The sequence below is a fragment of the Rhinolophus hipposideros genome (genome assembly GCF_964194185.1).
Source record: "Rhinolophus hipposideros genome assembly, chromosome: 19".
In the NCBI taxonomy this organism is placed as follows: domain Eukaryota; kingdom Metazoa; phylum Chordata; class Mammalia; order Chiroptera; family Rhinolophidae; genus Rhinolophus; species Rhinolophus hipposideros.
In genome coordinates, this window is record NC_138065.1 from 32,247,099 (window position 1) to 32,391,277 (window position 144,179).

The 144,179-nt window shown below is 38.8% G+C and overlaps 1 protein-coding gene across 1 annotated transcript; it reads left to right on the forward strand.

Annotated features, from left to right (window-relative positions):
- Positions 1–3,477: 3,477 nt before the first annotated feature.
- On the forward strand, positions 3,478–88,699 carry C4BPA (complement component 4 binding protein alpha). Its single transcript, XM_081026192.1, has 19 exons — positions 3,478–3,656; positions 12,899–13,165; positions 14,627–14,812; positions 15,673–15,772; positions 22,934–23,019; positions 23,188–23,382; positions 24,929–25,111; positions 29,883–30,083; positions 32,086–32,274; positions 36,949–37,119; positions 38,094–38,269; positions 38,809–39,001; positions 62,425–62,595; positions 63,584–63,759; positions 64,846–64,977; positions 81,197–81,329; positions 84,600–84,770; positions 85,717–85,892; positions 86,461–88,699. Exons 2-19 carry the CDS (start codon positions 13,003–13,005, stop codon positions 86,593–86,595), a joined length of 2,937 nt encoding a protein of 978 aa, XP_080882318.1. The 5' UTR covers positions 3,478–3,656; positions 12,899–13,002; the 3' UTR covers positions 86,596–88,699.
- The last annotated feature ends 55,480 nt before the right edge of the window (positions 88,700–144,179 follow it).

The following is a 144,179-nucleotide window of genomic DNA, read 5'->3' on the forward strand; positions in this document are numbered from 1 at the left end:
GAAATATTGGTCTTTTGGATGAAACCCAGCCCTGCATGGTTAATTTGAGATGGAACAACACAAGTGAATATATTATGTTCTCCTTTTTTTGAGTGCAGAAGACACAAGAATCCCAAGGTTTTCCCGTCAAGACGTCATACTGAGCTGATATGACAAGCTTCTTCTATTTTACACTCTGACCTTTACTTAAAACACATGGGGAATCTGGGTAAAATACAAAGCAAATACATAAGAGAGCTTGAAATAATGGAAAAATCTCTAGGTGAAGTTACAAAAGAGAGTAACGGATGGACTCTGAAGTAACCCACAGTCTATTAATAGACACAGACTTGTGTATAGATGTACAGAAGGTACCAAAAAATGTATACACATTTTAAGATAGGCACAGCTGGCATATAGATATATAGATATATACTTATATAAGTGATTAATTCAGGTGGTTAGGATGAAATAAACACCTTGCACAGAACAGTGTGCTACGGGAGCTCAGATGTTAGTTAGCAGGATGACTTCTGTCTGGGAGGAAGAGGCAGGAAAATTGTCAAGGAACAGGTCATAGTTATTTGAGCCTTTAAAAGGGAGTAGCAGTTAGAGACAAAGATTAGGAAGGAGACATTCCAAGTGGAATGAAGATTTGAGAAATGTAGTCAGAAATTTATGAGCTTTTAAACCAAGTAAGTCCACTCTTAGGGTTAATTTAACTTGAGCAAAATGATTTTCAATTTGAAGCTATTCATTATATTATTGCCTGTATTATCTACACTAGCAAGACCTTGTGATCATTTGAAATGTCCAATCTTTTAAAAAATTTTTAAATAAGTTATGGTACATCAAATGTAAAGCAGTCTTTTACAGTGATAATTATAAACACATAATCTTAAATATGTAATCTTAAGTAAGACTAGAATACAAAATAACAAGTACTTATGTTTACATTTATTAAAACCTTTATTCTTGTAGAAAAGGATGAGGCAATAATAGGCACAAATGAAAACACTTCTCTTAAAATGGTGAAATGACAGGTGTTTATTCTCTTAAACTTTTGTAGTGTTTTAAATTGAGTGTTGAATAATAATTTTTTCAAACGGTGCTAGGAAGAGGCAAGAAAGATGGGGCATGTTTAGGGAATTGCACATAGCCCGAATTGCCCTAGATAAAGCATAGGACGTGACGAGACAAAAAGCTAGCAAGATACTTTCCAGTGAATTTATAGAGGGCGTCAAAGGGTATGTTAAAACCATTTAAAGTTTATTTGGTAGGTAGTGAGTAGAGATGGAAGAGTTTCAAACAAGGAATTGATGAGGCCAGAACATAGAATATTTCTCTTAGAACAGTAGGTATATAGGTGGATGTAGGAAAAAAACAACGGAGACAGAGAATCCATTGAAAGGGCTACTGAAATAGTCCACATGAGAGACAATGATGAGCTGAAGTGGCTTGATGGCAGTAGAAATAGAAAAGAAACCGCAGACATGAAAGACATTGCAAAATCCAATAAAAGCAACTTGTCAACTACTTGACAAGTTGGAAAATGAGGGAGAAGAAAGGTTTAAAGGCAAGTCTGAAATTTCATTCCTGGGAGCCTAGATTAATGTGGGGGTCAGAAGATGAAGCTTCTGGACAGGAAATGAGAAGTTCCCTTTTGGTTGTGCTGAGTATAAAGTGCTTGTAAGATGTCCAATGGCCGACAACAACAAAAAAAGTAAGTCTGCATTTAGGAGAGTAATCAGAGATAGAGATGTACTTATGGAGCAGTTCTCTTATAGGGAATAGTTAAGCCATGAGAGCAGGTAAAATAATTAAATATGTGGAAGAAAAAATTTTTAAAGAAGAACCTGGTATATATTTAGGTACGAAAAGAACGAAGAGGAGGTAACAAAACTACGAAAGAGCAATTAGTAAGATTGGGGAATCAGGAAAGCTTAGGATAATGGAAGACAACAGAGAAGAGTTTCAGAAAGGAGATGATCAGCAGTGTTCGAGGCTGCTAAGAAATCACAGGAAATGACTTAAAGAACTTTTGGATTTGGAGACAAGGGCATGCCTCAAAGAGATCTATCAATAAGTGTTGGAAGAAGCCAGATTGGAAGACCACAAAAAGGAGGGGTGTGGAGTGATTAATGAGAAAGAATAGGCAGGAAACATAGGAGCCTCTTGAGAAGGTCAACATTTCACAACAGAAGAAAAATGAAATTTGAGGTTTCATCAAGGTTGAGGGTACATTTCAGGATAAAAGGCATTGAAAATAAGGAAAAGAACAAACAATTCTCTTCTGACACAAGAGTGATGGTAGAGAAAACTTGAGGCGGAGAGAAGCTAATGTAGAATGATTTTTTTAGTAAAGTAAGGGGCAAAGTCATCTGCTGAGAGTAAGACAATTTGGTGACTTGGAGAGAAAAATTTGGAACAGTCACCATGGAAAGTAAATGACTCCAATAGATTGGGAAATGGTATTTTGAAGACCCAGCTGTAAGATGGTATTTCCTCTAACTCAGCTCTCAAAAATTTGCACAATCTGGAATCCTTCTTTATGCTCAGTCTTGTCAAAACAGCAAATCTGTCTTACCTTTGTGACTTGGCCTATGTTCTTTTTACCTCCAATTTCTCACTTTCATCTAATAATTTCCACTTTTCATTCAAAGCCAAGCCCAAATGTCATATCTCTGTCAAAACTTCTGCTGTGGTTCAACTCCTTCTTTTCTGAAATCTTTGAGACTTTTGGTGTTTATTGCAGAAAAATTGAAGTTGTCAGGAAGAACTTGCTTTTTAATAGCAATTCCTGAGCACACAACCTGAATCCTGAGGATTAGTAGCTTAATTGATAATGTCAGTGTTTGGGATCCTTTCTAGATCTATGTGATAACAAACATGGGTGGCCCTTCATCGCATTCTTCTGAGCAGCACTCCGTGATAGACTAACTTCTGAAGGTCATCTTATGCCTGGCATTTAGTAGTAGGGGTGGTGGTAGTAGTTAACACTTATTGAGTACTAATGTTGTTCCAGGCAACTTGGCACATAGCAGGAACTCAGTTAATATGTTAAACTCCCCACCTTTTGTATTTTCTTGGGATGGGATGGAGATCAGCACAAGGCCGGGACATCCATAGTTCTCTGAGCCCCCAGGAAAGCTAGACGGACTAATGGAAAATAGATCACCTTTGTGAACCTAGTTTGAACCCTGAGGTATCCAAAGTTTCCAGGTTAGCTGGATTGCATCTTGTACAACCTTATTGTATTTATGAAAAGAAAAAAAAATTCTGGCATCAAATTCATATTATTTTGTTCACTTAGGGGAAATGGTTGGCAGAGGAGAAAAATAAATGATTGCAACATGTTATCAAGAATGAGGACTGGTGAAGAGGAAGGAGATTAGGTAAATAGTGGTGCTGTATTTCTGCAGTTAATCATTCACTGAGCCAGTAGAGAGTCTCTGCCCACTCATTTCCATTTAGCTGTCCCTGATCAGCCAACCACATGGCTGCAATTCCGGGATTTTTTGGTGGAGCAATTACTAGCCAACTTTAGGGATTTCTGGTAAACCCTTTTCTGGGAAGGAACCAGGACTATTAGAGATCAAGGCAGTTTTCTTTCCTGAAAAACTACCCAAGGAACTGTGATAAAGTCTTCTACTTCTTTCTTCATCAGCTACCTGCAGGTCAGTGGATTACTTGGGGGACCTTTGGGGAAAGGCTTGTGGTTTGGCCCTTTGAGGAGACAAGACCAGAAGGATAAGACACAAACAAAACTTGGGGGTGTTTCAACAGAAATCTTTTCAGGAGTACTGCATTTTCAGGGCATAGCATGACTTGAAGAGTACTTTTAACCCCTCTGATCCTCAGTTTTTTAAAATTATAAATGGGGAAATAATGATGCACCCTAATAAAATAAACTGAAACAGGAAAAAGTAAGAAGTTGCTCTTGTTATTGTATATAAAAGTTGAGTGTGTTGGTTCTTCTTCTTTTTTTAATCATCTCTCAATGTAAGGCAGGAGGTAAGCCAAACTTCCCAAAGGGATTCAAAGGACACCTGGTTTTCACAGTCTACATTCTGAAAATTGATGCAATTTCCCTTGGAGATTTTATTAACCTCTCCACACCTTCTTCACCATCGATAGTAAAGACCTTTAGAGTTGATAATGAGGACATAAGTCAGTCTCTAATTAGTTTCTGAAGCTAGAAGTCTTAGTCGTCTTCATCTCCTTTCTCTCCCTCACTTTTCAAACCTGACGATATTGATTGCCATTTCTTTTATTTTTTTATTTTTTATTTTATTTTTTTTATTGGGGAAGGGGAACAGGACTCCATTGGGGAACAGTGTGCACCCCCAGGCCCTCCTTCCAAGTCAAGTTGTTGTCCTTTCAGTCTTAGTTGTGGAGGGTGCTGTTCAGCTCCAGGTCCAGTTGCTGTTTCTAGTTGCAGGGGGCACAGCCCACCATCCCTTGGCAACCTTGTGGTTGAGAGGACGCGCTCCAACCAACTGAGCCATCCGGGAGGCAGCTCAGCTCAAGGAGCCGTGTTCAATCTTAGTTGCAGGGAGCGCTGCCCACCATCCTTTGCGGGACTCGAGGAATCGAACCGGCAGCCTTGTGGTTGAGAGCCCACTGGCCCATGTGGGAATTGAACTGGCAGCCTTCGGACTTAGGAGCTCCAACAGCCTGAGCCACCGGGCCAGCCCCACCATTTCTTTTTTAAATTCTCTTCTTGGTTGAGCAAGACATAGTACTATTCTGGTTCTCATTTCAATTCTTTAGCCACTTTTCTTTTTGTTGACACCTGTGTTGTCCCTAAATATAGCAGTACAAAGAGAATGAAAAGTATAGTATCTGGAAGAAGAAGAACCATCTAAGAAGGTTGGTATCAAGTGTAGAGATACATTTGGATATGAGTCCAGAAGGAAGGAGCTGATAGATAAAGAAATTCTAGGAAGGGAGAGGAAAGTGTGGTAGCCAGTTTTTTCTGGAGTCTGAAAGTGATGTGATTGAGAGTGCAGGTGGCAAGGAGCCACTCCACCTGAGACTGGAAAAAATGTCATTCTTTACAAAGGCATCTGAAGTTTAAAAGGGAAAGTTTAGATAAAATAAATACATTACCTCAAGAAGTAATCTCTAATGGAAGAAGAAATTTTGGCCTGAGGATTTCCCCGGTTCCTCTCAAATTGATCAGTGCTGACAGTATTATTTGTAAGAGACCCACCATGTAGACTATGGCTCTTGAGTTGGTTTTATTTCTGCAGGAATTTAAAAGGTGATGATGTCATTGAAATATGAGAGCATTTGCTAGGAAAGTCTTAGCTTTTCAGTGGGCAGTTACAGAATTCTAGAGTTTGTAGGGAATAGAAAGATGGTCTAAGTTTAATGTCATCATTTTAGTGATGAAAACCTGAGGTCCACGGAGCTGATGTAGCTGCTTCAAGATTAGAGAATTTGAAGATGGGATTGCTGGGACTCAAACTCTGGTCTTCTCAACTCAGAAGTGCTATCCTCCATCTTCGTACTCTGTGGTCTGCTGAGTTCTGTGCAGTTTCTGCTGAGAAACCACAAGGAGTACGATGGTGAAACACAATGTTGTCCCTGGCCCAGTGAGCCACCATACATCCTGAGCACTAGTAAGGGAAGTCAAATCAATGTATTATTTCTTTAAAATTTACAGAGCACTTTACACGCATTATTTCACTTGGTCCTCAGTAAGGCAGTTAGTTATTCTTAAGAAGGCAAAACTAAATTGAATTTCATTTATTGGATTACTGTTATATGCCAGTTTCGATTGCAGGTTAGGACTAGAAAGTTGGATAAACGCCTTCTTTGTCTTCAAGGGACCTACAATCTATCTCAGGAGACAAAAGTGAATAGAAAGTTATGATACAATGTGGTGTTACAATTATTGTATCAGAGAAGTGCTAGGGTAGCACAGAAGAGATTGATACTTCTTGGTGGTGTAGCTCGGTTCTTCACCAAGGAGGTGACAGTTGATCTGGAGGTTGGAGGTAAGAGCATTCATGCACATGACACATTCTACACAAATAGTTGCAGGTGTTTAAAACAATTCCAGGATATGTTTTGGGAAAGGAAAGCACCTTCATGAAGTTGAAGCACAGTGTTTTAAATGAGCAGAAACAGAGGGAAAGGTATGGACACATACGGAATTAGGAACCCTGGAGTTTTTTAGTAAATTGCTTTTTAGCGTTATAACCACATCAGTGTGGAAGCTGGCTTACAAATGTTTGGAGACTTTTGCTATGGTCTAGGCTGGGGTGCAGGAGAGAGTGACAGATTCTAATGCTGTCATGGCCAAAGTGATTGGACTCCATGACTCTGAATAAGGAAATGGGCCAAGAGAAAGGAGACTAGGATGATTTAGGTTTCTAGCCTGGGAGGCTGAGTGGAGATTATTACTTTAGCTGAAACAGAAAGTGCAGAGGTCAAGCAGTGTTGAAAGGAAGATAGTGCATTTAGTTTGGAGTCTGTTGAATTAAAAGATCCCTGGGAAATAAAAATGATGCAGTTGAAAATACTAATCTAAACCGTGGAAATTATAACTTAAATTTTTTTAAAAAAAGGTTTTTTGCTTAAATAAGAAATCTAGCAAGTGGTTGCCAGGGCTGGAGGTGAGAGAGAAATAGGGAGAACTTGATAAGAGGGTACAAACTTTTAGTTATAAGATGAAGAAGGTCTGAGTATCTAATGTAAAACATGGTGACTACAGTTGGTAACACTGTGTTGTATAATTAAACTTCGCTATGAGAGTAGAACTTGAATGTTCTTGCCGGCAAAAAAGACAAATATGTGTGGTGATGGATATGCTAATTAACTAGATGGTGGGGGAGAATCCTTTTATAACGTGTACATACCAGGTCACCACGATGTACACTTGAAATAACTTTCAGTTTATACCTCAATAAAGCTGAAATTAAACAAAAAAATTCAACAGAGTCAAAAGTTTTCGCTTACTTCCAGGACTGTAAGTGAATAAGAAAGTGTAATAATTTATTTCTGGATTTGCAAAGAAAACTCATAGATATTCACACCAGGGAAAAACAGAAATTTTAATTTAAGTATTATCCCAAGCAAAAAACAATTTGCTGAAATAACTAGTCAGAATTACAGACTTTTCCAGGGTTAAAGGTTATGTTCAAGAAGGAAAGCTATAATCTGTAAAGTCCAGGAACAACTCCTTTGTTAGAAATAACATTTGCAAGGTCAGTTTTATGATGTCAATATCTGCTTTTCGCAGCTGCAGAGGAAGAGAAAGTATTTCCTCCTTATTTTGCTGAGATTTCTTTCACCGACTTTTAAAAGTTCCACAATTTTCAGACTGAGCACTGGAATTCCTCTAGTTAGCAATAAGATTAAAGGAGGAAGGCCTGAATGGCTCAACATTTATATATGGGAAGTAACAGAGCAGAGTAAGATTTTTATTAACAATTGAGTTTATGGAGCACGTAAGATTTTGTACCTACAGCAGACAGTTGGGTCCAGAGATCTGTGGGTAATTCATGGATGATGGCCAAAGTTGTGGGGTAGATGAGCTCGTCCCATGAAGACAGCTAAGGGTGAGGAAAGAAGAAGCCCAGGACAGCCCTGCCGGCCTCACTCTGTGGGCACCAGAGTCACTGCTCTGGGTGTGGCACTGCCAGTGGGCTTTCCTCTGTACCAGAGTTTAAAGTATCTTGGTGATTCAGCCATCATTACAATTTTACATCATTATTATAATGATGTTTTGACTCTAAGAGTTCTGGTCCTGTCAGAGTCACATTGCAACTCTCTTCCCTAACAGTTTTTTTTTTTTTTGGAATATTTACTATGTGCTGTTCATGCAGCAAGCCCAGGACAATTCTGGAGCAATTCTGGAACATGCATAGTTATTATTCTTATTTTATAAAAAAGAAAATTGAAGCTTAGAGGAGCTTAGAGTGCTGAGTATCTTGCCCAGGGGCACATAGTTCTCATGTGGTGGAAGTGGGATTGAACCCTCCAGGGTCCATACCCCAGGGCCTGGCCATATATTGTTGTCCTGTGTCTGGTCTTGGTGTGAGGCTGAGTGATATAAATCCCTTCCCACAGTGTAGGGTTTGTACATGAGGCTGCCTTTTACCTCCTGTCATAAGCTACGGAAGGAGGTGCACTAGTTTTTGTTTATTCCTTACCTCTTTACTGTCCTCTGCTGATTGGCTGATTATATGATGACTTCAGGTTATGGATGGAAGAGCCTAGAGTGACATCGCTAGGGTCCGTTCTCATTAAGATACAGGTGTGTCTTGCTCTAAAATCAGTTAAAATCTGACCTCGACAAAACAAACAAACACTGTAAGAATAGATATGGACGTGAACAGTATTCTTTTTCTTTAAACCATATTTTGTCCCTAGGTGCTTTTGAATTTAAATTCAACCAATATTTATTGAGTACTATAACTGTGTGCGAGGCACAATGCTAGGTACTGTGGGGAGCAGAGATGAATAAGAACCCACACTCTGACTTCAAGACAGACTTCAGTTGTCTATAAGCCAAGTCAGAATCAGAATGATAAATACTAAGTTGTAATTGGAATATGGAAACTGGCCTGGAGGACAAGTGGGGACATTGGAGAATGAGAATGAGTAAGAATCAAAGAGGAATGGGTGAGGGGGCAGAGGATCTGGCAGGGTAGGAGGGGTGAAAGTGTTTGGAACTGTTGGAGATGTAGATTGTCCTGGCCAACTGAGGCACCGGGCTCAGACCAAACTACTGAAAAGTTACTCACCAGAGACCAATTGAATGAATGCCAATTCACTGAAGTCAATTTGCTGAATTTATCAGATTATCATTTTACTTAACATTGTTTTAAGAAGTATTTATTGAATATATTCAATAATTGTAAATATATTCTTTTTGTACATAGCTAAATATGTTCTTTGCTGAACATATGTTCAGCAGAACATATGAACATAGGTTCATAGCTGAATATGTTCTTTGTACCAGCATTTTAATTATTTTTGTTCAATTTCCTGAAGGTAAGGATTTAATCTTATGGGTATATTTTTATGAATATACTTATATTTTCCTGAGTATAGTCAATGTATGTATTTTTCTTGTGAATATACAGTAATAACAATTGCAACAATTCATAAGAGAAATTTTCACTTTGTACTCTTCTCCTCTTGATTTTTTATAGTGAAATTCTATTTTGCCAATATTTTGGTATTTTAAAATCTCTTTAATTTCACGACAATCCAATAAACATGCCAAATCTACTGACTTATCAAAAATTAAAGACACTTATTTCTACAGTTTTTAAATAGTTCATAGCAGTTTTTTATTGAAATTTATCATATTTTATAAACTTCACAGATGATTTAGTGGACTGGTTTATATTCTGTGGAATTTGCCTTAGCCTTAACTGTCTCCAGTCTCATCAGATTGCTAGAGCAGGAAGGTAGAGACTTGCAATTGGGAGGAATGTACTGGGAAAATAGAGAGAAAAACACAAAAGAAAGGGGGTAGGTGAAGGCCCAAAATGTGAGTCCTGGATCCTCCCAACCTTTTAGGAACACCTCAATTCATTCAGAACAAATTCTGTAAACACAATTTTAGTAAGAAAATACATTTGACAAATTGTTCATTAGGTTGAATTTATTTTTTGGCAGAATTGTCTTAGTGGCCATGTACAGAGTTCATGGGATAGGATGTGCATGGGTGAACGCCCCCACAACTGACAGCTGGTGAAGGAATGGTTTTATTAGAATTGAATTTTATAACAATAAGATTCTATGAGTCATTATTCAGTGAAGAAGTTAGGCCCCTCCACATAGTGTGAAGGGCCACTATAAACTTTCCCCCCTATAATGTGGGACAGAAACATTGTTGAGGGAAATATTGAGGTGATTCCCTTTATCTAAATGGATATGTGCTTAGCATGAATTACGAACACATAGGGAGTGTAGAATCATCTGGATCTAATGGAGGTATCAGAATAAACAATGAAATTCAACATTCCATTGGTAGTGAACTTTGTATTTTCCTTTGAGGACAAGGACTATTTCTAATGTAAATTTTTTTTTCCATTTTGACCATTTTAATAATAATGAGAACATTAAAATGACATTCTGAATTTATGCTGCACTTGTCTGTGAAGTGCTCTAAGCACTATCGAGACAGTGTCTCATCAATTCTCACCACAAAGTGGCGAAATGTTGGTAGCAGGTAATATGTGTAATTATATATATATATATATTTTTTTTTTTTTGCATTTTCTTTCTTTTTTTTTATTAGTTTCAGGTGTACAAGACAAGGTAATACTTAGACGTTCATCATTTATATCCCTCACACTGTGACGCCCCCTCCCCCCATCCATTATCCCTCCGACCTCACACTGAGCCATCACATTATATATATAAAATTATAGTTGGCATTCATTAATGTTTAGCTTCTGGTGTACAATGCCATAATCAGGCATCCACATTATCTCTGAGGTGGTCTCCCAAATAGGACGCATGTCCATCTGATACCCAACAAAATCTTTACAACATTATTGAATAAGTTCCCCAAATTAATTTTCAGAAAACCCTGAGGCCATCTTGTGGTTACCAGCTGCTTCCTAATCCCTTCACCTTTCCCCTTATCCCCAACCCCCCCCCCCCCCCCCGCCGCCCCCACCCATCTAACAACTCTCGGTTTTTTCTTTGTGTCCTCAAAACTGTCTCTGATTAGTTCGTTCACATATTCTTTTCTTTAGATTCCGCATATAAGTGAGATCATATGGTACTTGTCTTTCTCTTTCTGACTTATTTCACTTAACATAATGTTCTCTAGATCCATCCATGTTGCTGCAAATGATAAGATTTCTTTCTTCTCTATGGCTGCGTAATACTCCATTGTATAAATATACCACAGTTTCTTAATCCAGTCATCTACCGATGGGCATTTCGGTTGTTTCCATATCTTGGCTATTGTGTAAAGTGCTGCAATAAACATAGGAGTGCATACAGATTTTTGAATTGGAGTTTTGGATTTCTCCGGGTAGATGCCTAGGAGTGGAATTACTGGATCATAGGGTAGTTCCATTTTCAGATTCCTGAGATACCTCCATACTGTTTTCCATAGTGGCTGTACCAATCTGCAATCCCACCAACAGTGCACTAGCGTTCCCTTTTCTCCACATCCGCGCCAGCACTTGTTGTTTGTTGATTTATTGATAATAGCCATTTTGACTGGAGTGAGGTGGTATCTCATTGTGGTTTTTATTTGCATTTCTCTGATGGTTAGTGAGGTTGAGCATTTATTGTTATATTGTTTTTTCCAAAGGAAACGGGTGTGGTGGTGAAAATTAACTTTCATGACTTTGCTTTAACAAATCTTTAGTCTAATTAAATAATGGGAGTACATTTATCTCATATGTTTTTCTTTTTATATATGTATATATCTATATATATAGATCTCTCCCTCACCATACACACACACACACACACACACACACACACACAAACACACATGTTGCCAAAAAATAGTATACACATTTTAAGAAAGGAAAACACTGTATTTAATAGTAATACTCAATATCTACAAATAACAAAAGATGAATACAAGCCATATTTGACTTCTGAAACATTGCTTGAGCAACGTTGACCAAAGTGTCCACGTGTATATGTTTTTTTGGCACCCCTGGTATATATGTATACCATGTATACACATTTAAAGAGATGTTAGCTATGCTCAAGCAGTAGTTCGCTGTAATCAGAAGTGTCTGGACGCTGATGGTAACCACTTTGAGCACCTCTTGTAATTGCAGAAGTCAAATGTGACTTGTATTCATCTTTTGTTATTGGTATATATTGTGTATTACAATTTTAATACAGTTTTCTTTTCTTAAAATGTGTATACATTTTTTTTGACATCATGTATATTGTATTTCCCCGAAAATAAGACTGGATCTCATATTAATTTTTGACCCAAAAGATGCATTAGGGCATCTTTTCAGGGGATGTCTTATTTTTTCATGTACAACAATCTACATTTATTCAAACACAGTCATGTCATCTTCTTCTGGAACATCTTCATAACGTACTAAATGCATCCATCTGGCTGACAATCTTAATTGGGGGCGTATTTTTGGGGTAGGTCTTATTTTCGGGGAAACACGAATCGGGGAACATATATATCTTTCTTCAATTTCATAGAAATTGTATATATATGTGTGTGTGTGTGTGTGTGTATATATATACATATATATATATAATGTATATTCTTTCAAAACTGTAAATTGCTTGATAGTTTATTGCCTCAGCTGACAGTTGTCATGAGGAGCTCCCAGAATGATGCAGCTCTTTTTGCCCATCGAATTATTTTCTTGTGTTTTTGTTTTCTTTTGTTTTGCTTTACATTTGTTCCCTCTTCTCTATCTCCTCTACCATTTCCTTGGTCAGATCATCTCTGTGGCTCACCTGGTCAATTGCAATAGTCTTTTTAATCAACCTCCCTGTTCCTTCCCTCTGTTCACTTCAATCTCTCATGTACACATCTGCCATAGTGATCTTCTTAAATCACAATAATCTGTCACTCTTTAACAAACTAAAACCAAAATCCAAAACAAAAAACAATGGCTCTTTATTCCCCAAATAGTAGGGTCCATACATTCCTAAACATGGCCCTTATATCCTGTTCAGACACACCTGTAAGCTGCACCCTTCTTAACAACCATCTCCCCCTTTTAGACACTTTATTTTTCCGCACAGTATTATCTACTGTTCTCCCAATTTACCCTGCATCCATTCTCTAACTTTTACAGCATACCTAACACAGATACAGCCACCTCTCATCTCTCCACTTGGAATTCATCCCTTTTCTGAGTAGAGTGCTCCCACAGAGGCTAACACTCACTCTCTTTGTATTGTAACAATTGTGCTCATGTCTTTTCTTCCACTCTAGGCTGTAATTTCCTTGAAGACATAGATCCCACGGCATTAATCCTGGTGCTTTACCACAAGTGGGAATTCAATGACTTTATTAAATTGAGTTCTTTCAGCAGAAAAATGTTGGAGAAGCATCGAGTCATGTACACTCCAAGAGCTCCAAATGGGTCCCTTGATAGAAAGGGGAAAATGACAGCCTGGCCCCTCTCCAGCTTGTGGAGAGTCTCTGATCCAATACTGTTCCAAGTGATCTTGGTTGCTGCTCTGTTGGCCACTGTTCTTGGTGAGTAACAGGAAGACAAGTTAAGATAGGCAACAAGCATTCAAGATCACCCACTTGTTCACTTTTAAGACTAACAAAGAAATAATTAAACTCTTAGCAGAAATTCAGCTTCAGTAACAAAGGATTTATTTGACCAAGAATTAGGAATTTATTTGAAATTGCATTTAAGGGGATTTGGAATTTAGGGGGAATTTGCTTTACCCATTAAAGAGGCAGTTTTCTAGACACTTCCCCTTAGATTTCTTCGCCAGGAATTTTCCAACTTGTTTCTCAAGTATGACTTGAAACTAATCTGTATTATCTATGATATCAGCCTGACTGAACAATTTTCAATGCCAGTGGGTTTATCCAGAATGGAGAGAGGCAGTGTATACAACTACTGGGGCTCCTAAAAGGGAAATCGGTTCTGTATTTAATTCTTTTTTTTAAAAAATTAAAGTTTATTGGAGTGACAATTGTTAGTAAAGTTACATGTTTCAGGTGTACAATTCAGTAATATATCATCTATATATCACATTGTGTGTTCACCACCATATATATATATATTTTAATTTATTTATTAGGATGACAATTGTTAATGAAATTACATAATTTCAGGTGTAAAATTCTGTATTTGATCCCTTTTATTCTTACAAGGAAAGCAGGATTAAGATTTTTATGTTTCCAACAAAGGAACAAGACAAACAAATGAAGAAACAAAAACTCATAGACGAAGGCAATGGTTTAATGGTTACCAGGGGGTAAGAGGGGAGGAAGGTGGTAGATGAGGGTAAAGGGGATCAAATATATGGTGATGGAAGAAGAACTGACTCTGGGTGGTGAATACACAATGGAATTTATAGATGATGTAATACAGAATTGTACACCTGAAATCTATGCAATTTTACTAACAACTGTCACCCCAATAAACTTCAATTAAAAAAAGATTTTTACATTTAAAGGGCTTCATGCTTCTTCCTTCATATCATTCAAAATCCAAAACATGTAAAAAACCCCACAAATTAAAAATGTTGTTTTTATTCATATCCCAGCCACCCAGTTTCCCTTTCCTGAGGCAATCAGTGTTACCTAAAGTTATTATTAGTGAAATATAATACTGTTTTAGTTGAGGGAAATTGTAGACTTCTGGCTTTGCACAGATGCATCTAGTCAGCAGATATGGGAAATCTGATAGGCTGATGAACTCGTGTCTGCCATCCTTCTAAAATAAATTATCTCCTATATAATGGATAAAGCATGAAAGCTTTCATTATCATTATCGTTGTCATTATCATTTATCAACAAACATGTATTACTGATCACTCACTGGAATCATTGAACAATGGAAATAATAGGAGTTATTATTTTTCTGGATTAGAAGAGAAAAGAATTGTTCTTGCTCTAAAATCACACTACTGAAAATATTAAGATGCTGAGTCCTAAGTTATAACTTTTGGTGCACTTTGTCATTTTGGTGTCCAGGTGACTGTGGTCCACCACCCAATTTACACTATGCTTCTCCAGTAAATGAGTTGAATGAGACAAGCTTTAAAACTGGAACTGTTCTGAAATACCACTGCCGTCCTGGCTACAGTAGGAGCAGTTCAAAAAATCAGGTTCTCACCTGTAGGGAAGGAGGCACATGGAGCTATATTGTCTTCTGTGTCAGTAAGTATGAGCGTTTTTATTTTTCTTATTTGTACTTTTCCCCTTTTTGCAAATTCAGGAACTAAATTTTCTGAATGCAAATGAGAATCTTTGACCACTAAGAAACCACCCAGTTTGTCAGTGACTGATTTCAATGTATGCATTTGTACCACTTTTTGGAAAATATAAACAAGCAAACAAACAAATACATAAATAAAAAAGGAAAATTAGAAGCTACCCAGTTGCTTTGAAGAATAAGCCTGTTCTTTGCCACATAATTCAGTAAACACTCCTTTCAGAAGTTAACTACAAATTCAATTTTAATATATTGAAAACCAGATTCACTTTTTATAAAATTATAAAAAGCTATATGGCTAGAAAGTAGAAATGCAGTTTTCAGAGAAATCTCACCCAAACTATTTGCTGTGTTTGGAAGATGGTGCGATTCTCCCTCAGTTGAGAATATGTTCTGTGACATTTTCCAATAGGAAGGATGTACAAGATACACTTTTTTTTTTCTTGTTTCTTTTGTGGCCCAGGACATGCATTTTTGAGTGGCCTAAGTGCAAAGCGCATGCCGCAGACATAGAATGGATCATAACTTCCTGGTTAGTGTGTTAAATCCTGAATCACAGATTTTGTTACCATAGTGATTTAACTGACCATGTTACCAATATTTTTCTCTATTGGTAAAATATACCAGAAAAAATGAGATCACTTTTTGGATTCATTTATCCTCCAAAATAAAACTTCAGTGAGTCAGGATCAGAAATAAGTTTGAATCTGCACCTCTGGTCTTTCTGGAAGCAGAGGTCAAATTTTCTAATGCCATATCTGTGAGTACTTGAAATCACTAATCATCGTTTTAAATTTTCTCTCAGAGAAACAATGCAGCAACCCAGGAGAATTACATAATGGGCAAGTGATTGTTAACACAGATTACTCTTTTGGATCACATATAGAATTCAGCTGTGTAGAAGGGTAAGTGTGTGGCAATCTAGAAACAATACAGTTGTTAAAAATTAATTTTTAAAAATAGCTAATGTGTTTATATATTTCAAAAGTAAAAATGATGTAAACTGGTATACACTGAAAATCCTTGTTTCCACTCTATCACCATTCATCTCGTTCTTTCCTACCCTTAAACTTAGATCTGCTTTTTTTGGTTTCTTATGCATCTTTTTAGTGTTTACGTTTACAAATATAAGCTAAGAAATTAGTATATATTTTTATTTTGCACCTTTCCAATAACAAATGCAATTTTGAATCTTGCTTTATTTTTTTACTTATCAAAATACACAAGAGATATTTCCATGTATGTGCATAGGGAGATTCCTCGTTAATTTGATTTTACAACTGTATACAATTTTATTGTGAGACATTATGGATTAACAGTCATTTTGATGGATCCATGGATAGTTCCAATCTCTTTTTTTTTTTGATTACTAAAGTTTATCGGGGTGACAATTATTAGTAAAGTTTTGCTTTTCTGAACAGTACTCTCATAGATTACCTTGTACATATGCCATTTTTGTACATACGTAGTTATATCTGCAGGGCAAATTCCCAGAATGGGATTTCTGGGTCAAAGAATATATATATTTGGAAATCTGAAAGATAGTGCAAATTGCTCTGCCTAGGGGTTAGATGGTTTTGCAGAGTATGTTAATGTCTGTCTCTCCATAAGCTTTCTAAATAAGTGTGTTGTCAAACTTTTGAATATTTGTCAAATTTTTGAAATTTTTGAAATTTAAAATCTCATTGTATGTTTCTGTTTTTATGAGTGAAGTTGAGCAATTTTTGTATGTTTAAGAGATATTTGTATTTATTTGTGAACTATTTGGTATATACTTTGTCTATTTTTTTCTCTTGACTTGAACTTTTTATTCTTAATTCCTAGGAGATATACATACATACACACACATGAACCTATGTATTAGGATTTAGACCTTGTTTCTGATATGAGCCACAGCTTTTTCCCAAAGTAAATTATTTTCCTTTTAACCTGGCTATTGGTATGTTTTTTCTTCTCAAGGAGAATTTGTTTTTATGTTGTCAGATTTGTCAATCTTGCTTTTAAAATGGCTTCTGGGTTTTAGGTCTTAATTTAAAAGGCCTTTCCCAATACAAGATTTTAAACTATTTGCCTAGATTTGTTCTACAACTGTTACATTTTATTTAAAAGTCCATCTTCAATCTAATGGTTGAGAGTGCTTTTTGAATTATTTAATATAATGGATTTTCTTTTAATGCCATTGTTTTGCCTATATATTCAAACACACATTTCACAGTCATCTACTTATTGAGGCTTTATATGATTTAATATCCAATATGGATCTTTTGCTCTTCTTGTTTGAGAATTTTCCTGAAAATACTTATTTGTGTTTTTTTCTATATAAACTTTAGAGTTAGGCATATTTTAAAATTAATGTTGGATTAGTTTTTAACTTAATTTTAGGAGAACAGGTTTTTGTTTTTTGAAGTTGAATCTCCCTAGGTAAGCATACAATCCTTTTGCAATTGTAACAAAAAGAATAAAATATCTAGGAATAAATTTAACAAAGGATGTGAGGGGTCTAAACACTGAAAACTACAAGACATTATTAAAAGAAATTGAAGAAGACACAAAGAAGTGGAAAGATATTCCATGTTCATGGATTGGAAGAATCAATATAGTTGATTTCCCAAAGCAATATACAGATTTAATACAATTCCCATTTTTTTAAAGAAATAAAACAAAAATCATCAGATTTGCATGGAATCACAAAAGACTCCAAATTGCCAAAGCAATCCTAAGAAAAAAACAACAAGGCTGGAGGTATCACACTCCCTGACTTCAGTTTATATTACAAAGCAACAATAACCAAAGCAGCATGGTACTAACAGAGAAACAGACCAATGGAATAAATTGAGAACCCATAAATAAGCCTGTATGTATATGGGTAGATAATTTTGATATTGAAGCCCAAGGCATACAATGGAGAAAAGAAATCCTCTTCAATAAATGGTGGGAAAATTGGAAAGCCATGTGCAAAAGAATGAAATTAGACTGCTATCTGTCACCATATACCAAAATTAACTCGGAATAGATCGAAGTCCTAAATATAAGACCTGAAACAATTAATTGCAAAGGAGGAAGCATAGGTACTACACTTAGGGACCTTGGGTTTAGAGAAGACTTCATGAATTTGACATCAAAGGCAAGGGAAATAAAAGCAAAAATAAATGAACGGAACTATATCAAACTAAAAAGCTTCTGCACAGCAAAAGAAACCATCAACAAAACAACGAAGGTATAATCTTTATTAGTAGTATACAGAGTTGATATATGCTTCTCACTGTCAGCCGATGGTTTTGAGGCACAATTCGATGACTTTTTGCAATGTTTTCGTCAGTTCTGCTTCACCCTGAGCTCTCTTAATCAGTGACATGTTCTCTACCCTCCCTACTCACCTGATCTGGCCTCAGAAAAACGTTTAATGCATTTGTACACTGCCGTTTTCTTCATGGCATTATCCCCATAAACTTGGACTAACATGTCCTTGATTTCACTTCCACTCTTGTCAAGTTTAACAAGAAATTTAATGTTTATTCGTTGCTCTAATTCAAGCTCAGACATTCTCGCGATGGCACACAAAGATGTGCAACAACAAAAATGAACTCCACTCAGCAAGACACCATCACAAGTTGACAGGAACACAGCTGTGAGACACTGAATACCAAGATTATGAAATCTTATTGAGTGAGCTGTTTGTACAGTGTTGCCAATGTAAGCGCATGGTGGCAAATTCCTGAACTTAATTGTCAGACCTTGATACATATCAGATCTACTTTATTGATTAGCTCTTCTGAATTTTAATTATGCTTCCTTTTATATGCCTTAACTTAAAGACAACAATTAAAATAAATTAACAATGTCACTTTACTTTAGTTTATTTACTTTACTTTATTTATTTACTTTATTTACTTTGAATATCACAAAATAAATTACTGATAAATAATTAATAGCATATTTTGACAATTTTTAGTCAAATAGCACATTTGACTATATATTTGGTCAAATATACATTTGACTATATATTTATATACATTATAATATATAGTATATAAATATACTAAATATAGTATATAAATATAAATATAATATACAGTATATAAATATTATATATAGCATATAAATATAAATATATAAAGTATATAAAAATAAATATAGTATATAAATATATATATAAATATATTAAATATATAAATATACTATATATTATATATTATATATATTATATAATATATAAATATAAATATATAGTCAAATATACATATTTGACTATACATTTAGTCAAACAGCACATTTGACTATAAGAGCACATTTGACTGTATTTTTGTTTTGTTAAAATTCCTGCTATATTTTAGATACATAAATATTCATAACTGTTTACTACAAATCAAAACCTTTAACACTATAACATTCCCATCTTTGGTGTAATTTGTTAATCTTGGTTCTGATGTCCAGTTTCTGGAATGTTAAAATCATTATTCCCGCTTTCTTTTTGTTTGCATTTGCTTGATATAACTTTGCTCTTCCTTGTGCTTTTAATCTATCTGAAACACTTTTAGGTTTGTCTCTATGTTGTTTGTCAACAACATAGAGTTGAATTTTGTTCTGATTAAAAACTCTTTCAATAAGAAACTTGAGTCCAATTACATTTATTGATATGAGTGATATCTATAGACTTGGTTTTGTTATATTATTTCGTATATTTTACTATATGAGGTCTGACAATTAAGTTAGCGAACTTGTTGCAATGATGTTTCTTACCTTTTTTGATATCAAGGGATTATTCATTATGAATTTGTACTAATTGGTCAGTTAACAAAGTTTACTATGTGGAAGTGCTGAAAAGGCTGTGTGAAAACATTAGACGACCTGAACTTTTCGCCAACAATTCATGGCTCTTGCATCATGACAATGCACCAGCTCACACAGCACTGTTTGTGAGGGAGTTTTTAGCCAGTAAGCAAATAACTGTATTGGAATACCCTCCCTACTCACCTGATCTGGCCTCCAATGACTTCTTTCTTTATGCGAAGATAAAGGAAATATTGAAAAGAGGATAGATATTTTGATGACATTCAGGACGTCAAGGGTGATACGATGCAGCTCTGATGGCCATTCCAGAAAAAGAGTTCCAAAATTGCTTTGAAGGGTGGACTAGGCACTGGCATTGGTGCATAGCTTCCCAAGGGGAGTACTTCGAAGGTGACGGTAGTGATATTCAGCAATGAGATATGTAGCACTTTTTTTAGGATAAGTTCGTGAACTTAATTCTCAGACCTCGTATGTATATGTATTCTCTCTCTGTCTTTCTCTCTGTCTGTCTGTCTGTCTGTCTGTCTCTCTCTCTCTCTCTATATATATATATACATATATATACATATACATATATATGTATATATATATATATTTGATATTTAGGAAGGTTCAAAATTTAGTTCTAGTGGTAACCTTTATACATTTACAGTTATATAATATTATTATTCCCCTTTATCTTTAGGCAGTTTAAATTTGCTCCGTTATGAGCAACAGTAAAGTTATCTTGTATTCTCTCCTCCCCTTTCCACCCCCTCTGTCTTTTCTACCAGTAAATTTATGTCATTTGTATTATCTTAGTGTTTATATTTAACATTACTGTTAAATACTCATATATGTCTATAGCTTGATTTCACTCCCAACTCTTGCAGACAAAGCAATGAGGGAGTTTGTTTTCTTTTCCACTTTTTCCTCCATCTCCTGTTATTTGTTACTTATGTCATTTCAGCACTGGCAAAGTGTGTAACATTTGTATTTCATTCAGTCACTCTTAACCCCACCTTTGTTTTTGTCCTAGATCTGCATGTTCACTGCTCACTACCAGTTTCATTTTTGTTTTTATTTTTGCTGAAATTTAGCCTGTCATTGCTCAGTTAGCTATAGTTTGTCCTCTGGTGATTTCCTAAAAGAAAAGCTCCAAGTGAAAATTATGCCTTGAGTTCTTACAAATTCAATACTATCTGAGGACTTGATACTTAAAAGATAACATGACTGAATATAAAGTCTTTGTTTTTTGATTTCTTTTTAAAGATTTTATTGGGGAAAGGGAACAGGACTTTATTGGGGACAGTATGTACTTCCAGGACATTTTCCCAAGTCAAGTTGTTGTCCTTTCAGTCTTAGTTGTGGCAGACGCAGCTCAGCTCCAGGTCCAGTTGCCGTTGTTAATTGCAGGGGGCGCAGCCCACCATTCCTTGCAGGAGTTGAGGAGTCTAATCGGCAACCTTGTGTTGAGAACCCGTGTTCCAACAAATTGAACCATCCAGACACCCACCCGGGAGCTGAGCGGCAGCTCATTGACTTCATTCTAGTTGTGGAGGGCACAGCTCGCTGGCCCATGTGGGAATCGAACTGGCAGCCCCGTTGCCCAGAGCTCGCACTCTAACCGACTGAGCCACCCGTCTGCCCCTGGATATAAAGTCTTTGGCTCATACTTTATTTTCTTGATTATTTTATAGATATTGCTAAAAACTCTTTTCTAGTGGACGATGCTATAGAGAACTCTAATGCCTCCCTGGAATTCTTATTCTTATATGTGACTTGGTCTTTGTTTGGCCATTCAAAGATATTATTCTTTGTTTTTGAAATCTGATAATTCTACTCTTTGATTACAAACCATTTCGTTCATTTTTTTGTTGTTGCTACGTGATATACAATTTTAAAATATAGATTAAAGTATTGTTCTACTTTTGTAATATTTACTTGAAATGCATTTTAAAATAGCTATTTTGTTTTGTTTGGTGTTCTTTCTTCAGGTTCTACAATTAAGTATATGTTTGTCATGCAGGGCAGCCTGCAGGGCCTCTGGTCCCGCTCCCCACATAAGAATGCAGTATATGGCTAGGCCCAAAAGGAACACCCACGGAGCCATAGATAGGGGAGTCACACCACTATATTCTCTCTGGCGGCTGGGTGGGACAAACGCAGTAGTAGCCACACAAACCGCAGTCCTCCCTTCAATTCTCTGCCTGCCAACCAACCAACCAATCAACGCAGCCCTGCAGTTACATCAGTAGCCAATTGACTAACAGGTTACAGCTGATGGCCGACCAATCACAGCCGATGGTCATTCACCACCCCAGCCTGCATCTCCCCACCCAAGGCCGAGAGCCTGGAAACTGCTCTCCGGGACTCTGTCCCCACAATGTTGATTCTCCTTTTTGTATTGTCTATAACTCACATATTTCTCTAACCTTTTTTGTCATTATTGTTGTTTTGTTTTGTTTGATTTTCTTATGTTATCCTGTTTCCTTTATTGTGAATAGCTGCTGAGAATTCATTAAGTATGGTGCTGTCGGAACATCGAGGTGTTCCTATTGGAATAACTAGAAACAGTACTTTTCACTTGTTTTCCTGGCTAAGTTAGAAAAATTGCATTTTAAGTAAGTTTAAAAATAAATAAATGCTTAATTTTCACTGTATTTTATCTTACTAAAAGATTCATTTTCTTTAAATTATTATTAAATAACTCATGGGCCTCTTAAATTGCTGAAGGTAACATTTATATTAGTGTTCAATCATATTGTAGGTTATTCCTTGATGATAGTAAAATTTGACATCATATTAACAATGCTTTTCTATTTTTTTCTGTTATAATAAATAGAGCATCAAGCTTAGAACTCATCAAGAGCATAAAAATGGGGATTGTGAACAGGGAATTAATGGAGTATGGGAGAGGATTATTATCTAGCAGTCAAAAGGAGGCTGCAAAACATGAGAGTTTGGAACAAGTAATCTAAGCATCCAAGCTGCATAATACACTCAAATGAGTCTTTCACTCTATATTGTCCTCCTTGAGTTCTGGATGAACTCCATGACTGACACCCAGTAGATGCTCAATAGTAGATTACAGAATAAAAGAACAAATGAACAAACACACACATCTCATTGCAGAAATTTTAGTGAATGGAGGCTCAATGAGAAGTGTTATCTGAGAAAACAGTATTTCTTCATTTTTAATATTGAGCAACAATTCTATTTGTTTAGACACTTTTATTCAATTTAATTTAGGATAGGAAGAATTCCACTAAAATCTTTGATCCTATTTTATTCAGATATATCTTAGTTGGCTCAACCACTAGTTATTGTGAGATCCAAGATAAAACAGTTGCCTGGAGTGATGCTTTCCCAGAATGTGTGAGTAAGTACTTTTTTCTGATTTGACTACAAACTTATTCCATGTTAGGTGATAAAAGTCCTGTACATCTTTGCTGCTTTTTGTACCCTCCATTAGAATTTGCATCATGAATGTTAAATTTGTAAGGATGCCTTCCTTGATTATTTTTTCCTTTTCACTGACTCATCCCAGTTGCCAAGTGTCAGGACCCTCCGGAAATCAGCAATGGGAAGCACACTGGTGGAAATGAAGATGTCTACACATATGGCTCTTCTGTTACCTACAGTTGTGACGATGGCTTCTCGATGTTAGGCAAAGCTTCCATTTCTTGCACAGTGACGAATAAAACAATAGGTGTCTGGAGCCCCAGCCCTCCTACTTGTAAAAGTAAGTTGCAATTAAATTGTTGAATTCTGCTTTGAATTTTTTCTTCTGTTTAAAAGAGCAAGGAAGGTAAATTTATTGGAGAAATGAAACGATTCAAAGACAAACTAATTATTGCAATGATAAAGTCATTTAGTTGGTCAACTGATGCTGATGCATACTGGGCCAGTATATGGCAACAAACTTCACCAATATCTCACTGGCCTTGTGAAGCAGGAGTTGATCCTCATTCACACTGAGTGTACCGAATGTCCAGGAGACTCTAGGCGGTAATTTAGCAACCGTGTAGCAATCTAGGTTGATTTTGTGGTACCTTATAGCAAAATGCACTTTCACAATGTCTTCAGAAGAGGAAGAGAGGAAAGCAAATTGTGCCCCGGCATTTAGGAGCTTTGGCTTGGAAATGACCACATATCACTTTACATTGCAGCCTTTTGTCCCAAACTAGTAATGTGTAGATCCTACATACCCTAAGGGAACTGGGGAATGTCGTCTTTTCTCTGTTCAGGAAGCAGAACTGGAAATGTTGGTTAGCATTTGTAATACCAACCACCGATGTTTACAAGGCAAGCAAAACCTACTAACCACCAACGGGACAAAGGGACAAAGCTAACAGTAGTGGAGCCAGAAGATATACGGTGGTATTTTGCTAGCTTGCTAATCTAAGGCATCTTCCTTTGCTACTTGGTGCCGACACAGTATCACTTACTATTCTGACTTCCTACAGGACACAGCCAAATCAGGGGATCAGAGAACATGATATTGCAGACAGTTCAAAATGTCTGGAATCTAGACTACAGGAGGTGGAAATGTCAGAGACTGAGACAGGAAAGTTAGGTTATGAAGGGCCTTATGTTTCATTCTCAGCAGTTCAGAACAAAGGTGAAGGGGAGAAATTGAAAGGCGTTAACCAGATTTAATATGTTGTATTTTAGAAAGGTAACTCTGGCTGCAGAATGGCCGACAATTTGAAGTGGAACAAAATTTAACCCATGGGCACCTGTATCCAGCCAATAAGTAAAGGTTGCTTCAACTGTAGCCATGGGCCTGGAGAGAAGTTGAGGGATTGTAGAAGAATTAAGGTAGCAGGACTTGACTGTCTGCTAAGGGAATGGGCCGTTTGTTCGTTGTTTGTGAGGGTGCACATCTCTGATGCCCTGGATGCCTCATTATCATGACCATCAAACCATTACAATTGACCTCTGACCCACCACCAAAATCACTGAGGAAAATAGGTCATTAAGGGGAGTATTTGGGGAATTTGAGATAATGTGTTTCTTCTGGGTTATATATGGCTAATTTTTCTTGGGAAAATGAGGAAGTTGGAAAATAAGCTGGTTCATCTAATAATAGAACCAGCATGATGGGACCTCATTTTACTAAGGCTTTTAAAAGTTGAAAAAAAAATGCATTTAAAAGTGTTTTCCCCATATCTACTTGACCAGTACTATATAAGGCTTTTGTGTTATACTTGGAACTGGATTAGCAATAGCAGTAATAGCCTTATTGCATTTCTCTTTTATAATCCACTTGTCTTATGATTCTTTAGAAATCACCTGTCTTCAGCCACATGTTAGATATGGAAAGATAGTCTTGGGATTTGGACCCACCTATACCTACAAAGACTCTATTGTATTTGACTGCAATAAAGGTTTTATCCTCAAAGGCAGCGGTTTAATCCATTGTGGAGAGGATAACAAATGGAATCCTCCTCCTCCCATCTGTGAACTCAGTAAGTATGGACCATAAAGGAATGTCAATGTTTGGCATATAAAGATACCCAGAAATGTTGGTGAGGGCATACACGTATGGCTAAGCCCACATGAATCGCAGGAAAAATTTAAATTTAGATCAATAATTTTCTTTATATTTTTTCTTGTTGGAAAAAAGACTGACCACAGTACATGGTACAGGATCACATGACATCACAACAGACTGCCACGTGCAGTTGTGCAGGTTGTGCACATTCCAACCCTATGGGGAGACACTGACATTGTAAGCATTGTGCATTAACATATTTCTTTCAACAATTTTCTTGCAGTTGATAGAAAATTGTTCTGTTCTAACAAAATCGTCATATTAGGATAGTTGTCTTGAAAGATAAACAATAAGGAGTTCTGAGGAACAAAGATGCCTTTTTCTAACTTGCACCAAAGTATTGTATGGACTAACTATGACTGACATTCTGAAATTATAAACTCATGTGGATTATTAAAAATAATGTTAAAGTAATAATGATAAATTGGCACTAGTCTAGGCATAAAATAGAATTTACACAATGACTCCTCCCCAAAACTGTGGGCACTATTATTATTCTCATTTTACACATGAGGAATCTATTCACTGAGGCTAAGTACTTGCCCATATAGCTGAAAATGGGAGGAAGCCAGCTATGCCTTGTGCTCTTACTTTTCGCCTCATGAAATGTCAAGAACTTTACCCTGAGGACTTCTGGAATAGTGATGTAAAGAGCTTGGGGAACCCTCTATCCAACCTATTAAACTGGTTATAATTAGCAAAGACAACCATTTTAGGTCTCTGGAGATTAACCAACGGAATTACAACAAATTGATAAGCATTTATCTAACAAAATCTATGGGGACTTGGAACAAACAGTGGGAGGCCATTACACTAGAGCTGTAATAGGTCTGTACCCAGACCCCAACAGTCTTGTGGGAGAACTGCTTCTGTGGACTCATGAGTGGCAATTCCCATCTTCCCCAGCTCACTGGGGTGGAAGAGCAATTTAAACTGGATTTGGTTGCTAACGAACATCTTGCAATAGCATTTTCCAAAGTTCCATGCTTTAGGTGGCAGCAGCCAGACATTAGTGTCTGTTCCTCCACTCCAACTCCCATTATATAGGAAGGACCAAGTAAGGATATCTGGTGAAGAGCTTAGCCTCCATTTCTTGCCTAATGCTGGGTTTCAGGAGATCTGTTCCAGTGGGGTTGGTGGTCAAGTGCCATCTCCCATCCTCCCCAGCTTCATGGAGCAGAATTATCATGGTTTGACAGCCAGTGATTTGACAGCCAGTGAAACTAGCAGATCTCATTCTCCCTGGCTCTGGGCTGTGAAATATCTATACTTGGTGATAGGCACAGCTGGTGGCAGTACCAGTTCCTACCTCCCTTCCCTTCTTTCCTTTTCACAGCTCTTACACCATAGGAAGGATTCTGAGGTAAGATGGTGAAGATTGAGTCCCCCAGTTTCCTCCAGCTCCTGATCCATAGCACAAAGTTTCTGCCAGGGGAGATTTGGAGCAAGCCTCAAAGACTGTCAATGCCCTGCCCCTGCCAAAGGACCTGACTTTAATTGGATCTGATTGTGAAACAAGTTATGCCCTCAGCGAGTTGTCAAAAACAATAGAGCAATCAGCTAACATTAAGTGGAGACTAACAGCTATATATAATACCAATAGAGGCAAACTAGCCAGAAACTTAATGGGAAAGAGATAAAACAACAACAACAACAACAACAAACAAAAACAAACAAACAAACAAAACCCCACAGTCATCCCTGGTGGTAGGAAGACAATATGCCTGCCCAAGGCTGTGATCTCTTGGGAGCACCATTAGAGATTGCATGATTTAGGGGAAATAGACTTAACTGTACTAATCCACTCAAGTCACTAAACAAATAAATCAGCAAACTAGGAGACAACAATAACAACAGGTCATGGAGGTGAGGAAGGAGAATCAATATCATAAGTTGCTACAATATACTATCTAACATATTCAGTTTTCAACAAAAAATTATCGGACATGCAAAGAAACAGGAAAGAGTGACGCATATCAAAGGAAAAAGCTGACACTGGAAATTTCCTTTGAGGGGACCCAGACATTGAATTTAGCAGAAAAGAAGTTCAAAACAGTAATTATAAATATAATCAAATAACTAAGGAAAGTGACATTTAAATAATTAAGGAAAAGTATTATGACATTATGCTTATCAAATAGAGGATATAAGTGAAGGTAGATGTTAGATGCAAAAAAAAGACAATTATGGAGTTGAAAAGCAGAGTAAATAAAATAAAAAAATTGCAAGAGGAACACAACAGTAAATTTGATTTGGCAGAAGAAAGAATTGGTGAATTTGAAGATAGATTGATTGAGATTATGCAATCTGAAGTACAGAGAATGAAGAAAAATGAATAAAGGCTCAGAGAAATGTGGGACATTTAATTGCCTCAACATTTACATAATGGGAGTTTCAGAAGGAGAAGAGAGAGAAAGGGACAAAAAAACTATTTGAAGAAATAATGGATCAAAACTTCCCCAATTTTGAAAAAAAAACACCCACATTAATTTACACATCCAACAAGCTTACTGAACTTTTGAATTTAGAATAAAAAAGATCCACACCTGGAGACATCATTGTCAAAATGTTGAAAGCCAAAATTAAAGAGAAAATCTAAACGTAGCAAGAAAAAAAGCAACACATCATGTACAATGAAAGCCCAGTAATAGTAACATCTGACTTCTCATCAGAAACAAAGGAGGTGAGGTCACAAAGTGCAGAAAGAAAACACTGTCAACCAAGAATCCAACAAAACATTTCATGTATATATATATATATATATATATATATGTATATATATATATGTGTATATATGTGTATATATATATATGTGTGTATATATATATAACAAACCCAAAGGTACATTGTTATAACTATTGCTTTATATAATTTTATGTTTCACTATCATTTAAGGTAGCTGAGAGAAGAAAGGAGAACAAGTATATATTTATAGAGCTTATTATAGTAATCTTCTTTTCACCATTTCTGATTCTCTTCCTGTCTTCCTGTGGATTCAAGTTACCATTTGGTGTCATTTCCATACTCCAAAACAACTTTGTTCCCGTGTATCTTTTTTGTGCTGTTATTGTCAAATATATCAGATTTTTGTGTGGTATAGGCTTAATAATGCAATTATATACATATTGTTTTATGCAATTGCTGTTTAAGTCAGTTAAGAGAAGAAAGAGAAGAAATATGCAATTATACTATCTTTTTAATTACCTACATAATTACCTTTTCTGGTGCTTATTGCTTTTCTGCATAGATTCAGATTACTACCTGGTGTCACTTGCTTTCAGCCTGAAAAAAAAAAAAAAAGAAGTTCCTTTAGTATCTCTTGTAAGGTGATCTTCTAGAAAGAGTAAGACACCACATTACACTTGTCAGTACGGCTATAATAAAAAGGTAAACAATGAGAAATGTTGGTGAGGATGTGAATAAATAGGAAGCCTCATACAAGGCTGGTGGGAATGTAAAATGGTGCAGTCATTTTGGAGTAGAGTTTTGGCAGTTCCTCAAAAGTTTATGTTATCATATAACCCAACAATTGCCCTCCTCGGCATCTACCTAGAGAAATAAAAACAGATATCCACACACAGAAAGTTTTACGCTAATGTTCACAGCAACATTATTTATAATAGCCAAACAACCCAAATGCAAATCATCAGAAAAATGAATAAACAAAAAGCGGTATATCTATATAATGGAATATCATTTGGCAATAGGAATGAAGCACTGATACATTCTACAATGTGGAGGAAACTTGAAAACATTATGCCAAGTAAAAGCAACCTGTTATAAGAAACAAAACAAAACAAAACATATTAAAATACATGATTCCACTTATTTGAAAAGTCCAGAATGGGCAAACCCACGTAGAGAGAAAGTATATTAGTGATTCCCTGAGCCGGGGCGGAGGATGGAAATAGGGAGTGACTACTAATGAGTACAGAGTTTCTTTTAGGGTTGGTAAAAATATCTTAATGTTGGATAGTGGTGATGGTTACACAACTCTGTGGCTATACTAAAACCCATTGTATATTTTAAATGGTTGAATTTTATATTGTGTGACTTGTATCTCAATAAAACTGTTTTAAAAAACCTTACCCTATATAACATTTAAAATGTTTGAAGGTAAAATGTAATAAATATCCAACTTGGCAGATGTTTATATTAAATTTCTACATGATATGAATTAATAGTATCAGGAAAGAGTAAAGAGGACAAGACACAAGTTCAGGCTCAAAAGATGCTTGGAGTTTGTTTTGTTCTTGATGAGCCCTTAAATGATAAAGTTCCTGGTGTCATTTGGATGAGGGGAATAACTTGTTTATTTCCCCCAATCAGTTGGGAAATAAGAAAGATTTGTCTGGGACAGTTTTCCAGCCACATCTACCTAGCAAGCCTAATGTGTCAATTCAGAAACTAAATTTTTTGAAGTACAATGAGGAGGAAGGGTAATTAACATTTTGGATAGTTGGCATGACACACGGAAACCACCTGGTGGTAGAGTGTTTAGTAAGAACCTCTCTGATGCTGTGCACATTTGGGCGCATGTCCCAGTATGTTTTCTGGTGTGGCTATTTCATCAGTCATGGCAAGCTGGTTCACGGTTGAATGAATCCTTTGATAGGACAGGGTCATTTATCATGTCACATCCCTAGTAACAGTGTCCTTTTCCCTTGTTCTTCTTTTACGAGCAGATGGTTGTACTGACTTACCAGATATCCCACATGCTTCCTGGGAAATACGTGGCTTCCACAGGCCAACAAAAGAAGAAGTGTATGATGTCGATACTGTGTTGAAATACCGCTGCCATCCTGGCTACAAACCTGCTGAAGATAAGCCTACGACTGTGACTTGTCAGAGAAATTTTAGGTGGACCTCATATGTAGAATGTGAGGGTGAGTTTCCATTTTAAAAAATCTTTTAGTATATTAAGTGTGCAGCATCTGCTAGGATTTTCTACCTTAAATGAATACAATTATATCCTATGTAAATTTAAAATTATATTAATTCAATAGAATAATGATTATCATTGCCAGAAGACACCATAGAAGTCTTGGAGTGTGAGGGGCTGAGAAATTATAACCTTATTCCAGTTCAGAACAAATGACACAAAGACACAGAAGTCAAACATTATGCAGATTAAGTATTAGCTTCATTACTGATAATGGTAGAATGAAGAATACAGTTTAATTATTGCCAGAGTCAGACCTCCATCAGCCCCTTTCTTCCTAATGTAGACTTTGGGGTGCTTGGTAGAAGGAAGTCTGTTCAAGCGTCATGAACTCAACCAGCTGTAAAGTGACTTGTCTCATGTCTCCTGAGCATGAAACTGTGGCTGAAAGAGCTGGGTCTTGTGACTGCCTCCAGAAGACAGATCCTGAGCGAGTATTCTTGCCCCAGTAAGATAGAAAGGAGACTTTCTCCAGTCTCACGAGTAGAAGTTGTCCCTTCGCTTTTTGAAAGAATGAGTGCTGGGCTAAGACACAGGAGGATACAATTCAATGGGCCTCAGTGAAAGTGACAACAGAGGGAGAAAATGCTTCCTTCAATGCATCTAGCAGAACCTTGCCATTTTAGAGGTGAAGACACTGAAGCCCAGAATACAGGAAATTTTATTCTATAGATTGGAATTTGAAAAATATGTGAAATACACTAATATAAAAAATGGTAGTTTAGATCAACCCACTGAAATATTATTCATTTCATATTAGGACTTAAAGTTTTTTGCAGTTTTTCAGGCTCATTTTGGGGAAATAGAATGAAAGATTTTAATGAAATGACTGAATTAAAAATATATTGAACAAAAATTATTGCCACTACTTAAATAGCAAAGTATTGATTCATACAGGCCTCTGGGGAACCTCTTTAATGAATAAAAAACAATGACACATAAGGAAGACACTATTGTTTTTTATAAAAATGAATATTTCTACATGTTTAAAAACCTACTTTAAATTATATTTATCTTATCCATTATAGTCTTATTGATTTAATTATTTAATAAAGGATATTTTTTAACCATTTAAAAAGCAGAAGTGAAATGTTATTGATCCAATTTATTATAAAATCTAATAAAATATGAATTTGGATTCATGAATTAAATATTTGAAAGTGTTTTCTACAATTTAAAGCATTATATAAACATTGTTACAAATTAGAAAACATGAATGTTGAGTATTTTTATTATAATTCATAAGCAAATGAGTACTGACAGTATTTGAGTATCACTGCAAGACCACCCTGTTATTCTGGTCAAGCTCCTGATATGGTGAATAAAGCATTTTATTCTGTTATGTTTTCTCTTACATCAAACAATATCAAGTTCTATCTGAAAGTATTTCTACTAACAAATAAAAATTATATCCCTATATCAGCTCTTATTGCATTAAAATGAAAGAATTTGAGTAGCTATTTCTCTTAAATTTGTCATCAAAAAAGAAAAATCCTGGCCAAAGCAATAATTTAAATTTATTTCTGTAAATCTGCTGTCAGGTGGATATAAACTTTTGAGACCATTCTTCCTCCTGTGATTGGGGAAGTGTAAGTTGTTAGAAAACTAATAATGATGTAACCCTAGTGAAGCCATGAGGAGATGAATGTTATTTGTCCTTGCTCTTGAATCACTTTGAAAATTTACATTTTCATGCAGGTTTCATCCAACTTCTTATTTTGGAGGGTCCTAATGAAATTGTTTACTTGAAGGGAAATGACTGGGTTGGACTGCTTTAGCAAATCAGAGACAGCGAGAGCAGACTCAAAATGTCTTGGGTACTCTTGTCTGTTTGCCCAGTTTCTTCTGTGGTGAGCTCCTCCAAAGGTTTGGAAATGAGGTCATTAGCCATAGAGGCCTCCTCATGGTGATTTTACCAACCATTAACCTCCCTTTTTATTTTTTAGAGGTATGTTGCCCAGAACCAAAGCTGAAGAATGCCAGAATCATTCCACAGAGAAAAAGAGTTTTAGCCAGTAAATGTGTCTATGTCTATGGAGACTCGATTTCATATTCATGTTCTGAGACACAAAACTTTGTAGCTTCATGCCGAGGAGATGGCACATGGAGTCCTGAAACACCAACATGTGATTACAGTAAGAGCTTACGGAATTACGTTATTTTAAAAGTTTCTTTGATCAAAGTAATGGAGATTATTAAAGGAAGGTTTTGAATTAGGTAAAAGATTTTGTACATTCTGCATGAGTCTCGGAGTCCATAAATTTGTTTAAAAGCACAGCCTCTAGTCCAGATCTCCCTTTCTTTCTTTCTCTTCCTTCCTTCCTTCCTTCCTTCCTTCCTTCCTTCCTTCCTTCCTTCCTTCCTTCCTTCCTTCCTTCCTTCCTTCCTTCCTCCCTCCCTCCCTCCCTCCCTCCCTCTCTCCCTTCTTTGTTTCTTTCTTTGTTTCTTTGTTTATCTCTCTCTCTCTCTCTCTCTTTCTTTCTTTCTTTCTTTCTTGTCCTCCTCCTCCTTCTTTCCTCTCTCTCTCCCTCTTTCTCCCCACCATTGATTGTTTCCATTCTCTTAAACTTCCTGGTTTTTTTATCTTTTATGAATCAGTGAAAATAGGCCATACCTAATAAAGTTAGACTTTTGAGTTATTGCCTTCTGTTACTAGGTATTTATTCTCTTTTCTTCCCTTCTTTCTGGTCCATATGCTTTAATCTGCAGAACAAGACTCACCCAAATCTATTTGAACCTACTTTTCTGAATTTGCTTCCTTTCTCTCCGAAGCTTGCTTCCTTCTTCTGCTGCCTCTAAGCCCTTCTTCAGACTATCCTTCAGTGCGAAATGCCTACCTGTCTCTCACCAAGAGTACTTAAGTGCTAAACATAATCCTTCTTTCTCCCATTGCTTTTCCATAACCCTATCTATTGATGATCAGGAACCATTACCACTGCCAGGACAGTGATTCCTTTTCTTATCTTGTGAGCAAGAAAGAGCCCAAAGGAGTTCCAAAGTGGCCAGGCATCAGTTGCAGTTTAGAAATTGGAAATCTTATCTCTCTTTTAGTAGAAGTGTTTCCACTTTACCTACCAGGATTTTTCTATCTGCAGATTCCAGAGTTCATGGATTAGAATCACAATTTCCCCAAGTGGGTCACTTAGCATGAATAAGTGGGGCTACTCATGCTTTCATCTTTTGGTTTCTGGACCTACGCATTTTATTTTATTGGGGCCCAGTGCTGTATAAGTGTCCATCTTTGATTTAAAGTGAATACTGTGTTCTGGAAGATACTGTAAAATAATACTGTAAAGTCCTATCATTGTAAAGTATTATCTCTCAACTGGCATTTGAGCTAAGCCTTTAACAGGCCATTCCAACGTTCTCACAGGTCTACAGGTTCTGGGTGACTCAAGCTGTAATATGAGTAGTGAATTTTATGGCCATGTCTTGATAGCACACCTCATTTGCTGTGAATGGATCTTGTAAGTGTATGTAGTGGAATCCTATGCAAATTGTTTAAACACTCTGTAGTCCTCAGATAACAGTGTGGAGTGAAGTCCTGAAGGCAGGAAAGGCAAGCCCATACCTGGAATAATAATCTATTATAGTCTATAATAGTCTGTCAGAATAAATAGCTGTCCCTTCCAGGTGGCAGGGGGTCCAATATAGTCATCTTGCTACCAAGTGACTTTTTGGTTGTCTCAGGGATGGTGTCACATCAGGGACTTAGCATTGTTGTGGCTGCCAGCAATAGCTAGTCAGCCTTGGTAAGTAGGAGTGAATGTTATTGAGCTGATGCTTGTCTTTCATCCATGCCATAAGGCCATTTTGTTTGCTCCTTTTTCTTTTGTGAAAGCTCTGGTGAGGCCAGTGACAAAACATGGCTGACTTCAACTGGCTGAGACATTATTTCTACTCGATTGTTTGATGCCTCATCAATTGGGGGTGATTTGCTGGTGTTAACATGCAAATTAAAAACTTCACACTTCCTGGCCATTCTTATATGTCCAAGTCAACTGCTTCTACCCCAGATATTCTTGTGCTCTGACAGACAACCAGGCCATTCCAGGCCATGAACCCTAATTTAGTCTATCCTTAGGTCACTTTTTTTTTCAAAAGTAGAATGACCAGATATACCACCTAAAGCTCTGCTTATCAGAAAGGTTTCCCCTTACTACTGACTTTTGAGGCCATCTCCAATTTGGCTCTAACGCAGCTTCCATTCATTTTAGCTTGTACACATATACCTGTGAACCAGGGTCAGGCTTTCCTCTCTTCTGTCAGTTGGTTGTAATGGATACCCCACATAGCCATAGTGTGAGCTAAGGGAGAGGACTAGCACAATAGCGAATGGGCACAAGCAAGATCTGGGTTCCTTGTTTGTGCAGCTTCCTTGTGCCATCTGGCCTTGCTCATGCTCAATCTCACATGCACAGAGATTGCATAATGGATTGTTGCCTGCCTGACCTTATAAAATGCCGGGTCTGACAGACCCAGCTCATGATGAGTTATTCTGGCTGCATGGTCACGCGATGACCTAAGGGCAGGAGCCGTCTCTGTCAGGACCAAGTAACATGCCAGGAATTATATTTCAAAAAGTACATAATTCTCTGCTGCAGTGCATGGCCTTGCTTCAGTATTTCAAAGGTCTATGGTGTGATTGTCCCACTGACATTAGCATCTTGTTCTACTATAGCTACCTCAGTACACTAGGCTCTGCAAAGTCCTAGGGCCAAGCAAGAAGGATGATTTCACTGCCAAATAGACCTATCACAGAGCCCTTTCAAACCACAATCTTTTGTGTCACTTAGCATGTGGGTTGAAATAGTATCCCCAAGTATGGAATATGCTGCTTCTAGACTCTGAAAAGGACTGCTAGGCATTGTGACAACTTCAGACTCCATCATGACAGGGGCAGTTGAATCATCATAGCCCAGGGCTAAAACTGCAAATATATGACCTTTGTTGTAGGATGTGCAATTTACAATAATTTGACATTAGTTTAGGTAGGATAGTTAGCACACCCTGAACCCCAGTTCTAACAATTTTACTGATATGGCAAACCCCTGAACTGTTATCTTCTATACTCTGGGGCATCATTGTATGAATTGGGAAAACCCAGTTTTTCCGTTTTCATCCTGTGTTTCTCCTATGTCTCCTTTACTTCTCACACCAAACACTGACAACACTTCTGATGACCAAATGTGTGGGTGGTTTTCCCCACACCATGCAATTCTCATGGCATCAACTGGGTGTCCAACAATTTAACTCAATTGTGAAACTATCTACCTGGAGGTAGTGTCACATTCCACAGGTTAAGGGCTCACTCCCACAAGACTGCTCCCACCCCATTCCAGATGCCATTCACAAGTAGTAGGTCCCTAGGTTACCCCTAACTTCTGTCCAACTTGGCTACAAATCAGAGGTTCCCATGACCCCCTCTTTGGCATTGATGAATTTGCTAGAGTGGCTCACAGAACTTAGGGAAACACATACTTACATTTACCAGTTTTTTAAAGGATGTGATCAAGGGTACTGATGAGCAGGCAGATGAAGAGATACATAAAGCGAGGTCCTAAGCATAGAGCCTCTGTGCCCGTGCAGTTGGGCACGCTTCATCCTCCCCATAGGTGGATGTGTTCACCACCTGGAAGCTCTCTACAACCACGACTATTGGGATTTTATGGAGGCTTCCTCACGTTGGCATGATCAATTACTAATTCTTTTTCCAGCCTCTCTCTGGAAGTTGGTTAATGAGGCTGAAAATTCTAAACTTCTAATTAGGGCTTGGTCTTTCTGATGACCAGCCCCCATTCAGGAACTCACCCAGAGTCGCCTCATTAGAACAAAAAATACTCCTAGTGCTCTTATCACATAGGAAATTACAAGGGTGTAAGCTCTGAGAGAGGAACTGAGGATAGAGGGCAGAGAGCAGAGATCAATATATATAAATTCTGTTGTCTCATATCATGCTAGCATCTTCTTGCTCATTCAGTAGAATTAACACGATGCCATTGATATACTGGATCAATACGATATTCTGTGCATTTCCAAATGCTCATGACAACTTCAGACTTTATCATGACAGGGGCAGTTGAATCATCATAGCCAAGGGCTAAAACTGCAAATACACGATCTTGACCCTTCCATGTGTATGCAAACTGTTTCTGAACTTCCTCCTGATAGGATGGGAAAGAAGGCCTTTGCTAAATTAGTGGCTTCCTTTACCTGAAGACACGTTAATCTGTCAGCAAAGATACCACACCTGGTACAGTGGCTGCAATAAGAGCTAACACATTGAGTTTTCAATAGTCTACTGTAATTCTCCACAACTCTAACTTTTGTAGTAGACAGCCTAGTGAAATAAATAGCGATATGCTGAGGATGACCACCCTTGCATTTTTAGTTCTTTAACAGTGGCACTAATTTTTCCCTTTCCTCCTACCTTTTTGGTATAGGATATATTTTTAAAATTTACTTTCTTTGTTTTAAGAGGGAGGGTTCTGTGTCATATCAATGGCTTCTACTTGACCTTCTTTGATATGATAGCTCTTACCCCATATGGGGGTTGTGCCAATGACTAATTTTGTCTATTCCAGTTATACTTTGAGGATAATGGAAATAACCACCATGTGTCAAACAAGGTTCCTCAGCCTGTGGCTTACAGGAGGGCAGCACAGGTGCTTGGTTTGGCTCAATGAACCTGTCGGCAGAGAAGATGGCAGGACAGGACAAAGCCGCCTACAAACCATGCAGATTCTGAAATGTGTTATTTTTTACTTTCTACAAGCTCAAGCTCTCTCCCTTTATGTCTTACCACCAAGGTTGCAATCATCCTCCTATCATCGCCCACGGACATTATGAAAAAATTAGCTCATACTTATCCATAACTAATAAGGTTAAATATGAATGTGACAAAGGATACATGCTGCATGGACAGGCCACACTCTCCTGCAGTTCTTCGCGCTGGTCACATGAAGCCCCTCAATGTAAACGTAAGTCCAGCTCCCCTTTCAGCCCATGGCTAAGTGTGTGGAACTGTCGTGAAAGGATTGAGAGTAGTTTCTTTCCTGTCAGAGGCAGCATGAAAACATTTGATTTGATTTACTTTACATAATTACTATATTCAGACGGCACTCAAAGCAAAAACTACAAAGGACATACAGACACATTCATCTTTCCTTCTTTCTCCCAGTTACAAAATTCAGCCTCCTTGAGGCAGCCCCCATTCCCAATTTCTTGTATATTTCTGGAAATAGTCTATACATGATACATTTTCTCTGAGGGTAGCTCTGGCCTGTAGCAAAATTTTCATGGAAACATGCTCTGGCGTGAATGTAGGCTTTCGGGTCAGCTCCAAACATCAGGGAGTGACAGGTATTTCCATGGGAACCTGGTACAGGGTGTGTGGTGGGGGACTCCAAGTTTGCTAACTTGTTGTGGGGACAAGAGGACTCAAGATTGGGCCTGATTTTCACATGCACACAGGTTTAATGTGACTTTGCTATCAACAACTCCAGGAATTATTTGTCACCATTGTCTCCATTGCACACAAGAAGACAATAGTGTCTTGTAGAGATCAAGTTATAAGGCATAGTAGCTTTGAAGGCTGATAATCTTGGGTCATGAGACTTTTTTATACCCTGTTGTGTTATTTAAAGATGTTATATGTTTCCACAAGTTTCTTAAAATCTCTGTATCTCATTTTGTCCTAGATAAAATGGGAATAATAACAATGCACATTTCATAGAGCCAAGTGAGACTTAAATGAGATAATTACATAAAATGCTTAGCCCTGAAGTCTGACATGAGCTCAATAACAGTGTTAACGGATATTATTGCCATCAAAATGAAAGAAAGATAAAACAACTGGAAGCACCGACATGTAGTTCATTTGCATAACTCTAACAGGTTAGCATATCTTTTTTCTTGGATTTACTGATTGCTTAACACTGTGCTTTCATTGTAGCTCTGTGTCTGAAACCAGAGATAGAACATGGAAAGCTGTCTGTGGATAAGCGACAGTATATTGAATCTGAAAATGTCACCATCCTGTGTGATTCTGGCTATGGTGTGGTCGGTCCCCAAAGTATCACCTGCTTAGAGGACAGAACCTGGTACCCAGAGGTGCCCAAGTGTGAGTGGGTAAGTGGCACAATTGAAGGAAGTTCCTGTGCTATCCAAACATAAAAGGGGTACTGTCCCAAAGCTCTGTTCCCAGCCAGCAAGGGTGAGTTCTGACTTGTCAGGATTCATTTCCGAGTCATTCAAAGGAGCTTTCTTTTTTTGCCTTGAAGCACTCTGGTTGGTTATGGTGGCAAGTTTTCCTGCTCTCACTTGAGAACAGAAAAAAGTGAGCCCCGTTAAGGAGAGGAAATTCTCATAGAACTGGGAATACTGACCCTTAACTTTCCTTTCTAGCCTGCATAATATACTGTATTCCATTTCTGGATGGCTAGCAGAAATAGCCTCTGTCCCCAAAGAGGCCTTCTGAGAAGCTGTCTCAGAACAGGTGTATATCTCTCCGGGGAAGACTATGGTGGGATCCCAGGTGTTGTCTGGCTTCCCTGCTCACCCACTAGTCCTGGGGTTGGTCTTGGACCTGATCCTATAGTCCTGCCATTGTCAGCATGCACCGTCCTCATGATCGGAGAGAAGCCTCTCACCACCCCTCTCTCTTTCAGGAGGTCCCTGAAGGCTGTGAGCAAGTTCTAGCAGGCAGAAACATCACGCAGTGTCTCTCAAATGCGGCAGATGTGAAAATGGCTCTGGAGGTGTATAAATTGTCCTTGGAGATTGAACTCCTGGAACTACAGGTAGATAAGGAGAGGAAATCCCATGGAATTGTTCCCATTTTTCCCAAAGAGGGAGAAAAAGGTGCCGTGGCACCTTCAGTTCAACACGGATCACTTCAGTTTAACAACTCTACCATCCCTTTGGCCCCAAACTCATCATAATAGATATCTAGAAAGGATAATTTGCTAATTTTTAGTGCTTTGAGATTATAGATCTTCTTGTGGCTCAGATTTTCGCTTTTTAGATGCAGAGTGTACTTGTTTCAATTAAAAAACCATATCAAACCATATTTTGTCTTTATGGTCGGTCATTAGGACTCTGTGAAATAGTGTTCCTAATTAAACCCATTTGTTTTATTCTGTTGGGCCTTGAATGTGGACTTGGGTTCACAACAATACATTTCCCTAGATTGCCTTACTCCACAGTTCCACATGTGCAAATCACTTAGGTCCTCAGTATTTAGATTACACGTCAACACACCCCAAAAGCCTTGTCCATTCTCCCATATTTGAAGTTATTCCCTTTAATAAGCCCCTGTGCACTTGGTCTCTGCCACATCAAAACTCCCTCTTGACTTTTGCCTTACACAAAGAGAATTTATGTTTGTGTCTGACCCACTTATTCTATCCTCAGAGAACAAAGTCTGAAAGAGGGATGAATGTGAAGCCCATGTGGCAGCCACCTGTGCATTCCCACGTCTTCCATCTGATCTGGTCCTCATCTTCCTTAAAAGGCTTGAGCAACTATCCCACCTGAGGAGAAACTGCATCTCAATCACTTTTATATCTTATGGTATTCTGGAGGCTTTATTCCTTCCACTCAACTACTTCCTCCAACTTTGCTTCCTCTGAAATTGCTCTCTCATTCTAATCTCAGATCCTTTGGTTGTCTCATCTCTTTTTTGTACATAGAACTATGAGAAATATTGTCTTCTTTTGTTTAATTACCCCAAATATACTGCACTGAGGTTAACGGTGTAAAGCAGGGTTACAGACACCACAGAGGGGCTTGAACTATTAGAGAAACTTGCTTAAAACGGAAGGTATCAATCCATGGTCTTAAAAGCTATTACCTGCTCCTGTTGCTAGGAATTCCTTTTGCATGGTGTTTATTTTGGGTTTCCCCTGAGACAAGGATTTGTGGGTAACTAATTTCCTTAGGAGGTGGGCCCAGGAAGCTCTGTGACTGAGTGTGTGGGTAGGAAGAAGGGGAAGGGAGGACAGCCTAAAGAGGGAGCATTATTGAGGAGATCACTGCTGTTGCTGACAGAAGGTCAGTCGGACTGACCACCTTCTGAGAGCACATGGAACACCTCCAACTTGTCTTACGAACTTCAAGGACCTGGAGTATTATCCCTCTTCTCATTGGTGAAGACTTGCTCTGGCAACATTGACTCCCAAGCACAACTGACCCACACTACGGTCTAGCTGGGCAGGCTCCCAAGAACTGGGATCAACATCATACAGAGACACAAGTAGCCAATGGCACTATGGGACTTGTTTACAGTAACCTCCAGGAAAAAATATGGGCAGAGCACAGAGGGCCTCTTCTTCAGTTGCCTTTTCTCTATGGCTCTCTGTCAAACTGCTTTCAATCTAGCACTTTTTCCCTACTCAAATCTCTCATTTTTCTCTATCAGACTTGTACAAAAGTTTGCTTTTGTTGTTTTTAACTCAATTCCCTTCATTTTTTTAGAGTGAGCTATTTAATTTTCTTTGTCTCATTGGACTCTGCACCTTTTCTGGCATCTCTTGTTATCTGAATTCTCACAAAGTGAATGTTTGCTAACACTGCCTATAAAACAACTAAAATTCACCAAGAAGTCAACAAACCACTGTAACAAATATTGATTCTCCTTGTTTTGGTTGTGGTATGAGGATGTAAGATAAGCCCCAGGGATACTTCAGACATTCTGCAAATAGAATTACATCATCACGTGCTCTCGTTGCTTAAATGCTTCGTATATTATAACTACCATCTTCACATTATTTACCGAATATATAGCTTAAGAAAATGGTAGTTACTGTAAGGAATGTGGATGATACAAGAAGGTTTAGAAAAGCCATATGAGAGGAATTTACAAGGGGCACTTGTTTAACCTGCTCCTTATTCAGGGTTTGAGTAAGAGGAGGAAAAGGAGCTTAGATATTTTATACTAAAAATTTTAAATAAATTTTAAAACATTTGCAAAACTAGTTACTATTGCCTTATGAAGTGGGGGTAATGTATCATTTCATTAAAAAATTGAATTGCCAGAATATCTTATGTTAGCAGGAGATGTATAATCGTAAGGAAAGGAAACCCAAACAAATGTCCATTTTGTTTATGTCTGTGTCTCCCTGCAATGGTTCTCTCTGTCTACTTTCAAGATCCGCAGGGACCGGAGGAGAGGAAGTTGTCCAGTTCTTTGGGGTTAGGTGTGGATAAATATCTGGCAATTGCTATTTCACTCATTGGCTCTTACTAAATCTCACTCACCTTCACCCGCCAGCAAGAGTGACTATACCCCTCCATCTGCCTTCCTTACCAACAAACCTCACTCTGAAAAGTGTCATTTATTAAGAAACAATTTTAAAAACATGACCTTGTTTTTTTATTTTGTTATGTGCTAGTTGAATTAATTTTCTATTTTATTATCACTTATATCGTTTAATATTTATATTACATTCTTTTATTGTGTTTTGTTTAAAACTATAGTACAATGTTTTGTGTAGAATAAGATAAAAACCTAATTTGTATTTGATACAGCAGAGTATCAGGGCATACTGTCAATTACACTCACTAATGAGTTCACTGATTACCAGATAATTAGGTAGGTGGTGTTTTATATGCATTATATACATAGAAATCCTTGCTAGATTTTTGTAGTTGTGTTTAAGAATATTTTACTGAGATAAAGAAATTGGTTTGGATATTGGGATCAGTTGGGAAAGAAAAGATTTTTCCCATTTTCATAAATGAAATTAAGATTCTCACTATCTGAAAAATCACCTTCCACATTGTTTTATTACTGGGTTAGAATGGAAGAGCTAAGTATGCTTATATTGACATATTATTAACATACTCAGATGAAGAATTATCTACCTCAAGCCTCATTCTTTAGTTGTACAGAAGAAATAGTTGAGGCTTTTAAATGTCAATCCTCCATGTTGTCTTCCTTACTATTCTCTATGAATATAAAGGAGCATTACAGAGACTGATTTTTCACACTGATATAAATTATTCCTTCATTCTTTAATTTATTCTTTTATCTAAATGCCTTTCAAAAATTACCTAAAATAAACACATGTATACACAAACAAATATTGAAATAATAAAGGTGGGTTTAAACAGTTCAACTTCATTACATTTTCCATTTCTTGATTTCCATTTTAAGTCTAAATTTAACATTTATACTTTTAATTTTTGTACATAATTCTATAAATTGTAAACCAAGTGCAACTATTTCTTGACCTACAACTTTATTTATCTTTAAAATGAATTTAAAATATATGTATGTTTAACAAATTTGTGTACTAGCCAGACCCACAATTCCTTTTTCCTAGTCCCAGAGGACTATTGTCACCTCTTGCAGCATTTTCCCCCCTATATTTATCACCATATTTTTTAGATAATTTATTTTTTCTACTTTTCTCTTGAATCATCCATTTATCTATTGATTACAAAGATTTTATCATCTTCTAATTTAAATTTTTGCTTTTTCTCCCTCTTTCTTCCAATGTAGTTATTGCACAATTTTAGGTAAATCAATAACTTTTACATGTTACGAACGCATTAAACCAAGTAGTGCTCTGTGAACATGTTTCCTTTTTTTACATTCTTTTGTTCTATTCTGATGTGATAGTGCTCCTAAGGAGGTTGTTTGTTTGCCTGTTTAGTTTTCTGTATTTCTATTTCCAATTCCTCTTAAATATTCCAATAAATTTTGCTCCAATAAATTCTGCAGTCTATTAAAATTGTTCCAATGTTCAGAGACTTGAGATGCTTATCAGCTCTCTTCTTGTTCCCATGAACCTTTCTGCCAGATTTCTTTGGCTCTATATTTCAACCCTTTTGTTGAATTTTTAAATTTATTTTTAAAGAACATTTCATAACATTTTCCAAAAGATTTTCCTTTTTTTTCTTCTTTCTTTCTTTAAAAATAGTATCTAATTCTTTCCACCTAGATTCATTCTTGTCTCCATGGAGCTATTTGTAATAGAGAAGGGTTGTTTTGCTCCCTGCAGGCCTTTATGATCATTTTTATCAGTTGTTCTTTTTTAAGAATGAGACCTGAATAATCTCATTTAAAGTTCTGTGTCCACGAACAAATTTTGCTGACACTAGACTTATTTGCAGTGTGATAGTGCGGTGAGCCTTTTTAAATTAAAATGTGGTTATAACAGAGACAGCTAATTGTTTTCCTGCGTTAACTTCCCTGTTTATATTAAGGAACAGAACCACTTGCACCATTTTAAATGTCAGCAGGACACATGGCTTCTCAGATGGAGCCTCTCCCTTGGAGCAACCGCCCAATGGGTGCAACTTCCTGGTCATGTTCTTTGAAAGGAAGCTGTTTGCTCTTCATTTCTTCTTTCCCAATGATAAGGATTGAAATGATGACAGAGTGCTGCTGGTTAGCCAACTTCTGCCATGCGGAGAACAGCACCCCACGGGGTGTGGAAACAACAAGGAGGAAGGGACCTGGTCCCTAGCTGACCATGTTGGGCAGAGCTGCTGACCACCCTAACTGCCCTTATGACTCTTCTTTCATGAAAGAAAAATAAAGATCTACCTGGATTGAGTCACTGAGTTTTTGGGTGTTCTGTCTCCTAAAATGTGTGGAGTGGGGACTCTCCAGGTATTAGTGTCTTCTCTGTTGTTATCCAGTTTCTCTAGAGAAAGATCCTCTGGTCTTCTGTCTGCTTATTTGCAGCTTAAATTTCGACCATGGAATATGAGGAGATTACTGCTTCTATATTCTCTCTTAATTCTATCTCCTCCCTTCACTCCTTAACCTATTTCCACCTCCATATTATTTTTGCATTATTAACATTGAGAGAACTTTTATTCTTTCCTGAGGTAATTGCTCCCATCTCTAGAAGACATTAGCATTTGTCTCCTTGTTTTAAGTAAAATGTTTTACTTTTCACTGTGATTAATTCATCTTCATATTTTCCTCAGGTTTTCCCACAGTGAATAATTGCACCATGAGTGAAAGATGTATAAAGTTAAATGATATATTAATCTGGTGCTAAAGTTTAGTTCAACCTAAGAGTGGTCAGCTACAAAACCTCAGCTGCCAAATATTTTCTGAAAATAAACTAAAAGAAATTCTAGGTTTAATAACCACAAGGAAAAAGAAATTGGTAAACTAGAGGCTCTGTCAGGAAAAAATTTTAACTAAAGAGACTGTATTGATTGTACTGGCATTTTGTATTTATGGGAGCTAAAAAGGAGACATGTTACTTTCTAAAATTCCTCCGAATCCTGGAGTTACAGTTTCTAGTCCTATGTTTTCACCAATTTTATGCAAATAATCAACTTTCTGATACTGAAAATGAGCCTATTCGCAGATATAAAGATATGATGAATTCCCCTTTATTCTAAATATATTTAAATATTCTTAATGGATTTATGTAATTAAAAAATATTTCATATATATATATGTTTTTTAGAAACTTTGGACATCATCTAATTCAATACCAGGTGGAAGCCTGACTGTTACAAGTTTTAAATTATATCTATTTTTAAGTGTACACCAAAATGTGCAGGTATAAATCTGGGTCCAATTAGGATATAGAAACCACACAATGATCTAAACAAGGGAAGTTTAACATAAAGAATTATTAAACTGTGATAAAAGAGAAACTATAGGATATAAGAAAACTTTATATGGTACTCTAGGGCAGAAGAAAGGTACTCAAGGAAATACAAACTTTAAAGGGGGCTCCTTTTCAAGGTTGGGGTTTAAACTTCATTGGAAAAGGTGTAATTGCAACCCACTAGATGCCAGAGAAGTTCACCAGTTGCCTGGATCAGAGATGGCCTGCAGCAAGCAACCCTCCACAATCTTTGAGAGCAGAGATCTTTAGATTTGATAAAAAGGGGTACTAGTCACCCTCTGTTCAGTCTTTCAAGTAAGAAACAATAGTCCTCCTCACTTTCCATCATTGGCATTGTTCTCTTCTTTCTTGAAATTCTCTTCTCCCTTGGTTGAACATGGCATAATATTATTTAGATTGTCAATTTATTCATTCAACTACTATTCTCTGTGGCTGACTCCTGATCTCAACAGTAAAAGAAAAGTGAAAAGTGAAGTAACTAGAACAAACAGAAGCAAAACAATTATCCCAAAATGTTTACATTTAAACTTAAATGTAAGAGTTTAAACTATAAAACAATCAGAAGAAAATATAAGAGTAAATCTTCATGATCTTGGGGTAGGCAATTTTTTCTTAGATCTATACAAGCAATAAAATAAAAAAGAAATAGGACTTTATCAAAACTAAAAAGAACTTTTGTGCTTCAAAGAACATTATCAAGAACGAATGGACAGCCCACAGAATGACAAGTGAATTGTCCAGTACGTAAAAAGAATTATTACTACTCAACAAAAATAGACAATTAACTCAATTAAAAATGAGCAAATGATTTGAATTGACATTTCTCTAAAGAAGTCATGCATATGACTAATAAGCACATAAAAAGATGTTCAACATCATTAGTCAGAGAAACGTAAATCAAACCCACAATGCAGTATCACTTCATACTTACCAGGATGCCTAAATTTAAAAAGACAATTACAAGTGTTGAGGGAGAGTGTAAAGAAATTGGGGCCCTCATACATTTCTTGTGGAAATGTAAAATGATGCAGTCACTTTAGAAAATGGTTTGGCAATTCCTAAAAATGTTAAGTATTGAGTTACTATATGATCCAACAATTTTACTCCTAGGTATACGAGTATACTCAAGAAAAAACAAAAACGTGTCCAAACAAAAATGTACATGAATGCTCATAGTAGCATTATATATGTCAAAAGTGGAAATGATCTAAATGTGCTTTAGTTGAAGAATGGATAAACAAAATGTAGACTATCCATACAACAAAATATTATTCAGTCATAAAAAGGAATAAAGTACTACCGTGTTTCCCCAAAAATAAGACCGGGTCTTATATTAATTTTTGCTCCAAAAGACGCATTTGGTCTTATGTTCAGAGGATGTCATCCTGAAAAATCATGCTAGGTCTTATTTTCCGGTTAGGTCTTATTTTCTGGGAAACACGGTATGATTTCAATGAACCTTGAAAACTGTATGCTAAGTGAAAGAAGCCAGTCACAAAAGACCACATACTATATGATTCTATTTATACAAAATGTTTAGAATAGGCAAATGCACAGAGACAGAAAGTAAATTAGTGGTTGCCAGGGCCTGGGGAGATGGGAAAATGGGAAGTGGCTGCTAATGAATACACGGTTTTTGGGGGGTGTATAAAATATTCTAAAATTAGATAGTGGTGATGGTTACTAAAAACCACTGAATTTCAAACCACTGTATACTTCAAGAGGATGAATTTTATGGTATGTGAATTATATCTCATTAAGGTTTTTTATAAAACACATGTGGGAGAGAGTAGAGTAGAATAAGATTTTTATTAATAATTGAGTTTATGAAGCATATAAGGTTTTGCAACTATAGGAGACAGTTGGGCCCAGAGGTTTGTGAGTGGTTCATGGATGATGATCAAAGTAGATGAGTGTTTCCCAAGAAGACAGTTAAGGGTGAGTAAAGAAGAAGCCTGGGACAGACCCCATGGGGGCCAGCATCTCTACTCTGGGTGTGACACTGGGTCTTAATATTACCAAGGACGACAGTGAAGACCCAGCCAATGGTTTCTGGCCCAAGTCCAGTGGGCTTTCCTCTGCTCTGGGGCTTAGTTAAAGAATCTTGGTGAATCAGCCATCCATCATAATAATTTTACGTAGTTATTGTGATAATATTTTTACTCCTAGAAGTTCAGCTTCTAGCAGAGTCACATGCTAATTTAAGTTCTATTACTCTCTTTAGGGTTAACAATTGCTAATATAGACATATACTATGTATGTATATATATTATATACATATGACAAGGTGTGATCAAACAATATGGTGAATGTTTACATGAAAAAAAGAATTTATTACAGTAAAAGACACATTGTCATTAATCCCCCTCAAAATGCCCCCTCTTGCTTCAAACACACTTACCCCATTATTCTTATCACTTTCTGAAGTTCTGGAGTCGTCTTTCATGAGTGTCTTTGGTTGTGCTGCTGTGGCAGCCTCAGTCTCCTTAATTGATTCAAAACATTTACCTTTCATGGTCATTTTGACTTTGGGGAAGAGCCAGAAGTCATGCAGTGGCCGTGAATAAGGTGGATGAGGACACACCATAATATTTTTATTTGACAGAGATTGCCATACCAGAAGCGATGTGTGACACAGAGCCTATCTATTGTGATCACAAAATACAGTGAATGCTGTGGCTGAGTGCCATCCAACAGAAAGGCAGGGATCTTCAATATGGGAAGCAGTGTGTGGAACCTTAGTAACAGTATGTGACAAGTTTCAACATGTTCTATGCAGTCAGTCGGGTGTGCGCTATGGTTGAGAGAAGGTGTATTTTAAAATGTGCTATAAATCATGCTCTATCATGACAATGCTCCGTGTCACACATCACTTCTGGTATATGGCAATTTCTGTCAAATAAAAAATTATGGTATGTCCTCATCCATCTTATTCACCGGATTTGGCATCGTGTGACTTCTGGCTCTGCCCCAAAGTCAAAATGATTCAGGACATGGGGGCAGCCACAACAGCACAACCAAAGACACTCACAAAAGAGGACTTCCAGTACTGCTTCAGAAAGTGGCAAGAATGATGGGATAAGTGTGTTTGAAGCGAGGGGGAGTATTTTGAGGGGGATTAATGGCAATGTGTCTCTTACTGTACGTCCGAATGGGTTGAGTCCTGGGGTAAGGTGTCTGCGACTCTGGGAGCTGGAAGAAGATACGTGGAGCCAAAGACAAAGCAGACATGTTTTATTTATAGGCTTCCTGGGAGACAGCCAGGGGTTTCTTACTGCTGCACACAGCTGGACATTCTCAGGTTACAAAACGCAGCCAGCAGCAGTCTCATAACTCATCAGCCCACAGGAGCAGCAGCCTCCGCCCCCTGTAGAATGGTCGGACCCTTGTATATCATACAGACACAAAAGCGTCTCACAGCCAAGGTGTTGACATAGGAATTTTTACAGTAACATTTTCAGGATGTACTATGTCTGCGCAGCATTCCATCTTATCAGACCAGCTGGCCGGTCAGGGTCACTATCTGACCAGGGGAGGAAAGCCTGACTGGCTTTTCCTACACTGTAATATACTTTTTGAATTTAAACATTCACCATATTGTTTGATCACACCTCTTACATGTATTTTTAATGTTCACCATGTTTTAGGCACCAAGCCAAACATTTTACAGAGACTCTTCTTATTTAATTCTCTCAACAATTCTGAGAGATATGTGCAGTATCATTCTTATCTTCTAAAAGAGGAAATTGGGGCTAAGAGAGCCTGAATATCTTGCCCACAGGTACATAGTTCCCAGATGGTGGAAACAGGATTTATGATCAGATACTCCTCTGTGAGGTTAATTTCCATGACCTAGGTGTCATTCCAGAGTCCATGCAGGCCAGTGTCCTGGCCACATACTGTCCTCTTCTGTGGAAAGCACTCGGGTTGTGGTCTTGTGAGGTTGAGGTCAAAAGAGTGAAATAATCTCCATACCACAGAGTAGGTGTGGCTGATTTTCATCTGCCCTCATTACCTAACTCAGGTTTGAGCTGTGGAGAAAGGAGAACAATTTTTTGCTTCACTCTTCCACCCTCCTTTTACTGGTCTTGTCTCACTGCCCTCCCTTGACTGTTAATTATGTAAACATGGGGGAAGAGAAATCTTGAAACCTACAGTAAAGTCACAAGTGTCAGTTTCTTATTAAAATAAAGATGTGCCTATCTTTAAATCAAGTAAAATTTGACAACAGACACACACACACACACACACACACACACACACACACTGCACATGAAACTTTTTTAAAAAATGTCTTTTGTCACTGGATACTTTTGAATTTAAATTCAGAGAACATTTGTTTTGCACCTTTGCTGTGCAAGGCAGAGATGAATAAAAACTTACTTTCTCACTTCCAGGAGTTTGTGGTTTAGGGGAAAGATGGACTTTAGACTTTAGCTATAATCCAAGTTAGAACTGGAATATAATTATAAACACTAAATTGTAATTGGAATATTGAGACTGACCCGGGGAACAGAAGCAGTGTTAGAGATGCATCTGGAAAATAAGTAAGATTTGATGAAGGGCCAGAGGACAGATGATATGGGTAGGGATAAGAAGGTAGGACAGTGGAAATTTCAGAATATATTCAAGATGAAGAGAAAGTGAAGATAGGGAATACATAAAATGGAGTCATTTCAACCAAGCTGCTAAAATTATTAACAGTATGAAGCTTGAGGCATGGAAAAAGATTCCATTTTTATTTTACTACCCTGAAACTTAAACTTTTTTTGAACTTCCTAGTCCTGTGTCAATGTCTGTATATAACTGGACCTTTAGTAACCCTCTAATTAATTATCCCCAAATGATGCATGTATCTAGGCCACCTGATCACCCCTGAAGGGCTCACCTATACATCCACCTGACATCCATTACTCAGACCACCGGGATGTGATCAGACTTCCTGGCACCCATCTTCCAGACCACCTGGCATTCCTCATCTTGACTGCCTGACATCTGACTGATAACCATCCTGGACCAATGCTAGGGCTAAGGTGGAAGGATTGATAATTCTCAAGAACATACTTTTTATTAGAAGAACTTTTAACTTGTTGATGTAAGAATGTCCAAATCTGTAGAGAATTTTTATAAAAAATTTATTTGAGCCAAACAGGACACACCTGGAAACAAGATCTCAGTAGACTGAGACAAATGCTTCAGAGAATAATAGTTTGCAGTTTCTTTTTAAGCATTTGAAATTAAGGAGGGAACATAAGGAAGATTATATGAAGGTAGGAGAAAGCAACTCAGGGGTCATGTTACAGGATAGTTAATAACATTTTGTGCTCTCTTGGGGTGGTCACGTGGAGATTGGATTACAGGGTAGTTAAGGGTATGTGCTCTTTTGAGGGATTGAAAAGGGTTGTCAGGTATTAGAAGGAGGGGCCTGAAAGGTGGCATTTCAAAAGTGTGTTAACCTAGATGCACAGAAACAACAGACAGGGCTTGTTTAAGGCAAAGATCAGCCTTTTAATAAAGAACTTGTGGGCTTGACTACCCACCATGACCTGCCCAGTTAGGAATTTATGATCAGATCACCCTGTGAGGTTACTTTCCATAGAACCCTCCTCCCCCCTTTTCCCCTACAAAAGTTTCTTTCTTCTTTGGAACACTTCTGGGTTTTTGCCTAGCTGTATTCCCAGTTTGCAATCTCCAAGACCCTTGAATTAATCTTTATCACTTATTTCTAGCAAAGCCTCCAGATTCTTTTTTAGTTTATTCGACAAAGAATATAAATATACTTTACTTCAAGACAGTTATGAATATGTACTTTTTAGCCCCCCTATTTTAAGAATCTGTTGAACATATGGGGTTTAGTAATCTTGTGGCTATATTGTTTTCAATGAATGTATTTATAAAGGCTTTCTTCCTAATAAACTTAATGCATATATTTTCTTTATGAATTTCAAGTACAAATACAGAAATTTATAGGGGACATTTTCACTTTAAAGAGTCATCTTTTAAATTTTTAAAAGCCATTTACTCTTTTGCTAACATTTTAGTATTTTAAGATTCTTGCCAATTTCACTAAATGGTCAATTGGCTACGGTTACTAAATTACTGTCTTACTGACAACTTGGAATTATTTTTCTTTGGGAGAATTTTAATATTTCTGAATTTTTTTTTTGAGCTTTGAGATGTCTGGTTTTCATTATGTGCAACTTGTCTTTGCCACAGCTCTCTCTGGCTTACAAGTAAATGGCAGGGAGAGATGGGTTCTAAGTGCAGAAAGGGGGAAACTGACATGGGGTGGCTAACCACCAGTTTTTCTGAGACTGTCCCAATTTTAGTACTAAAAGTTCCTACTTCTGGGAAACCTCTTAATACCAAGAAAACTGGAACAGGTGGTCATCCTGTGGTAGAAATATGGGGCCATGTGAAAGCCTCAGAGTCTTAGATTTCTGTTTCTTCATACTGATAGAGAATGTTGACTCATTTAACATAAGTTTAACATAAATTTAACATAAATTGTTATAAACAAATTGGCTATTATGTCAATTGAGTTTTGGGGCAGAATTGAAGTTCTAAATAGAGCACATAAGGACCGAGGGTGTGTGTGTATGCAGGTAGCAGGAGACGAGGTTGGAGGAGTGGCATGATCAGAAGTTTTGGAAAGTTACGAATCTGACATGAGCCTTTACTCAATGAAAGAGTTAAGCTGCTGCATGGAGTGCGAGGGGTGCCATAGCTTCACCCCTGCCAAGGTGGGCAGTGACAGCTTTGGGAGGAACAGGGAGAAGACCGAGTTGACGTGAGTGGCCATCCACTCTCAATTAATCTAAGTAAGGATGGATGGTAACAGGAGACTGTCTCAATCTATGCCAGGTTTTAGACTAAAAGGTGAAGCCCTGTGTTTCTCTGAAAGTTAATTTTATGTATCACTTTAGATATAAAGACTATAATTAGGATATGTAAGTGTTTCTCTGTTAGGGAGTACAAATGGCCTGATAGGTATCTTGCCTTAAAGAATAATGTGTTACCAGAAGCAAGAAACACAACAATAATGTTTCTCCTCCTGCTTTTCTTCCTCCTCCCCCCTCCTCCCCCTCCTCCCCCTCCTCTTTCTTCTCCTCCCCTTCCCCCCTTTCTCCTCTTCCCTGTCCTTCTTCTTCTGCGCCTTTTTGTAGCAAAAGCAATGCTTTGATCCAACGGATTATCGCTCTTTTTGACCATTGCCGTAGAGAACTTAGGTAGATAGAGATAACACCTTTCCTTAGTCTCACCATTTTCTTGGTTTTCTTTCGTTTACTACCTCTTCCCTAACTCCTCTGCCATTTTCTTATTCAGATCATCTCTGTGGCTCACCTGGCCAAGTGCAATAATCTTCTTAATAATCTCCTTGTCTCCTCTCTGACTTTTTCAGTCTATCTTGTCCTCTTCTGCCGTAGTGATCTTCCAAAAGCACAGTAATCATGTCACCTCCTCCCAGGCTCCCCCCCCCACCAAAATAGTGGCTTTTCATTTCCTATGTCCAAACTCCTAATCTTGGCACTTAAAACTCAATTAGACCCAGCTTTAATTTCCCTCTCTCTTTCACTATCTTCTCCCTATCACACACTCTGTGGGGACAGAGCCAGGAGTGCAGTTTCCAGGCTCTCGGCCTCACGTGTAAAGGTGCTCACTCAGGTAGCAAATGGCCATCAACTGTGATTGCATGACCATCAGCTGTGGCTAGTTGGCCGTCAGCTGTAACCCGTAAGCCATTGGCCACTAATATAACTGTTGTGGCTACGCTAGCAGAAATGGGGGGCTAACAAGAAGATGGTGGCTGAGCGAGCAAGAATGGAGTGCAGTTAGCAAGTGAGGTTGGTTGGCAGAGAGAAGTGGACGGCGAGTTGCAGATCGTGTGGCTCCTGATTCCTGTGTCTCCAACCCAGCCACCAGTGAGACTATAGTGGTATGACTCCCCTATCTATGGCTCTGTAGGTGTTCATTTTTGGCCTTACTGTGTCCTGCATTCTTATGTGGGAAGCCAGACCAGAGACCCTGTGTGACACCCTGCACTACATATGGCACAGTGAGCAGGGTACGGTGCTGGCCAAAGCTCTCCGAAGGCCGGTGGAGCAGTTTGTGCATATGAACACTCAGTCTCAGGAAGACCAGGAGGAGCAGCTGCCGGAGAGCTGGACCCCCGTGGAGGGGTGGGAAGATGTGGAAAGTTCTCCAACCAGCATAGGCTGGAGAAAGCTAAGGTTGGTGCCGCACTGTGGGCTGGGAAGTGCTTGCTGAGGCCCTGTCATGCAGTGTCTCCTGCGGGGTCTCTGCTCCCTCTCCCCACATAAGAATGCAGGATGTGGTGAGGCCAAAAAGGAACACCCACGGATCCATAGGTAGGGGAGTCATACCATTATGGTCTCACTGGAGATTGGGTTCACACAACGTGCGACCTGCTGTCCACTTTGCTGCCAACCAACCGATTCTCCTTAATTCTCCTCCACTCTCCTCAGCTTCCCTCCTTAGCCGCGGCAGTTCTATCAGTGGCCAATGGCTCAACGGTTACAGCTGACGGCAAACCAGCCACAGCTGATGGCTATTTGCTACCTGAGCCAGCACCTCTCCACATGAGGCCGAAAGCCTGGAAACTGCTTTCTGGGGCTCTGTCCCCACAGGCCCTCACCCCCAGGTTGGGGAGTTCTTGGAGCCCTTGCCCTGCAGAGAGAGCACACGTTGTGGGGCCAATGCACAGACCTGGCAAATGACTGTGGACTATGGGGAATTGCCTTCCATCCCTGATTTGATGGACGGCTTGACTGTTTACTTGGGAACGTACCACCATATAGTGGAACTGGCAGATGTTTGCTTCTGTGACTCGACTGGCCGCCGTTGAGAATATGTGAGAGCCATGGCTGAGTCCAGGAAGTCTGGCTGTGCCCAGAGAGAGTGGCAGTGCCCTGAGAGGCCCTGGCTGTGCCCAGGCCCAGAGAGCCTGGCTGTGTCCAGGATACTGCATTCACCTCCAGGCTCCTCCCACAGGGCCCCTCGCGGAAGATGCTTGTTGCATAGATTGTGAGGCGAGACCCTGTAGGGGTGGAGTGTGGGGACAGAGGCAGGAGTGCAGTTTTCAGGCTCTCAACCTCATGTGGAAAGGTGCTCACTCAGGTAGTAAATGGCCATCAACTGTGATTGGATGGCCATCAGCTGTGGCTAGTTGGCCGGCAGCTGTAACCAGTGAGCCAATGGCCACTAATATAACTGCCATGGCTACGCTAGCAGGAAATGAGGGCTAGCAAGAAGATGGTGGCTGAGCTAGCAAGAGCAGATTGCAGTTAGCACGATGGATTGCAGCTAGCAAGTGAGGTTGGTTGGCAGAGAGAAGTGGACGTCGGGTTGCAGTGTGTGCAGAAGTGGACGTCGGGACGTAGTGTGGCTCCTGCTTCCTGTGTCTCCAACCCAGCCGCCAGGGAGAATATAGTGGTATGATTCCCCTATCTATGGCTTCGTGGGTATTCCTTTTTGGCCTCACCATATTCTGAGTTGTTATGTGGGAAGTGGGAGCTGAGACCCTGCATGACACCCTGCATGACAAATGTCTTTCTTTTTTTTAAATTTTAATTTATTAGTTTCAGGTGTACAAGACAAGGTAATACTTAGACATTCATCATTTATATCCCTCACACTGTGAACTCCCCTCCCCCCATCCACTATCCCTCCCACCTCACACCGAGTGTCTTTCTAAACTATATTGTAATCCCTTTGAAGGCGTGGTTCCTAAGTAATTTTTCCTAGTACTTTATGCTAAGTATCATAGAGCCCCTTCTAGTCCCAAATCCATCTTCAAACATATGCGGAGACTGAGGCCTGAATTATTGAGTTCTGTGGCTAAACAGAGCTAATTCTTGGCATATCACATAGGGATTTGGTTTCCAGATAGAGCAGAGATTCTGTGGTCTTTTCCACCATAGTAGAAGCAAAAGATTCCTAGGCATGGTCTCCTAAAAGACAGGTTCAGGATCTTGTAAAAGAAAACTTTGTAGTTTGATTTCATTAAATGGAAATTAGTTTGACATAATAGAAAGAGTTTGGGATTTGAAACAGACTTGGGTTCAGAATCTGACATGGCCACTGATGAGAAAGTTTTTGGGAAGTGTTCTCAGTCTTTCAGAATTAGTTTCCTCACCTGTAAAATATGGCTATAATGCCTATGTTGTAGTTTTGCTTTAAGAAATTAAATGCAATGATTTATGTAAAAGTTTGGAACATTATTAATAACTGAAAGCTGTTTTGTAAAAAAATCTTTTGTTAAATTGTTTTAATTAGTATGTTTTATCTGATAGACTCAGATTTTGTTTTAGTTCCTCATTATAAATTGAAGCAACCACATGTTGGGTTTATTTGTTTTCCTTCTCTCTAGGAGGGTTGAAATTTAATAGTGCTGCCATTAATATTACAGAGAAGTCCACTCATTTATTTCTGGGGAATGTTCCTCTTTATTTTGAAAGTCAGCAATTTGGTTATTATAGACCTCATAATGCACTCATTGCAGTTCAGCTGGGTGGTGAAGGTCATTTTCGGATATTTTCCAGTGTCCACCATTGTCACTCACCCCCAGTGGTGTATCTCAGACTCTGCACCATGCCTCTCAAGCTTCAGAGAATTTTCCCAACACTGTACCTTGGGATTCTGTCTCTATTGCAATGTCCATCTCTCCTGTGTGGTGAGTACAGATGTGATAGGGAAGACAGGAGTGTTTAAACCAAGGTATGGGGGAAAATTCCTGATTAATAATTTGTTAAATATAACCAAATTGCAATAATTCAGTATAATTTTGGAGAAGTGCAATAAAGTATTTTGTTAAAAAATATACTTATTTCACTTAGCATAATATTGTCTAGGTTCATCCATGTTGTTGCAAATGGTAAGATTTCATTCTTTTTTATGGCAGAGTAACACCCCATTGTATAAATGTACTACAGTTTCTTTATCCAATCATCTATGTATTGATAGGCATTTTGGTTGATTGGGGGTGGGGATTATCTCTTTGTGAGGGGTGTAAATATCTAATTATTTTGTTTTGTATACATGAAACTAATTAAAAGAAATATACTTAAATTATTTTAGTTCTTCCCATATAGTCTATAATTATTTGGAAAGCAAAATATTACAAATCCTTGAAGAGCTGATCTAGCCACAAAAACCGAATTTTTATATTAATGTTTTATATTTAAATGGATTCATAATTAATTCTTCTACAGGTTTTTTTTTCTATTGCATTCATAATTGAGTAGAAAACTTTTGCAATCCAGAAAGTAAATATTATGTTATTACAAATAATGAATGAATTTATTAAGGTGAAATTATAAAGTCTTGTATAAACTGAAAACATTATATAACTGTAAGGTATTGCAAATGAGGGAATAATTGTCCTTAATTAATGATCACTGAAAGGGTTTGCAAGGAGCTACAAGCCCGTCTAGGGTAGTGCTGGTTATAAGTGCAGACATGAGTAATTATTTTGATTTATAAATGGAAATATGTTAATAAAAGCAAAATTTTTTATTCACTTACTAATATGACTTCTTTAAAAGAAATAATTTCTAAGAATATTTTTAAAATATTGACATATATATCCTTTATACCATCTATCAGAGCAATTAATATAGAGCATTTTGCACAGAATGACAAAATGACTCAAAAAAGAAGATATTTCACCAATACCTATGTCTATTTCAACAGAGACTGTGTTTCCTATTCATGTGATATCAGGTATTTTTCTAATTTTGATGAAACAACGATTATATCCCAAACAGAGGGAATGTGGAGTCCCCAAATGCCACCTTGGCATCCTTTGTCAAAATTAATTTCTAGGGCCCCAGAATGATCCCATGCTGTTCAAGCTTTATGAACTTTCTTAATATCATGGTGTGACTTCCAAGTTGTTTTTCAAAGGTGGTTACAAAAGTTTTTTACTTTGGAATTTTTTACATCATAATGGATATTTTAAGAGAAATTTTAAGGTTATGTAAAAGAATTCATATATCGTGGATGATTCTCCTCTCTTGAAATAGCTAAATCTGTTATGCTTCCAAAGCTCTACCCCACCCCAGCACTCTCATCTTCCCTGAGTACCATTACTTTGACCTTACAGTCCTCTTTTTCTTTCATGAGGCTGTGAAGGTAGATTACATAAAACAAGTCACAGAGACTTGTCACGATTCCTTCGGTTTTCTTTGTGTTTATCCCTTCCTCTTCCATTTCCTCAAATCCCATGTCACCTCTGGGCCTTGTTTGTCCAAATCTGTCTCACTCTAGTTTCTGAGCTTGCATCTCTTTCATTCTTCAATAACATCTTTCTGCTGCCTTTCAACTGTTGCTCAACTCCTCACTCCAAGACAAATACCTGCCTATATCTTATCCATCGAAGCAATTTTTATATAAACCTTAAAATATACTTCTGGTCCCTTTTAGAAAATGTTATCTTATCCTTTCCCCTTGGTTTTCTTTTTCTTTTTTAGACTCATCTTTTTAGGATTTCTTATCTTTAGACATGTTATTATAAACTGACTGATATTGTGATTTTGCTATTCATGTGGTTATGACTTATTTTTCTTATAGTACTGCAAAAATGTGTCTCAGTGTCAGCTGAACAGACTTCTAGGGACCAATTTACATAAATATTTGTTGGGTTAATTCATAAGAAGGCATTTTCTAATGATGTGTTTGTTCCAATGAGCTGAGACTTAGAAAATTCCATTTGTGAAGCTAGATTTGTACACAGGGAATATTTATTTTGGACCTACAGTGTCAGCAGCACAGACACAAAGATACTTGAGACATGTTGCCTGAACTCAATAGGGAAAAAATATACATTTGGACAGCATAAATTAGTTGTTAAATAATTATTAGAGAGTGTAGACTGAAATGATTGAGAATATGGACTTCTGAGCAAGACAGATCTCAGTTCTGTCTCTGCCACTCAGTAACTGCCTCCCTTAGAACAAGACACTTAAGCTCTCCAAAGATCTGTTTTTCTTCTATAAAACGTGGGGAAGATGGTAATGTGTATCTCTTAGGGGTGTTGTGATAATTAGATGAGATAACATATGAAATGTCTAGATTATGTATACATAACTTCTATAGTATACATACTATACATATACTATGTATGGTGTAGATAGTGTCATAGAATACATACATGATATATACATAATGTCTAGATTAAGTAAGAGCTCAATAAATAGTTGGATAGAATATGTACTTTCTTCCTAGTAACTGCTGTAGGACCTGAGAAATGAATGATGACTATTTGCTGGGGCAGTAAGAGACTTGACAGGGCAAATGGGACTTAAATAGCAAGCAGAGAAAAAGAGTGGCATTCTACTCTTGGGATAGATAGGATATAAGGATATGATAGGATATAAGCACAGGTACAGATGTGAGAATGTAAGCATACTTGGTGTGGCATATTTGGTTAGATGGGTCAATTAGCCTATAGAAGAATGTTCAGATAAAGTAGTAATAATTAATGTTAAAGGAGTCTTAAATACCCATGAGTTGGAAAATGTTTTAAAACTTCTATTTCTAGAAAATATATAATTCTGTAACTATCATTACTTGGTTTCAGCCCTAATAAAGTCATAATGAGATGGAGGTTATTTGTCATTGCTTTTGAATAATTTTGAAAATTTACATTTTCATACAGGTTTAATCCAATTTATCATGTTTAGTTGGAGGGAAACGACTGGGTTAGGCTACTTTAGCAACTCAGGGATGGGGAGAGCAGACTCAAAGTGTCTTGGGCACCCTTGCCTGTTTGCTCAGTCTCTTCTGCAGTGAGTTTTTCCAAAGGTTGAAATGAAGTCATTAACTATAGGAGCCTCTTCATGGTGATTTTACCAACGATTAGCCTCACTTATTATTTAGAAGTATGTTCCCAATACCAGAGCTGAAGAATGGCAAACAACAAACAAGGCAAACAAACAAAAACTCACTGACACAACCCACTGACACAGACAACAGTTCAGTGGTTACCAGAGGGCAAAGAGGGAGGGAGGGTGGTAGAAGAGAGTAAGAGGGTCAAATACTCACATATGGGGATAAAAGGAGAACTGATTCAGTGGTGAACACACAATGTGATATACAGATGATGTATTACAGAATTGTACACTTGAAACCTATATAATTGTACTAAACAATGTCATCCCAATAAATGTAATTTTAAAAAATCACTGAAGAGAGAAGAAATGATTCTGCAAATAGCTGTGCCTATTACTCTGGAGACTCAGTTTCATATTCATGTTCTGAGAAATATAACTCTGAAGCTACATGCCAAGCAGATAGCATGTGGAGCCTCCAAACACCAACGTGTGATCAGAGTGAGAGTTTATAGAATTATGTTATTTTAGAAGTTTATTCTTATCAAAGTGATGGAGATTATTAAGGGAAGGTTTCAAATTAGATTAAAAAATGTGTATACCCTGTGTGATTCTTGGAGTGAATACATTTCTTCAAAAGTACTACCTCCATTTCAAATTTTTCTTTTTCTCCCATTGTTTGTTCCCATTTTCTTGAATTCAGTGAAAATAGACCACATGTATTAGATCAACTAAACTTTGTTTATAAAAAAGTTTATTGCGGTGACAATGGTTAGTAAAGTTACATAGTTTTCAAGTGTACAATTCTGTGACACATCATCTATATGTCACATTGTGTGTCCACAATCCAGAGTTAATTCTAAACTTCTGAATTACTGTGTTCTGTTTCTTGGTACTCATTCTCTTTTATTCCCTTCTTTCTGGTCCACATGCCTTACCTACAGAACAAGACTCACTCAAATCTACTTGAACCTGCTTTTCTGAACTTGCTTCGTTTCTTCCTTCTTTACCTTCTATATTCAAGAGCATCGTCATGATAGCTACTTCTTGCTTATTAGGTAAAATTTACCTGATGGCCTTGATACACTGAATCAATGTGATAGTCTGTGGATGTCCAGATGCTATGATAACTTCAGATGCTACTATGAAAGGGCCAAGTGAATTATCTATCATAGCCCAGGGCTAAAACTGCAAATGTATGATCTTGACCCTTCCATGCGCAAACTGTTTCTGAACGTCTTTTCTGATAGGATGAAAAAGAATCCTTTGCTAACTCAGTGGCCTCATGAAAACATTAATGATCTCTAGCAAAAATACCACATTTGGTACTATGATTGCAATAGGGACTAAAGTATTGTTGAATTTTCAATAGTCTACTGTAATTCTCCAGAACCATAATTTTTGTAGCAGACAGACTAGTGAAATAAATGAGGATACAATAGGGATGACCACTCCGGCATCTAGATTTGTAAGAGTGGCACTAATTTTCCCCTCTCCTTCTACCCCTTGGTACATGATATGTAAAAAAAAATGTACCATCTGCCTTAAGGGAGAGGGATATGGGTCATATCAATGGCTTCTGTTAGGCCTTGTTGGATATGGTAACTCTTATCCCATAGATCAAAGACCCAATATGGGGGTTGTGACAATGACCAGTTTTGTCTATTCTGATTATACTTTCAAAGATAGGAGAAATGACATCAAATGGTCTAATAGGGAGGTTATGTTGGTTCCAGGTATCAATGTCAACACAAGCTTTATGTTCAGTAATCCTGGGATTATTGTGTACCTTTCACCAGTGCATAGTTACCTATGTAAATAGACGTAAGTCTTCTTGGAAGACTGAGGGACTCATTCCAAGGTGTTGGAATGTGCACACAGGTAATCCTCGTATAACGGCACTTCTATAACATGGTTTCGCTCTAACACGGTTTGAGAGTTGGGGAAAACCCTCGTACAACACTGCATCCTAAAACACAGTTTTACTTTAACACAGTTTGAGAATTAGAGAAATCCCCGAACAACACAGAGCATAATAAGAGCTTTTAAGAGCAAAAAATATCTCATTCGAAATTAGGGAAATCCCGGAACAACACGGGACATAATAAGAGCTTTTAAGAAGAAAAGATATCTCATTTGAAATTTTTCATTTGAGTGTGGGTGTCGTATCAGATTTGACTGCAGAATTTTAAAACTTATTAGAATTTTAAATCCATTTTGTTCGTGGAGAATTAAGTTCAGAGGATGAAGATATCTTGTCACAAAGAAAACACCCTCAGTTAATGGTGCTTAGTAGTGATGACGAAGAAAACATTATTTAGTACATATTAATATGTTATACTTTTGGTGAAAAATGCTTTAATAAAGATATTTCTCTTACTTATAAAAATATAATAGTATGTTTTAAAAATTTTTGGAACCTAAACCCCTTTTTTGTACTAGTCTTTGTTTTGTATAACACGGATTTGCATAACATGACAATTTAAAGGAACCTAACAATAGTGTTATATGGGGGTTACCTGTACTTTCCAAGGTGTTGTAGCACTTTTACTCTTGGGGGCTATCTTTTTCTTCAGCCAATGATTTCCAGACCCGACTACTAGCATGGGTCCAGAAACTGAGCAAGGGATTGTAACTTGTTATCAGGGCCAAATACCCCCAGTCTCCTAATCCTCATCATCCATCCTTAATTTATTTTGATGGCACAAATTGAAGTACCTTTGTTGACTGCTCATCTATTTTCACTCCTATGAATACCATGTTCTATTAACCATCTTCATAAGTCTCAGGCACCTTCGGTTTTGCCACTCATTATGATGATTGAATTTACTTAGCTTCTAAAGCGTATGAGCACCTCTCTGCTATTCCTAAGAGTGAAACTTGTTCTTTAATGGCCTTCCTGTCTTCAGCTCTGGCCTTTGATACTGGTGCTCTTCTTGTTGGGGAGTTCCTAATGACCTTGGTAAATGTGTTTTTCAAGCCTTCCTATGTAGCAGAATCATCTGGTGGAATTTTCCAGCCTATGTACTCGCAGTATATCTCCTCTAGCAAACTGACTTCCACGAGTCATTTAATCATTTCTTATACCACTTGCCATGGCAATTCCAGCATTTCAGTCTCCCTTACTGTGGAGCATTGTGTTTTCCATGCCTGTAGGAGGCGTCTTAGGATAGTACTTAATAACTACGATAGTCCATCAGCATACCATTTTGTCTGACATTCCTGAAGACCTGTTTTATTGAAATCTCTCATGCACTCTTTGTGGACTCTGACAGTGTTTCTTTTCAGAGAGGTTCTGTGTACCATGTAATGTCTATTATTTCAAAATGCAAGCATCATTTTTATTCATTCTATGAGCTGTTTTCTAAAATACTGTAAAATGCAGTAATAAGTATGTTCTGTAGGGGGATGGATGAACAGTTTTGATTGGAAGAAATGACTCAGAGATTTAGGATATCCTTAGCATCTCAACAGTTTGTCACTGATGTGTATCTCTGCAATTAGCTTGAAATCGATGAAGTGCACCATTATTACACTGTGACTTTGAGTTGAATCCAGCCTTCATGCCAAAATGTGTAAACTGTGGTGAACTTGTCAATAAAATGTAGCAAACTCTAACTGCTTATAATTCCACTTGAGCCTTTTCATAATTTCTCAGCCTGAGTCTTGCAGGAGGGCAGCACAGGTGCTTGGTTTGGCTCAATGAACCTGTCGGCAGAGAAGATGGCAGGACAGGACAAAGCCGCCTACAAACCATGCAGATTCTGAAATGTGTTATTTTTTACTTTCTACAAGCTCAAGCTCTCTCCCTTTATGTCTTACCACCAAGGTTGCAATCATCCTCCTATCATCGCCCACGGACATTATGAAAAAATTAATGCATATTTATCCATAACTAATAAGGTTAAATATGAATGTGACAAAGGATACATGCTGCATGGACAGGCCACACTCTCCTGCAGTTCTTCGCGCTGGTCACATGAAGCCCCTCAATGTAAAGGTAAGTCCAGCTCCCCTTTCAGCCCATGCTAAGTGTGTGGAACTGTCGTGAAAGGATTGAGAGTAGTTTCTTTCCTGTCAGAGGCAGCATAAAAACATTTGATTTGATTTACTTTACATAATTACTATATTCAGATGGCGCTCAAAGCAAAAACTACAAAGGACATACAGACACATTCATCTTTCCTACTTTCTCCCAGTTACAAAATTCAGCCTCCTTGAGGCAGCCCCCATTCCCAATTTCTTGTATATTTCTGGAAATAGTCTATACATGATACATTTTCTCTGAGGGTAGCTGTGGCCTGTAGCAAAATATTCATGGAAACATGCTCTGGCATGAATGTAGGCTCTCGGGTCAGCTCCGAACATCAGGGAGTGACAGGTATTTCCATGGGAACCTGGTACAGGGTGTGTGGTGGGGGACTCCAAGTTTGCTAACTTGTTGTGGGGACAAGAGGACTCAAGTTTGGGCCTGATTTTCACATGCACACAGGTTTAATATGAGTTTGCTATCAACAACTCCAGGAATTATTTGTCACCATTGCCTCTATCACACACAGGAAGACAATAGGCAAAAGGGAGATTTTCATACCTAGTGTCTTGTAGAGATCAATTGCTTTGACAACTGAGAATCTGGGGTCATGAGCCTTTTTTATACCCTGTCATGTTATTTAAAGATATTATATCTTTGCACAAGTGTCTTAAACTCTCTGTATCTCATTTTGTCCTAGATAAAATGGGAATAACAACAATGCACACTTTATAGAGCCAAGTGAGACTTAAATGAGATAATTACATAAAATGCTTAGCCCTGAAGTCTGACATGAGCCTGTGCTCAATCTGTGTTAACGGATATTATTGCCATCAAAATGAAAGAAAGATAAAACAACTGGAAGCACCGACATGTAGTTCATTTGCATAACTCTAACAGGTTAGCATATCTTTTTTCTTGGATTTACTGATTGCTTAACACTGTGCTTTCATTGTAGCTCTGTGTCTGAAACCAGAGATAGAACATGGAAAGCTGTCTGTGGATAAGCGACAGTATATTGAATCTGAAAATGTCACCATCCTGTGTGATTCTGGCTATGGTGTGGTCGGTCTCCAAAGTATCACCTGCTCAGAGGACAGAACCTGGTACCCAGAGGTGCCCAAGTGTGAGTGGGTAAGTGGCACAATTGAAGGAAGTTCCTGTGCTATCCAACCAGCAAGGGTGAGTTCTGACTTGTCAGGATTCATTTCTGAGTCATTTAATGGATCTCTCTCCCTCTCCCTCGCTCTCTCTCTTTTGCCTTGAAGCACTCTGGTCCGTTAGGATGGCAAGTTTTCCTGCTCTCACTTGAGAACAGGAAAAACCAATCTCCTTTAGGGAGAGGAGGTTCTCATACACCTAGGAATACTGACCCTTAACTTTCCTTTCTAGCCTGTATAATATACAAGGTCTGACAATTAAATTCGAGAACTCATCCTAGAAAAAGTGCTACGTACCTCATTGCTGAAAATCACTACAGTCAACTTCAAAGTACTCCCCTTGGGAAGCCATCTCCTGACACCAGCACCTAGTCCACCCTTCAAAGCAATTTTGGAACTCTTTTTCTGGAATGGCCATCACAGCTGTCGTCGTACTACCCTTGATGTCATCAAAAATGTCTTCCTTTCAATATTTCCTTTATCTTTGGATAAAGAAGTCAGTGGGGGCCAGGTCAGGTGAGTAGGGAGGGGTGTTTCAATACAGTTATTTGTTTCCTGGCTAAAAACTCCCTCACAGACAGTGCTGTGTGAGCTGGTGCACTGTCGTGATGCAAGAGCCATGAATTGGTGAAAAGTTCAGGTCGTTTTTGTCTAACTTTGTGATACAGCCTTTTCAGCACTTTCAAATAGTAAACTTGGTGAACTGTTTGTCCAATTGGTACAAATTCATAATGAATAATCCCTCTGATATCAAAAAAGGTTAGCAGGATTGTTGCAACAAGTTCGTGAACTTAATTTTCAGACCTTGTAATGTGTTCCATTTCTGGATGGCTAGCAGAAATAGCCTCTGTCCCCAAAGAGGCCTTCTGGGAAGCTGTCTCAGAACAGATCTATATCTCTCCGGGGAAGACTATGGTGGGATCCCAGGTGTTGTCTGGCTTCCCTGCTCACCCACTAGTCCTGGGGTTGGTCTTGGACCTGATCCTATAGTCCTGCCATTGTCAGCATGCACCGTCCTCATGATCGGAGAGAAGCCTCTCACCACCCCTCTCTCTTTCAGGAGGTCCCTGAAGGCTGTGAGCAAGTTCTAGCAGGCAGAAACATCACGCAGTGTCTCTCAAATGCGGCAGATGTGAAAATGGCTCTGGAGGTGTATAAATTGTCCTTGGAGATTGAACTCCTGGAACTACAGGTAGATAAGGCACGGAACTCCACTCTGAAGTTGTCCCTATAATTTTTCCGAAAAGAGGGAGGAAAAGGTGACTTGCTGCCTTCAGTTTAACATTGATCACTTCCATCCCAACTGAATAACTCTACCATCCCACTGGCCCCAAATTTATTATAATAAATAGGTACACATCAAACTATTTGTCTTCATGGTCATTTAGGACTGCATTTGGTCCTCATTTTCTCTAATAGAAAAGTAAAAAGGCTTGAGCAACTGTCCCACACACAAGGTTGGTCTTTGACCTGATCCTGTAGTCCAGTCAGGATGTACCCTCCTCATTATTGGAGAGAAGCCTCTCAGCCACACTCACCACCTAAGCCTTTGAGGAGGTCCTGAGGCTGTGAACATGTTTTAGCCACAGAAAAGTCATATGTATAATAGGCTTTCACAGAACTGTAGATATTACAGAAGGGCTTGAATTGTTAGAGAAACATGCTTCACATGAAAGGTATCTATTCATGGTCTTAAAAGACATTACCTGCTCCTGCTACTAGGAATTCCTTTTAGTTGATGTTTATTTTGGGTTTCCCCTGAGACAAGGATTTGTGGGCAACTCATTTTCAGGGAGATGTGGCCTCAGGAAGCTCTGTGAGTGGGTGGATAGTAATAAGGGGAAGGGAGGACAGCCTAAAGAGGGAGTACTGCTGAGAGGATTGTGGTTGCTGACAGGAGCTCAGTTATGAAGTTGTGTGGAACATGCTATGATTAGTCCTTGTGAGGACGAAGACCTTTTATAGAGTATTTATTTATGAGTATAAATATAGGGTATTTATAAATATAAATATAGGGTATTAAAAATAAATATAGGGTATTTATTTATTCATCAACTCCCTCCCCTTCCTGGTGGAGGCGTGTTCCCAGGACATATGACCCACGTAACAGGCCAGCTAAGCATGCTCCTGAGGACCAGGACACTGGTAGTCAATGGCACCTATGAGACTGTTTTCAGTAACCTCCAGGGTAGGGATATGAGCAAACAAAGCAAATACTGGAGGTTGGAGTTGGTTCAGAGTGTGCCAAAGTGGTGGGGCCCTAGTGATCATGACAGGAAGTTGACAGTGTCTGTCACACACTTCCACATGCAGTGGATATTCTCCCATCTGTGTACTCAGTTTCCTGCTCGGTCTGTTCTCTTTCTTGGCTGTTGCCTCTGGTCCATATCCTCAATGAGCTACCTACACATGATGCATAGGAACAAAAGTATGGAGCTCCTGTAGATCGGAGACTGTCTCTCTCCCAATACTCCATTGCTGATTTGACGGCGAGCAGAAAACCGGGTGAGAAACAATTCCCTTTTAGAATTTTTAAGGAATGTCTTCTTTTTGTGATAGATTCCAATATTGCAATTAAGAAGCAAGAAACAATTTTTTATTACTGATCATATTAGATTTTTTTCTTAATCTCTATTCTTCTACAAGGAAACTCATGCTCTTTATTATTATTATTATTATTAGTTTTAGGTGTACAAAGCAATGTAATAGTTAGACATTTTCACCCCTCACAAAGGGATAATCCCCTCCCCCAATCTACTACCCCTCTAACATCGTATACAGCTGTTACAATTCCATTGACTCTATTCCCTATGCTGTATTGCACATCCCATGATTATATATATATATAAGTATAGTTGACATTCATTATTATTCAGCTTCAGATTCAGGTGTACAGCACAGCGGTCAGGCCTCTACACTGTCCATGAAGTGGTTTCCCTAATAAGACACGTGCACATCTGACACCCTACAAAATCTTTATAACTCTTGATTATATTCCCCAAACTGTCTTTCATATCTCCATGACAACATTGTGGCTTTTTTTTTGAGAAATTTTCTTGGTGTAATTTCTTCAGTAACTTTCTCTTCTCTCTTCCCCCACCCCTTTTCTCTTTATGGATATCTTATTGGTCAGATGTTAGACCTCTTTGTTAATCCTATAATTTTCTTATATTTTTTCTTGGTTTCCTATACCATCATCTCTATCTCACCCTTGCACCACATTCTTTGCGTATTTTTTCTTGATTTTGTATTTTAACTATTTTATTAATTTTAAAAAAATTTCTCCATTTAAAAAAAAGTTCTGCTTTTTATCGCTATAGTGCCTACTCATACATCTCAGAGTTTCTCTGTAAGGACTATTCTGCTCTCTATAAACTTCTGTTGATGATGATTCTAGGTTATATACAAAGGTCAGACAGTTAAGTTCGCGAACTTTCCACCGTGTAAGCACATGGTATTCATTTTTAAGGGTGAGACCCACATAAACTGATTTAAGTTCTATGTACATGGGGAGATTGGACAGTAAGCTATTTCCCCCCACTTATTTGGAGTTGTGTCAGATGGCGCTAATTGTTTTGCAGTATCCATTTTTCTTCTACCTGCTTTAAATAATAGAACTACTCTTATCCTTTAACTATCAGCAGGACACCTGTTTCCTCAACTAGAGCCTCCCATGAAGCAACCTCCCAACGGGCACAACTTTCTAGTCACATTCTTAGAAAGGAAGCTACTTACCTTTCACTTCCTCTTTTGCCCTATGGGGACTGAAATGCTGACAGGGTGCTGATGAGCCGCTTTCACCATGCTATGAGGACAACACCATAGGGAATGTTAGAGCAACAAAAAGGAAGAGACCTGATCCCTGGATGACCTTGTTGGACAGAGATGCTGCCCAACTTGAATATGCTTCTGCCTCTATACTGTTTATAAGATGTCAATTATACATTTATGTAAATGTATAAATTTCTAAAAAAAATAAATTTATACTATAAATTTTTACTTTCTGAAAATTTATACTTTCTGAAAAATGATATAAATTTCTGCTTTTGTTTCAGCAGCTTACTTTATACCCTAAGAAATTCAGAGGAATCCCCAAATATCAGTGTTTATTGGTGTCTCTGTTGCTGTCTAATTTCTTCTGAGAAGAGCCTCCAGTTTCCTGCCTGCTTCTTTATTAACTTGAATTTTTACCATGCAAGAGGAGATTACAGCTTCTCTGCTTCTTCCTAAGCCCCTCAGCCTATTTATTTTTTATTTTTTTTATTAGTTGCATGTGTACAAAACACTGTAATACTTAAACATTTATTATTTATACCCCTCACAAAGTGATAAGGCAGCACAGAGATCAGGCATCTACAGCATCCCTGAAGTGGTCTCCCTAATAAGACAAGTGTCGATTGGATACCCTACAAAATCTTTACAACGTTATTGATTATATTCCCCAAGTTGACTTTTATATCCCTGTGACAATCTTGTGGTTACCGATTGTGCTTTCTAATCCCCTCACCTTCCCCCTTATCGCCATCCCCCTCCCATCTAGCAACACTCAGTTTTTCCTCTATATCTCTGAGACTGTTTCTGATTAGTTCGTTCATTTATTCTATTCTTTAGATTTTTTAATTTTATTTTATATAAGTGAGATCATATGGTATTTGTCTTTCTCTGTCTGACTTAGTTCACTTAGCATAATGTTCTCTAGGTCCATCCATATCATTGCAAATAGTAAGATTTCGTTCTTTTTTATGGCTGCGTAATACTCCATTGCATAAATGTATCACAGTTTCTTAATCCAGTCATCTGCCGATGGGCATTTTGGTTGTTTCCACATTTTGGCTATTGTTAACAGCACTGCAATAAACATAGGGGTGCATAGATTTTTTCGAATTAACATTTTAGAATTCTCTGGATACATACCCAAGAGTGAAATTGTTGGGTCATAAGGTAGTTCCATTTTCAATTTTTTGAGATACCTCCATACTGTTTTCTGTAGTGGCTGCACCAATCTGCAATCCTACCAACAGTGCACGAGGGTTTCCTTTTCTCCACATCCTCGCCAGCACTTGTTTGTTGATTTGTTGATAATAGCCGTTCTGACTGGAGTGAGGTGGTATCTCATTGTGGTTTTTATTTGCATTTCTCTACTGATTAGTGAGGTTGAGCATTTTTTCGTATGTCTGTTTGCAATCTGTATGTCCTCTAGAAAAATGTCTCTTCATGTCCTCTGCCCATTTTTTAATTGGTTGGTGTTGAGTTGACTGAGTTTTTTATAAATTTTGGATATTAACCTCTTATCAGATACATCATTGACAAATGTCTTCTATTCAGTAGGTTCCCTTTTTGTTTTATTGATGGTTTCCTTAGCTGTGAAAAAACTTTTTAGTTTGACGTAATCCTATATGTTTATTTTTTCTCTTACTTCCCTTGCCCGAGGAGATATATCAGTAAAAATATTACTCTGGGTAATGTCTGTAAACTTTCTTCTTATATTTTCTTCTAGGAGTTTTATGGTTTCTGATCTTACATTTAAGTCTTTAATCCATTTTGAATTTATTCTTGTATATGGTGTAAGGAGGTGGTCCAGCTTCATTTTTTTTTGCATGTGTCTGTCCAGGTTTCCCAGCACCATTTATTGAACAGATTATCTTTACCCCAATGTAAATTCTTGCTTCCATTGGCGTAGATTAAATCACAGTATAGACATGGATTTATTTCTGTCTCTATTTTGTTCCATTGATCTATATGTCTGTTTTTATGCCAGGACCATGGTGTTTTGATTACTACATGTAGTATAATTTGATGTCAGGTATCGTTATACCTCCCATTTTGTTCTTATTTCTGAAGATTGCCGAGGCTATCTGGGGTCTTTTATGGTTCCATATAAATTTTAGGATTATATGTTCCGTTTCTGTGAAAAATGTGCTTGGTAGTTTGATAGGAATTGTGTTGAATCTGTATATTGCCTTAGGCAGTATGGACATTTTAATGATATTAATTCTTCCTATGCATGAGCATGGTATGTGTTTCCATCTATTTGTATCTTCTTTAATTTCTCTCTTCAGTGTCTTATAATTTTTGAGTACAGGTCTTTTACTTCTTTGGTTAAATTTATTCCTAGGTATTTTATAGTCTTTGAAGCAACTGTAAATGGGACTGTTTTCTTAATTTCTCCTTCTGTTATTTTATTATTGGTATATACAAATGCAACTGATTTCTGAATTAATTTTGTATTCTGCTACTTTACTAAATTCATTTATCAGTTCTAATATTTTTTGGTGGAGTCTTTGGGGTTCTCCATATATAGTATCATGTCATCTGTGTATAATGACAATTTTACTTCCTCCTTACCAATTTGGATGCCTTTTATTTCTTTTTCTTGTCTGATTGCTGTGGCTAGAACTTCCAGAGCAATGTTGAACAGAAGTGGAGAAAGTGGGCAACCTTGCCTTGTTCCTGATCTTATGGGGAATGGCTTTAGCTTTTCCCCACTGAGTATGATGTTAGCTATGGGTTTATTATATATGGCCTTTATTTTATTGATATATGGTCCCTCTATTCCACTTTCTTAAGAGTTTTTATCATAAATGGCTGCTGGATTTTTGTCAAATGCTTTTTCTGCATGTATTGATACGGTCATATGATTTTCATGTTTCATTTTGTTAATGTGGTGTATCACATTAATTGATTTGTGGATGTTGAACCAACCTTGCATACCAGGAATGAATTCCACTTGATCATGGTGTATGATCTTCTTAATGTATTGCTGAATTCTGTTTGCTAATAATTTTTTGAGGATTTTTGCATCTATGTTCATTAGGGATATTGGCCTATAGTTTTCTTTTTTTTGTAATGTCTTTGTCTGATTTGGGGATCGGGGTGATAGTGGCCTCATAAAAAGTGTTTGGGAGCCTTCCTTCTTTCTGGATTTTTTTGGAATAGTTTGAGAAGAATAGGTGATAATTCTTTTTTAAGTGTTTTGTAAAATTCCACTGTAAAGGCATCTGGCCCAGGGCTTTCCTTTGTTAGAAGCTTGTTTATTATTGATTCAATTTCCCTGGTAGTAATCAGTCTATTCAGGTTTTCTCTTTCTTCTTGAGTTAGCCTTGGAAGGTTGCATGCTTCTAGAAAATTGTCCATTTCTTCCAGATAGTCAAATTTGTTGGCATATAGTTGCTCATAGTAATTCCTTAAACTTGTTTTTGTATTTCTGTGGTGTCTGTTGTCACTTCTCCTCTTTCATTTCTGATTTTATTAATTTGGGTTCCCCCCCCCCCTCTCTCTCTCTTTTTGATTAGCCTGGTTAAAGTTTTGTCAATTTTGTTTATCTTCTCGAAAAACCAGCTCTTGGATTCATTGATGTTTTGTATTTTTTTTTGTGTCTCTATTTCATTTATTTCCACTCTGATCTTCATTATCTCCTTTCTTGTACTCCCTTTGGGCTTATTTTGCTGTTCTTTTTCCATATCCCTTAAGTGTAAGGATAACCTGTTGATTTGTGATTTTTCTTGTTTCTTTAGGTAGGCCTGCAGTACTATCAATTTCTCTCTTAAGTGTAAGGATAACCTGTTGATTTGTGATTTTTTTTTTGTTTCTTTAGGTAGGCCTGCAGTACTATCAATTTCTCTCTTAGGAGTGCTTTCACTGCATCCCATAGATTTTGAGTCATTGTGTTTTCATTTTCATTTGTCTTTTGTCTTAAGATATCTTTTGATTTCTTCCTTGATCTCATTGTTGACCTGTTCATTATTTAGTAACATGTTATTCAGCCTCCATGTATTTGTGTGTCTTCCAACTTTTTTCCTGTAGTTGATTTCTAATTTCATAGCACTGTGGTCAGAGAAGACACTTGGTATGATTTCAATTTTCTTAAATTTATTGAGACTTGTTTTTTGGCCTAACGTGGTCTATCTTGAAAAATGTTCCATGTGCGCTTGTTGGGTGCATAGATGTTTACTAGGGTTATGTCCTGTTGTTGGATCGATCCCTTTATTATTATCCCTTTATTATTATGTAGTGCCCATCTTTGTCTTTTAATATATTCTTCATTTTAAAGTCTATTTTGTGAGATATAAGTACTGCTATGCCAGATTTTCCTAATTTCCATTTGCATGAAATATCTTACTCCAACCTTTCACATTCTGTGTATGTGTGTCTTTTGATCTGGAAGTGAGTCTCTTGTATACAGCTTATGCAAGGGTCTTGTTTTCTTATCCACTCAGCCACCCTATGTCTTTTGATTGGAGCATTTAGTCCATTATGTTTAAAGTGATTATTGATAGGTACATAATTATTGCCATTTCGTTATTTGTATTTCTGTTCTTCATTAGTTACTTTTCATCTGTCTTCTGTTTACAGAAGCCCTTTTAACATTTCCTGCATTGCTGTCTTGGTGCCAATAAATTCCTTTAGCTTATTCTTTCCTGGGAAGCTCTTTATCTCTCCTTCAATTTTAAATGATAGCCTTGCTGGATAAAGCAATGTAGGTTGTAGGCCTTTGTTTTCCATCATTTTGAATACTTCCTACTACATCCTTCTGGCCTATAAAGTTTCTGTAAAAAAGTAACTTGATAGTCCAATAGGAGTTTCCTTGTATGTAACCTGCTGTCTTTCTCTTGCTGCTTTTAGGATTCTCTCTTTGTCTTTAACCTTTGCCATTTTAACTATAATGTGTCTTGGTGTGGGCCTGTTTGGGTTCATCTTGGTTGGAACTCTCTCACTTCCTGGGCTCGAATGTCAGTTTCTTTCACCAGGTTAGGGAAGTTTTCAGTCATTATTACTTCAAATATGTTCCCGATCCCTTGCTCCCTCCCTCTCTTCACCTTCTGGTATTCCCATGATACGCATGTTGTTGCACTAGATGTTGTCCCAGAGGTCTCTTAAACCATTTTCACTATTTTTTATTCTTTTTTGTTGTTGTTGTTCTGCTTGGATGATCTCTGCTAATTTGTTTTCTAAATCACTGATTCGATCCTCTGCCTCATTTAACCTGCTGGTAATTCCTTCAAGTGTGTTCTTTTTTTCAGTTATTGTATTCTTTAGTTCTAACTGGTTGTTCTTTATGTTTTCTCTATCCTTTATGTTGTCACTAAGCTCCTTAAACATTCTTTTCATCAGTGTTCTGAACTCTGTCTCTGATATCTTGGTTACCTCTATTTCATTTGGTTCCAATTCTGGAAGTTTCTTCTGTTCTTTTATTTGGGACATGTTTCTTTGTTTCCCCATTCTGGCTGACTCTCTGTGTTTGCTTTGATGTATTAAGTAGATCCCCTAGGGTTCTTGGTCTTTGCTGGGTGATGTTATGTAGTATGTGTCCTTTATATTTGACTTACACCACTTTCTTATTCTCCTGTGCATGTGCTTGAAAGGTGGCCCTTTTGTTGTGTGTATTCTCCTGTTAAGGTTGAGCTTTAATTGTTTTTGTCTTGTCAGTAAATGGGATTGACTCCTAGGCTGACTAGTTGTGAGAACTAGTGGATGAGCTGCTGTGTGAGGGTTGACTGCTCAAATGAGGCTTGGCCCCTATCGGCTCTTGTGCCTGTAGAGAATTGCCTCTGGATGTGTTACTTGTAGGTCAAACCCGATAATACTCTTGTTTGGTGTCTAGTTGGCCTCTGGGTGTGTTGAATCTTGTGCCTTTAGGGCTGGGCCATTCAAGTAATCCTCCTATGAGTCTCTTAGCTGTTCTGTGTGATGAGCAGAAGGTCCTTCGATGGGTTATAGATGTTCAATTTGTGGCAAGTTCCAGAGGAGAACTCAAGAAGACCACCTTGCTGCTGTATTCCTATGATGTCCCCCTCTGCCTATTTCTAATGCAACATTGGTTTTGCACTGTCAGCACTGGTAGCACTTACTTTTTTTCTTGAAATGATGGATCCCATCCCTAGAAAATAGAGCAGTTACACTCATCTCCTTGTTTTAAGTAGAATGTTTTCCCTTCCTTTATGATGAGTTCATCTTTGTATTTCCTCCAGAGGTTTTCCCACACTATGTGCTGAATAATTACATTATGAATATAGAATGTATGAAGTTACATGAGGTAAAAATTTGGTGCTAATACAACCCAACAAAAGATTAATTAAAATTTTCTGCTAAATATTTTTCTCTGACCACAAGGAAACAAACTATGTGATTTATTATTTCTTCATGTTTGATGAAAGAGCCTGAGGGAAAGAAAGCTGGTGAATAACAGACTTGCAGATGAAAAATTATATATGAATGGAGACTATGGATTGAGCTGCCATTTTTTAATGAAGGAAGCAAAAGTTCAGAAAAAGAATTTGGTTTTCCAAAAATTCCTCTGATCCACAAATAATCCTGTGAATAGCTCCTAATCCTCTCTTCTCATCATTTTTTTAGCAAATCATCAACTTTCTGATGCTGATATTTTTAGGTTTAAATATAAGATTAACTGTCACTCATTATGAATATTTACACATTGTAAATGATGCATATTTATATAACTGAAAATTTTTCTTGCTAATAGTTTTCTTTTTTATCTTTAGCTCATCACCTAGAAACTTAACAATTTCAAAAAAAAACTTTAGAATATATCATTTTTAGTAGATATGCATAATTTAAACTTGCTAAAATAAAAAGGAAAAATCAAAATCATGTTAGAGATAGGAGTAAATTTACTAAAATTTAATTTATGTAATAATTTTAATTGAGTTTATTTTCAGTCAAACTAAAATAGGGAATATAATGGATCAAATATTTACATTGGTAAAAAGACACATATTAGTTTATTAGTTCTATAGAAACTTTTTTCTGTTATAAAAATGGAAAGGAAATTTATTTCAGGGGTTATTTCAGAAGGAACAGTGAATAACATAATAGATAACACCTTCAACCTCAGTTCATGAGGTTTCAAAGAGCCAAATATATTATCTCTTTATAAAACTGAGGTGATATAGTAAAACATGAGTCAGAATTGACAGTCTTTGCAAGCTAAGCTATTTAGTTTCAGGCATGTATGTGCTAGAGATATAATTTTATAACAAAGATTAAACCCTGGAATACTTAGAGGAATGAAAATATAGTATCTCTCTTAAACTGGTAGTTCCCAAATTGGCTAGCTTTACATTTATGTCTACGATTCATTTTGAGTTAATTTTTGCATAAGGTGAAAGGTAAGAATCAAAGTTCTTTTTTTTCTTTTTTGCATATGGATATCCAATTGTTCTGGTACAATTTGTTGAAAATGCTACCCTTTCTCCACTGAATTATCTTGGTACTTTTGTCTACAATCAGTTAACCACATATGTGTTAGTGTATTTCTGGACTTTATTTTTTCCATTGATAGTAAGTCCATTCCTATACCAACACCACGATGTATTAATCAGTGTAGCTTTATAGTTGGTCTTAAAATAAAAAAGTATGAGTCTTTCAACTTTTAATTCTTTTGCAAAATTGTTTTGGTTCTTCTCAGTCCTTGGCTTACCCGTGTACTACATTTTAGAAATAGTTCACAGATTTCTATAAAACATCTGCAAAGTTTGCATTGGAAAGCTTTAAATCTAGAATCTCTAGATCAATTTCAGGAGAATTGATATCTTAATAAGGTTGAACCTTCCAATCCATGAGCATGGTATATCATTCCATTTAATCAGGTTTTCTTTCCCTTTCACAAATGCTTTGGAGTTTTCAGCTGCCATGCACCACGTAGAGCTGGTGTCATTTTAAAAACTTTTTATTTTGAAATAATTATAGATTCACAGAAAGTGGCAAAAATAGCACAGAGAGGTCCCATGTACCTTTCACCCAATTTCTCCCAATTACTATATTTTAAAGAATTATAGTATCAAGAAATTGAGGAGCTGACAGGTGGCTCAGTTGGTTAGAGAGCGAGCTCTGGGCAATGGGGCTGCCAGTTCGATTCTCACATGGGCCAGCGAGCTGCGCCCTCTGCAACTAGAATGAAGTCAATGAGTTGCCACTGAGCTCTGGGGTGGCCACATGGCTCAGTTGGTTGTGGCGCATGCTCTCAACCACAAGGTTGGTTCAACTCCCACAAGGGATGGTGGGCTGTGCCTCCTGCAACTAACAACGGCGACTGAACCTGTAGCTGAGCTGCTTCCTCCACAACTAAGATTGAAAGAAAAACAACTGGACTTGGATGGAGCTGATGAGTCCTGGGAAAAACACACTACTGTTCCCCAATAAAATTCCTGGAAACACACACTGTTCCCCAATAGTCCTGTTCCCCTTCTCCAATAAAAAAAAACCTTAACAAAAAAGATATTGATATTGGCTCAATGTATGTGTACAGTTCTATGCTATTTTATCACAGTGTATATTTGTGTAACAACCACAGCAATCAAAACACAAAGGTATTCTATCACCACAAAGATCCCTGTTGAACGACTCATTTCTATTTATGCTCACTCCTCTCCCCTGGCCCACCATCCCTAACACTAGTAACTACTAATCTGTTCTCTATCTGTGTCATTTTCTCACTTTGAAAATATTTTACAAATGGAATCTTAAAGTGTGTGATATTTTGAAAATGGCTTTTGTCATCCAGCGTATTGCCCTTGAGGCAGTAGCACTTTTAAAACTTCAATTCCCAATTTTTCATTGCCAGTATAAAGAAATATAGATTTTTATGTATAAGCCATGTACATCATGACGTTATTAAATTGTTAGTACTAGCAGGTTTTCTATAAATTATTTGAAGTTTGCCAAATAAACAATTATGTTGTTTGCAAATAAACACAGTTTTGTTTCTATCTTTCCAAACTGTATGACTTTTACCTATTTTCCTTGCCTTATTGCACTAGCTGAGGCCTCCAGTATATTGCTGAATAGGAATAATGAGAGTAGATATCCCTGCTTTGATTCCTAATCTTAAGGGAAAAACATTCAGTGCTATTATTTGTAGGGTTTTTTGTTTTGTTTTGTTTTAACATGGGTTTTCTTACTTTGATAGCTCTTATTCCAAAGGTCAGAAAACCAGTGTTAGAGTCCTACAAACTGATCTACACTTGAGAACCACAGAAATGGCCACTAGGTGGGTCCATAAACCACTAGGTGGTTTATGGTAATGATAAATGATAAATGGATCATTGTGAGACAAACATGAACTAGGGATCGTTTTATTGCCTGGCTCCTGCACCTCCTATTTTGACTGTGGTCATGGTGACACTTTCTGTTGCCAGGTATCGGAGACAGCTCAAATCCAACATGTTTCTAAAGCTTCTAGTGCACACTTAAGCAAATGACTGAAGATTCCTTTGAGGAAAGACTGGAGAATGACTACTATATACACTTGCTAGTTCTTCCTCAGAGGAATCTATCCTCACTTTCCATCTGAGAACTGGTGAGAAAACTGCCAAGAAAAAGTAATTGGGCAAGAGATCAGGACTTCCTATTGAGTGGCTGGCCTCAGTCGTTGGATCATTCGTTCTTGATCTCTTTTGATTGTACGTTAAGCAATACCCATGTTAGCTGACCTTTACCCTAAGAAACACATATTCTATAAAAACTCTTCCTAGATTCTTACAGGTCAGGATGTCCTGTCCCATGTCTGCATCCCAACCTTGCTGCCCTACATGCCTCACTCTTAAGGAGGCATTCACTCTCAGGGTCAGAACTTGCATAACTCTGAGAATGAGTGCCTTCTTTAATTTTGCATCCTAGGCATGTCTCTTGCATAACCCTAGTTCTGGCCCTCCAATAATTATGAAAGTTAAGTGCAGCCACTTAGCCTAGCTATCCGGGGATTCTATTAGGTTGGTACAAAACTAATTGTGGTTTAAAATGTTAAAAACAATTGCATTTGGCTCAGTTGGTTAGAGCGCAGTACTCATACCACAAACGTCGCTGGTTTGATTCCCACATGGGCTAGTGAGCTGTGGCCTCCACAACTAGACTGAAAACAATGATTAAAAATGCAACTTGCCTTGGAGCTGATGGGTCCTGGAAAAACACACTGTTCCCTAATATTCCCTAATAAAAAAATTGCAAAAACTGTAATTACTTTTACACCAACCTAATATAAGTCCCACTGCTACTAGGCAGCCACGTTCGATAATGGCATCCCCTTACCATAAAATGCAGCCTACAGAGGGCCAGCCACATTTGAGTCTCTTTATATTATTGGTGCCTGTCACTGGTGCATTCTTTGTTGCCTTGGTAAACCTTGGTAAATGGTACATCTTCAGGGTTCTCATGAAGAAAATAGCAGGTGGGACTTATGATTTCATAAGCTAGATCATTCTAACATGACTGCTTCTCAGAGCCTTGGATCACTTCCTACTTAGTCTGCCATGGCAATTCTGGCATCTCTACACCACTTAATGATCTTTTTTTTTTTTTTTTAATCTTCTAAAGCATCCCAGAAGTATATAAGAGCTGACTCCCATGGCACTTGACAAAGTGTTAAATCCTCTGTTATGGGAGAGTGTCCCCATCCTGACAAACTCTCCCTTATCTGTCTTTAAGATCCTCTCCTAGGCGCACTCTTCCCACTGCTAACACATGCTAGGTAGGTACCACAGATCCTGCATATGACTCCTCTCCTCTCTTAGCAGGTTCATCACATTCTTAGTCAGTTCATGCTGAGGTTTGACTCCAGCTATTGATTCGTCTGGTGCCTGGAGGAAAGGTTTGTGCAGGTCTTGAGGGCAATTATGGTCTTCTTATAAGATACCTGTTGTATTTGATTCCTCTTCGTGATCTTCAAGCATCAGGGGCACTATCTTATGACAAAGGGACCTAGGCCAATTATATAGGCTCTTTAGGTATAGAGAAATCTGGGACTCAAGGTTCTGTAGTGCATCTACTCAGATATCCTCACGCTGAGTCTAAAGGCACCATTTTCTCCATAAAGGCTCTGACTTTTAGTAGGAGACTTACCAGGGCTAAAAATTCAGACTTTATTGAAGTTCTACTACTCTTTTTTGATTATATCCTGAACCTGGCCTTTAGAATGATTAGCCTCCCAGCCACCTGAGACAAGAGTTCCTTTAAATACTGACAAGGAAGACTTCTGGCTTTCACACTTGGATTTAAATTGTGATTGATTGCTTTGATCTTTCATTTTCAGTTAGGAGGTACTGAGCCTGCATCAAACAATCCTTATTATTGTTGTTTGCGCTGAACCACTCAAATGTCAGAGATATTGCATAAGCCAATGATCTCCTTCCATCTATGTCCCATGACAGTTTACCAGGTTCATAGTTGCAATGCTACAGCAAGCCAGGACTATCGATACTCCACCTGTCACCAGAGATGGAGTCTTCATTGCCTGTTGGCTGGTGTGTGATCCAATTCGAGAATCCCATTCTTAGAGTTTGATTGATAGGTCCACTTGTGATATAAACTATCTTCAGTCAGTCAGTTTCTCCACATTCAGATACATGTAAATTTTGGATGGTGTGCTGTTCAGGAAAAAGAAAAACAAAACTATAAGGGAATGAAGCAGCACAATAGGGAAGGAAAGGAACTGAGTAACGATTTGTTCGCAGGTTAAGTGTAGACTTCATTGTGAGCTCTATAGCATAAATTACACCACAGAGTTGTCCAGAGTTGAGGCAAGGAATCAGGGCTGTGTGCCTCAATATCAGTTGGGCATTGGCTGCTCTTGGGGTATGGGGTGTAACTTCCTAGGTACATTAAGATGAAGTGGCTCCTGTCATCCCAGCACATCCTCTGGAGAAGATCATAAGTCTATGCCATTAACTTCAGCACCAGCAGCATCTAGAGAGTGGGCATACCGTTGGGTAAAGGCCAACAGTGTTGATTTAGTCCCAAATGTCTGGTTCAATGTCCTGACAAGAAACCATTATTGGCCAAAATGTGGAAATTAGTTTTGTATAAAGAAAAAGCTTGTATTTAAAGAATCAGTCTTCAGCTCAGAATTTGGCTTAGCCACTAATTATCTGAGAGGTTTCAGGGCAGTTTATTCAATCTACCAGAACTTGTTTCCTCATCTATGCAATGAGGAAGCTAAGACCCATGCCACAGAGTTTTTGGAGGATTAATTACGATGATTTATGTAATTTTCTGGTATACTACATGCTTAAAGATTAAAAGCAGGTGTCTGGTTAATCATTTACATTAGTATCTCTTTATCGTGATTCCTCTTTCTAAAGGAAAAAAAAAATATTTAGTGGATTTATTTGTCTTCCTTTCTGTCTAGGAAGTTGAAATTTAATTGTGCTTTCCTCAGTATTCCAAAGAATTTCACTCTGTTATAGTTGGTAATTCTTGTCATTTAGTTTTGAGAGATAAGCATTTTGATTATTATGGGTATGTAGGAGTCATTCCAACTCAGCTGAATAGTGAAGATCACGTTAGGACAATTTCCAGAGCTTACTCTTTTGTTCAGACTACTATCTAAACACAGATATGCACAGGTGTTAGGCAAGATGTAGAATCCAGGTTCATAGTGTCATCTGTCCCACTTAAAGAGACTAAATTTAGGGAATGATCTGGATGAGGCAGTCCTATGTAGTTAAGAGAAACTTAGTCTTGGGGTTAACAATTGATGAAGAATAACAAATGTGCCTTCTATCCACTTGGCTCTTCGTGCTTAGAGACAAAATACTGGGCTTCCCCCAGATCATACATTAGTCACATATTCACAAAGTCACACTAAATCTTTCTTTCTTCTTAATTCATCATCCTCAACTATTTTACTTTCAGTGCATGATTTTTCTGTGCTGCTGCAAACACAGATCAGAATAGTTTCCACACTAGAATAGTTTCATAGAGTGAATCGTTTGGTGTTTTATGTACATCTGCAAACCCAGGGAGTAGGGTAAAGACATCCCCACTAAAGTATTGTAAGAATAATTATTGTTTGGACTGCATTTTTTTAGTATTTTCACACTTAGAGACTTGTGTTACTTTGTTCTCGCTAGACCATGGGCTATCTAGACAGAAATATAATTTTCTAGAAAAACAACAACAACAACAACAGCAACAACAACATTCTTCTATGGACAATTCATACCCCTGACTGAAGAAACCAGTTTCCTGGACACGCACTGTTCTTGGACAGTTTATTGTTTCCCATGCTATGACATGTAATTCCTGGAGAGCCCGCCACATACACTTTGTATTCTGAGCTTCAATTCCGGCACCTTTTGCCTTCGTTTACTCAGAAAGGAGTCATGTGTACATCCAGAAAAAACTCATTACGTGTGCCATCTGAACAGCAATGAAGTCTTAGAGTTACAATAGTAAATATGTACAGAACCGCAGAGGGCTCTCACATCAAGCCCCAGACTCTTCTTCTCAAGAAGGGGGCCTTATCAGCCTGCCCAGACACTCAGCACCTGGTCTTCTAGTCGCTCCCCCTGCCCCGCCCCTTTAGTGACACAGTGCTGGCAGTTTCCCAAGGCTGAGTTCCTTGGCTTAGGCACCAATTCAACTGTTACTTAGAAAACTTTTCTTCATCTTGATTCAAGGTGTCTGCGAAGGCTGAGTGTCAGCAGGTGCCTCTGAGACTCTGCACCATGCCCCCCAAGTTGCAGATCACTGTCCCAGCCCTGTGCCTCTTTGGGGTCTTGACCCTACTGCTGTGCCCTGCTGGCCTGTGTGGTGAGTAAAGTAGTTATAGGGGAAAGAGGTAGTTTCTCTAAGATATGGTGAAAAATACCCTATCTAAAATTAATCAAATATAGTCAAATGGTGGTAATTCATAACCTTTTTGAAAGAGTACAATGAGCTATGTTATTAATGAAAATAAAGAATTTAAAAATATAAAAGAAACTCTTCTACGTAAAGGCTGTTGTTATGTCTAGAATAATTGTGTTGACATGTAAAAATCCTTGTGAGGCTGCCTTAGTAAGAAATAATCTCTAGACTGACCACTGCAGCGTACACCTGGAGCTGAATAATAATAAATGTCAACTATATTTTAATATAGTTTAATATATATAAATATGGTCACAGAATGTGCAATACAGCATAGGAAATAGAGTCAGTGGAACTGTAACAGCTGTATACGATGTCAGAAGGGTAGTAGATTGGGGAGAGGGAGTTATCACTTTATGAGGGGTATAAATGTCTAACTATTACGTTGTTTTATACACCTGAAGCTAATAACAAAAAGAAATAATTTCTAATTTTCAAAAAAATTTCTTATATTTAAATGCTCCAAAATGCTTAAAACACATTAATTTTCCAAATAGGTTAATTATACTGTTTACAATCTTAGTGATTGATTGGAAAAAATTTCCATTCATAAAGCAAAAATATTGTGTGTTATCACAAATACTGAGGAAATTTTCTAGAGTAAAATATAGGGCACTTTAAAAACTACAAATCATATAAATTTAAGGTATTGTTATTGCAATGTAGGAAATTTTTTGCAAACGAAGGAGAAATAAAAGCGTTTGAGAGAAACTATCAGAACTGGTTGAAGATCTGTTGTTATGGAAATTAATTTGTTATATTATTTAAAAGGATGTGTGCGTTAAGCAAAATTATATTTTTCTCTTGTGTTAGCTAATATTATTTTGATCTGAGATAATTAATTTTTATAATAAATTAAAGATATTTATAAACATATTCCCTGAAACAGCAATCATGGCACAAAAATGGAGGGGTTGGAATAGCTTAAAAGGAAAATCTTAACTCTAAAATAATAGATGAATGTTCTTAAGTGAGTTAGCAGATTGATTTAAAAGTGTGGAAGCCATGCTCTCTTCATCACTGAAAGTGGTTAGCGGGAAAGCATGGATTTATTAAGGAAGAATTTATATTTTGGAGTTGATTTTTCACATCAGACATAAGAAAATTATTGAGGAACAGTATTAATTTAAATTATAGAGTCAATATAGAATAAAGAACTTTATGCTCAGGGGATTTTCAGTTCTCCAACTTTGTCTCTGAGTTCCTCTCTTAGAGTCTGAGATAGTAGAGAGCCATATTAAATTTGTTAACATCTTTATTATGATAGTTCTTTATGTTTCTGTTTCCCCGTCCCTTTTCCTTCTCTTCCCTCACATCTTCCCATTACCTATTTCCTCTGACATGACATTTATATCCTCTGACATGACATTTAATGTCTGTCAACTCTGACTTGAATCTCCCTTTCTGACTCTGCCTCTTCTTTCTCTCACAGTAACAATCTTCTGATGCCAGAGACTTTGCTCATGGCCTCAGTGTTGATCTGCCTCTACTATCTTATCTACTCAACTTCTACCATTCCTTCAAAATATATCTCCAACTTATTCATGGATGCCTTCTCTCAATATTTTAGTCCTTGGTTCTGTTAACACTTTCTCCTATAGAACGCATGTCCTGTCCTAATCTTCTGGCACTTGTATGACTAGTATTATGATATAACTTTTTATATAGCCATATTGTATCTTTTTAAGTACATTGCAAGTATGGCCCTTAATATTACCTGAAAGACCTAGTATAGAACTTCATATGTTTATTCATAAAAATTATGAGCTACTTTTTATATTTCTATAAAGGTACTTAATCTGAGGTTTAGGAAAAGCTGTATGGAATCTGTTGACTTATACACAGGTGAATTAAACAGAATTTACCTTGGAATTACTGTTATTATGCTTTCTGAATCTTCCAGAGTTGAAGATTTGGGAGGAGTGGAGGTAAGGGAAACAGTGCTTGATCTTAGCTGATTCTTGGTTTCATGGGTGTTTAAAGCTTTCTTTCTTCCGTGTGAGTTTGTTTGTTTGTTTGTTTGTTTGTTTTTGTGGGTACTACATCATCACTGAGGATCTGCTAACTGCAGTTTCTAGGGTATGGTCAAACCCATCTCCAATTCTTGTTGATTTCTTACTCTTTCCTATCTCCTAGATATCTGGCAACTCCTAGAGTTTTGTTTTGTTTGTTTGTTTGTTTGTTTGTTTTAGCAGAGGTCTTCCTCCCACCTCAGATGGTCCTTTTGGACTGACCTGAAGACAACTTCACAATGGCTGTCTTTCTCAATGCAGGTCATTTCTAATCCACAAGAAGTACTTACTCATCGTTTGTTCTGCATAATGTCAGAAATATAGACCATTCTCAAAGCAGCAAAATCTGTCCTTCACTCTTACCATCAGAGCCACTAGACAGCCCATTTAATGTTCCTTCCAAACTGAAAGGAGGCATATCAGGCTTTCTCAGTGGGCTACTCAGAATTCCTCTGTCAATGTGAAGGAAGAACACACTCGTACACCTGCCTCATCTGGGGACAGGAGTGGTGCTCACAGAATATCAAAAGCTTTACAAAAAATACTTCCCCAAATATTACTCTTAAAAAAAAAATCAATTCCTTACCTTTTGATGTCTTTGATTTGGGCGAGGGACTTAAGAATTTTTTAACTGGTTCTGAGCCACCTACTTCATCAATTATGGGGTATTACTTGACATGGCAAGTAACAAAAATGTTGTTCTTTAGCCCAAACTTCTATTTTATGGCCTTTTAAACATCCATTGATGCCATGTAAAGTAAGTGTCCAATGATTACTACAGAGAGCAGAAAACAGCAGATTTCCAGAAAGTAGCAAGAGGAATTTGAAGATAGAAACCTGAGTTCAATCTGCAAGTTTAATTCAAGTTACTGGCATTTATATAGAATATTTGACCCTTCTAAAGTGTGTTTCCTTTTCTCTAAAATGGGTATGATGATAGTATTGCCTCACAGTGTGACGTTTAAATGGTATAACATATATAAAATAATAACACAGTGGTAAAGAACTCAATTAATCATTCCTAGTAATTTTGTCAAGGAAATAAATATACCTCAGCAGCATAATTTAATGATTTAGTTCTATAAAATGAGAAGAGTCGCTCAATCTGAATTGTTAAATTAAATAGCTCATTCTCTTCAACCATTCTCTTTCACCATTCAAGATTGCAGAAAGTCTCCTAGCATTGCCCACGGATCTCATCAAGACATAAGTTCATTATTATCCTTTACCACTGTGATGCACTATGAATGTGATGACGGATATGTTCTGGTTGGAGAGCCCCAAATCACCTGCAGAAATTCACAGTGGTCATCTCCAGCCCCTCAATGTAAAGGTAATTCCAACTTTATTGATGGTCCTTGCCAAGAAGGTAGAAGAACCACCATGAAAGTTCTGATAGTAGTCTTCTCCCAGCTAGAAGCAAAAACTTAGAAATTTGTATGTTATCTGCTTATTTATTCATTTCATGTTGTTAATATTAATAATGCATACAGTACAATACTTTAAAAGCATGAAGCATCACCCAGTTTATCACACTGTTACCAATTGTGTATGTTTTCAGAAGTAATCTAGAGGGCCACTTTTTGCTTTGCTTTAGTAAAATTTTTTATTTAAATATAACATATTACTGACTCTGGGTGGTAAACACACAATGTGTTATATATCGATGATGTATTACAGAATTGTACACCTGAAATCTATGTAACTTTACTAACAATTGTCACTCCAATAAACTTCAATTAAAAAAAAAGATTAGCTGTGTTTCTTTTTTTAAATCATACTTAACAGCAGTGCAAGGGGCTAATTTCTCATCATTATCTCCATTTAATACAGGAAGATATTAATGATATGAGACTAAAAATTACATAGTTAAGATCATGAAAAGAGTAAGGTTTTGAGGTACAGTGGTTTTGAAAACTCAGATTCCAGGACCACAATACCTAGGTTTTCATCATAATCAAGTCACTTAAAAGCTATGAAACCTTAAAAAAAAATAATAAAATAAAAGCTATGCAACCTTAGACAAGTCACTTAAACTATTTGTATCTAATTCTTCTCTTCAGAAAAATGGAGATAATGGTGTTTCATGTTGATAGTAGTATGTAGATTATTACTATTATTATTATTATTAATTTGTTGTAATACAATGAATAGCGGTAAAGAACAACTCTCAGCATGCAGGTATAATTTACCAGTGTTTCTCATCCCTCCGCATTCTCTATTTTTGTAAGATCTTATTCTGAGAATCACAGATGATCAAAATTGTGTTTCCGTAACAGCTCTGTGTCTGAAACCAGAGGTAGAAAATGGAAATCTGTCTGTGGATCAGGATCCATATGTTGAGCCAGAAAATGTCACAATCCACTGTAACTCTGGCTATGTTGTGGTCCGCTCTCAAAGTATCACCTGCACAGAGAACAAAACATGGTACCCAGAGGCGCCCAAGTGTGAGTGGGTAAGTGGCACACATTTCCAGGTGTTCTATCACATTCTAAAAATGGTAGCCTGCTCCAGCGCACGGTCCCAACCAACACTGATGAGATCTCTGACTTTTGTCAGGACTCATTTCTGACTTTTTTAAATCACTTTTGGAATCAACAATTTCACCCTCAAAGCACTTGGTGAGCTCATTAATGCATATTTTAATTCTCTCATTTTATAGTCAGAAGGACCAAACCTCTAGTGGGGATGGTGTTAAGATCCAGGTGACTTGGCCCCCAGCCCTGTGTTTTCTACTTAAGTGCTATGCTTTGGCAATCACCATCAGAACCCTCCCTTCAGTTGGCCCTGAAGAGACCCGCTGGGTGTCTTCTGGAGCACAGTTCCTTCCCTGCTTCATTGGTCTGAACGCTAGGGTGAACGCTTTGCTGAGACACAAAGTATCTTTTGGGTTTCTTCCATCAGTCCTAAGGAGGGTCTTGATATTCCAATTTTGCTGTCATCAGTGAGGCATCCTGAAGGAATCTTCTACCATCACAGTTTAGAGAGAAGCCTCTCAAAATTCATCCTTTTATCTCTTTTAGGAAGTCCATAATGGCTGTGAGCAAGTGCTAGCAGGCAGTAAACTCATGCAGTGTCTCCCAAACCTGGAGGAAGTGAAAATGGCCCTGGAGGTGTATAAACTGTCTCTGGAGATTAAGCGACTCAAACAAGAGTAAGACTTCAAGAGGAACACCAGTTAGAAACCAGTACATTCATTCCCCCTCCCTTATACTTCCCTGGACAAAAATATAAAATTAGATACATTTCTCTAATTAGCAGTTCTACTGTTCCTTAAGCATTATTATTTACTGACATAAAAAAACCCCACCTGTTTTAGGAGAATCTGTTGATAGTGTTACTAATAATATGGAACTATTGATGATTTATATCTGAGTCCAGCTTAAGCTTCTGCTTTCCTTGATTTGGTGGAATGACAGAAATAAATAATTACTTGTCAAAAATCTAGTCTTTGTTTCCACTTTGATTCCTGTGTAATGAAAAATGAGGCCCCTATTGGAATCACTTACTAATGTTTCTCTGATTATTGTTCTATTCTATTTTGCTATATTGCAGGGTATACGTGGTCCTCCAAAATACATACTTCGCCTTACCTGAGGTATCTTTATCCTACATCTTTACTTCCTACTTGTCCTTCAGTACCCAGGCCCAACAGCATATCTTCCTCCAGGTCTTCTCCTTTCTCTCCCTATTTGATCACCAGTATTTCTCTGGAACATCTTCTCACTTCCTCTTTATATTTAAGGTACATTTGGTTTTGCTTGCCCTTCCTTCCACTCAATAATAACCAGCTTGAAAATCTTTGAAAGCTTGATCTATGTGTAACCCAGACATTCTTCTCGGGCTTGCTCAAATCTTCCCATCCAATCTGATCACTTTTTTCTTTAACATTTTAGTTAAAATGGCTTTAGCATCTCTCTTATGTCAGGTTCCCCAGAAGCAGACCCTGAGTTGAGGATTTGTGTGCAAAGTGATTTATTAAATAAGTGCTCCAAGGAGAAATGGGAAAGGCAGTAGGGTGAGCCGGACAGGACAGGAAATAAGCCTAGCAGGGCGATGAGGGGCGTAGCCTTGTCCCAAAGGGAACTCTGGACTATGAATTTGTTTGAATTTTGTTCCAATTCCAGGCAAAGGAACCGGGCTTTCATTCTGCTGTACCAGCCAGTTATTGGTGAAGGGCCACTCTGGGGGCACACAAGCCCCCAGGGCATCCAGCCATCTCTGTGCGGGGGTGGTGGTGGGGGGGATGCAGGTGGGGGGTAGCCTCCAGCAGCCTAACCTGCCAAGAGAGTAGAAAATATGACTGTTAGAAACCAAAGCACACAGAAACCTGCAGAAGAGTGCACAGAAGTGGTAAAAGGGATGCGAGGAGCTGGATGGAGCTTACCCCACATCTTCCTTTTATATCTCTGGATATTCTTGGGAGCCTTGTATTTCTGACAGCCACCACTTCTTCCCATTTTTTCACCTCCTCTGAAATTTCCTTCTCACTCATGCTTACCTCCTCTGGTTATCCTCTGCTTGCCCACCACATCTTCACCAGTAATAGAGAACATTGCCTCTTTTCCTTGATTTTTTCAAAATAACAGTCACAAGAAAGTTGTGTCGTTGATTTTTACTAAAGCTTTAGAGTTAACAGAGTGGTATATGGTTGGCTACACAATATTGGACTTTCACACCGAATGTCATATAACTGTGATCTTAAAAGACCATTGCCTTTCAATGCCACAGGAATATCTTCTAGCTGACTTTCTCAGCATGACCTTGCCAGCCTCCGGACTTTTCTGGTCTGGTGCTTTCCCGCCTCAAATCTCTCCTTGACATACACCATCCACTCTTGCTCCCACTGCCCTGCAAACCCATTTCCCTTCACTTTATTAGGGAAAGCATTTTAGCTCTCTATTATTCCCTCGTCTCAGGGCTTTTACATCCAAAATAAACATTTTGGATATTTATTTATACCCTCAATTAAACAAAGGACCATCTATTCCAGATTTGGGCACCAAGCTGTAGAGAAGATTCAGGGGAATCTCTGAAATATGAGTCTTTCCATATTTCTTCCTCCTCATTCTCTATTGGGGGCAGTGTGGAGACATTTTCACACTGATGTGAACTATGTCACAATTTTTAGTTGTTGTTAATTCTAAGTTAATGATACATAATTATAATTACGGAAGTAATGTATGCATGTAAAAACAAGAATTCAAAACTTACAAAGGGGTTTATAAAAGTAAAAATAAAATTCTTCTCTTTTTCTACCTCAGTCCTACTCTGTTTTGAGTTTTTCTGCTGATTAGCTTGGTCACTCTGAGTAGGATGCACACACTATATCATTTGACTTTTTATTTCTAAACCATATATTTTGATTTCCTGCTACAAAATGATCAATACAGCTCCTACGTTTCCTCTCCTCTCTCCATTGGTCAATTTCATTTAATTTTATGTTATTTTATTGATTACTTATTTCTATAGCTTTAAATAATGTACTTAAACCACTATGATTTATGCAATGTTATTTTTAATAATTTAGTATTTTATTCAAATAATACAAGCAAATGAAATTAAAAAGTCAAATAATTCAAAAAGGCTTGTAATGAAAGCTCTAGTATTCTGACCCATTTAATTCCATCCTTTGGTCGTATTCCCCCCCAAAAACCACTTTCTACTCCTTTAGCTCTTTCTTATGATATTTATCTACATATTTCCAATAATATCCTCATTCTATTTATATTGATTTATTACTTTTAAACATTATGGATTGACTTACTGTTAAGGTAGAGTAGAGTTTAGGCCCTTTCCAGTGTCATCTTTCCTCACAGTGTGGTTACATTCTACTCCTTGGTTAAATTAATTCAGTGTTTGCATTATTATGACTAAGCAAATCTTGATCTTTGCTAAGCCAACATAAGCCAAGCAGACAACTCTTTAATTTTTATGGCTCTAATAATTTGTCTTTTTAAATATTTGTTTAGTTTTCTGTGTTTCTATTACAGATTCTTGCAACAAATTCCCATAGATCTGTCATAGTCTCAGACACATCAGACACTGTTTCAATTTCACACACTTCCCCTCCACACTCCTTGAGACTTCCTTCCCAGACCCTCTATTCAGTACTTCTGAAATGAATCATTTACTTCCTTTTTTAAAAAAATATATGAAAACATAATTATTATTATTATTATTTTTTAAATCAACAATTATTTTTTACAGAAACTATAGATTTACTTTTATTTTTTATTTTTTAAACTATTTATTTATTTTGACATTCAATATTATTTTATATTATTCAGGTGTACAGCATAGTGGTTAGACTTTTATATAGTTTACAAAGTGATCCCCCTGATTAGTCTAGTACCCACCTGGCACAATGCATAGTTATTACTGTATTATTGACTATATTCCCTCTGTTTTACTTTATATCCCCATGATTATTTTTTAACTACCAATTTATACTTCTTAATCCCTTCACCTTTTATACCTTGCCCCTAATCTTCTCCCATCTATTACCCCGATAAATCTAGTACCCATCTGACACCATACATCGGTATTACAATATTATTGACTACATTCCTTATGCTATACCCTACATCCTCATGATTACTGTGTAACAACCAATTTGTACTTCTTAATCCTTCCCCATTTTTCACTCACCCTCAACTCTCATCCTATCTGGCAACTATCAAAATGTTTTCTGTATCTATGAGTTTGTTTGTTTATTTTGTTCTTTAGATTTCACATATAAACGAAACCACATTGCATCTGTCTCTTGCTGTCTGACATTGTACACTCAGCACAACAGCTCCCAGGTCCATCCATGCTGCTGCAGATGGCAAGAACCCATTCCCTTCCCAGGCCGGGCAATAGTCCATTGTATGTATGTACCACCTCCTCTTTATTCATTCATCCAGTGATGGACACCCAGGCTGCCTCCATATTTTGGACATTGTAAACAACGCTGCAATGAACATATGGATGCACACATCCTTTTATATAGCATTTTGGGTTTCTTCGGATAAATACCAGAAATGGGATTACTGGTTCCTTCTTTGACTCTTGTTAATAGCCTTTGTTTTAAAGTCTATTTTGTCTGGTATAAATATTGCTGCCTCAACTTCTTTAATATTTCTGTTTTCATGAAATATTGATATCTTTTTCCACCCCTTTACTTTCAGTGTGTGTATGCCTTTTGATTTGAAGTGAGTCTTTTGTAAGCAGCTATGTAAAGGTCTTGTTTGCTTATGCTGTGTGGGATTCAAAGATGAATAAAAAAGAATCAGTAACCTCAAAGAGATGAGGATCTAGTTGAAGAGGAGGACAAGGGTGCAAGTAAAGAAATCTCCTATAAGACCCTCAACCTAAGAGCCTTACATTAAGTGCTATAATGGCCAAAGGAAAGAGAAGTCACTTCTACTTGGGAACAATGCAATTAACTATTACCTGGGGAAAGTGACATTTGAGAGAGGTCTTCAAGGATAAGGACAAGTTAGGGTAGAGGGTGACGTGGGTGTTGTTCTGTGTATCCCAAGTCCCAAAACCTAGCCGACAGTACGGGGATGGTCACATACACACTAGTTAGGGGGAGCATTTGAATTCAGGAAGCCTACACATAGATAGAAGAACCTAAAATGCTAGGCTAAGGACTTTGTGTTTAATAGAGTTGCTGTAGGGAGCCATTTTTAATAAGAAAAGTAACTAATGCGATCAAAGAAGAGCAATATTATGGGTTGAAGCTATTTGGGAGAATGTTGATTTGGCAGCAGAAAGAGGACAGACTGGAGGGAAAGAGACTAGAGGCTGGTAGCCCAGGAGGTTATATCAATAGCCAGGGTGAATGTATTTTTTTTTTTTTTTTTTTTTTTTTTTTGGAGAAAACACAATCTCTTTAATGAACGGTGCTGGGAAAATCAGATGTTGACATGTAAAAGAATATAACTAGAATTTTATCTTATGCCAGTCACAAAAATTAACTTGAAATGGATTAAAGACTTAAATCATCAGGGGGATATATCTCTTACATATATCTCTTATCTTTGTTTTTCTTTATTTTTTAAAAATTAGTTTCAGGTGTACAAAACAATGTAATAGTTAAACATTTATCATTTATATCCTTCACACAATGATAACCCTCTTCCCCCTAAATACTACCCCTCTGACATCGCATATAGCCATTACATTTTCACTGCCTCTATTCTTTTTTTTTTTTTTTTTAATTAATTTATTTATTTATTAGTTTCAGGTGTACAAAACAAGGTAATACTTAGACGTTCATCATCCATATCCCTCACACTGTGAACCCCCCTCCCCCCATCCACCATCCCTCCGACCCCACACCGAACCATCACATTATATATATAAAATTATAGTTGGCATTCATTAATGTCCAGCCACTGGTGTCCAATGCCATGATCAGGTATCCACAACATCCCTGAGGTGGTCTCCCAAACAGGACGCATGCCCATCGGATACCCAACAAAATCTCCACAACATTATAGAATACCTTCCCTAAATTAATTTTCAAAAACAAACAAACAAAAAAAAACAAAAACAAACAAACAAACAAAAAAACCCCGAGGCCATCTTGTGGTCACCAGCTGCCTCCAAATCCCTTCACCTTTCCCCTTATCCCCAACCCCCTCCCACACACCCATCTAACCACTCTCGGTTTTTTCTCCGCGTCCCCAAAACTGTCTCTGATTAGTTCATTCGCATAGTCTTTTCTTTAGATTCCATATATAAGTGAGATCATATGGTACTTGTCTTTCTCTTTCTGACTTATTTCACTTAACATAATGTTCTCTAGATCCATCCATGTTGCTGCAAATGATAAGATTTCTTTCTTCTTTATGGCTGCGTAATACTCCATTGTATAAATGTACCACAGCTTCTTAATCCAGTCATCTACCGATGGGCATTTCGGTTGTTTCCATATCTTGGCTATTGTGTAAAGTGCTGCAATAAACATAGGAGTGCATACAGATTTTTGAATTGGAGTTTTGGATTTCTCCGGGTAGATGCCTAGGAGTGGAATTACTGGATCATAGGGTAGTTCCATTTTCAGATTCCTGAGATACCTCCATACTGTTTTCCATAGTGGCTGCACTAATCTGCAGTCCCACCAACAGTGCACTAGCGTTCCCTTTTCTCCACATCCGCGCCAGCATTTGTTGTTTGTTGATTTATTGATAATAGCCATTTTGACTGGAGTGAGGTGGTATCTCATTGTGGTTTTTATTTGCATTTCTCTGATGGTTAGTGAGGTTGAGCATTTCTTCATATGTCTTCTTGCCTTCTGTATGTCCTTTTTAGAGAAATGTCTCCCCAAGTCATCTGCCCATTTTTTAATTGGGTTGTTTGTTTTTTTGGAGTTGAGTTGAGTAAGTTTTTTATAGATTTGTGATATTAATCCCTTATCAGATATATCATTGGCAAATATCTTTTCCCATACAGTAGGATCCCTTTTTGTTTTATTGATGGTTTCCTTTGCTGTGAAGAAACTTTTTAGTTTGATGTAATCCCACATGTTTATATTTTCTCTTATTTCGCTCGCGCGAGGGGATATATCAGTGAAAATCTTACTCCGGGTAATGTCCATGAAGTTTCTTCCTATATTTTCTTCTAGATATTTTATGGTTTCAGATCTTACATTTAAGTCTTTAAGCCATTTTGAATTTGTTTTTGTATATGGTGTAAGGAGGTGGTCCAGCTTCATTTTCTTGCATGTGTCTGTCCAGGTTTCCCAACACCACTTATTGAACAGACTGTCTTTACCCCATCGTACATTCTTGCTTCCATTGTCGTAGATTAGATGGGCATATAGGCATGGATTTACGTCTGGACTCTCTATTCTGTTCCATTGGTCTATGTATCTATTTTTATGCCAGTACCATGTTGTTTTGATTACTGTAGCCTTATAGTATAGTTTGAAATCAGGTATTGTTATACCTCCCACTTTGTTCTTATTTCTCAAGATTGCTGAGGCTATCCGGGGTCTTTTATGGTCCCATATAAATTTTAGGATTATATGTTCTATTTCTGTGAAAAACGTCGTTGGTAGTTTGATAGGAATTGCGTTGAATATGTATATTGCCTTAGGCAGTATGGACATTTTAACTATATTAATTCTTCCTATCCATGAACATGGAATGTGTTTCCATCTATTTATGTCTTCTTTCATTTCTTTCTTCAGTGTTGTATAATTTTCTGAGTACAGATCCTTTACATCTTTGGTTAGATTTATTCCCAGATATTTTATAGTCTTTGGAGCAATTGTAAATGGAATTGTTTTTTTAATTTCTCCTTCTGCTATTTTATCATTAGTATATACAAATGCAACTGATTTCCGAATATTAATTTTATATCCTGCTACTTTACTAAATTCATCTATCAGTTCTAATAGTTTCTTGGTGGAGTCTTTAGGGTTCTCTATATATAGAATCATATCATCTGCATATAATGATAATTTTATTTCCTCCTTACCAATTTGGATGCCTTTTATTTCTTTCTCTTGTCTGATTGCTGTGGCTAGAACTTCCAGTACTATGTTGAATAGAAGTGGAGAAAGTGGGCAACCTTGTCTTGTTCCTGATCTTAGGGGGAATGGTTTTAGCTTTTCCCCATTGAGTATGATGTTAGCTGTGGGTTTGTCATATATGGCCTTTATTATGTTAAGATATGATCCCTCTATTCCCACTTTCTTAAGGGTTTTTATCATAAAAGGTTGCTGTATTTTATCAAATGCTTTTTCTGCATCTATTGATATGATCATGTGATTTTTATTTTTCATTTTGTTAATGTGGTGTATCACATTAATTGATTTGCGGATGTTGAACCACCCCTGCATACCAGGGATGAATCCCACTTGATCATGGTGTATGATCTTTTTAATGTATTGCTGAATTCTGTTTGCTAATAATTTGTTGAGAATTTTTGCATCTATGTTCATTAGAGATATCGGCCTGTAGTTTTCTTTCTTTGTGGTGTCTTTGTCTGCTTTTGGGATCAGGGTGATAGTGGCTTCGTAAAAAGTGTTTGGGAGTCTTCCTTCCTTCTGGATTTTTTGGAAGAGCTTGAGGAGAATAGGTGATAATTCTTTTTTGAACGTTTTGAAAAATTCACCTGTAAAGCCATCTGGTCCAGGGCTTTTGTTTGTTGGGAGATTATTGATTACTGATTCAATTTCCCTGGTGGTAATCAGACTGTTCAGGCTTTCTGTTTCTTCTTGAGTTAGCTTTGGAAGGTTGTGCGCCTCTAGAAAATTGTCCATTTCTTCAAGGTTGTCAAATTTGTTGGCATATAGTTGCTCATAGTAATTTCTTACAATTTTTTGTATTTCTGTGGTGTCTGTTGTCACTTCTCCTCTTTCATTTCTGATTTTATTAATTTGGGTCCTCTCTCTCCTTTTTTTAATGAGTCTGGCTAAAGGTTTGTCAATTTTGTTTATCTTCTCTAAGAACCAACTCTTGGATTCATTGATCTTTTGTATTGTTTTTCTGGTTTCTATTTCATTTATTTCTGCTCTGATCCTTATTATCTCCTTCCTTGTGCTCCCTTTGGGTTTATTTTGCTGTTCTTTTTCCAGATCCCTTAAGTGTGAAGATAAACTGTCAATTAGTGATGTTTCTTGTTACTTTAGGTAGGCCTGCAGTGCTATGAACTTCCCTCTTAGGACTGCTTTCGCAGCATCCCATAGATTTTGGGTCGTCGTGTTCTCATTCTCATTTGTCTCAAGATATCTTTTGATTTCTTCTTTGATCTGCTGCTTGACCCATTCATTATTTAGCAACATGTTATTCAGCCTCCATGAATTGGTGTATCTTCCTGGTTTTTTTCCCCTGTAGTTCATTTCTAATTTCATAGCACTGTGGTCAGAGAAGACAATTGGTATGATTTCAATTTTCTTAAATTTATCGAGGCTTGTCTTGTGTCCTAACATATGATCTATTTTAGAAAATGTTCCATGAGCACTTGAGAAGAACGTGTATTCTGCAGCATTGGGGTGAAATGCTCTGAAAATATCAATTAAATCCAACTGCTCCAAAGTATCATTTAAGGCTGTTGTTTCCATATTGATTTTCTGTCTGGAGGACCTGTCCCTTGTTGTCAGAGGTGTGTTGAAGTCCCCTACTATGATAGTGTTGCTGTTGATCTCTGTCTTTATGTCCATCAGTACCTGTTTTATATATTTAGGTGCTCCTATGTTAGGTGCATAGATGTTTACTAGGGTTATGTCCTCTTGTCGGATTGATCCCTTTATTATTATATAGTGTCCATCTTTGTCTTTTAATATTTTTTTCATTTTAAAGTCTATTTTGTCAGATATAAGTATTGCAACTCCAGCTTTTTTTTTGCTTCCATTTGCATGAAATATGTTACTCCAACCCTTCACTTTCAGCCTGTGTGTGTCTTTTGATCTGAAATGAGTCTCTTGTATACAGCATATACAAGGGTCTTGTTTCCTTATCCACTCAGCCACCCTATGTCTCTTGATTGGAGCATTTAATCCATTTACATTTAAAGTGATTATTGATAGGTACATAGTTATTGCCATTTTTAGATTTGTAGTAAATTGTTTTCATCTTTCTTCTATCTACAGAAGTCCTTTTAGTATTTCTTGCAATGCTGGCTTGGTTGTCATAAATTCTTTCAGTTTGTTCTTTTCTGGGAAGCTCTTTATCTCTCCATCAACTTTAAATGATAGCCTTGCTGGATAAAGCAATCTAGGTTGTAGGCCTTTGTGTTCCATCACTTTGAGTATCTCCTGCCACTCCCTCCTTGCCTTCAATGTTTCTGTAGAAAAGTCATTTGATAGTCTTATGGGAGTTCCCTTGTATGTAACCTTCTGCCTTTCTCTTGCTGCTTTTAGGATTCTCTCTTTGTCTTTAAGCTTTGCCATTTTAACTATAATGTGTCTTGGTGTGGGCCTGTTTGGGTTTATCCTGGTTGGAACTCTCTGCACTTCCTGGGCTTGTATGTTGGTTTCCTTCATCAGGTTAGGGAAGTTTTCGGACATTATTACCTCAAATATGTTCTCAATCCCTTGCTTCTTCTCTTCGCCTTCTGGTATTCCTATGATGCGCATGTTGTTGCGCTTGATGTTATCCCAGAGGTCTCTTAACCCATCTTCATTGTTTTTTATTCTTTTTTCTTTCTGTTGTTCAGTTTGAGTGATCTCTGCTAACTTGTCTTCTAAGTCGCTGATTCGATCCTCTGCTTCATCTAACCTGCTGGTCATTCCTTCAAGTGAGTTCTTAATTTCGGTAATTGTGTTTTTTAGTTCTAGCTGGTTGTTCGTTAAGATTTCTACATCCTTTTTTAGCTCTAACTGGTTGTTCTTTATGATTTCTATGTCCTTCTTTATGTCTTCTCTAAGCTCCTTAAACATTCTTATCACCAGTGTTCTGAACTCTGTCTCTGACATGTTGGTTACCTCTGCTTCATTTGGTTCCAGTTGTGGAGGTTTCTTCTGTTCTTTTATTTGGGACATGTTTCTTTGTCTCCCCATTCTGACTGACTCTCTGTGTTTGCTTTGATGTATTAGGAAGATCCCCTAGAGCTCTTAGTTCTTGCTGGGTTATCTTATGTAGTATGTGTCTTTGATATTTGACTTGGACTACTTCGTTCTTCTCTGCATGTGCTCCACAGGTGGCTCGTGTGTTTAGTATATCGTCCTGTTCAAGAAGAACTTTGATTGCTTTTTGCTTGTGAGTAGGTGGGCTTAACTCCTAGGCCGTCTAGTTGTGAAACTTGGCTCTGCTCACCACAGGGTGTTCTGCTGGGTGAGGGTTGGCCACTTAAATGAGGTTTGGCCTCTATGGGCTCTTGTGCCTTCAGAGAATTCCCTCTGGGTGTGTGACTTGTAGGTCAAACTCGGTAGTACTCTGGTTTGGTCCAGAGTTGGCTTCTGGAAAATGTTGAATCTTGTGCCTCTTAAGCTGGGCCCTGGTAGGGCAGTTTCAGCACAAATCAAGTTACCAAGTACAACAACAACAACAACAACAAAGAAAACAAATCAAGTACATTCACATGTAAAATACAACCAACAATCCCCCCTCAACATAGGCCAAGATATCAAAGCAATAATGACAGAACAAAGCAAATCACTACAAGCAGAAAAAAATAAAAAAAATAAAAAATAAAAATAAAAATAAAAAAGTACCAAGCAAAGCAAAACAGAAAGCAGAACCAGTCTTGGCTTAAGCCCACCAGGTAATCTCCAGGTTGTCCTCTGCTGTGCCAAAGAGTTCCCTGCCTATTGCGCAGGCAGCGCTGGTCACCTGGTGCCCAGAGTGAATTTGGGAGTGTAGATTTAAATGCGAGGGGCTGAGGGGTCTGGATGACAGTTTTCAGAGAGACCATGCAGTTTCTGTCCTTTCCTGCACAAATGCACGCTGAGAGTAGCTCCACCAGCCCTGTGGTCAGTATTCCTGAGTCTTAGGGCCCTCCTTCCATGGGTGACTTGTAGGTCAAACCCGGTAGTACTCTGGTTTGGTCCAGAGTTGGCTTCTGGATATGTTGAATCTTGTGCCTCTTAATCTGGGCCCTGGTAGGGCAGTTTCAGCACAAATAAAGTTACCAAGTACAACAACAACAACAACAACAACAAGGAAAACAAATCAAGTACATTCACATGTAAAATACAACCGACAATCCCCACTCAACATAGGCAAAGATATCAAAGAAATAAAGACAGAACAAAGCAAATCACAACAAGCAAAGAAAAGAAAAAAAAAGAAGAGAAAGAAAAAAACGAAAAAGAAAAGAAAGGAAAAAAGAGAAAAACAACACAAAACAAAGCAAAAACAAAAGCAAAAAAACAAAAAAGCAAAACAAAACAAACAAAAAAAAAAAAAAAAAAAACACCACCAAGCAAAGCAAAACAGAAAGCAGCACCAGTCTTGGCTTAAGCCCACCAGGTAATCTCCAGGTTGTCCTCCGCTGTGCCGAAGAGTTCCCTGCCTAGTGCACAGGCAGCGCTAGTCACCTGGTGCCCAGAGTGAATTTGGGAGTGTAGATTTAAATGCGAGGGGCTGAGGGATCTGGATGACAGTTTTCAGAGAGACCATGCAGTTTCTGTTCTTTCCTGCACAAATGCACACTGAGAGTAGCTCCACCAGCCCTGTGCCCAGTACTCCTGAGTCTTAGGGCCCTCCTTCCGTGGGTGACTTGTAGGTCAAACCCGGTAGTACTCTGGTTTGGTCCAGAGTTGGCTTCTGGATATGTTGAATCTTGTGCCTCTTAAGCTGGGCCCTGGTAGGGCAGTTTCAGCACAAATAAAGTTAGCAAGTACAACAACAACAACAACAACAAAGAAAACAAATCAAGTACATTCACAAATAAAATACAACCGACAATCCCCACTCAACATAGGCAAAGATATCAAAGAAATAAAGACAGAACAAAGCAAATCACAACAAGCAGAAAAAAGAAAAAAAAAGAAGAGAAAGAAAGAAAATAAAATAAAATAAAAAAATAAAAAATAAGAAATAAAAAATAAAATAAAATAAAATAAAATAAAAACCACCAAGCAAAGCAAAACAGAAAGCAGCACCAGTCTTGGCTTAAGCCCACCAGGTGATCTCCAGGTTGTCCTCCGCTGTGCCAAAGAGTTCCCTGCCTAGTGCGCAGGCATCGCTAGTCACCTGGTGCCCAGAGTGAATTTGGGAGTGTAGATTTAAATGCGAGGGGCTGAGGGGTCTGGATGACAGTTTTCAGAGAGACCATGCAGTTTCTGTCCTTTCCTGCACAAATGCACGCTGAGAGTAGCTCCAACAGCCCTGTGCCCAGTACTCCTGAGTCTTAGGGCCCTCCTTCCAAGGATGAGTGGGAGGGGGCGGGCGGGAGATCTCTAAGCTGCTGAAAGCCGGGAGCTGCGACTGCCGCTTACTGCTGAACTCAGGGATTGCTTCCGCGGTTGCAGGGTGAATGTATTGAAGTTCATTTGATTTTCTTGATGAAATTTCTGCATGTTGGACAGGAAATGACTTGATGTGGAAGGCTTTCCAGCACTGTTATTCATAACGCACCAATCCCTCCCAGTCGATAGGAGACCTGCCCAACTTTCTCAACAGAAGTAAACATTGTAGACATTGGAATGTTTATTTTTGGCCCCAAAATGGCTCTGGAAACCATGTGACATCCAGCCCCAGGTGGGGCAGGCAGAGCGACCACACAACTGATTGTCCAAGCCAGGACGCCTTTGAGAGTGAAAGCCAACACTGGGACAACAGGCTCAAATTGGCTGCGTCCTGGGAACTTAAAGGCCACTGAAAACTTCTCCAATCTAGTCATTTGACATATTACGTGGAGCATCCCTTCATATGCTTATTTGCCAATTGTATATCTTCTTTGGTGAGATGTCTATTCAAGTTTGGGCCCATTTTTAAATCTGGTTGTTTGTTTTCTTATGGTTGAGTTTTAAGAGTTCTTTGTATATTTTGGATAACAGTCCTTTGTCAGATATGTGTTACAATTAAAAGCATCTGCTCTGTGAAAGATACTGTCAAGAGAATCAAAATATAAGCCACAGACTGGGAGAAAATATTTGCCCCAATGAGAGATAGGGGAACCTGGTTTCCCATCAAAACTGGTACTACAAATGGGTCTCACGAGACCCCAAACGGCATAAAAGCCCAAACCGGTACCCAAGACAAATGAGGTCTTGGCAGCTGTGCAATTGTCTCCCTGGGGCCAGCCTACCACTAGCAGCTGTGGATCAGACTGGCTGCAGTGCTCCATTCCTGCTCCTTCCTTGGGGAGAGAGGGAGTGAACTCACCAATTAGCGTCTGGTCCTATACTGTTCCATCTGAGTCACCAATTTGTTACCATGCAAAAATCCAGCTGTTCGTCACACAAAACCCAACACTCGAGAGACCAAGTTGGTAAGAAAAGAAGGTTTTATTCCAAAATGCAGGTATTTCCTAATACCGTTTGGAACCTTCAAAAAATAGCTTTCTCCTAAGTGACAGGAATGTTCCCATACAGTAATGTCTTTCATAAGGACCTAAGGCTCAGATGTCTGTCTGAATGATCGGATCCTCATAAGTGGGCAAATTGGTTCTGGAAATCCCATGAGCCTAGGTTTTCTTGCTAGATTTGTGGCACTTCCTGCTCGTGTTGAGGCCAGGAATAACATTGCAGCTCCCTCAGCACTTCTGGTTTTCCTTCGTGGGTGGGAGGTGAGGGGGTGGGGGAATGTGAGAGGCGGAGGGGAGGAAAGGAGAGGTGGGCTGAACCTATATGACACAGAGGACTTTCAACTGGTATAGATACAGAGCCTCCCATTTTTAGCTTAAAACACAATGGAAAAAGAGGGTAAAACAAACCACAGACAAAAAAACAAATAAACAAACAAATGAATGTTTATAGCACACCTGGCACAGGAGGACCTGCTGCATACAGCAAGTGTTTAAAAAATAAAAGATCATTTTTGTGATATTACACATACATATTACATACGTAATAAAACTACAAGAAGTTTTGTTTCTGTGTTGAGGCCCAATTGTGGTACCAGTTTGCGGTCTCTCAGGACTCATTTGCAATACTGATTTTGGTGGGAGAGACCAGGTTCTGACCCCTAGCTTCTCATTATTGAGGATTTGGTGTGAGTACTCACATTTGGCTTTGTTTTGTCTATATGTAATTTGGAATATGTCCAATACTACTTTGAGAGGAAACTGCCCAGACTTACTTTCCAAAATCTCAGATTTGGCCCCTTCTCATCCAGTGCAGTTTTGAAGTTTCCTCTTCTGCCGGGCTTCAGTAAGCCCCCAGTTGGGCTGTGGCTCCCCCCACCCCCATGTAAAAGTTGCATGGTTCTTGGCGTTCAGGTTAACAAATTAGCCCAATAAGATGGATAAATGAGTCATTCTGACCTTCCGAAGTCCACTTAGAATGTGTTATTTATGTTCACTGGATTTCATAATACTAACCAAATATTTACCATCTCTTTGCTTTTAAAAGAAGCTGGGTCCTCTTAGCCCATATGAAATCTTGAAATGTCAGTCAGTCAGGTTTATAGTGGGGTTAGAAAGATTATTTCCTAGTTCATTCTTGTCCTAAAGAAAGGCACAGTCTTATCAGGAAAAATAACTTTTCTCTCTTTGTCTGTTACCAGTTTTGAGGTGGCTTCCTCTGTATGTCTGTAGTTGTAGGGCTTCAGTTCAGTTAGACTTCAGGTAATTCTCAATAATGGTTGTTCTGTAGTTTGGTTGTAACTGATGTGGTCCTGAGAGGAGGCAAGTACAGCCTTTATCTACTCCACCATCTTGGTCGGAAATCCCCAAACTGTTTACTTTTAAATCTTAGATCTTTCCTTTTCTGTTCTCTTTATTACTTTGATCCCAAGTCTTTGTCTGCTTTGATTTATTTCCTCGTTTTTGCTGGGACAGATCCTTCAGAAAGTACCTAAGGAAGGGTGCCCAGGAAGTATATTTCTGAGTCCTTACATGTCTTAAAATACCGTTTTTTTCTATTCTCACAGTTAATTGATAGATTGCTTGTGTGTAGAAGTCTAGGTTCTCTCAGAAGTTTGAAGGCATTTCTCCAGTGCTATGTGCCTTTCAGTGTTGCTATGGAATAACCCATGATATTCCAATCCTTGATACAATATTGTTGATCGTTTTGTCCCTCTCTTTTATTCTGAGACATATTAGGAACTTCTCTGTCGTCTTGCTATAGGACATTTTTCATGCATTAACCTTTTGAATTTGGATTTGGACTTTTGGATTTGGGACCCATGTGCTTCAGATCAGGGGAAATATTTAGAATTGTTTTGTGTTATTTTTTCTTTTATTTTGTTTTATCTTACTTTTTGTCTTATTTACATTGTTTCCCCCTGCCCCTCAAACTCTCTTTAGTAAAATATTATTTTACCTTTCTTTTCTTTCCTACTTCCCATATCTTGTTCTTTGCATTCTACTTTTTGGGGGATTTTCTTGATTTTGTATATTAAGATTTTTGTTTAAAATTTAAAATCTGTTTATCATATTTTAATTTCCAATAGCTTGTTCTTATTCTCTACATGTTCTTTTTAAGTAGTATCTTGTTCTTTCTTCATGGATGCAATATCATTTTTCTGTCTCTGAAAATACAAATCATAGGGTGGGTTTTTGGAGGATATTCCTATGAAGGAATGGGACACTTACTCTGCACGTATGAGTGAGGCTTCTCCAATGGTGAACTTCTTTGAAGCATGATGGGCAGCAAGAAAGTTTAACTATTTGTCTATTTGTTTCATTTTGAAATGGAACATGTATCTATAAGTCTTATCTTTGGGGGTGCTCAGCATCTCCTGAGAAGATTTCTGTAATCTTCTCCCTATAGATCTATCAACTGTAATCTTATCTGTTCAGTTTCTACTACTTATATGTACTATGTACAAAGAAGAAATGAGTGCTTCTAAGTTTATGTTCAATTTTACTGCCTTTTCCACCTGTCAACTTCTATCTACATACTATTATTTTTATATTGCATCATTTATAGCACCTTGATTTTTATTGAGTATCTGTGACCCCTACCCATCAAAGGCAAAACTAACCTCTGCCTTATACTACACTTACCATTTCATTTGTAGGCTTTGTTCCAATGTGTTCAATAATGTTTTCATACAGGGATGTTTGAAGTTTCATGAGCTAAGACTTCGTACAAAAGATCAATTTTTAAAACTCTCTGCTGAATGTGATCCTTTCTATGGTGCCACAAACCAAAAACAAGGGATCTGTTCCTTTTCTGGGTTAAACAGGAGAATATAGGGCCATAGAAAGGGCCAAGAATAACCAAGATAATCTTAAAACAAAACAAAGCTGGAGGACTAACACCACTAGATTTCAAGACTGATTATAAAGTTACATTAATAAAGGCAGTCTGGTGTTGGTACAGATAGAATCAAGTTGACTATGTAGTTGAATAGAGGATCTAGAAATACACACACACTCACACACACACAAATAACAAGTGTTGTGGAGGATGTGTAAAAATTGAAATACTCATGCATTGCTGATAGGAATGTAAAATGCTGTGGCTGCTGTAAAAAAAGTTTGGCACTTCCTCAAATTGCTAGAGTTACCTATGATCCAGTGGCTTGCTCCTAGCTGTATACCAACATAATTGAAATCATACTTCATATAAACACATGCACATGAATGTTTATAACATTGTATTCATAAGAGCCAAAAAGTGGAAATAACACCACTGATGAATGGAGAAACAAATATGGTATATCTATACAATGGAATATTATTCAGCCCTAAAAAAGAACGAACATGGAGTAACATTGAAAATATTATGCTAAGTGAAAGAAGTCAGACACAAAAGACCACATACTATGTGATGTAATTTATATGAAATGCGCAGAACAGGCAATTTTAAAGAGACAGAAAGTATATTAGTAGTTGCCAAGGGATAGGGGAAAAGGGGAATGAAGAGTGATTGCTAAAGGGTATGGGGTTTCTTTTTGGTATGATGAAAATATTCTAGAATGAGATAGTGATGATGGTTGCACAACTTATGAATTGTACATTTTAAAATGGTGAATATTATGGTTTTTCAATTATATCTCAAAAAGAAAAAGCCACTAAATTGTATCTCCCTCATATTCATATGTTTAAGTGTGAGGTACTCTAGTACATCAGAATGTTACTGTATTTGGAGATACGGTCTTTAAATAGGTGATTAAGTCAAAATGAAATCTTTAGGGTGGGCCCAAATTCAATATGACTGGTGTTATAAGAGGAAATTTGGTCACACAGAGAGAAATAGCACACACATATGCATGCAAAGGGAAGATTACCTGAAGACACAGCAAAAAAGGTGGCCATCTGCAAGCCAGGGAGAGAGACCTAGAATGGATTCTCCTTTGCATTTCTCATTAAAAACCAAACCTGCTAACACTTTGGTCTCAGACTTCCAGTCTCCAGAACTGTGAGAAAATAAATCTCTGTTGTTTAAGCCACCCAATCTGTGGTATTTTGTTATGGCAGCCTTAGCACACTAATACAGACACCATTAAAGGAGTGAAAGAGCAAGCTGCAGACTGGGAAGTGATACTTGTAATACTTATGTCCAACTAAGGACTTATATATAAAATATGTAATAAACCCACTAAAAGAATGGACAAAAGACCTGAAGACCTTTCACAAAAAAAGGATATTCAACTGGCCTATAGGCAACGAAAAGATGATCAACTTCATTAGTTATCAGGGAAAGTAAAATTAAATCTACATTGCATGGTTGGACCACAACATGGATGGACCTTGAACGTGTCATGTTAAGTGAAATAAGTCAGACAAAGACAAATACAATATTATTTCTCTTGTATATGAAATATGTATATATATACATATATATGTATTTGTATATCTACATATATATGTATATCTACATGTATACATATACATATATATGTACATATATACCTATATATGTATACATGTGGATATACATATATACATATACATGATATACATATATATGTGTGTGTATATATATATATATATATATATATATACACACATATATATATCTAAGTTAATAGATACAGAGAACAGATTGGTGTTTGCCAGAAGTGGGGAGTAGGGGTTGGGAGAAATGAGTGAACTGTTTTGTTTGTGTGTTCAAATGAATTGAATAAATTTTAAAAATAATATAAAAATAATAAAATACCCTTTATTGTGAAAGCATAAACATCTAAACTGATGAAATATTTTCCCTTATGGCTATGCATGCATAAGGCAAAAGAACAATATTTTAGTGTACTATAGTGCATAAAAATTCCAGAAAACAAATTAACTCTTTCTAGAAATGCTTTTGCTCATTCAACTATGAACGCTAAGTATAATAGAACTTTGGAGAAGTAAAGAAGCTGCAGCTGAATTTTGTTTCTTAAGAGAGGGAAATTGAAGAGAAAAAAAACTGGTTGTATGTCTTAAGTGGTTGTTGATTTCCATAAGAGCTAAAACAGGTCAAGGAAACATACACACGTACACACACAGACCACTCACAAATACATGAAAGATCAGGCTGTCACTTTCAGAAGACATTTGAAGTATAACTACACTTATGTTTCGAGAAGGTAAAATGGAGTTGTTGCTAGCAACAATAAAAGACAAAGTATAAAAAAAACAAACAAACAAAAACCAAAACAACAACAAAAACAGTACAGCTTCACTACATACCAAGAAGAACTGCTAAAATGACAAAATGCCAAATGTTAGCAAGAATATGTGTCAACCATCACTCTGAAAAATTGTTGGTGAGAGTGTCAATTTGTCCAAATGTCTTGGAAAATTCTTTGGCAGGAAACACTAAAGCTGAACATGTGTTTACTCTACGATCTAGCAATTTCATCCCTAGGTATTACACTCAGAAATGCATACATCTGTTCAACAACAGATGTGTATTCGAGTGTTTGTGCAATAGCCCCAAACTGGAAACTATCCAAATGTTCATGTGCAGTAAAGGGGGTAAATTAATTGTTGTATATTGCATGATGAAATATACAGCAATGAAATGAATGATTTTGTGGATTCATTTTAAAACATAAAATATTTAGTGAAAGATGCCAGACACAGTACATATTGCTTTATTTCATTTGTGTAATGTACAAAAACAGGCAAAAGTAATCCATTGTGTTCGAAGTCAGAATAGTACTCTTTCTTGGGAAGGGGCCATGGGAGGACTGTGAAGTTTCTGGTAATGTTTTGTTTTTCCTTCTGGGTGGGGTTAACTTGGTTGTGATTCTGTGTATGAAAAGTCAACTAGTTCAATATTTGAGATACTGCAGTTTTTGTATGTATACTATATTTCAATAAAAATTAAATTTAAAAAATTGGAAAACTGGTGGATTCCACACCCTAGTGATCTGGAGGGGAGGGGTAATGGCAAGTTTTTTCCATTTACTTAAAATATTCTTACCAATAATGCATTCCAACGCAGGAGAAACTGCCATTTTCCTCACAATAGAGTTATCTTTTCAATGTTTTTATTGGCTGACGCTTTTTGCCCTTTTGCAGATATACCTGATCTCCCCAAAGTTCCTATGCCACCAGTTTTGTGGGACACTGTGAATAAGTCCCAGTATCCAGAAAATGTATCTGTGTTGTTTTGGCTCCCTCTGTTGGCTCACTGATTTTCACCAGTGCAGTTAACAATAGATATTAGGTTTTGTTATTGTTCTCCAGATTATTTTACTAGATTAGACCCTTGGAAGTTAAGGGTATAGTCCTTATGCCCTGTGGGGCAGTTCTACCTCCCAATGTACACCTCAAGGCTTTGGGTATCTCAAACTATGGATGGTAAGATAACCTGGTCTTGACAATATCGTACCTCTCTCCTTCATTGTCCCAATTTTTCCCTCACAAACATTTAGACATAATGGGTGTGGGGACTTTCCACGAACACTACTGTTACCACTAATCTACTCAAAGACAAATATCAAGAGGAAATTCAGATTGATGGAAAGATTAGATACTTGGGTAAATCAAATCATTTACTTATATGAAAGATACAGAAATACAGAAGGAAGTCTCAAAAGTCTGCACATACAGCAGAGAGATAAGTCACATTTTCCACGTTAGGCAGAGGTCAAGTTTCCAGACTTCAAAAATCATCACAGTGGATGCACTGTTGAGATGATTTTATCTGAGTAAGAACTTCATTGGAACTTCTGGAAATTAAGAAGTTTCCTTCTGAGCAGTGCCTTATAACACTTAACACAGTTCTATACACTGATTTTTGACGAAAGAAAAAGCAAATCAATGGAGAAAAGTTAGCTCTTTTGACAAATAGCACTTGAGCAACTAGACATTATAGGGGGAAAAATGAACTTTTATTTAAACCTCACAGTTTATATAAAAATTAACTCAAAATGAATCCTGGACTTAAATGTGAAACATAAAAATTTAAAAAAACTTTCGGAAGACAGCACAGGAGAAACATTATGGGATCGAATATTTAAATGTAAAATGTAAAACTAGAAACATTTAGAAAAAAAACAGGAGAAAATCTTGGGATACAGGGCTAGACAAAGAGTTTTCAGACTTGTTACCAAAAGCACAATGCATAAAAGGAAAAATTGATAAATTAAACCTCATTAAAATGAAAAAAACTTTTGCTCTGCAAAACACCATATGAAGAGGATGAAAGACAAGCTACAGTCTCCAGCACAGGGAATAGAGCCAATGGAATTGGAGTAGCTATATAGGATGTCAGACGAGTAGTAGATCGAGGGAGACAGGTTATCACTTTGTGAGGGGTGTAAATGTCTAACTATTACATTGTTTTGTACACTTGAAACTAATAAAAAAATTAAAGTGGAAAAAAGAAGAATATTTTCAAGCCATATATCTGACTAACGACTAATATCTAAAATAAAGAACTCTCAAAACTCAACAGTAAAACAAACAGTCCAATCAGAAAATAAGCAAAAATCATGAACAGACGTATCACCGAAAAGAATATGTAAATGACAAAGAAACACATAAAAAATTGTTCAACATTAGTAGCCATTAGGGAATGCAAATTAAGACTACAAGATACTACTACTATATACCTATTAGAATGGCTGAATTAAGAAATGATGACATCAAATGCTGGCAAAGATATGGAGAAAATGAGCCATTCACACGTTGCTGGTAGTAACATAAAATGGTACTACTTCTCTGTAAACAGTCTGACAGTTTCTTAAAAACATAAACATGCAACTATCACATGACCTACCAACCGATTTTGTTTTGTTTATTCTAGGGAGATGAAAACTTACGTTCAAAAACCTGTACATGAATGTTCTTATCACTTTTATTCATACTAGTTAAAAGCTAGAAACAGTCCAGATGTTCCTCAATAGGTGAATGGTAAACACATTGTGGTACATTCATACCATGGAAAACTATTTAGCAGTTAAAAGGAATGGACTATTGACACATACAAAAACTTGAATGAATGTTCGAGAAATTATGCTGAGTGCCCCAGGCATGTAACTTCTCTAATAAAAAAGTTTATGAAAAAAAAAACACAAAACAACCTAATCTTTAAAGATTACATATTACATTATTCTGTTCATACAACACTTTGTAAATAACAAAATTTTATAAATGGAAACCAGATTAGTGGTTGCCAGGGGTTAGGGATGGCCAGGAGGGAGGGAGTTGCAGTTATAAAAAGGCAACAGGAGTAATCCTTGTGGTGGTGGAGCTGTTTTGTATCTTGACTGTGGTGGTAGATACACAAACCTACGTATGTAATAAAACTGTATAGAATTGAATATACACAAACACAAGTAAAAAATTTTGATTAAGATCAGTGGAATGTATAAATGCCAATATTCATTCATTCAGTAGCTCTTGATTATGTCCTTTCATGATTTGGAGGAGGGAGGGAGATAGTGCTACTGCTTTCTAGATCTTAACCCCATTTCTTATCTTCCTTGTCTCTCTACCTAGTTATCTATTTTTCTTTGACAATTATTTACATTATTTTAAAAGTACTAGGTTATAGTGGAAAGCACATATCTGGTTCAGATCTGCTCAGTAGCTTATTGTTTGTAATTTTTTTTAAGTAAGTGTTACTGCTGTACTCTGATCCCAACTTATTTTACACTCATCTCTCACTTCTCCCCCATATGACTCTCTCATCAAATTAATCTACTAATTAACCGTGAATATTTCATGCATTCTTCCCCGCCCACCCTTGTTAATATAATTCTCCCCAAATGTAAAATGGATTCCACCAATGTAGCTACTTATCCAATTCCACTTCCTGCCCCAAGAGGTATTTTCCTGACACAGAACTCATGGTATTCTTTTTCTCTCTTTCTACAGTACATATTTTCTGCTCTATTTTGACATTGGTATCATGCTCATGAAAGGACATATTTGAGCCTCTTGAATTTCTGGATAGGTAACAATATCACTTTCACAAAGATATGAATGTGTATTTTGGAACTATTCTGTTCAGAGAAACATGCTAAATGACATTTGAGAGATATAAAATGTGCTCCCTGATCTCAAGATGCCAAAGCTGGCATAAAGATCTGTCCGTCTATTTATCAATCCATATATATCCATAGACATGGATCTACACACCTGATCAGAGTACAGCTGTCAAGTCAGTGAGACAGAGAATAGGACGTTGTTAGGAGCACAGATTTTGGGGCAAACAGACCTGAAATGTACTCTATTCATTGATTAACCTTGTGTGATTCATTAGTCTTTCTATTCACAATTTATTTATTGTGTCCATCTGTTTCTTCATCTGTAAATGAGGATGATAACAACACTTAAGTAATAAGGTTGTTCTGAGAATTAAATGGGATATTATAAGTGACGTGCTGAACACAGTGCTTTGTATACAGAGAGACACTCTTGTTTTTATTAACAAGTGCTTTATCATTCAGAGAAATCAGATTGTTTTGTGCCATGGGCAGTCAAGGAGATTAACAGGTGCAATATTGTGATTTATAAGAAAAAAATTGTGGGGACAGAACCCTAGAAAGCAGTTTCCAGGCTCTCGGCCTCACATAGAAAGGTGCTGGCTCAAGTAGTAAATGGCCATCAACTGTGATCAGATGGCCATCAGCTGTGGCTAGTTGGCCATCAGCTGTAACCAGTGAGTCATTGGCCACTAATACAACTGCTGTGGCTACGCTAGCAAAAAAATGGTGTCTAGCAAGAGCGGGTTGCAGAGAGGCGGATGCCGCCGGTGAGAATATAGTGATATGACTCCCCTACTTATGGCTCCGTGGGTGTTCCTTTTTGGCCTCACCGTGTTCTGCGTTCTTATGTGGGGAGCGGAAGCAGTGACCCCGCAGGCCACCCCGCACGACAAAAATGTATTTCTTATATATATTAGGTCTTTGTCCACAGCCCCTGGCTCACAGTTCCCCAAACTCTGAAGACTTCCTAAGTGACAGGATAACAAAGGTGTCTAAGAATCCCAAAATGAAGAGGGAAGGCATGAATTGAATTAGATGAATGCAGAGGAAGAGAGAGGGATGTTCACCAACCTGGAAGCTCTCTGAACCTCGTCCTTTTGACTTTTTTTTACGGAGAGTTCATCACGTAGCATGATTGATTAAATCATTGGAAAAGGGAGAAAGGATTGCATAACTAAAGAGAGTAATGTGGAAACACAAAGCATGATGAAAACTCTGAGAGTGAGTTTTCGATGAGAAAAGGCAAGAGGAAGCTTTTCTAAATAGCCCAATTTCAGAAGAAATTGTAGTGCTACTACTCATCCTTGATGTTGATAATTCATATCTTCTCTTCCTCTTTTTCTTCCTGACCACTCTGGCTAAAGGTTTATCAATTTTGTTGATCTCAACGAATCTGCTTTTGGTTTTCTTGATTTACTCTATTGTTTTTCTCTTTGCCATTTCATTGATTTATGCCTTGATTTTTATTATTTCTTCTGTTAACTTTGGATTTAATTGAGCCTTCTGTTTCTAGTTTCTTAAGGTGGAAACTGAGGTCATTGACTTACATCTTTCTTCTTTTCTTTTTTTTTCTTTTTTTATTTATTTATTAGTTTCAGGTGTACAAGACAAGGTAATACTTAGACGACATCATTTATATCCCTCACACTGTGAACCCCCCTCCCCCCATCCACTATCCCTCCGACCTCACACTGAACCATCACATTATATATATAAAATTATAGTTGGCATTCATTAATGTTTAGCTTCTGGTGTACAATGCCATGATCAGGTATCCACAGTATCCCTGAGGTGGTCTCCCAAATAGGACGCATGTCCATCGGATACCCAACCAAATCTTTACAACATTATTGAATACCTTCCCCAAATTAATTTTCAAAAAAAACCCTGAGGCCATCTTGTAGTTACCAGCTGCTTCCAGATCCCTTCACCTTTCCCCTTATCCCCAACCCCCCCCACACCCATCTAACAACTCTCGGTTTTTTCTTTGTGTCCCCAAAACTGTTTCTGATTAGTTCATTCACATAGTCTTTTCTTTAGATTCCATATATAAGTGAGATCATATGGTACTTGTCTTTCTCTTTCTGACTTATTTCACTTAACATAATGTTCTCTAGATCCATCCATGTTGCTGCAAATGATAAGATTTCTTTCTTCTTTATGGCTGCGTAATACTCCATTGTATAAATGTACCACAGCTTCTTAATCCAGTCATCTACCGATGGGCATTTCGGTTGTTTCCATATCTTGGCTATTGTGTAAAGTGCTGCAATAAACATAGGAGTGCATACAGATTTTTGAATTGGAGTTTTGGATTTCTCCGGGTAGATGCCCAGGAGTGGAATTACTGGATCATAGGGTAGTTCCATTTTCAGATTCCTGAGATACCTCCATACTGTTTTCCATAGTGGCTGCACTAATCTGCAATCCCACCAACAGTGCACTAGCGTTCCCTTTTCTCCACATCCACACCAGCATTTGTTGTTTGTTGATTTATTGATGATAGCCATTTTGACTGGAGTGAGGTGGTATCTCATTGTGGTTTTTATTTGCATTTCTCTGATGGTTAGTGAGGTTGAGCATTTCTTCATATGTCTTCTTGCCTTCTGTATGTCCTTTTTAGAAAAATGTCTCCTCAAGTCCTCTGCCCATTTTTTACTTGGGTTGTTTGTTTTTTTGGAGTTGAGTTGAGTAAGTTTTTTATAGATTTGTGATATTAATCCCTTATCAGATATATCATTGGCAAATATCTTTTCCCATACAGTAGGATCCCTTTTTGTTTTATTGATGGTTTCTTTTGCTGTGAAAAAACTTTTTAGTTTGATGTAATCCCACATGTTTATTTTTTCTCTTACTTCCCTTGCGCGAGAGGATATGTCAGTGAAAATCTTACTCCGGGTAATGTCCATGAAGTTTCTTCCTATATTTTCTTCTAGATATTTTATGGTTTCAAATCTTACATTTAAGTCTTTAAGCCATTTTGAATTTGTTTTTGTATATGGTGTAAGGAGGTGGTCCAGCTTCATTTTCTTGCATGTGTCTGTCCAGGTTTCCCAACAGCACTTATTGAACAGACTGTCTTTACCCCATCGTACATTCTTGCTTCCATTGTCGTAGATTAGATGGGCATATAGGCATGGATTTACGTCTGGACTCTCTATTCTGTTCCATTGATCTATGTGTCTATTTTTATGCCAGTACCATGCTGTTTTGATTACTGTAGCCTTGTAGTATAGTTTGAAATCAGGTATCGTTATACCTCCCACTTTGTTCTTATTTCTCAAGATTGCTGAGGCTATCCGGGGTCTTTTATGGTCCCATATAAATTTTAGGATTATATGTTCTATTTCTGTGAAAAACGTCATTGGTAGTTTGATAGGAATTGCGTTGAATATGTATATTGCCTTAGGCAGTATGGACATTTTAACTCTATTAATTCTTCCTATCCATGAACATGGAATGTGTTTCCATCTATTTATGTCTTCTTTCATTTTTTTCTTCAGTGTTGTATAATTTTCTGAGTACAGATCTTTTACATCTTTGGTTAGATTTATTCCCAGATATTTTATAGTCTTTGGAGCAATTGTAAATGGAATTGTTTTTTTAATTTCTCCTTCTGATATTTTATCATTGGTATATACAAATGCAACTGATTTCCGAATATTAATTTTATATCCTGCTACTTTACTAAATTCATCTATCAGTTCTAATAGTTTCTTGGTGGAGTCTTTAGGGTTCTCTATACATAGTATAATATCATCTGCATATAATGATAATTTTACTTCCTCCTTACCAATTTGGATGCCTTTTATTTCTTTCTCTTGTCTGATTGCTGTGGCTAGAACTTTCAGCACTATGTTGAATAGAAGTGGAGAAAGTGGGCAACCTTGTCTTGTTCCTGATCTTAGGGGAAATGGTTTTAGCTTTTCCCCATTGAGTATGATGTTAGCTGTGGGTTTGTCATATATGGCCTTTATTATGTTAAGATATGATCCCTCTATTCCCACTTTCTTAAGGGTTTTTATCATAAAAGGTTGCTGTATTTTATCAAATGCTTTTTCTGCATCTATTGATATGATCATGTGATTTTTATTTTTCAGTTTGTTAATGTGGTGTATCACATTAATTGATTTGCGGATGTTGAACCACCCCTGCATACCAGGGATGAATCCCACTTGATCATGGTGTATGATCTTTTTGATGTATTGCTGAATTCTGTTCACTAATATTTTGTTGAGAATTTTTGCATCTATGTTCATTAGAGATATCAGCCTGTGGTTTTCTTTTTTTGTGGTGTCTTTGTCTGCTTTTGGGATCAGGGTGATAGTGGCTTCGTAAAAAGTGTTTGGGAGTCTTCCTTCCTTCTGGATTTTTTGGAAGAGCTTGAGGAGAATAGGTGATAATTCTTTTTTGAATGTTTTGAAAAATTCACCTGTAAAGCCATCTGGTCCAGGGCTTTTGTTTGTTGGGAGATTATTGATTACTGATTCAATTTCCCTGGTGGTAATCAGACTGTTCAGGCTTTCTGTTTCTTCTTGAGTTAGCCTTGGAAGGTTGTGCGCCTCTAGGAAATTGTCCATTTCTTCCAGATTGTCCAATTTGTTGGCATATAGTTGCTCATAGTAATTTCTTAAAATTTTTTGTATTTCTGTGGTGTCTGTTGTCACTTCTCCTCTTTCATTTCTGATTTTATTAATTTGGGTCCTCTCTCTCCTTTTTTTAATGAGTCTGGCTAAAGGTTTGTCAATTTTGTTTATCTTCTCAAAGAACCAGCTCTTGGATTCATTGATTTTTTTGTATTGTTTTTCTGGTTTCTATTTCATTTATTTCTGCTCTGATCCTTATTATCTCCTTCCTTGTGCTCCCTTTGGGTTTATTCTGCTGTTCTTTTTCCAGATCCCTTAAGTGTGAAGATAAACTGTCAATTAGTGATGTTTCTTGTTTCTTTAGGTAGGCCTGCAGTGCTATGAACTTCCCTCTTAGGACTGCTTTCGCAGCATCCCATAGATTTTGGGTCGTCGTGTTCTCATTCTCATTTGTCTCAAGATATCTTTTGATTTCTTCTTTGATCTGCTGCTTGACCCATTCATTGTTTAGCAACATGTTATTCAGCCTCCATGAATTGGTGTATCTTCCTGTTTTTTTTTCCCCTGTAGTTTATTTCTAATTTCATAGCACGGTGGTCAGAGAAGAAAATTGGTATGATTTCAATTTTCTTAAATTTATCAAGGCTTGTTTTGTGTCCTAACATATGATCTATCTTAGAAAATGTTCCATGTGCACTTGAGAAGAACGTGTATTCTGCAGCATTGGGGTGAAATGCTCTGAAAATATCAATTACATCCAACTGCTCCAAAGTATCATTTAAGGCTGTTGTTTCCATATTGATTTTCTGTCTGGAGGACCTGTCCCTTGTTGTCAGAGGTGTGTTGAAGTCCCCTACTATGATAGTGTTGCTGTTGATCTCTGTCTTTATGTCCATCAGTACCTGTTTTATATATTTAGGTGCTCCTATGTTAGGTGCATAGATGTTTACTAGGGTTATGTCCTCTTGTCGGATTGATCCCTTTATTATTATATAGTGCCCATCTTTGTCTTTTAATATGTTCTTCATTTTAAAGTCTATTTTGTCAGATATAAGTATTGCAACTCCAGCTTTTTTTTTGCTTCCATTTGCATGAAATATGTTACTCCAACCCTTCACTTTCAGCCTTTGTGTGTCTTTTGATCTGAAATGAGTCTCTTGTATACAGCATATACAAGGGTCTTGCTTCCTTATCCACTCAGCCACCCTATGTCTCTTGATTGGAGTGTTTAATCCATTTACATTTAAAGTGATTATTGATAGGTACATAGTTATTGCCATTTTTAAATTTGTAGTAAATTGTTTTCATCTTTCTTGTATTTACAGAAGTCCTTTTAGTATTTCTTGCAATGCTGGCTTGGTTGTCATAAATTCTTTCAGTTTGTTCTTTTCTGGGAAGCTCTTTATCTCTCCATCAACTTTAAATGATAGCCTTGCTGGATAAAGCAATCTAGGTTGTAGGCCTTTGTGTTCCATCACTTTGAGTATCTCCTGCCACTCCCTCCTGGCCTTCAATGTTTCTGTAGAAAAGTCATTTGATAGTCTTATGGGAGTTCCCTTGTATGTAACCTTCTGCCTTTCTCTTGCTGCTTTCAAGATTCTCTCTTTGTCTTTAAGCTTTGCCATTTTAACTATGTGTCTTGGTGTGGGCCTGTTTGGGTTTATCCTGGTTGGAACTCTCTGCACTTCCTGGGCTTGTATGTTGGTTTCCTTCATCAGGTTAGGGATGTTTTCGGACATTATTACCTCAAATATGTTCTCCATCTCTTGCTTCTTCTCTTTGCCTTCTGGTATTCCTATGATGCGCATGTTTTTGCGCTTGATGTTATCCCAGAGGTCTCTTAACCCATCTTCATTGTTTTTCATTCTTTTTTCTTTCTGTTGTTCAGTTTGAGTGATCTCTGCTAACTTGTCTTCTAAGTCGCTGATTCGATCCTCTGCTTCATCTAACCTGCTGGTCATTCCTTCAAGTGAGTTCTTAATTTCGGTAATTGTGTTCTTTAGTTCTAGCTGGTTGTTCGTTAAGATTTCTACATCCTTTTTTAGTTCTAACTGGTTGTTCTTTATGATTTCTATATCCTTCTTTATGTCTTCTCTAAGCTCCTTAAACATTCTTATCACCAGTGTTCTGAACTCTGTCTCTGACATGTAGGTTACCTCTGCTTCATTTGGTTCCAGTTGTGGAGGTTTCTTCTGTTCTTTTATTTGGGACATTTTTCTTTGTCTCCCCATTCTGACTGACTCTCTGTGCTTGCTTTGATGTAGTAGGAAGATCCCCTAGAGCTCTTAGTTCTTGCTGGGTTATCTTATGTATTATGTGTCCTTTATATTTGACTTGGACTACTTCGTTCTTCTCTGCATGTGCTCCACAGGTGGTTCGTGTGTTTAGTATATCGTCCTGTTCAAGAAGAACTTTAATTGCTTTTTGCTTGTGAGTAGGGAGGTTTAACTCCTAGGCCGTCTAGTTGTAAAACTTGGCTCTGCCTACCGCAGGGTGTTCTGCTGGGTGAGGGTTGGCCACTTAAATGAGGTTTGGCCTCTATGGGCTCTTGTGCCTTCAGAGAATTCCCTCTGGGTGTGTGACTTGTAGGTCAAACCCGGTAGTACTCTGGTTTGGTCCAGAGTTGGCTTCTGGATATGTTGAATCTTGTGCCTCTTAAGCTGGGCCCTGTTAGGGCAGTTTCAGCACAAATCAAGTTACCAAGTACAACAACAACAACAACAAAGAAAACAAATCAAGTACATTCACATGTAAAATACAACCGACAATCCCCACTCAACATAGGCAAAGATATCAAAGAAATAAAGACAGAACAAAGCAAATCACAACAAGCAGAAAGAAAAAAAGAAGAAGAAAAGAAAGAAAGAAAAAAAAGAAAAAGAAAAGAAAAGAAAAAAAGAAAAAAAGAAAAAAAAAAAAACACCAAGCAAAACAAAACAGAAAGCAGCACCAGTCTTGGCTTAAGCCCACCAAGTAATCTGTAGGTTGTCCTCCGCTGTGCCAAAGAGTTCCCTGCCTAGTGCGCAGGCAGCGCTAGTCACCTGGTGCCCAGAGTGAATTTGGGAGTGTAGATTTAAATGCGAGGGGCTGAGGGGTCTGGATGACAGTTTTCAGAGAGACCGTGCAGTTTCTGTCCTTTCCTGCACAAATGCACGCTGAGAGTAGCTCCACCAGCCCTGTGCCCAGTACTCCTGAGTCTTAGGGCCCTCCTTCCGTGGGTGTGTGGGAGGGGGCGGGCGGGAGATCTCTAAGCTGCTGAAAGCCGGGAGCTGCGTCTGCCGCTTACTGCTGAACTCAGGGAGTGCTTCCGCGGTTGTCCTTGCCCCGCCCCAGGCCAGCCAGAAAGGGTGGGGGCTGGGGATGAAGGGGTCTTCTCCCTCCCAGGCCAGCCACATCACACTTCTCCCGCAGGCCTGAAAAGGTGGTGACTGGAGGTGTGGGAGTCTCCTCTCTTTTCGTCCAGCGAAAATCCCCTCCTCCCAGCCTCTTCCGAAGGTCAGAGCTGGCTGCCAATCTTCCCAGCGCCTGAGCACAGACGCCCCTCTGTAATCTGACACTACTCTTCAATTCAGGGGTCAGTTTAAGTCTCTGGAAGGGCGGGGGGAGGATTCAAAAAGCGTGGTGAGGGGCCCAGGTGTGGCGTCTGAGTTCTTTGTCTGCCCTAGGGCCCACGAGCTGCCCGCCCTGGAGGGAGCGATCAGCTGTGGGACGCAAGGAAAGAGCCCACCTCCTGGACCCTACGCTCTCCGCTGCACCCTGGGCTCCCGTGGGACTCTAGAGCCCTGGGTGCTGCCTGCCGCTGCTCCTGTGGGCACGCTCCTCTTGCCCTCTTCGCTCCTCTCCCGCTCAACCAACTAGTGCACCTCAAAGCAAACCTTCCACGAGTCTCCGCTCAGTCCTGGGAGGCGCGCAGCGCAGCGGTTGCTGTACGGCCTGGGCTCCACTGTGGGGGGGTTAGTGTTTTCACTTCGCGCCCCTCTCTCCTCCCCCGCTTGCCTAACTAGCACACTCCAAAGCAAACCTTCCACGAGTCTGCGCTCCGTTGTCCTGGGCGCCGAGGCGGCGGTTGCCGCTGGCCTCGGCTCCGCGGGGGTGGGGGTGGAGGGGCGCGCTTCCACTTCGCTGTCCTGCCTCCTCCCCTGCTTGCAATCCGCGCACACCTTCAGGTAATTCCTCCACGAGTCTCCCCGCTGTTCTGCGTGTTCTATATCTCCCTGTGTCTTTAGAGCTGCCGTTTACCGCTGCTGCCGCAGCCGCCTCCGGCCTGATTCCACCACAAGACCGCGCGTTTCCACTCAGCTCCCTTCCTTCTTCCCCTGCTGGCCCAATTTGCGCACCTTCAAGTAATCCTTCCACGAGTCTTTTAGGAGTCTCTTAGCTGTTCTGCGTGATGAGCAAAGAGTTGTTTGATGGGTTATATGTCCCGTTTGTAATAAGATCTGGAGGAGAACTCAGAAAATGTGCCCCGCTGCCGCCATTCCTATGACGTCACTCCCTTATTTTCTAATATAAGCATTTAGTACTTATAAATTTCTCTCTGAGAACCACTATTGACATTCCATACATTTTAATGTTGTGCTATAATTTCATTCAGTACAAAATACTTTTTAATTTCTATTTTGTTGTATTCTTTGGTCCATGCATTATTTAGAAGTGTGTTATTTAATTTCCAAATACTTGGAGGATTTTCCAAGTATTCGTCTGTCACAGATGTCTAATTTAATATCAGTGTGAACAGATAATATACTGCGTATGGTTTGAATCCTTTCAAGAATTTGTTGATACATGTTTTATAATGCAGAATGTGATATCTTGCTAAATGTTCCATTTGCACTAGAAAAGATTGTATATTTTGCTGCTGTGGAATGGCATTTCTTATAAATGTCAATTAGGTCAAGTTGGTTGCTGGTATTATTCCCATGGTCTCGATCCTTGCTGATTTTCTGACTACTTGTTCTATCAATTATTGAGAGATGATGAGCATCAAAACTCTCAGCTATAATTGTGGATTTGTCTAGTTCGTAGTAGGGTCATACATATTTAGAATTTGTATGTCTTATCCATCGTTATTTAATAATCTTTATCTTTGAAAATGTTCTTTGTTCTTGAATATAATTTGTCTGATATTTATATAACCACTTCACCTTTATTTTTCTATAAATTGCTAAAATAAATTCCCAGAGCCAAAAATGTGAACCACATTATGTAATTTTTTAGTAATTATATTAATAAAAGTAAAAATAAGCAAGTGAAACTTATTTTAGTAATACATTTTATTTAACTCAGGTTTGCAAAATATTCTCATTTTGATATGTAATCAATATAAAAGTTATTAATGTGATTTGTTGACATAATTTTTTTACACCATATCTTCAAAATCGAGTATGTATTTTTTTTATTTACAGCACATCTAAATTTCAACTAGCCACATTTCAAGTGCTCAATAACCACATATAGCTAATGGCTACCATATTATATAATGCAATCTTAGATCTTCTATAATGCAAATGTTAACAAATATAAAAATAAAATGTGTTTATGTTTCCATATTTTTTTTTGGTATATTTGACCTTAGAATCAAGAAGTACACCATAAAATCAGGAAGTCATAAGGAGAAATGTGCATAGAACACAGCACCAGGTACAAAAGAGGAGACTATTTACCTATGGGTAGGATATGAAATACTACAGGAGTACCAGTACATAAAGTGAAGAAGTAATAGAGATTAAAACAACTCAACATTCTGGGTAATTCCTCCAGCTCTTGAAAATGCACATTGTAATTAATGGTGTTACCAAAAATTTAAATCCTGAGTTCCTGATTTGAAACCATTTCTGTAATTGTATACAAAAGTGACAGACTTTAATCCTAAGCCATACTGTTTAGTGCTACAGACACTAGTGCAGATTTGGAGAACAAGAGATGATACAGGAGTGACTCAGTATTCTGAAGGGTCCTGGAGGGATTGGTATGAGTATATTGAGTGGATTCAGCAGGTCTGATCAGAAAGCTATTCAGAGGACGGCTAAGGCCTGCATTGGAGACTACTTTCTTATGGTAGACAGCAAGAAACGGCCACAGATGCTTCCTTGTATCCACATTCATAATCACACCTCTCATTAGAGGTAGTCTTTCATCATCCCTTGAGCTTGGGATATCCTGTGATTTGCTTCAGCCAAATTAGCAAATTAGCAAAATAGCAAAATTGCAAATCACTTTGGGCATGAGGACTTGCATTAGGTCTTGATCTTGGAACTCGTGTATACACTCATGTGTATAAGTCCAGTCCAACCTGTTAGGTGATGAAAGATACATGCCCCTTTTTTGCCTCAGCTGGTAGCCAGCCAATTGTCAGACATGTTAGTTAGGCCATAGGGATTACATAATACTCAGCCAACTCACCAACTGACCACACACATGACATAGTGTAACTGAGATCAGCTGAGCCTGAGCATTACCGAAAAACTGCCCAGAATAATCCTTGTCTATAGACAGTCATTTAGGCAACTAAATTTTAGCATCATTTTGCAGCAAGACAATCAAAATACCTTTGTAATTTGCTTACAGCTTGTTAAGCTAAGGCACAGAAGTGTTGCAGTTATCAACTTGGAAGTTACGTCAAGTTATCAACCGTGGGTAACTTGCTGGGCTCATTATATGTGGGATAGATTTAGCTTACACAGAATTGATCTAGGCTTTGACACCTAAAATAATTCATTTTTTTGTTATTTTGTTGTGATGGTTGGTGTGGTCTTTGTGGTAGACTACTCAAGAAAAACAACACAGACCTTGGAGGAAGCAACTGAGGTAGGGTGCTCGCCCAATGTAGTCTTCATAGACACAAGGGGATAAACCCTGATTCTGGATCTGAGTAGGAATGGACAGCAAGTATGATGGAAGACTGTTCTCCTAATGCTGCCACAGACCCTCTGATACCAAGGATCTTCTCTCTGTAATGGGTATGACAGGAGTGACATAAGTGATTGCATATTTTTCTCATGGTCCTATCAAATCAGGCCAAGCAAGGAAACAGAAAACAAGAGGGGTTTCAGAGACATTACATGCAATTCTCTGGGAGAATAGTGGTCTAGTGTGAGGGTGATCATGGAGATAAAATATATTTTGTGTTCTTCTAATTTCTTTGAGAGAAAATTGTGTAATATATTTGCTGAGGTAACAATTTTTTTGGAGGAGAATAACAAGGGATAGAAAAATTTTTTATCAGGAAAAGTCAATCAGAGAGTATGTGGACAATACTTACAAAGGTCATGCATCTGGAGTCTCCGGAATGGGCCTCCGGAAGGGGCTGAGTGTCCAGCCCAGCTCTGGAGGAGGAAATGAAACAGGGAGTTCACAGAATGCCTTAAGAAGCTATGCAACACTCCATATGGTCCTTCCTGGTGTCTATTAGTTGGGAGGAGTTAAACTTGCTTTCATAGCAAATAATCCTCAAATTTCAGGGCATTAAAAACAAAAGTGTATTCCTTAGTAACACTATATGCCCATCTTGGGTTGGTAGGGATCAAGTGGGATCTGCTCTGGGACCCATGCAGAAGGACCCTCTGGTGCAGGGGGAAGAAACATGACAGTCACCTACTGGCTCTTTAAGACTTCACATTTTACTGGCAGAAGCAAGTCACTTTAAGGGAGATTTAAAAGGAACAGAGAAGAAAAATCCTGCTATGTTCCTGGAAAGAGAAGAATCGGAATCATTGGTGAACATTAATGGCTGCCACAGTGGGACTATAGAAATGTCCAACAAAACCTATACAATCATATGTGCTAATTCCTTTTGGGTTTCTTGTGAATGACAACCAAAAGCAATTTCTCAGCTGATGGCAGAGCAAGGAGGGCATATTTTAACAATCATGGGTGCAGGAGCATAGACAGAGGAAGTCAGGAGGATGTAAGGACTGGAGGATGTAAGGACTCAAAGGGGAAGGCATGGCCTTGGCTAGAGCAGTTCAGGCCAAATTTATCTGTAATAACAATATAAACTGACAACAGTCCCAATGTTAATCAGTAGAAAAATGGGTTCAAATATGATGTGCTAATGAACAGTGGAATGTATTTATTCACTCATTCACCAAATATTCAGAACGATGCCAGAGGCTCTCGGGGATGTCCTGAAGTAGATTCAACCCGGAGCAAAAACTAGGTTCTTACTTTCGTGAGAGAAAAACTTCAAGAGCCAGACAAGTGTAGGCAAGTGCAGGGAGTTTATTAAAGCAAAAGTACACTCTTGAGAAGGAAGTGTGGGGGAACTCAGAGATTGAGTCACACCAAAAAGGTCTTGATTAGGGTTTTTATCTCTTTTAGGAATTTGGAGACGTCACCCTGTCTCCTCCTTTCTAGTGGTGGGATCTCGTTTCCCCTCTTTTTGTCCTTATTTGTTTCCTCCGGAACTGTCATTAAATGATAGTTGCCTCAGTAACAGCAATGTAAATTAGATTATAATGACATTAAAGATCAAGTCTGGTTATGGCTACTGGCCCTGCCAAATGAAACTAGTTTTTGTTTATCTCTAGCTGCAGGTGTTGGGTGTGGTTCCTTACTTTACTTCTTTGAAAGGAGGTGCCTCCTTCAGCCTCCTGGAGTGGAGTGAGGTCAATGCCCTAGGCTATCCATCCTGCTTCAAGAGTGCCTACTGTGTGCCAGGCATTGTTGTAGGCACTGAAGATAGAGAAGTGAATATTAAAATGTCATTAAAATTAAATGCAGCCATTAAAAAGAATGAGGTGTATTTCTATGTACTGATGTGGAAAAATATCTAAAATGTGTAAAATGAAAAAAGCACATTGCAGAACAGCAATGTGATGATCATATGATCCCAATTGTGTAAGAATTCTGAAGCATCTATACTGCATCTATATATATATATATACACACAATCTCATCATGATTATCTCTGGGGTATGTATGTGGGAGATGGTTAGGAAGAGAAAGTGTTTTTTTGACATTTTATACCCATGAAATGTGAGCATATATTTATATATCATATATAGATTTTACATAATATAATAATAATTTTTATATTTATATAATAATATTAAAACACGTACATTTAAAGACTAACAAAATTGTATTTGGCTGCTAAATAAAGTAAAGAAAGAGACAAGACAGTAGCTGGAACAGGACATCAGGTTAAGGAATAAATGGGCTATCGTAGACTGAGGGAGGTGGCAAAGACGGGAGAGTAGCAGAAGTTCCCTGATAAAGAGCTTCAGAGCTCTGCTGGGAGAAAAAGACCACATGTAGGAGAAAAGAATAGGTGTGGGTGCTCTTTGGTTGTATCTGAGTTGTCCTTTATGACAGCTTCTATTTTTCCACTGAAGTAGGAAGTAAGAGCACCTCCTCAAAGAGAGGGAAGAAGTGGAGGTTTACATTTCAAGAAGGGTAGAGAAGGGTTGAAAATGTAGAAAGTGAAAGAGCAAACTTATTAAATAGAGTTGGAATTTCCAGAGTCAGAGTTGAGGGCCCAGGTGAAATTGGTAACCATAACTTTATAGTGATATCAATCTGTTTAATTGTATGTGTTTTTTTTCCCCCCAGAGCTCTGTTGACATGAAACAGCTAGGCTCTTATATTCATTTATGGTTTGGATTTTGTTAGTTGGATATGATGAAAGGACAAAGAAGCAAAGCAGTTTAGGTTATTGATAAAAGATTAAAATGGTGCACCATTTACTCTCAGTTGGGAAGAGAAAGAAAGAAATGAAAAGAAGAGGAGCTGATGGATGGTGATATTGAAAAAATAGTGTTCAATGGCAGGAGACTATTAAGAATGAACAAAATGGAAAGACAAAAAGTGTGATCACAGAATGGCATATCTGAAATTTTTTATTCTTTAGGTGGAAGAGTTCTAGGTAATGGCAAAATCTAGGATGGTCATTGGAGAGGGTGCTGAGGGAGGACAATGTCACTGGACATATGGAGTTCAAGGAACTGAGAGCCAGGCCCCAGCTGGAGTAAATCCCTGACCTTATACCTCCCAGTTAGAAAACCAGGCCAATGAAGCAGAGATAGGCATTGAGTGATGACAGGGAATGTGGAGTATATTTGACCAAACATAAATGAAGTATTCCCAACTCACTTGATCATACAGCTATTTTTTGCCATCTAAATCCCTGTGAAGTCTCTAACGATGAGATCCCTGGCCCTCAGGCGATCAGGACTCTCTGCTTTAACTCCTACCTCCTGGGACCTTAAATTTCATCACTGGCCTGCCTGATCATTGTTCTAAGTCCTCCAAAGGGGAGGGCTCAGATAGTTCACTGTAAATCCAAGTTTCCTTTATCATACCATTTTCTAGGTGTAGTTCGTGGCCACAGTCCATTCACTGCCCTGGGAAAATGTGGTGCCAATTGAGGATCAAGCCTATCCCTCCCGAATATAGAAGCCCTTAAGGGCTAATTCGCAGAGATTCTGCTGGAGACATTTCCGTCTCACAGGTCATGCTTTTTGCGGCAATCCCTCCCAACCCAGACTGTCCTGATTCCAAACTTCAGAATTTGTATGGGAGACTAATCTAAAGTCATTATGCAATTTCTATCTTGTATGAGTAATACAGATTCCTGGGATGATTGGATGAGATGATATTTCTAGTGTCCTGCCTAACAGGAAGGTGGAAGGAATTAGTGATCATCTACATGGAGTCAAACATCCTGCCCTCAGAGATCACAGATGGTTCTGAACACTATTTGGGGCATGTCTGTGGGAACAGAGCCCCAGAGAGCAGTTTCCAGGCTCTTGGCCTCACGTGGAAAGGTGCTGGCTCTGGTAGTAGATGGTCGTCAGCTGTGGCTGATTGACCCTCAGCTGTTACCAGTTAGCCATTAGCCCCTGATATAACTGCCGAGGCTGCGCTGGTTGGTCAGTAGGGAGTCGCGTCGGTTGGTTGCTCTATAGCCTCTGTCCAATCCCATGAGGCCCCCTTTTTTATCATATTGCACAAGGGCCTTGCCATTTGTGCTAAATGGGGTACAAACGCCCACCAATATCCTAGCAGACCCAAATACATCTGCAGTTGGGAGACCTCGGTCAGCCAGGGAAAGGCTTGTATTTTGTCAATAATCGCCTCAGGTATGACCTTTGTCTTACCCGACTACACAACACCCAAAAACTTGACGGATGAGCCAGGGCCTTGGACCTTTTCCTCATTCACCACAGAGCTGCGTGACTTCAGCTGGCGGAGAAGAGAGGAAGCTGCTTGCTCTAAATCAGAAAGAGAATCTGATGTTAATAGAATATCATCGACATAATGAAACAAGGCTACAGAGGATGGGTGATCCCACTGTGCCAAGTCCTGGGCTACAAGCCCGTGGCAGATAGTGGGGCTGTGCAAGTATCCTTGCGGAAGGACTTGAAAAGTCCACTGCCGCCAGTCCCAATTAAAAGCAAACTGCTCTTGACACGCGGGTGCAATGTCAATGGAGAAAAAAGCATTGGCCAACTCCACTACATAGTAATATGTTCCCGGGCAGATAGTCAGACGATCCATCAAATCATGAATTGAAGGCACTGCAGCGTGCAAGGGTGGTGTCACCTTATTTAACTCCCTATAGTCCACAGTCATTCGCCAGGTCCCCTCTGGCTTCTTGCCAGGCCATACTTGAAAGTTAAAGGGACTGTGCGTCGTCACAATATGTGTCTTCTCCAATTCCAATATTGAATGACCAATCTCCTCCTGCCCTCCTGGCGGGTGGTACTGTCGCACTGTAACCATGCGTTGGGGTTGTGGCAACACTTGAGGAGGGTGGTGAGCATGCCCACGTGTCACCATTTTCACCACCCGGATCCAGAGACACAATTCTCCTACCGACGTCTGTAAGCTGAGGCCATGTAGCACGTCCACCCCTAGAATATACTCCGGAATGAAGGAGACATAAACCTTGTAGGTACGAGGGGGAAGCCTTCCTATACCCAGTGGTAAGGAAACAGCTTTTACAGTCACAGTCTTTCCCCTGTAGCCATCAATGCAGATTTCTGGTAGGGGGAACAGTTCTGGGTTCCCATAAAGGATACGGCAGTCTGCGCCAGTGTCAACTAGGGCCAAAACCCTCTGTACATTAGAAGGGGACCAATGTATGGACCGTTCCATGTGGGGCCTCTGGTCCCTGCTTGTCCCCTCTGACCGGGTACCTTGGCCCAACCCCTAATCAAGCCGAAAGTAGTCGGCCTCAACAGCTGCATGAAGGACACAGGTCGTGTTTTCCCAGACTTCTCCTTTAGGCTTCTCCGGAATTGCTGTTCCGGACGCAACTGTTTCCAAAGTTCCAGCAGGAGTGCATTGGGTTATCGGTCTATTTTCTTCCAATTGACCCCTGCTTCCATGAGATCACGCCACATCTGTGTGCGTGTTACTCTCTGAGGCCCGCGACCTCACCCCTTTACTTTTGGTTTGGGCTTCCAGGTCTTAACTGTGTGGACCTCCTGTCTTAACTTCCTTCGCCTCTGGCTTTCAACATCCCCTAGGGTAACCATGGCAATTGTAACTTCATGGATCTGTTGCCCCACATAGGGCGTTAGAATGGCAACCAAGGATCCAAAAGCACTCGCAGGTGCAGTATCCAAAACCAGATCTCTCATGCTGGCTGTAAAAAGCTCGTCATCTGGCCCTTGCATATTAGGGTTGAAAATAGCATGTCTCATACCCATTTCACGGATGATTTGCGTAAGTTCCGTATATGACTGCCATTGACTCACAGTGTCTGGCAGCTTGCCAGCCTGTCCCCATACTGTGCATACCGCAGCAGTGAGCCACTCCATTAGAGAATGGTTGCCTTGGTTTTGGGCCAACCTATGGCAGTTCTGTAACCTTTGTTGCAGGGACAGATGCATTGTCACAAAGGCTAGCTTTTCCATCTCGCCTGGGAAGCAGAGAATGTTGTTGCTCCCTCATCCCATAAATGTAGTAGCCAAGCTGAGACTGGCTCTCCAGGGCGCTGTCGGTTGCCTCCCCAACTCAGTGGGACTGTAAAGGGTGTAGGTTGTGAACTCAGTCACAGCTGGGTTGCCTGTAGCAATGCCCCCAGGGCCCAAAGATTGCTCATGTTTTACCCTTTGCTTCAAGATTTGCGGGGCTTGGGGGTTGGGAGCTACATTGTCTCCACTGTGGGGCCCCTCTTCTAACAGGCAGACCCGAGCTTCCAGCGCCTCCAACCAGGACACCTGGTCTGGCACCTGGGCCATTTCATTAAGCGCATTTTCCGTGTTGAGACTCAAGGCCCTGAGGAACATCCAGCCCACGTGGCCGGCTGTAGCCTTCTCCTCCTCTGGCAACCGCTCAGCCAGAGCCTGCAGGGCCCTCTCCACACTGGCTGGAGAGCCATCCATGTCCTCCCACCCCTCCTTGGGGGTCCAACTCCTGAGAACAGTGGCCACCGGGCACCACGCACTGTGTGGGGACCACACGTCCTCCTGCCCAGAGTCAGACTCCATTCCTACCTGGCCGGAAATTTGTTCACCATGCTAGGTGTCTGAGTGGGTGGAGGCCTCCGTGTAAGATGTCCACAACCCTCGGAGCCTAAGGCCGCAGCAGATCAGCAAAATGAAGGCAACGCCGTCTATGGCCAAGAGGGTGGTGTGCCAGCTGGAGGCTTGAGTCTCCCAGGCAGACTGCGCCTCCCATTCCCGGCGTCGCTCTGCATGGGCCTCCCGAAGCTGAGCTCTCACACGCACAAATGGCTCCACCACGCTTTGGTAGGTTTTGGCCAGCACCGTACCCGGCTTTTATACGTATAAACTGTTCCAGTACATTCTGGAGAGTTTCAGCCGACACCACACCCTGCTCGCTGCGCCATGTGTCATGCGGGGCGGCCTGCAGGGGTCTCTGCTCCCGCTCCCCACATAAGAATACAGAACACGATGAGGCCAAAAAGGAACTGTGGGGACAAAGCCCCCAAAAATAGTTTCCAGGCTCTCGGCCTCACATAGAAAGGTGCTGGCTCGGGTAGTAAATGGCCATCAACTGTGATCAGATGGCCAGCAGCTGTGGCTAGTTGGCCGTCAGCTGTAACCCGTAAGCCATTGGCCACTAATATAACGGTTATGGCTACGCTAGCAGAAAGGAATGGGGGCTAGCAAGAAGATGGTGGCTGGCAAGCACGGACTGCTGTTAGGCAGATTATGTAGATCCTGCTTCCTGTGTCTCCAGCCCAGCCCCCAGCGAGAATATATTGGTTTGACTCCCCTACTTATGGCTCCATGGGTGTTCCTTTTTGGCCTTACCGTGTCCTGCGTTCTTGGGCGGGGAGTGGGAGCTGAGACCCTGCACGACACGTGGCACAGCGAGCAGGGTCCCCTGCACGACAGGAACACCCACAGAGGCATAGGTAGGGGAATCACACCACTATAGTCTCACTGGAGGCTGGATTCACATGACGTGCAACCGACCGACTTTTCTGTCAACCGACCGACTCCACTCTCCAGCGCAGCCGCAGTAGCTATATTAGTGGCCAACTGGCTAACCAGCTACAGCCGACAGTCAACTACTACCCAAGCCAGCACCCCTTCACGTGAGGCCGAGAGTCTGGAAACTACTCTCCGGGGCTTTGTCCCCACATAGCCCCAGGGGGGCCGGTTTGACTCATGATTTGCAAGTGACGCCAGGGGTGGTGGCTGAGTGGCCACCGCAAGTGACTGTAGTATGTGGAGGTCCCGATATCAGGATGATTTTGCAGGGAACCTATGTGCTCTCACTATGGCTTATTATGGTGTCGTGCAGGGTCTCAGCTCCCACTCCCCGCTCAAGAACGCAGGACACGGTAAGGCCAAAAAGGAACACCCATGGAGCCATAAGTAGGGGAGTCAAACCAATATATTCTCGCTGGCGGCTGGGCTGGAGACACAGGAAGCAGGATCTACATAATCTGCCTAACAGCAGTCCGTGCTTGCCAGCCACCATCTTCTTGCTAGCCCCCATTCCTCCTCTGCTAGCATAGCCACAGCTGTTATATTAGTGGTCAATGGTTTACGGGTTACAGCTGACGGCCAACTAGCCACAGCTGCTGGCATCTGATCACAGTTGATGGCCATTTACTACCCGAGCCAGCACCTTTCTATGTGAGGCCGAGAGCCTGGAAACTGCTTTTTGGGGTTTTGTCCCCACATATGGTATGGGGACAGAGCCCCAGAGAGCAGTTTCCAGGCTCTCGGCCTCATGTGGAGAGGTGCTGGCTCAGATAATAGATGGCCGTCAGCTGTGGCTGGTTGGCCATCACCTGTAGCCATTGAGCCATTGGCCACTGATATAACTGCCGTGGCTACAGAGGGGAGCCGAGGAGAGTGAAGGAGGAGACTGAAGGAGAGTAAGGAGAGTTGAGGAGAGTTGGTGGGTTGGCAGCAAAGCAGACAGCAGGTCATACGTCGTGTAAACCCAGCCTCCAGTGAGACCATAGTGGTACGACTTCCCTACTTATGGCTCCATGGGCGTTCCTTTTTGGCCTCGCCATATCCTGCATTCTTATGTGGGGAGCAGGAGCTGAAACCCCGGCCGATGCCCCGCCTGACATATGGCATCCCCTGTTCTGTTACATGTTGAAACTATGCAAGGCACCCCAAGCACTGCCATAAAAGTCTGGTACCACAAACCAGGAAAGGTGCCAGTGGCAGCGACCCTCCTTTCCCAGGACAAAAAGCTAGCATGTATCCTCCCAGATGGAAGCATTTGCCATTGTTGTTTCCTAAGACTACTGTTTCTTTCTATCTGTAGGTGCCTGTAGGCTAATATGGCACAGGGACCCTTGCAGAAGACGCTTGTTGTGTAGATTGTGAGGCGAGACCCTGTAGGGGTGGAGTGTGGGGACAGAGCCCCAGAGAGCAGTTTCTAGGCTCTCGACCTCACGTGGAAAGGTGCTGGCTCGGGTAGTAGATGGCCGTCAGCTGTGGCTGATTGGCCGTCAGCTGTAAACAGTTAGCCAATTAGCCCCTGATATAACTGCTGCGGCTGCACGGGTTGGTGAGTCTAGAGAGTCGTGTCAGTGAGTCGGTCGGTTGGCAGGCAGAGAAGTGGACAGCAGGTTGCAGGTCATGTGACTCCAGCCTCCAGTGAGACTATAGTGGTATGATTTCCCTACCTATGGCTCCGTGGGTGTTCCTTTTGGCCTAACCATATCCTGCGTTCTTATGTGGGGAGCGGTGGGACTGGAGGCCCCGCCGGCCACCTCGCATGACAGTTGGCGTGCGAGCAGAGTGAGCAGGGTCTCCCGCATGACAATGTCTAACAGGAGGGTCGAGGCTAATGCTATTATTTTTTGTTTCTACTAAAGTGAAGAGGATCATGGTAAACAATATTTGGTGACTGCTTACACAGAACCTATGTAGGGATAAGCCAACCAATTAGGGTGCACAACTAAAATGCTGAGGAGGGCCCAATGGGTCTCTGATAATGTGTTTACAACGGACATCCTTTAGTTCCTCAAGAGCCATGACACATGCGCCCAGTCCAGGAATGTATGCACATACCCCTACCTCTGTGTCCCAGGAAAACCATTACATTAGATTTCATAATAGAGCAACTCCCCTTCCAGCCCTACAATACCATTTTAGTGGTATAGATACCAGAGATGCACCTAGTAGCCTCTGTACCTGACCACAATTTGCTATTCAGCATTTCATGTGGAAGACCAAATAGCTGAATGTCTCCTGTAATGTAATTTCTGGCATCCCTGAAGGCCATATCTAATCATGTCTAATCAGAGTAGTAATTATAATACTGTATAAAAAGAATGTCATTCAGATTGATAGTCACTACTGAACAGTTTCTTTTATTTTCAGTTACAGTTGACATTCAATGTTATTTTATATAAGTTTCAGGTGTACAGCATAGTGGATAGACATTTATATAATTTATTCAGTGATCCCCACAGTCTAGTACCCACTGGCACTATACATAGTTGTTGCAACATTATTGACAATATTCTCTATGTTGAACGTTACATACTCATGACTATTTTGCAACTGCCAGTTTGTTTTTCTTGTTTCTTTTAAATACAGGTAGGTATTTTACATGGACTCAGGGTGAAAAATGTCCTTATATGCTTTATATTAAGATTCTATCAGTCGGTTGAAGGATAAATTCACTATACGTGTATTGTTACAAATAATAGCTTATATGTGTTACTGTGATTAATGACAGTTAAAGCTATTGATAGTATATACATAAACCTTTTAAGCACTTACATAAGTAAAGAAATAGTTTGATAATTAATATAAATATTGAGAGTGCATGGTATAGATAACTTTAGGGAAAACCATTTTTCAGCCAACAAACATCTAATGAAATTAATTATACGAGGCAGAATAATAGATTAGATTGTATCAAAATGATAATTTCTATAGAATTGCTTGATATAGGGGCACTTATTGTGTTAAACAAAATGATCTATACTAGCTATATATTTTATTTCAGTGAGCCAAGTATGTTTTCAAGAACAGTATTATAGGAACTCACCAAAGTAGAATGGAAAGGAGAATGTCTATACTGCCAATTCAAATTTGACAAAGAAAAACAACTTCTAAATCACACATAATATTCATGATAAATTATCATCAATTTGTCAGCTGACTATAATAAATTATTATAAATCATATAAAGAAAATAAGAAATTGATAAGGAAAAACAAAGTAATCCCCAAATGTCTTGGTCTTCTTCTGACATCAGTTGAAACAGAAGATCTATGAAGTGTCACTAAAAAGCAGTATAGTAAACACAGGAGCAATCGAGAAGCTAGCAGTGCTGAAGAATTCTTGCTTTTCCATGAGAATATCAAACTTTAAAAATTTGGTTATTAAATTTTCATAATATATTTTTAATAATTATTGAACTCTTTTGGGTAAAATGGCTGATTTTTTTCTGCGGCATCCAAATGCAATCCATGATATGGATAGTAAGTTTGGCCCCCATTTTGATCAAATATTATACTTTAATACTTTGCCATTTGGCATTAGGCCAAAATATATATTTGATGCACCCTAGAGACATCCTTTCCAAAGTGGTACACTTCTAACTGGAAACCAAACTGCAAGCTTTTCCAGACATACTAGTTCATTCTGCTTCCAGGGGCTACTTTGCCATTTGCATAGCTTCGCCTCCCAAGGTTCAAAATTTACATCAATCTTTATGGATACATGTTTTCTGGGTGGTGAACACACAATGTGATACATAGATAATGCATTACAGAATTGTACACCTGAAATCTATGTAACTTTACTAACAATTGTCACCCCAATAAACTTTAATTAAAAAAAATTACATCAATCTTTTTAAAGGCCCCCTTGAGTATTCTCCACATCTGTGTTCACTGAACAGGGTCACACAAACTGTATCAAATTGATCCTGGAATAATCCCTCATAGTTGTCCATAATACAGGCAATGACAATAGGATATCAATTTACCAGCACATTGTTTTTTTCTACATTATCTTTATCCTCTCACTCAGAACACACCCATTTTATATAAAGTATTATATTTTCATCATTTAACTTCACCAAAGCAGCAACCACCACCAAACGTCAGCTTCTTGTAAATCCCTGACAGATCTGTTGAAAAAACTCAGAAAAAGTCTGGAAGCTTTGGTTAGAAATAAATTAAAAAGATTTATTCAAGGGTCTTAGAGTTTGTCAACTGGGAACACAACTAGGCAAAAACACAGACATGTTGCAAAAAAGAAAAAAAGTTGAGTTCTTATAGTGTGCCTGTTGGGAGCAAATCTCCCCAGAATGTGTCACCCTGGCATGCAGATTATTTTGAGCTGCAAACAGTTAAAATCCAACAAACTCAGGAAGAATCTTTACCTACCCTTTACTTGCCTGAAGAGATTCAGATAGAAAAACCTGGTTCAGGGAGGGAAATTTAGGGTATTCATTTTAGCATATTCACCTTAGCACACCTGCATTAAGTGTGGCAGATAGGGAGGATCCAAGCAAAAATCTGTTTGCTAGATCCCCTTTGTGTCCCATTGTTTCTGGGTGGCCTTGCAAGAATTTGTTTAGCAAATGTTTGCTCTTTTTTATTTACCTGTGAATTGTCTACCTCCCCCTCTGTAATAATTCACAATGACATATATGGTTCTGGATCTTTCCTCAGGAGTACTGTAGCCTGGGCTCAAATGTGGCGTACATAGATGATACTGGGAATGACCCAGAGTTGCAAAATGGCAGGACAGATATGGCAGAGGGTAGGCAGAACTACCTACTTGACATCTTCACTTGGAAATCTTATAGGCATGTCAAATTTAATATGTCCCAAAAGGAGCTCTTTACCTGCTTTGTCTGCTGTGCCTCAACCATAGCTATCAACTCCTGTCCCCATCATGATCATGTTAGTATGTAACACCAGCAGCCGCCCAGGGCCCAAGTGAGAGTCCTAGGGATCACTCTTGATTGCTTTCCCTCCTTAGGATTCTCAATTTAGTCTCATATTCTGTTGTTTCTACCTCCAAAGTACATTTCAAATATCTCTTCTGCCATCTCTCTAGTCCAATCCACCATTATTTGTGATTTATAATAGTCTGGATTTACAACAGCCTCTTAATTGTTCTCCCTAATTCTACCCTTGCCCTCTTTAATTCATTTTCCACTGAACAGATAAAGAGATCTTTTTTAAATGCAGATTTCTTCATATTGTTATTATTTTTTTGCATGCAGAAAAAATTGTATTACATTACGGAACTCTTACACTTTAAAAAAACTGATATGTGGAATACCCAAACATTTTAAAATAGCTTAGGAAACTGGCATATCTTTAGTAAGCAAGTTCCACTTTCATAATTTTCTATACCCCTACCCTCAATGCTTAGCTATAGAATATTCATTTATTTATCTTGTGTAGTATATCTTTCTCACAGTCATCTGTCAAATTTTGTTGCAAAATCACATTTCTTAACAATTAAACACACAATGGAAATATTTGATTAGGCATTTACAAAACTTGAAATGTTTAAAAATAATACACAATAATAGGATTACAAGAAGGGTGGTAGCATCTTTTAATTCATTTTGGTATTTCATTCTCTTTTTCAAACATTAATCTCAGAAGTCTGTCAAGTGTTATTCTGTAAAAGCATCATGCCCCTTTTTTTTCTTCCTTTAATGTCAGTGTTGTGAAAAATTTAATTCTATTGCCTGGGAAAAAGAAAAATTATTAACTTATAAGGGACATTTATTGATGTCTAGCTGTTATTACCCAAACCACAGCACAACAATCAATCAAAAACAGATGGCACATTACACTGGGATTGGTCCATGTTTTCTGCACACTGCAGGAGAAGGTCAGGCTCCTAAGGCCCAGCGCTCACATGATGACACACTTGCTGAGTACCTTCTTGGTAGACTTAGGCATCTGGGATTTCTACTGGGAAGGCTGGAGGCAAGCTCATGCACACTGACATCTGTCTTGGCAGAGGTCTCCATGAAGACATAATTCCACTCCAATACATAGGCAGAGCCATCTCTCAATGGTCAGCTCCCAATGGCGGCTGTTGTCACATTTGTTGCCCACCAGCATGATAGGGTACTTATGCAGATTGTTGCCCTTGATCTTGCAGACCAGCTCATAACCTGCTGCTTAAATTCCCTAATGACTTTTCATTGCACCTAGAACAAATTCCAAACACTATAACATGGTCTACAAGTTCTTACATGATCAGAATCCTATCTAACCTTCCAAGTTCATTTGGAGCCACTTTTCTTGCTTGTTCCTGCCGTGCTGGCCTTTCCTCGAACACACCCAACACTTTCCCAGCTACATGTTATTCTTCCTCTCCTTTATACCTTAGCTCAAATGCACTCCCTCAGAGAATATTTTCATGACCCTTCCAGTCAAAAGTAGGTCCCCCCATTATTTTCCTTTTGTACCCTTCATAGATCTTAATTAGTAATTTGTTATTTTGTAATTATGTATTTATTTGTACATTTACTTGTTTAATATGTCTCTTCTGTTAGACTGCAAATTCCAGGAAAGCAGAGATCATGTCTATTTTTTTCTTTAGTCTGTCCCAGCATTTAGCATATAGTGAGTGCTCAAAATACATTTTTTTGAAGAATGAATAAATGAGTGGATTATAGGAAACTCTTGAAATATCTCAATTTAGAGTTAAATTGGGAATAATGTAACTATAACAGATTCAGTGAAAAAGAAAAGATTGTATAACAGAGATTCTGGTGACAGGTAAGAGTTAGTGCAGTGCTTATGGGGAAAATGGAACATGTGTGAGTCAAGATAGAAAGAAGTAAGGAAATGGTTCAATAGGAGAATATGGAGATGAAGTTCAGGTGTTTTGAGATAGAGTCAGAATGTGGACCTGCTGGTGGGAAGTGCAGAGCTGAAGAAGATCAGCTGAGCTAGAGAAATAGGAATTGGGACATAAAGGTGTCAAAGAGTCCAACACAGTGGATATAAATAAATATGACCCATAGGATACGTTTTAAAAAGGTTAGTCCATGAAATTAATGCTCATGGCAGGCATCTGGATGGATAAGAAAAATGGGAGAGCAAATGTCATCAATAAAAGCCATTCATACAGTGCATTTACATTCTGGAGGTAAGTTAATGAAAGGATCAAGAGTTGGAAAGACTTAATGAAAATAGATTGATGGATTGACAGGCACAATAGAATAGAAATTTTTCTTCCATCATAAAACAAGTGGGAGTGGAAGGTAGGGATTTCACAAGGAAGGGCAGAAGGGCAGAAGTGTTATTGAGATAACCAGGTTTCTGTTAGACAAGACGGAATGAGAATGAACTTGTTCAACAAGGCCAGCTGTGGATATGGACCTAGTAGCAAAGTTTGATGGTAGAGAGCAGGGTTAGAATCACTTATATTATTTTGAAGAGAAAACAGGTATAATGGCTTTGTTTGTTCATTTTTGGCTTTGTTTTTTTAGGTGGTCGGAGTAAATATCAGGGATGAAGGAAACTGAAGGCTTAAGTAGGAGAACAAAATTGGCAGCAGGGAAGAGAAGAACAAGTTAGAGTAAATTCTATTGGTTAAGGGGATTTGAAGTTGGGTGACAGGAAGATTCCAAGTTTATAAAGTTATTTATGTGGTCATAGTTTATTCCAAATAAACACTCCTGAATTTGATTAGCTATCCAAGAGCTGAGCAATAAATGATTTCTAGAGCCTTTTCCTTTTTCAATGAATAGAAAACACTTTGTTTTTGTCTGAATTCATGTTATGATCTCCGTGGGATCAATAGGTCAGAAGCCCACATCCGGCTTTTCTCATGCTTCAGAGGCCAGATGTGAAGAGTGGAGCCTTTAATTCCAGTTCATACACCATTGTTTTTACAGAGGAGGAAATTGTTGCCATAACTCAGCAGGTTTGTTTCCTAATATTTAGCTTACTGACATTTGTCATTCAGTAGAATGACTGAACTTAGAATGACAAATACATACTCTTAACGATGACCAAATATCAAATCCTCTATTTTGGGAACTTGAGCTTGCCCATTGCAAGCAAGTCCAGTTTCTCTTGATTCCATATGTTTTTTTCCTTGCAGAGGCTCATCCAAGCTTATCGAGTAAATTCATGGTTCTGAGTAGGTTTGAGTAAACTGATCTCACAAAAACAGAGATTTTGGTGATGGAAATCTTATATAAATAAATCAGTAGTGGTCATTTTTATATAAAACTGATGTAGTGGTAGAAAAGTCATCCAACACCTTTGCTTCAGTAAGCACTCTAATGATATAAATCCTATGATGAGATACTGGGAAAGGGAAAACTTGGTGGTTTCCAGTGTTAATTTGGGGGTGGGGATAGTTTATTCCATTTCCTCACCCACTCTCATTGTATGGACATGGGATATTATATTAATTAATCATTTACGTATTTTATTTTATTGAACCTCTAAAGTACAAAGGCATCTTCCAGTGTATATGGATGGGGGAATCTCACATAAAGAGTGGGATCATTTACGGCATCAATCACTTGACTAAAATATGTGTTTCTCTGGTCAGAACATAGAAGGAGGCCCTGTTGGTGCTGGTGGGGACGGGAAGAAAGGAAGCCCTCCCTGGTGGTTGAGTGGAAATTTATCTCTTCTAATCTTGACCACAATATAGCCAAGATATCAGATGATTTCCTCCATGGGAAACTGAGCCGAAACTTTGGAAGTCAGAACACAGGTATGGTGGGGTTTAGGATGTGCAACCTCAAAATATGGCACCTTGGCATACTGAATATCTTAAGCTAATGGAGTTTGATAAAAACAAAAGAAGCAGGAAGATGACTTTGACCCCTACCCTTACTTTTTTCCCCTGAAAGCAGGAGATAAGTCTCCTTTTTGAAAGATACCCTCCCTGTACCATCCTTATCACCAGAAACAGGGGATTTGAGGCTGAAAAAACTATATAAACAAAACTTGTTACTTCACCATTTTACTACCCCTAGTCCAAACCCCTCTGTCTTGTCCATTCTTTACAAATTTACTGTTTCTTTTCTAAAAGGTTTAAAAACTTTCTGCTCTGGTTACTTCTTTGGGTCTGTGCATTTTCTTGTGAAGGCTCCTATGTACGTACAAAAATGTAATAAAATTTACATGCTTTTCTCTTGTTAATCTGTCTTTGTCAATTTTTAGATCCAGCCAGGGACCCAAAGAGGGCCAGAAAAAGTTTTTCCTTCCCTTTAGGTAGAAAGCTGTAATTTGTGTCAGTGTGGGGACAGAGCCCCAGAAAGCAGTTTCCAGGCTCTCGGCCTCATGTGGAGAGGTGCTGGCTCAGATAGTGGATGGCCGTCAGCTGTGGCTGGTTGGCCATCAGCTGTAGCCATTATGCCATTGGTCACTGATATAACTGCCGCGGTTACGGAGGGGAGCCGAGGAGAGTGAAGGAGGAGACTGAAGGAGAGTGAGGAGAGTCGAGGACAGTTGGTCGGTTGGCAGCAAAGCGGACAGCAGATCGCACGTCGTGTAAACCCAGCCTCCAGTGAGACCATAGTGGTATGACTTCCCTACCTATGGCTCCGTGGGTGTTCCTTTTTGGCCTCACCATGTCCTGCGTTCTTATGTGGGGAGCGGGAACAGAGACCCCGCAGGCCGCCCCGCTGGACATCCCGCACGACAGTCAGCCATTTAGGGTTAAGTAAAACCATCCCAGATAGAGCATAAAATAGAACAAGGTCTATAAGCCCTGGGTACACACCAGCACATGTAAAATTAAAAAATTATATTTTATATGCCACAGAGTTTTCATGTATTTATATATTTTATGTTCGTTCCATTTTTTGTTGTTTTGTTTAAAGTGATATTTAGAAAAACTTTTGTGAAAGTTCCCATCTGTCTTAGCCATGGTAAGGGGGAAAAAAGAAATGAGTTTGTGTCCACAACTTAATTAAAATTAAGGGGCACAGAGTTCAACTAGGGGTCAGTATAAGGTGACAGAAACAATCAAAATGTGAGACCCTGAAGCAGAAGGTGGGTTGGGAGGAGCAGAGCCATTTGGCTAGTTGTTGGGCCCATTTGAAGATCCTCTTACAAAACAAAAGCTTGGAAGTACCATTTCCTTTTACTGATGGATTGGGTTGTTCCTTTCCAGGCAAACTGTAGAGGACTAAAGTGAAAGTATCAACACCATTTGCAGGAAAGATTCATTGCTGACCTTCAGCTGCTTTCATTCCAGGATACTAAATCATCAAACAGCTGTGTGAGATGATGTCTTCCTTTAAAAATAAAACACTCCTAAGTGCTTTGTGCAAAAATATTTGATGAATTGTTTCTGCAAGAGACATTTATTACAGTTAGAGCTGGTCTCATTAGAACTCACTGTCAGCAGTTGCTTATCTTTAAATTAAAGCAGATTTTGTGTTTTCATCTGGTCAGAGAATTTGGGCTAACTCTTGAATTTTTTGTCATTAACAAAGCATTTGTGTTAATTATCATTGTTTTTCTGCATCTTCTTAAAAGGATATTTGCTCACAGGAGAAAAGTGACCAAGCTCTCTTTGTAACAGATGTTTTTTTGAAGTCAGAAATAATTATTAGAGGAGTGGCTAATTTGTGGTAGAGAAAGCAATGGAATTGAGGTTGGATATGGAACAGGGAGTACAGGAGACACACTTGGGACAAACTTTACCTATGTTCGGTCTGCTCAGAATTGGTCATAGTTGTCTTTTTGACCAAATTTCTTTTTGGTTTGTAAATGGGAATTACCTTGAGGACTGCAAGAAAAATGACACAGAAAGGGTATCATTTAACAAAGTTTTTAATGCCAATTTTAATTACAACTTAGGTAATTTCATATTACTATTTTGTTTTCAATGTCACTGTAGTTGGAAAATAAGTTCTGTTCCCTCCTTTCTGAAGGCTGTTGCTAAGTTGAAGAATGAAAGAGGTAAGAGCTAGCGAAATAAGTCAGATAGAAAAACTTGAGAACCATATGATTTCATTCACCTGTGGGCATAATGCAGGGACTCGGCTCCTGCTCCCCACACAAGAATGCAGGATATGGTGAGGCCTAAAGGAACAACAGAGCCATAGATAGGAGAGTCACACCACTATATTCTCAATGGCGGCTGGTCGACCCACAAAAACAAACATTCGTCAGTACCCCAACGAGGGGTCTTCCTGCACCCCAGTCTCACTGGTGGCCAGGTGAGACACAGGAAGCAGGATCAACATGATCTGCAGTCCACAATGTACCTGCCAACTGTACCTGCCAGCCGAATCCGCACCTGCCAGCCCCGCCACCGCAGTTATATTAGTGGCTAATGGCTAACTGGTGACAGCTGATGGCCATCTGATCACAGGTAGCCCAGCGCTGCACTTCTTGCCCCATAAAATGAATACCTCTATCGCTTTCAATGACTTGGGGGCGCCCATAGAAAGCACACAGCCATGTAAGAGTGACCACTGTATGTCGCTGACCCACAGCTGGACACCGACAAGCAAATATTCAACCCCGTAGCAGTGTCCACTGCTGTGAACGCATACATAGCATTGCCAGCCTTAGGCAGGGGTCCGATGTAATCCACTTGCCAGCAAGTGAGGGGCACCCTCCCTCGCGTAATCTGCTGTGTCTCCCAGGAGAGCTTCCGCCGTTAGGGGCTGTCCTGGGCACAAATGGCACAGTCATGGCAGGCATCTGCTATCTCCTGCCATTTCAAAGGCAGACCCCAGCTTCTGCTCACCTGCCACATGGTTCGGCTTCCGGCATGCTGCAATTTCCTATGCTCACCTACCACATGATCTGACCCCACAGTGGACCGTGTCCTACCAACCAGTTTTGGTGTTTCCACGTGGGGAGTTACAATGTTAGGCCCCAGAACACCGCCCAGCTGTCAGTACAAATAACCCGGAGCTGATTATCATCCACACAGCCCGTAATTCAGCCCACTGGCTACTGTGGCTTGTCCCAGTATCAAACCAAATGATGGCTATTTGGGCTGCACACCAATAGCCATCCAAACGGCTGCTACTCCCTGGCTATAAACACCCGCTAATACCACAGCCGACCCACATATGTCTGTAATTGGGAGGCCTTGGTTGGCCAGGAGAATGCTTGTATTTTATCAAGAACAGCTTCAGGTACGACCTTTGTCTTATCTGACCACACAACACCCCAAAACTTGACAGATAAGCCAGGGCCTTGCACCTTTTCCTCGTTCACTGCCCAGCCATATGATTTCAGGTGAAGAAGAGAGGGAGCTGCTTGCTGTAAATCTGAAAGAGAATCAGGTATTAGTAAAACGTCATCAACATAGTGAAACAAGGCCACAGAGGACGGGTGATGCCACTGTGCTAAGTCCTGGGCTATAACAGATAGTGGGACTCTGCAAGTATCCTTGCAGAAGGACTTGAAAAGTCCATTGCCGCTTGTCCTAAGTAAAATCAAACTGCTCATGACAATCAGGTGCAATGTCAATGGAGAAAAAGGCATTCACCAAGTCCACTACATAGTGATACGTTCCCAGGCAAATAGTCAGACGATCCATCCAATCATGAATTGAAGGCACTGCAGCGTGCAAAGGTGGCATCACCTTATTTACCTCCCTATAGTCCACAGTTATTCGCCAGGTTCCATCTGGCTTCTTGACAGGCCATACTGGGGAATGAGAGGGACTGTGCATTGGCCTCCCAGTATGTGCCTACTCCAGTTCCAAAATTGCACTGCCAACCTCCTCCTGTCCTCCTGGCAGGCAGTACTGTCGCACTGTAACCATGCGCCAGGGCTGTGGCAACACTTGAGGAGGGTGGTGAGCATGCCCACGTGTCACCGCTTTCACCACCCGGATCCGGAGATGGAACTCTCCTACCGACGTCTGTAAGCTGAGGCCATGTAGAACGTCCACCCCTAGAATATATTCTGGAACAGGGGAGACATACACCTTGTAGGTATGTGGGGGGAGCCTTCCCATACCCAGTGGTAAAGAAACAGCTTTTACCATCACAGTCTTTCCCCCGTAGATTACTGGTCCGGGGAACAGTTCTGGGTTCCCATAAACGAGACTGCAGTTTGCACCGGTGTCAACTAGGGCCAAAATCCTCTGCACATTAGACGGGGACTAATGTGTGGACAGTTCCACATAGGGCCTTCGGTCCCCGCTCGTCCCCTCTGACCAGGTACCTTGCCCCGCCCCCCCAACCAAATTGGAAGGAGTCAGCCTCAAGTGGACACATGAAGTCTTAGAGGGACCTGAGTCACACTTTCCCAGACTTCCCCTTTGGGCTTTGCCTGACTTGCTGTTCTGGACGCAACTGTTTCCAAATCTCCAACAAGAGTGCATTGGGTTGTCGGTCTATTTTTTCCTGATCAACCCCTGCTGCCATGAGATCACCACATATGCATGCATGTGACTTTCTGAGGCCTGTGACCTCGCCCCCTTACTTTTGACTTGGGCTTCCAGTCCTTGACTTCTCGGACCTCCTGTCTTAACTACCCTTGCTGCTGGCTTTCAACATTCCCCATGGTGGCCATGGCAGTGATAACTCCATGGATCTACCCCGCAAATAAGGCGTAAGAATGGCAACCAAGGATCCAAAAGCACTTACAGGGGCAGCACCTAAAACCAGATCTCTCAGGCTGGTTGTAAAATGCTCGTCATCCGGCCCCCGCATATAAGGGTTGAATATAGCATATCTCATACCCATTTCACAGATGATTTGAGCATACAGTTAGCATTTACTCACAGTGTCTGGCAGCTCGCCAGCCTGTCCCCATACTGTGTGCACCGCAGCAGTGAGCCACTCCATTAGACTGTGGTTGCCCTGGCCTTGGGCCAACCTATGGCAGCTCTGTAATCACTGTCGCAGGGATAGATGCACTGTCACAAAGGCTAGCTTTTCCATTTCTCCTGGGGAGCAGAGAATGCTGTCTGCCCGCTCATCCCATCAACGCAGCAGCCAAGCCAGGAGCGGCTCTCCAGTGCACTGTGGGCACTGCCTCCCCAGCTCCTGCAACTCAGTGGGAGTATAAGGGGAGTAATTTGTGAACTCAGTCACTGCTGGGTTGCTGGCAGCAATGCTCCTGGTGCCCAAAGGCTGCTCATGCTTCACCTTTTGCTGCATGATGGGCCAGACATGGAAGTGGGGAGCTACATCTCTTCCATTCGCGTTGTCCACCTCTGCCTTAGAATCTCCACTGTGGGGCTCCTCCTCTAACAGGCAGCCCAAGTTCCAGCCTCTGCTCCTGGGACTCCAAGTCCCATACTTAGGCTGCTTCAGTAAGCGCTTCCTCCATGCTATGAGGCAACCCATTGAGGGACATCCAGGGCACACGGCCGGCTGTGCTTCTCACCTTCTCTGGCAACTGCTTGGTTGAAACCTGCTGGCCAGAGAGCCATCCACATCTTTCCACACCTCCACAGGGGTCCAACTCCTGAGAACAGTGGCTACCAGGTATCACACACTGTGTGGGAGCCACATGTACTCTTGTCCAGAGTCAGACATCATTCCTACCTGGCCGGAATCCTGCTTGCCGCACCAGGTGTCCGAGTGGGCGGTGGCCCCAGTGTAACATGTCCACAACTCTAGCAGTGGAATACCAAAAAGCAGGCAATGCCTGCTATGGACAATAGAGTGGTGTGACATCCGGAGGCTCGAGAGGACCACCAATTTACTGAAGGGGTCACGTTTCTCCCAGGCAGATCGCATTTCCTGTTCCTGGCGCTGTTCCTCATGGGCTTCCTGAGACTGAGTGTTCATATGCACAAACTGCTCCACCGGCCTTCGGAGAGCTTTGGCCGGCACCGTACCCTGCTCACTGCACCATGTGTCATGCAGGGTCTCTGGTCCCGCTCTCGGCGGGTGGACATAGTATATGGGGAGGCCGAAAAGGAACACCAACAAAGCCACGGATAGGGGTTCATACCATTATATTCTCACTGGCTGCTGGGTTGGAGATACAGGAAGCAGGATCTACGCAATCCGCAATCCGCTGTCCGCTTCTCTGCCAACCGCACCTGTTAGCCTCAATCCGCACCTTTAGCCTCAATCCGCACCTGCCAACGCAGCCCCGGCAATTACATTAGTGGCTAATGGCTAACTGGTTACAGCTGATGGCCATCTACTACCTGAGCCAGCACCTTTCCACATGAGGTCGAGAGCCTGGAAACTGCTCTCTGGGACTCTGTCCCTACAGTTGGATATAAAACTGAAAGCAACAAACAAATAGGACAAACAAACAAAAACTCATAGAAACAGACAACAGTTTAGTGGTTGCCAGAGGGTAAAGCCGGAGGGTTAGTGGTAGAAGAGAATAAAGGAGGTCAAATATACGGTGATAGGAGAATTGACTTTGGATAGTGAACACACAGTGTTTATATATATATATATATATATATATATATATATATATATATATATATTTATATATTTATATATTTATATATATATATTTATATATATATAAATATACACACAGTGTTTTTTATATATATATCATATATATATCATATATATGATATTTTATATAAATGTACACTTAAAACCTATATAATTTTATTAACCAATGTCACCCCAATAAATTTAATTTAAAAAAACAGAAAGTGGCAAGAGCAAACTGAGTGTGACTCATGTTACGATAATTACTAGCTAGCTCTTCTCAGATGATGCCTGTTTAATTTTACTGCAGTTAGCCTTGTGAAGATTAATAGCCAGAAACACAAAAACAGTTTGCTAGTTGGACTCTAGAGTGTTAAATGTTGAGGGAATCAATTTAGTCTGATGGGACCAATAGAAGAGGAGAAGGGAGGAAGAATTGTTCATTAATTAACCAAGCATTTAATGAGCGTGTAA

Coding starts and splice junctions, on each gene's coding strand:
- C4BPA (XM_081026192.1), top strand. CDS start 13,003: ATGTTGGAGAAGCATCGAGTCATGTACACTCCAAGAGCTCCAAATGGG. Junction 15,773..22,933: donor GAATTCAGCTGTGTAGAAGG/GTAAGTGTGTGG, acceptor TATTTTATTCAG/ATATATCTTAGTTGGCTCAA. Junction 30,084..32,085: donor CTCATATGTAGAATGTGAGG/GTGAGTTTCCAT, acceptor TTTATTTTTTAG/AGGTATGTTGCCCAGAACCA.